Source organism: Bos indicus, chromosome 3, assembly GCF_029378745.1.
Source record: "Bos indicus isolate NIAB-ARS_2022 breed Sahiwal x Tharparkar chromosome 3, NIAB-ARS_B.indTharparkar_mat_pri_1.0, whole genome shotgun sequence".
NCBI lineage: Eukaryota > Metazoa > Chordata > Mammalia > Artiodactyla > Bovidae > Bos > Bos indicus.
In genome coordinates this window covers 109,627,308-109,734,655 of record NC_091762.1, presented here as the reverse complement: position 1 = coordinate 109,734,655, position 107,348 = coordinate 109,627,308, and the positions used below count along the sequence as shown (strand labels likewise).

Genomic DNA, 107,348 nt, shown 5'->3' with positions numbered 1-107,348 from the left:
GTTCCTGGCCATTTTGCATGATCCTTCACTCTTCCTGACAACTGTCATTTGCCTGAAGCCCTTTCAGTAAATTCCTTCACCTCAGTGGAGAATTAGTTCCATTTTTTTTTTGTTTGTTTTGTTCAGTTTCAAACCCAGACTAAAGTCCACTTGAATTGAATTCATTTCAGGATCCTTGAGAACGTCCCTGGTGGCTCAGACGGTAAAACGTCTGCCTATAATGTGGGAGATCCAGGTTCAATCCCTGGGTTGGGAAGATCTCCTGGAGAAGGAAATGGCAACCCACTCTAGTATTCTTGCCTGGAAAATCCCATGGATGAAGGAACCTGGTAGGCTACAGTCCATGGGGTCCCAAAGAGTTGGACATGACTGAACAACTTCACTGTCACAGGAGCCTTGAATTTCCCTGTTCCCTGTACATGATTTCGTTGTGGTTCTGTATCCAACAGTCAGAAGATACAGAATCCTGAGAGTTTGGGTGATTCCCAGGTCACCTACTCCAAATTCCCACCTAGGGTCCAATTCCCCTCTGCAGCCTCCCTCACTCCCGTGACCCCCTAGTCACTGCTGGATATTCCAGTGACCAGCAACTGACTCCTGTGCCGGCTGTTCTACTCCATTGTTAGGAAGCTTTGGGTAACTTCTATCCATTGCTTCTGGTGCTTTTCCATGGAGAACTGTCTTATTCTATATGAAATTTAAGAAGATTTTTCATGCCTTTTGAAAGTAAAGTGAATGTCCTGAATAAATAAAAATGATATCAATGTTAGACACTAAGCATGAGGTTACGGAATGTCTCACGAAAAGTGAACCTGCAGCCCAGAGAGGGGAATATGGAAATTTGTGAGTTAATAGTACGGGATCAAAGTAATGGCCTCTCTGAAAAAAGGAATGCAAAATAGTTTGCAGAAGAATGCAGACTAAGCACTGCAGGGCACATAAATATGTGGTCAGCACAGGGATGGAGGTGGTGAGAACAAAGGATAGGGTGAGGGTGAGAAATGGGGCCGTGAGATGACCACTGAAGTGAGTGTGATGACAGGGTGGGTTGGGGGAAACCAGGGGTGATCAAGGATCCTCCTGCAATCGCCCCAGCCATTCTCACAGACTTTGAAAAATGGCTACATCAACATCTGTATCAGAGGGCAATCTTCAATCAGAAGCCACCGAGGGGGCACTTCCCTGGTGGTCCAGTGGCCAATAAGACTCCGTGCTTCCAGTGCAGGGGGCCTGGGTTCGATCCCTGGTCAGGGAACTAGATCCCACATGCCGAAGCCAAAATATCCTGCGTGTCACAACTAAAGCTGAAGATCCTGTGTGCCATAACTAAGACCTAACATAGCCAAGGAAAAAAAAAAAAGAAGCCACGGAGGAACAGAGGGGAAGTGTGGTCAGAAATCAGTAGGATTTGAGTACAAGGACATAGTAAGAAAAGGAGAAAAGGGTCTTGAACCAGGACCAGGAGAATGGGGAGCAGAGAAGACAGCTGAATCCAGCAAAGCTGGGGCTGGAGACTGGAAAGGGACTGTGTTGTGACAGAAGCTATGGGAGTGGGAGAGAGCAAGGTGACGAAACGGGAAGGCTGGAGAGCTGGTGGCAGGAGGAGGTCCTGGAGGAGCCGAGGCCATGCTGTGTGGGATTGCGTGGGACCCACGGGCTCCTTGGCGGCCTTTCGGCTTTTGGTGAAGTTCTGAGGTGCGGAAAGGGGGCTGGGTAGGGGTAAGGAAGGTAAATGATGTGCTGAGCTAGAGGGGAGAGGTGAGGGAGGGCATCCCACACAGGTTATTGTCTTCTCAGTTGTAACTGAAGCTGGGAGGCCTTCTGGATATCCAGAAAACCCGAACTGAGAGCATCCTTGTCCTTCCCCTTAAATACATGAAAAAAGGAGAAGGCAAGGGTGTGATGGTTTGAGAGAATAGCATTGAACATGTATATTATCATATGTGAAACAGATCGCCAGTCCAGGTTTGATGCATGAGACAGGGTGCTCAGGGCTGGTGCACTGGGATGACCCTGAGGGATGGGATGGGGAGGGAGGTGGGAGGGGGTTCAGGATGGGGGACACATGTACACCCATGCCTAATTCATGTCAATGTATGGCAAAACCCACCACAATATTATAAAGTAATTAGCTTCCAATTAAAAAAAAAAAAGAAACAAAAGGAAGTTGGGGAATTTTACAAAAAGGAGGGTGGAGGGATCTGAAGCCAATGTGCACGTGTAGGATTTAGGAGTCTGGGTCTGCCCCCAGGTCTATAAAGCTTTGTTTATAATACTTATTTTATCCTTCGTGTTTTAAAATTTTACGTTTTAAGTAATCCAAAAATAAAGAGAAAACAATTTATGAAGTTTATAGACAGTGACTTTTGAAGAATTTTGTAAGAGATGTGAATTTAAACAACTTCCTTTATTGTAATTTCAGCGGTCTCTGTGATTTTCAAAAAGTCACTTTTTCAGTTTTCCTCTTATTTTTCTCCCAGAATATGGGACTAGGGTTAATGACACACCCTGGCAGGTCCTTTACCTTCATAATGAGAAAAAAAGGCCACACCTCGCTAGGCCTCACGTGACGGGTTTCCTGTGGTTTTGGGAACTAGCAGAGACGATACTGTTATTTTCATCAGCAGAGGAACCACTGGCCAGAAACAAAAAGGATGTCCCCTGTGTGTATGTGGGGTGGTGGTGGAGGTGTCAGGGTGACCAAAGAATCCAGAATGATTTCCATTGGCTCTTGGAATGCATCTTGACATTCTCATTTGAAAAGAGGTGGGCTATGACATGAGAACTTACTTTGCATTGAATCCTGAAGCTGGGTAGGGAAGATTCAACTGAGAAGAGGGGTCTCCAGCCCAGTCCCTTGGAAACAGTTCTTTCCACTCCCTCTGCTGCTAGCTGTCCAGGAATCTGGCAGCTGAAGAGGAGTTTTCCAGGCTTGATTTAAGGGAAGGAGCATGTGCATGCGCTAAGATGCCTCAGTCGTGTCTGACTCTGGGTGACACTATGGACTGTGGCCCGCCAGGCTCCTCTGTCCATGTCCAGAATACTGGAGTGGGTTGCCATTTCCTCCTCCAGGGGATCTTCCCCACGCAGGGATCGAACCTGTGTTTCTTATGTCTCCTGCCTTGGTAGGTGTGTTCTTTACCACTTGCGCCACCTAAAGGGAGGAAGGGGTAGGTAAATGGTGTATTGATTTTTGGATTTTAATTTGGGTCTTTATAATTAGGTATTAGTACATGAACCCAGAACTTCCAGATGTTCAAGCTGGATTTAGAAAAGGCAGAGGAACCAGAGATGAAATTCCGAACATCTGCTGGACCATCAAAAAAGCAAGAGAATTCCAGAAAAACATCTACTTCTGCTTCATTGACCATGCTAATGAAATAGATCACAAAAAACTGTGGAAAATTCTTTATTAAGGGATGGGAATAGCAGACCACCCTCTCTGCCTCCTGAGAAACCTGTATGCAGGTCAAGAAGCAACAGTTAGAACTGGACATGGAACAAAGGACTGGTTCAAAATTGGGAAAGGAGTGTGTCAAGGCTGTATATTGTCACCCTGCTTATTTAACTTATATTCAGAGTACATCATGCGAAATGTCGGGCTAGATGAAGCACAAGCTGGAATCAAGATTGCCAGGAGAAATATCAATAACCTCAGATACACAGATGACACCACTCTTACGTCAAAAAGCGAACAGGAACTAAAGAGCCTCTTGATGAAGATGAAAGAGGAGAGTGAAAAAGTTGGCTTAAAACTCAACATTCAAAAAACTAAGATCATGGCATCTGGTCCCATCACCTCATGGCAAATAGATGGGGATACAATGGAAACAATGACAGACCTTATTTTCTTGGGCTCCCAAATCACTGCAGATGGTGACTGCAGTCATGAAATTAAACAACAGTTGCTCCTTGGAAGAAAAGCTATGACAAACCTAGATAGCATATTAAAAAGCAGAGACATTACTTTGCTGACAAAGGTCTGTATAGTCAAAGCCATGGTTTTTCCAGTAGTCATGTGTGGACATGAGAGTTGGACCATAAAGAAGGCTGAGTGCAGAAGGATTGATGCTTTTGAGCAGAGGTATTGGAGAAGACTCTTGAGAGTCCCTTGGACTGCAAGGAGATCAAACTAGTCAATCCTAAAGGAAATCAGTCCTAAATATTCAGAACTGATGCTGAAGCTGAATCTCTAATACTTTGGCAACATGATGCAAAGAGCCGACTCATTGGAAAAGACCCTGATTCTGGGAAAGATTGAAGGCAGGCAGAGAAAGGGATGACAGAGGATAAGATGGTTGGATGGCATCACTGACTCAATGGACATGAGTTTGAGCAAGCTCTGGGAGATGGTGAAGGACAGGGAAGCCTGGCGTGCTGCAGTCCATGGGATCGAAAAGAGTTGGACATGACTGAGCGACTGAACAATTAGGTATTATGGTAAAAAAAAAAAAAAGTATAATATATACACTTCCCCCCTGTAATTTGCATTTGTCTTTCTACAGTTTCCTGTGACTTGAATTTGTCTCCATGGATGTAAACCAGAGTGACAAACCTGTTGGAAGAGGATGAGGGGATCTGATCCTGTTTAGACTTAGGGATCTTCAGGATCTGATTGCGATGCTAAAATTTGTTTCTTGCCTACCGGGATCTGGATGTAAGGAAAAAAGTGAGTTAATCTTGCATGGCATGACTTAAGGGCTAAATACATTTCCTCCCTTTCTTCCTGCCCCTTCACTCTCAATTTTTAAAATAGTTTTTATTTAGTTATTTTTGGCCATGCTGGGTCTTTGCTGCTCGTGGGCTTTCTCTGGCTGTGGCGCTCAGGCTTCTTACTGCAGTGGCTTCTCCTGTTGCGGAGCACCAGCTCTAAAGCACGAGGACGTCAGTAGTTGTGTGGTGAGGGCTCAGCAGTTGTGGTGCGTGGGCTTAGGTGCTCGGTGTCATGTGGTATCTTCCCGGACCAGGGACCAAACTGGTGTCTCCTGCATTGCAAGGTAGACTCTCCACCACTGGACTGCCAGAAAAGCCCCACTTTCAATATTTTATTATTTTCTCTCTCTTTTTTACTCTCAATATTTTAAAAATATTTATTTGGGGATTTCCTGGCAGTCCAGTGGCTAAGACTCTGAGCTCCCAATGCAGGGAACCTGGGTTTGAGCCCTGATCGGGGAACTAGATCTCACATGCTGCAACTGAGACCGGCTGCAGCCAAAATAAATAAATACATAAATAATTAAAATATTTGGCTGCACCCGGTCTCAGTTGTGGCACACAGTCTTCGACCTTTGTCGTGGCATGTGAGGTCTTCAGTTGCAGCGTGTGGGATCTAGTTCCCTGACCATAGATTGAACCGGGGCCCCCTGCATTGGGAGGGCAGAGTCTTAGCCACTGGACCACCATGGAAGTCCCTTCACTCTCAATTTTTATTACATCTTTCTTCTGGAAGCCATTAAAGTACTTTTGTTCAGGAGGCTTTTCTAGAGCTTTGCCTTGCACAATTTACATGATCAATACTATGATAAGAACAAGAGTAGGACAGTTTTAAGACTGAGTTGAGAAGAGCTAAGTCACAGATTTGCTGAAAGAGAATAGAAATAGCCCCCCAAAGCATGGAGATGGAGGGAGGCATGGGTAAAATTGCAACTGTCAGATCCCACCTGAGGCAGCATCTAGGAATCTGTAAACTCACCAACTTAGCTGGGGCAAGCTGGCTCTGAGTCAGTGAACTAGTTCTTTCCGTTTCTTACAGATGAAGGGAGGAACTTAGGCTTGTTGAGGGAACTGCCCAAGACGCCATGGCAAATTCGGGGCAGGGATGGGGATCCTGGTGCCCTTTCCCTTGGAGCGAACTGGGCAGTGCTGTGTAACAGCCTCAGAACCCAGGTGAAAGGGTTAGTCACTCAGTCATGTCTGACTCTTTACGACCCTGTGGACTGTAGCCCGCCCGGTTCCTCTTTTCATGGAATTCTCCTGGCAAGAATACTGGAGCGGGTTGCCATGCCCTCCTCCAGGGGATCCTCCCAACCCAAGGATCGAACCTGGGTCTCCTGCATGGCAGTCACCAGGGAAGCCCTCACACCCCAAAGCCAGGTGTTAAATGAACAATGATGCCTTGTCAGTACTCAGTCCAGATTCTTGCCAGAATAATCCTTATCTTCTTTTTCCTTTGCCCCTTCCCAACTCCCCTGCTTTTTCTGGGTGCCCTAAGCCACAATGCAAATAAACTTGTTTTTCTCAACATCTGTGTAAGACTAGAGACATGAAACTCAAAGATTGCTTCATCACCAGGCTGCCTTACCAGAGATCTGTATCTTGTTTATTCATTGAGACAACAGGGAGGTTTGAGATCATCAACATGGCTCTGGGATAGGTGGAGGGAGGAGGCTGCCTCTCGGCCACCTGCGGCCCATGTCCAAGGCCCCAGGACACGCTGGGAGCAGATGGTGGCGTTCAGGTCTGTCACAGTGCGGTGGCAGCCAGACCCAGGTCAGGGCCTTCCCCTGCACTCGTCGTCTGCTTACAAGAGACTAAAACTGAAGGCACTTTGTAAGCCTGTAAGAAGCAGTCTGGGGTCCCCAGGTGGCTCAGTGGTAAAGAGCCCGCCTGCTAAGTCAGGAGATGTGGGTTCCATCCCTTTGTGGGGAAGATCCTCTAGAGGAGGGCATGGCTGCCCACTCCAGTATTCTTGCCTGGAGAATCCTCATGGACAGAAGAGCCTGGCAGGCTACGTCCATGGGGTCTCAAAGAGTCAGACACAACTAAATAACAGCAACAACAAATCCAAACCCTATGCCTTGGGTAAGCTAAGGATGGGTACCCTGACCCTTGCTTTCCAGAAATATGTTTGTCTCCACTCTTACTAGGGTGCAGGGGTCCCGAGTGATCCTGGTTGGCTCAATCTCAGGCAGTGACCAGCTCAGCTCAGTTCCTCTCCCACCCTTTGCCGTTCCGGATATTGCTTCCAGGAGACTGAATGGACCTTGACCTCTGGATGTTGGCTGACCTCGAGCTGCCAGTTACTCGGCCAGAATGAACACGAGGTGGAGGGCTGACCCTCCTTCCTGAAGCAATGAGGGCAGCCCTGGCCTGAGACATTTCTCATGGATCCAAATTAGACTTTGGCATCCTGCCAAGGGAAGTATTGACTAACTCATCTGGTGCACAGAAGGGAAAGCGGTACACCACGTGCCTCCCGCACGTCCAGCTTACAGCTCTGCTTGGTCGCTAAGGTGAAGCAGAGGAGACGGCTGTCATGGCAACTCACGCTGGGCGCCTTTAGAAGGCAAGAACGCTAAGTGGCAGAGGAAGACTCTGGGGGTAAGGAGGACGTATCACGCTAAAGATCAAACACATTTCCATATGGGATAAGCCCACACCACATATGGATGGAGAGACGTGCGGAGAACCACAGACGCCCACAGGCTCTGCGCGGGGCCCGCGGGAGGAGTCCCCTGTCACGGCCTTGCTTCCTCTGCGTCTGAGGTGACAGCTTCCAGTGTGTCAGGCTGTATAAACTGGGCCCCGACGGTTTGAGGCGATTGCCTTTTCCACTATGTCAGACTCACAAGGCAGAAGACGTCCCGGAAGCTCTGAAATTTTGTGACGATCCACGGGCATCTGTGAGCGGCAGGCCCCCCTGAGCCAGGCTTGTCATGAAGGTGGCAACAGGGGCACCGTCTTGCTGATTCTGGGCTCCAGATGCTCTGAGTGCCATAAAACCAGGAAGGAAATGGGGAAGGGTCCAATTTCAAAGCCAGAGTATATTTTGCTGAAAATATGGATATGTGTGTTGCCTTCCGAACAGTGTGCTCCCCGAGGCAGATCTGCACAGTTTATCAGGACGGAAATGGGAACAAGGGGGTAAGGGCTTCGCTTAGTAGAAAACTAGCAGCATCGTGTGGTTCCCTGGGGGGCACCCCCGGGGTCCTCATCAAGCGGCCTCTCTCCAGGGGGAGGGGCGCCTGGTCAGCACCGCTATAATTCATCCATCATGGCGAGCCAGTCGTCGCCCTTGCTGGAGCTCTGCCTTGACTGGTCCGTGATTTCAAACTCCCCCATGATCCGCACCAGCTCCTGGTTCGTCTGCTGGTCCTGTGAGAGGAGTGAGAGGAGGGAGGGAATGAAGAAACGTGTGGGCACGCCGGCCTCTCTGTGCAGCTAGTGGTGCATTTCCCACCCCTGGGATGCACTTTGGTTCCTGCTTGTTTGTCAGGATAGGGACTATGTTACATGCTGATTAGACAGGAGGAGGAGGGAGGGCCTTTGAAGTTCATTGTTATTATAAGAACGGGGTGGGGGGGGGAATAAGATTTGACTTGTATAATCGCCTGCACGCACCTGAGTAGCTTGGATGTTGATAACTTTGTAGGATAACTCTTCTGGCCTGGTGAGCGCTGCTTGTCTGTACAAGAGGGTCGAGAAACGGGTCAAAGGTTAGGATTTTTCTCCCTGCCAGTGTGGCACATTGGTCCTTGATAATCTGGTAACCTATTTTTTTCTCTCTCTTCAACTTTCTGCCCTCTCCCCAACCAGTACACCCTACGCTCCAGGAGGTCAAGTCCTTTTATATCTCTGCTTTTGCACGTACTAAAGTCTGCCAAGAATAACTTTTCCCCTTCCTCTGCTTGGCAAACTCCGAGACCCTGCTCAGTTGGCAACCTCTTTAATCTGCTGGGGCCAAGTCAGTCCCCGTGTCCTCACTGGAGCGTGTGTGACATGGCGCTGGAGGGACTTGGGCGTGTGTTCGTGCTCCTGCCGCGCTGGGAGCACCTGAGGTCAGGCCCCAGGTGTTACGTGCCATCCTTGGGTCCCTACACTTCCCCCAGGGCCTGCCACTCCAAAGGAGAGAGAAAGAGAAGGCACCCACCCCCACCCCAAATACATGGCTGTGAGAACAGTCGCATGAGATAATGAATGCAAACGTTCCCTGGAAACTGTAAAGCACTGTCTAAGTCTCAGTGAATTACCTCCACTATTGGTTCTGGGGGAGACTGTCTCATCCTGAAGATGTCATGCTCCAATCTCCTTCTGGTTTCTTAACAGTCTTTTTAAACATATGATTATCTTGACTTCCAATTCTCTTGAACTGAGCTAAATAAAATGTTAGAGCTACTTTTTGAACAAATCCAAAAGATTCAGGCCATTTAATACTAGTGGGTTCTTCTTTAACTAAGGTTGTTGAGTTTGCTGATCTTTCATTTTTGAACTTTATTTACATCTGTGTTTATAAGTGATAAGAACCACTTATTTGGTTTCTGATGGTCATTTTTTGGTTCTTACCACACTTAGGATTTTTACATAGGTCTTTAAAGAAACAGGTTGAAAACATACTCCTCCTCTTCATCAGTGGTGAAGAGATTCAACCGGAATCCTGGCTCAGGGCCACTGGGTTTCTGAATCTCCATGCCTCCTATCAGCCTGGCCAAGAGATTCAGCTCTTCTTTAGCAAGAGGGTTTGGAACGATGCTTTCCTGCAAAATCAATTTCATAATTTTTAGCCACGTGAAGGTGATTCAATCCCTTGCTGATACCCCAGAGACCCAGGGTGGTATTTCAAAACAAGGCAAAACAGTAACTGTCTAAATGATTTCTGGGAAGCACTGGGTCCACACGAAGCATAGGAAATAGAACCAGAAGAGAAATAGCCCGTGTCAGAAGCAGAGGGACTCTAGCAAGGCGACAAGCCAGAGATTCTCACACTTTCAAGATGAGTGGAAGGCCCCAGGGATCCTCGTTCTCCTCAAACCACCTTCCTCCTCGAAGGAGAACACTGCTTCCTCTTCAGGCAGTCTAGTTCCCCAGCCTTTACCCGCGCCGCCTGGGTGAAGCCTCCAGGTCCAAGGGCACTCCTTCCACAGGAGCGACCACACTGCCCTCCGGTGGTGACCGGTGAGCACACCCTCGAATCCCTTCTCTCCCGTGGCTCCTTCTCTCATGGCCTGGCCCCACTGCAGCCTGCACCCTCCTCCTACCTGGCTCTCTCTAACCCGGCTTTTTCCCTGCTTTGCCTCTGGAATCAGGCCCGTGTGCCTGTCTGGGCGGGTCTCTGGCCACTGCTGCTATCGCCTTATGATCCAGCTACACGAGAGGGACGCTGACTGCCTGCTTCCCCCAAGGAGCGTGCCTCTGGTGCCTTTGCTCGTCCCGTCATCTTGGTTTGTGTGTCTTTTTCTCCTTCTGAGCTGTTTAGTATCTGCCTCGCTCCAGAGCCCCACTTGAATGTCCCCTCCTCCGAAAAGCCTTCTTGTTCCCTGTCCAGGGGGCTCCTTCCCACCCCCTGGACAGGATATGTGTTCTGACATAGTTCTTTGCTCAGAATGCTCAGTGAGTTCACCTTCTGTCTTCCGCCAGGTTATAGTTATTTGTTTCTATTGCTGTCTTTATAAGCCTAGCGTATTACAAGGCCCTTCAGGATGAGACCAAATCTAAGCCAGCTCTGTGTCCTGGGAACGCCCCCCCCCCCAACCCATAGACACAGTTCAATAAATGTTTATAGCATAACTGAATAGTCCATGGGGCCTATAGCTAGATGACAGCTAGTTCAGTGAAAATTTGTACAAAAGAATTCAGAGAACCCAAACCCCATTTTGAACCCAACTTTCACATCATCACCCAGGGAAGCAGGGAAAGGGGATGTTTTAACGATCAGAATACACACAAGTGCTGAACTCAGCAGCCACGGACCTCACAGCACTGGTACAATGCTATTTCACATGTCCTTATGTGTGGTTCCTGCTTAATTATGGTGGTGGAGACAAGCTTAAAATTACCTAATTAGTCAGATCACTGGAAGTCTCCATGAGAAACTATAATTAAAAACCTGCGTACTGGGTAAGGCGGAATGGAGAAGACTGCAAACAAGGAGGGAGCCTTGGCCAGCTCTGAACTCTAGAGACCCCTCCCTTCTCCCTGTCCAGACTCTGGTATCTAGAAATTAGCTCTGAAGGTAAACACGGGAGGCAGAAGCTCACCTGCGTCTGTGAAGCTAAGTTCTTTGATGCTGCAGACATGTGGGTTTCCACGGGCCGGTTCACGCTATACCTGGTGGCAATGGAAAACCACGAAAACATTGTCCAGGCCTCTTACCCTGACTTCCTTCTAACTCGTAAATATAGTGCATAGCTTTTACTCTGAGGTATCAAAAAGCATCCAGAAAGGTGCTGGGGATACAGACTATAACTAAGTGGGTGTCAACCACTCAAGTTTTGCTTCTTCCCAAATCAAAATACCTAGGAAGCTGTATGGCGATATTTCCTCTTGCAAAGTAATGTGTATTTCTGGAAAAAAACATGATCGGTACATGAAGGCCAAGGCCTTTTGGGTCTCTACTGCATTAAAAGGTTTTGGCTAGTTCTCTTGTATGGCTATTTTAAGTTATTTATCTTTTTGACCTGTTAATCTACCTTCTGGTGGAAGATCCGAGGTGCCCTTTGGAAATGCGGGGGCCCTGCCTGCCGTGTCTCTAAGGGGAAATTTCTTCAATTGTCAGCAGGGGTTTTTCACTGCAGAAGTCAAGCCAGTGTTTTAAATGAAGGGACCTCTGCTGCACTGGAATTCATTTGGGGAAGGAAGAATTTGCTTACATATTAGTTCCCAGTTTCAGGACTCGGTCTCCATAGAGCTCAAGAGACCCTTCTTTGGGGGCCGCGACGTAGCTCCCGCCGTGCTTAAATTCTGTCCTCTTCACTTCTTTGCCTTTGTTGTTGAATGTTCTACGAGACAAAGTAGGACATGATGGGATTTCCCTGGTGGTCTAGTGGTTAGGAACTCACCGCACAACGCATGGGTCTGAATCTTGGTTGGGGAACTAAGATCCCATATGCCACAGAGCAGCTAAGCCCGCACGCTACAGCTGCTAAGCCTGCACGCTCTGTGCGCCAAGTAGAGAGCCCGTGTCTCAACAAGCGATCCCACGCGCCACAGCTAAGACCTGATGCAGCCAAATAAATAAATACTAAAAAAAAAAGACAAAGCAGGACGTGACGCCACGCTCTCCAAGCCTGGAGAGTCCCGGAGGCTTCATTATTCTTTGTACTATGGGACCAGAGGGAATTTACACAGTGCTTCAAAATAAAGATGCTAGCTGATGTAACTGTGTGTGTGTGTGTGTGCGGGTTTGTGCGCTCAGTCGCATCTGACTTTGCAGCCCCAAGGACGGTAGCACGCCAGGCTCCTTTGTCTGTCGAATTTTCCAGGCAAGAATACTGAAGCAGGGTGCCATTTCCTACTCCAGGGGATCTTCCCGACCCAGACCCAGGATCAAATCCACGTCTCTTGCATCTCCCGCATTGGCAGGTGGATTCTTTACCGCTAACGCCAGCTGGGTGATAGTAAGACAATAATAATGATAATAATATTTATTGAGTATATGCTATGTACTGGGTGGTGTGTAGCACTTTAGAGCATTACAGTATTATCATATTCATCCTCACAGTAAACATTCAATAGATGAAGAAATAAATCTTGGAGTATCTGCTAGGTGACAAGCTGGGATTAAACCTTACCTCCTCTCTGCTGTGCTTAACTGGAGAAAGGGAGGGGCCGAGCATGGCTGCAGTCTATGTGGCGGCCCACATATTGCTTTCCCGGCCCCCTGAACACTGGTCTGACAATTACTGTTGAGCATTCATTCACCTGATGAGTCCAGGGACTTCAGTTCCCCAGGGGACAGGCCCGGACACTGGCAACACGAAGCGACCACTGGAATTCTGAACTTTGTCCTTTAGAAATATGGACACCTGGGGGGAAAAAATACTTGGCGTCATTTTCTTGGCATACTTCCATAGACATATGCATTCTGAGAATGGGAAGTGTGTAATGGCTTAAGACGAGAGAAAAACACACCATGACAAACACCTGCGGAGTATAGTGTTTTTACAAACAGAACCTCTTTGAGCCACATAACAAACCTCCCAGGGAGGTAGTGCTGCTGTGCTGTGCTTACTCAGTTGTGTCCAACTCATGTGTCCCTGTGGACTGCAGCCCCCAGGCTCCTCTGTTTATGGAGCTCCAGGGTAGAATTCTGGAGTGGGTTGCCATGCCCTCCTCCAGGGGATCTTCCCAACCCAGGGATCGAACTGGGGTCTCCTGCATTGCAGGCAGGTTCTTTACCAGCTGAGCTACCAGGGAAGCCCATGGATAGCGCGACCCCTGCCTTCACGATGAGGAGGTTGGGGTTCAGAGAGTGAAGCGACTTGCCCAGAAGGATTCAAAATCAAGGATGACTCCAGATTCTATGTCCATTCCTTGGTTCCTTATAAACTCTCTATATAGCTCTGAGGCTGGAGCTGTTAAGACCCTCATTATCTCCTCAGAGGTTAAGACACTCCCTCCAGGCCTACCAGCTCATAAGGGGCAGAGCTGAGGATTCACACCCTTGTGTTTCTGACTGCAAGCTCTCAGCCACGTGCTGGACTGGTGAGGAGGGGCCGGCCGGGTGGGTCCAGCGGGCACAGAGTCTGAAAGTCTACTACGTGAGTCAAAACCCCACACTATGCTTATTTCTCCTCCTTGCTTCATGCACTCTTGTATTGAGGTGTTGGTTGAATTAAATCCCATCAGTTTTATTGGGGAGTTTCCTGGCAGTCCAGTGGTTAAGACTGGGTGCTTTCACTGCAGGGGGCCTGGGTTCAGTCTCTGGTTGGGGAACTGAGATCCCACAAGTTGTACAGCATGGCCAAAAAAAAAAAAAAAAATCAGTTTCTTCCTCATCTGTAAAGTGAGATAAACTTGAAGGTTCCTTCAAACTCTAAAATTCCACAAGATTATATCAGTAACATTGCCAAGAATAAGCATCTGTTGCACGCAAGGCAGCGAAAGTGCAAAGTGCTGAGGATTTGTACGCTGGCAGCGTGGCCTGCCGACGTTACACTGTCCAGGCGCACAGCTCAGCTGGGCCTCTCCTTGGCTCTGAGTTTTTTGGTAAGTTATGCTACCTTTCTCTTTGGTCGTCTGAGGATAGTAACAGAACCTATTCAATGGGTTAGTTGAGCACTAAATCAGGTAATGAACAACAAGTCCTTTCCACAGAGCCTGACACATAAGTGCCCAATGAGAGGTAGCTAACAGTCTCAGTATCACAGTCTGATTGGACGCAGGACACAGCATAGAGTGCAGAAACGATGACACTGTCAAGAGCAGTATGCTGCACACGCAAAGGAGCCCACCAAAGAGAGTGACCACAGGCAGAGCGGGTGGGCAGGGGCCACTGTGGGTGTGGAGCTGGGCCTGGGGAGGCTGGGTGTGAAGACACTTCAGAAACACAGAAAGTGAAAGTGAAAGTCACTCAGTCGTGTCTGACTCTTTGCGACCCCACGGACTCTACAGTCCATGGAATTCTCCAGGCCAGAATACTGGAGTGGGGTTGCCTTTCCCTTCTCCAGGGGGATCTTCTCAACCCAGGGATCGAACCCAGGTCTCCCGCACCGCAGGTGGATTCTTTACCAGCTGAGCCACAATGGGTGGGCAAAAAGGCATGTTTTGGGAGAAGTGTGTACACTGGTTTGGTTGGAGGGTTTGGCTTTAAGGACATTTTAACCTTGAGATTCTGTGACCACGGGATATGAATACAAGCAAGGAGAAAGAAAATTCTGAGAGAAGTGAGACTTTATGCCTGTTTTGGACTTTCTGGTTAGTTAATTCTAACAGGGGTGACTATGTCATAGACCCGAAATGTACAAATTTAGTCAAGTGTGTGTCTGGGTTTGACCTGAAGATCTGCCCTTGGCTGGAGGGGACTGTTTGGTCTGCCTGCTTGCCCAGCCCCTCTGCTGACACTCAGCTTAGCTGTGACTCTCCTGTGCCCTGTTCCTCTCACTTCACCCTTTTTATTCCGAGGTAATCTCCTCTCTTCCCATACACCGGTGTTCACCTCAGTGCTGATGGCTCCCAGGTCTGGAGCCTCCTCCACTCAGTCTTCTTTCCTGGGCATCTGACCCGTCTAATCCCACTGCCTATTAAATATGTCCACGGATCCATGGGAAGCACCTGCAATTCACCCTGCTCAGAACAGGGCTCCATCCGTCTTCCCTAATCTGATCCCCCTGAATGACACCACCAGGTCACCACGTCAGCAATCTGAGTCCCCCGCCCACCACCTTCCCATGGCTATTCAGTGGCCAGGCCCTGCTCATCCAGTGATCATTTCTGTGTCCGGCCCCTCCTCTCTGCCCTGCTCCCTAGCTCGGACCTTCACCACCTCTAGCCTGGGGACTGCAGAGCCTCCCTGCCTCTGTTCTCATCTGTGTTGGATCTGTCCTCCACTCTGCTGCTACAGAGAATCTTCTCAACTCCTCTCTGACCGTGTTCCTCTCCTGGTTCACTGGCTTAGCCGCCTGCCCGACGATGTCCAGCTGGCCCATGCTCCTCTCTGCAGCCGTGCTCCTCCTCGAGCCCGAGGCAGCCTTCTGACCCCTGCACTGCCCGTCACGCCGGGTAGTCACCTGAAGGTGCTTTGCAAGGTGGTGTCCTCTTAACCCCTCCTCTTGTTTTCCCATGGTCCTGGGGAAAACCTCTTTCTTTTAAAGCTCTCGGATCCTCTGTGCAGACGCCCTGATGCTCTTAGGTAGAGGTGGCCATGCCCCACAGTGTCCTCTCTTTTCTGGGTCAGAATCAAACATCCATAAGGCACTTAGTGCACGTTCCCTTCTCTGAGGAGGTCCTGAGGGCAGGACACGTGTTTCCTATGGAAAGAGGGAATGAAGGTTGTGGAGCTGCGGGGCTAGCGTGCTGAATGCTCCATGAGTGCCCACACTCCCCAGCATGATGGCGGGATTCAGGTGGCCGGGAGGAAGTGAGCCAGGGATGTAAATGCTTGGGGAATGTGGGTGAGTGACTTCACAGTTTGTTTCAACAGTGAGGGCTGACTGTGGGGCTTTGGACGGTGTGATGGTTGCTGGTCTGGCCTTATAAGAGGAGGGCTAAGTTTGTGTAGGCAGGAAAATAATGATCTGAAAGGGAGGGGGAAGCTGGTAGAATGCCGACCCTGCTTCTTGCAGCCTGCCTGTGGATGAAGGAAATGACCGGCCGCCTTCAGGTGGCGAGAAGACTTTGCATACAGCCTCTCTGCTGCATGCTAGGATGCCCACGTCACGCCTCCGGCTTTCCTCTCCCCTCTGAGCTCCAGGTTTAGACATCCAGCTACCTGCTTGACTCTGCTACTCAGAGAGCAAATCGAGCGTAAACAGAACGATTTTTTCTACTCAAATATCCTTCCCTTCCGTCCTTCCCCAACTCAGAAAATGGCACCAGCAACCTAGGAGCTGTTCTTCATTCCTCTTTCCCTCATTCCCCACATCCAATCTCTGAGTAAATCTTATTGACCCTGCCCTGAAGGTGAGTATGTGAATATTTTTCATGATCTCCAGAGCAAACACCTAGTCCAAGTGCTTTCCTTTTTTACCTGGATCTCATTTTTTTACCTAGATTTTGTAACTGCTGGCCTACCTCTTTTAGTTCATTTTCCAGATCCAAGTCAGATCATGTTATCAGTTCATCTTAAAATCCTCCAGATCTTTTCTTTACTCTTAGGATAAAGTCCTTACTAGAATCTAAAGCTAAGTCACCTGGTAGGTAAGAACCAGTTTATTCATGACTGGCATCTCCTGCTCAGCGAGCACTCACCCTACCTAGGTGGTTAACTTTATTTGAGTACTGCCCCCGCCTAGACATGCTCTGTTCACACAGCCTTTCTCTCTGTCCATGGGGCGTTTCGTGCTTTTCCCACTTAATGGTCTTTGAACTCGCTGTCCCTTCAGGCTAGAAGCTCTTCCCTGAGATCTTTGTTAGTTATACTCTCAGCTGAAATGTCTGTCCTCAGAAAGGCTGTCCTTGCCTCTACCATCTAAGGATATATTGTCCAGTAAGGTAGCTATTAGTCAAGTGTGACTATTTAAATTTAGATTAAATTAACAGCTCAGTTTCTCTGTCTGATGAGCCATGTTTCAAGTACCCAACAGCCCTATGGGGCTAGTGGCTCTCTCAGTGGACAGCATGGATACAGAACATTTCCATCATGACAGGAAGCTCTGTTGGACAGAGCTGGTCGGAAGCAACATCCCATCCCAGTTCCCTCCTATAAGGCCATCTTCCTGAGAATTATCAGAACTGGAACACAACTTAACGTGTCCTCGTGGTTTCTTCCTACTGGCATGGAGCCTTCTCAGGGCAGGGCCTCTGCCTTGTTCACTTCTATATCTCAGGACTGAAAATGACCTGGAGTGGAGCAGGCACTCAGTACATATTTGTTAGACAGACTAGTTTTCCAGGGATGCAGTGTTTCCAAGTGGAGTGGATAATGGAGTGGAGATGTGAGGACCAGGCTGTGAAGAGGTGAAGATGGAGTGATGTTTGCCAACTGGAACAGTGGAAGCACAGGAGGAAAGTCCGTGATAGAAGATGCATGCACGCGGAGGGGCGTTCGGGAGAGGGTGGGTGACCGGAGGGTCTACCCTGTAGGAGGCAACTCTGAAGGCGCTCCAGAGGGCTGAAGGGGTTGGGACTTGAGATGCCTGCACATAACTGCTCTGATTCCATATGGAATCAGTCTCTGCGCAGCCTCTTGGGCCCAGGGCACAGGTCAGGGCCTGGACCATACTAAGGCCACTTCAGGCTGCTTTTGTTTTTAAATCTTTACTTATCATTTATTTGGCTGCTCTGGGTCTTAGCTGTGGCACATAGGACCTTCAGCTGTGGCGTGCACGATCTAGTTCCCTGAGGATGGAACCTGGGCTCCCTGCATTGGGAGTGCAGAGTATTGGTCACTGGACTGCCAGGACAGTCCCAGTCAGGTTGCTTTGTGATATCACAGAAAGCTCTGGACGTTAGGATGTGGAGTCTTGTATTTGCTTTGGTTAAACAATGAGCAAGGGAATGTTAGGTCAGAGCTGTGTTTTCTTGATTTAGTTGGTTGGTTTTGCTAAACAATCTAAAAACTACCAAGACTGTTTCGAACACAGAGAAAATCTGTATAGGCAATCATAAAGAGCAGCTGAGCAGAAATACCATTAAAGGCCAGATTTGGAAAAGCAGCCAGATGTTACAGACCAGTGGCTGAGTAATGTCAGGATATGTGATTCCTATTTCTCTTGATGAACATTCTGATGTTTTATTGCCTGCCCATTTAGCAATTAAAGCTTAATGTAGTTTGTGGTTTAATATGTTTTAATGATTTTGTTATAGACTTATTATTAGGAGTCTTCTCATCATAATGAATTTCATCTTGCCAGAACTGAGAAATCAATATGGCTGCTTATATTACAACGATCCATAAAATATTGTCCAAATATGCACAGGCTTGACAGCAGGGTTTTCAATATTTTAAAGTAATGTAAAACTTAATCTTATTTGTACTTTCACATTTTTAATTTCAATTGATGACTATTAGAGATCTTGATTTACATTGATGTTATTATTGCTCCATCCATAGCAAATGAAATTATTCATGAGGGTTAAAAATAAAATTGGCCTCAGCATTGTCATCAATTTGTCTTTCCCTGTTCATAGGAGGGAAATAACAAGGTTCTAAATATATTTTATTTATTTCCTTTTTTTTTGGATTTAATATTATTATTATTTTCTGGCCATACTGCACAGCATGGGGGATCTTCGTTCCCCGATCTGGAGTTGAACCTGCACCCTCTGCAGTGGTCCCTATTTCTCTTTTTTTAAAAAAATATTTCTGTTTGTGAATATGTTACACATGAACATGTACAAAATTCAAAAAGTCCAAAGAGCGGGACTTCCCTGCTGGCCCACTGGTTAGGACACTGTGCTTCCACTGCAGGGGGCACGGGTTTGATCCCCGGTTGGGGAAACTAAGATCCTGTAAGCTTCACAATGTGGCCCAAAAAAAAAAAAAAAAAGTTCCAAGAGTATACAAGGGAAAGTAGGTCTCTTTTGCATCCCTGTCCTCCACGCACTTCCCCGCCCCCAGGAGGCAACCACCACGACCAGGGTCCTGTCCCTCCTGCCAGAAGCACTCGGTAGTGTGTATATATATACATACACACATCAGTTCAGGTCAGTCGCTCAGTTGTGTCCAACTCTTTGCGATCCCATGAATCGCAGCACGCCAGGCCTTCCTGTCTATCACCAACTCCCAGAATTCACTCAAACATGTATATATGCAAATACATATGTTACATGTGATGCCTTACTTAATCCCCCTGACAAACTCTAAATCAGGTATTATCATTTCCACAATTTTGCGGAAGACCCGGGTTCGATCCCTGGGTCAGGAAGATCCCCTGGAGAAGGAAATGGCAATCCACTCCAGTACTACTGCCTGGAAAATCCCATGGACAGAGGAGCCTGATAGGCTACAGTCCATGGGGTCGCAAAGAGTCGGACACGACTGAGCGACTTCACTTTCACTGTCACTTTAGATGGTGAAACTAAAGCCTCAGGGAAGTAATTTGCCCAAGGTCACGGAGCTGTGCTGGAGCTGGGATTCAAACGGGAGTGCCTGACTCTAGTGCCTGGCTCACTGTGGGTGTCTTTCCCATATCAGTGTGCTAAATTACGGGAAGGAACAAAGTCCTGGCCAAGAGAGACCGGCCCCAAAGTCAGAAGCTCAGGAATGTGGGTTTTCAAACTTGGAGTGTAGAACTGTCTGGAGCAGGTGTGAGAGGAGGTGGTCGCGTCAACTGCGAGGCAAGGGCCAACAAAAAGTATGAAGGCCTGAGCTGAGCGACCGGAGTGGACAGGAGGGCGTGGACACTGAAGAGGCAGACTCGATGGGCTGCAGACACAATCAGATGAAGATCAGAGAAGGGAAACCAAAGGTGTGATGGGCTGGGGCTGAGCCAAATGAGTGAGGGGATGGCGGTCCTCTCAAAAGAAACCAGGAAGTTAGGCAGGACTTGAATTCTGGAGACTCGTTTAGCTGCACACATGAGGCTGTGGGCACTGGGGGAACTTTTTAGAAGCAGGTGGCGATGTGGGTCTTGATGGCAGGGCTGGGGTAAGGGGGGTGCAGAGGTTAGAAGTAGGAGTCACCACAGATAGAGGAGTTAGTTGGCAGCCAAAGTGGGGGGGAAAGTGATTCAAGAGCAGGGGGTGGGTAAAGCCAGAAGGGGAAAGGCTTGGAGACAGAAGGAGGGGAGCAAGGACTGAAAGACGGAGAGATGGGAGAGGTTAGGGCCGGCCGAGATGGGGACTGTTCCCTGGAGCAAGAGGGCCGCCTCCTGACAGCTCAGATGCTGGACAAGTCAAGGCAATAAAGGCTCGGGAAAAGGTTTTGGAGTTGAGATCAGACTGGGAGCCTGGAGAAGCAAGGGAAGAAGCCATATTTTAAAGAAACATACAGAAGGTAACTGGGAGGGGATGTGGCATCACCGTCCTGCTCGGTCCCTTGAAAACCCGCTGAGATTTATCATCAGACAGTTGATCATCACGGAAGCAAACACCGAGGATGTGCTAATGGGGCGGAATCCCAGTCTTGGTCTGCCCTGACGACTTGCACCCTGTCTCGCGAGGGCGGCAGCGCAGGGCACGCCCGGGTCACCCACTCACTCACCCGGATGTGCAGGTCCTGGAAGAAGATGAGGAGTGTCTGTCGGATCAGCTGGAACTCCCCTGCAGAGAGGCCCCCGTATATCTGTGCAGGCAAAGCAGAAACAGGCATTCTGCTTTCAGAAGTGAGATGGGAGACTGTGGTGGGGGGAGCGGGGGGTGGTGGGTGCCCAGAGATGGAGCCAGAGGGCAAGGAGAAGACTCAGCTGCTGGGCGGGGTGGAGGGGCAGGAGGGGAATACCACCCGCACCCCACCCAACCCCCCATCCACCCAAGGGGCAAACCCCACCGCAGCACACCGAGCGGGGCACATTCTGCCTCTCCTGTTCCCCAAGATTCCACAGAATATCTACTACCGACTCCCTTCAGAAAAGTTAGGCAAGAACTGCGATGTTCTGTGCCTCTGCTTTCCCGGGTATGAAGGCCCCAGTGAGAGGGTATAAGATGACAACATCTCTTGTGTTACCAAAATGGATTCCTGTGGATTGTGGAACTTTCTGGGACAGTGGCCGGCTGGGTCATTCCCTGTCCTGTTTCCTTTGTCATAGAACCTGCCTGTCCTTAACAGGGGAATGGGAATGAGTACTGGGGGCTGAGAGGAGGTGCACCGACAGCCCGCTTACGTCAGTCAGCTGCCGAAACGTCTTGTCCACTTGATGAAGGATGGTTGGGGAATCTTGGATGAGTCCCTTGATGGCATCTAAGTGATTCAAAGTGACCAGCAGCACATCCTTGGGACGAGGACACAGCAACACTTGATACTTGAAAGCCATCGTCATCAGGTCATAGAGCTGCCAACCCACACGTGAACAAAAGAAACGGACCTTATATAAAGGCAGGCCTCAAACCTCCAACAGTGATTCAGTACCGGAAACAATTCAGCGCTTACCATGCAGCTCAGTGACCACATCATGCAAAACAAGACACTGATGAGAGCGAAAGGGGGTGGCGGTCACAAGCTGGGGCAACAGCAGTGAATCGGGACGTTCCTGGGCAAACCAGAGTGTCACTGATGGAACGAATATGAAACAATACGGGCAGCTGTGGGGCCCGGGACTGGGTGCTGGGCTTGGAGAATAAAAGCCCCAGTTCGAGCCCTCCTTGCCACAGATGTGGATGTGCTGCTGCCCTGCTGCGCTCAGCTGTGTCTGATTCTCTGCAACCCCTGGTGTGGGCTGTAGCCCGCCAGGATCCCTGGTCCAAGGGATTTTCCAGGCAAGAATACTGGAGTGGGTTGCCCTTTCCTACTCCAGGGGATCGTCCTGACCCAAGGATCGAACCTGCATCTCCTCCATTGCAGACTCTTTACCTACTGAGCCACCTGGGAAGCTCAGGTTTGTTGGATGGCCCTGGCCAAGTCTCTTTGCCTCTCTGAGCCTGAGTTTTCTCATGTGTAAAAAGTATGCCCTAATTCCTCAACGTTGCAGAACTGCTGAGAGGTGTAAATGAGAAAACACATGTCAAAATGGCAAGACTGAGGTTCTATGACTGTATTAAATGAATAATGGAACTTAATGGGACATCAACAAGCTCCACGAATGGTATGACCTTTCATGAAGATCAGAGGTGACGCTGGCGAGGACCACAGTGGTCACGATGGGCTTTGTGGGAGAAGTGGGCCTCATACAGACTTGAGGCAGGGTTCCAACTGGGTAAGGGAGGAAAAAGGCATTCGGGTGGTAGGGAACAGTATGCTTGAGGGTCCGGAGGCAAGCCGTGGGTGTGCTGTTTTCCTGGGAGAAAGAGTAGAACAGCCTGACTGGAGGGGATGGTTTGTGTTGGGGGTGGTGGGAAATAAAGTTGGATAATTATGGCAAGGTTAGAATATTAAACGTTTTTGAAAGATGCACAAAATAATTTAGACTAGATGAGGTAGGAATTAGGGGGCTACTGAAATTTTCTGCGCTGATGTGATAAAAGTGGTAATTAAACAAGATTAGTGAGTCTGGCCATGATGAGATGTGCGAGAAGGGAGAGGCTGGAGTGAGGGCAGTCAGCTGGTGCCTGGCTCCTAGGAGGGTGGCAATAACATGATCGTATGAAAGAAATAAATTTTGTTGGAGAAACCCGGATGGAAGGCCTGGAAGGAAGATGGCGGGGAAGGATGAGGCAGGGGAAAGAAGAGACTGTGACACTCAGGAGAAAAGCTGTTTGTTAGTGCACGTTGACTGCCTGACTGGATCTGGGGGACGAAGATGAGGGCTGTCCAAATTGACCACAGCGTTTTCAACGTGGTGCCTGCGAGATGCATGATGCTACGTGACGCTGCTGCTGGAGGCAAGTTTGGGAGAGAAGGTACGGACATGTCTGAGGCAGGACTGAAAGTTAAACCACCCGAGTGCTTTGCGGAGCACACGGATGTGCATGACCTCAACTAATCCCATTTAATTTCACAAGAACTCTACATGTGTGTTCAGTTCAGTTCAGTCGCTCAGTCGTGTCCGACTCTTTGTGACCCTATAGACCTATAGCCTGCTAGGCTCCTCTGTCCATGGGATTCTCCAGGCAAGAATACCGAGGTAGGTATTATACCAGGTTTAAAAATGAAAAAAACGTGCCCAATTTCACACAGCTGGTAAAAAGTAGCAGGGTGAGATTTGAAACTAAAGACAGTCGGATCCTGAAGCACTTGCTAGAACCCTCTCCGTGATCTCCTTTCTCCAACATGCAGCTAGACATTTCACTTAGAAAGTGCCTGCCTACATAGAGGGGTGGGGTGGCGGGAGAGAGGCTCAAAAGGGAGGAGATGTACGTAAACATATGCTGCCTCACTTTGTTGTACAGAAGAAACTAACGCAACACTGTAAAGCAATTATATCCAATAATAACATTAAAAAAGAGAAAGCGACATACAGCAGGAGCTGTCTTGGTCTGTGTGTGTGTGTGTGTGTGTGTGTGTGTGTGTGTGTGTGTGTGTGTGTGCATGCGTGTGCAGGCTTGTCTAATACTAGAGACGTAGATTTGAGACTCTCAGCCATCATCATCAAACATTAAGTACCTGTTGTGTAGAGGACACTGTGCTAGGAATAAAGTATAAAAACAGGTATAAGATGAAGAAATCAAAGTTCAGAGTTATTCAGTGAATTGAGTCTCATAGCCATTGGTAGTGGAGAAGGAAATGGCAACCCACTCCAGTACTCTTGCCTGGAGAATCCTATGGACAGAGGAGCCTGGTGGGCTGCTGTCCATGGGGTCGCACAGAGTCAGACACGACTGAAGTGACTTAGCATGCATGCATGCCATTGGTAGAACTAGGACTCTAACCCAGGTTTTTTGTTTCTAAATCCTGTGTCATATCTCAATGGAAACCTAAACTTTCTTAAAGGCAGAGGGAGATGAAGAAGCAGAGAGGAGAAGATACTGAACATTTATCTTTCTTCTGTCATTATGTATGTTTCTCACTTAATCCTCCCTCTAACTAATGAAGCAGCTTTTATTATCCCCATTTTATAGATGAGAAGATGGAAGCTCAGGGAGCTAAAGTAACTTTCTAAAGGTAATTGGCAGGAGGCAAGAGGGCGACGCTTACTCCTTGGAAGAAAAGTTATGACCAACCTAGATAGCATATTCAAAAGCAGAGACATTACTCTGCCAACAAAGGTCCGTCTAGTCAAGGCTATGGTTTTTCCAGTGGTCATGTATGGATGTGAGAGTTGGACTGTGAAGAAGGCTGAGTGCCGAAGAATTGATGCTTTTGAATTGTGGCGTTGGAGAAGACTCTTGAAAGTCCCTTGGACAGCAAGGAGATCAGCTCTGGGATTTCTTTGGAGGGAATGATGCTGAAGCTGAAACTCCAGTACTTTGGCCACCTCATGCGAAGAGTTGACTCATTGGAAAAGTGTCTGATGCTGGGAGGGATTGGGGGCAGGAGGAGAAGGGGACGACAGAGGATGAGATGGCTGGATGGCATCACTGACTCGATGGACGTGAGTCTGAGTGAACTCCGGGAGTTGGTGATGGACAGGGAGGCCTGGCGTGCTGCGATTCATGGGGTCGCAAAGAGTCGGACACGGTTGAGTGACTGAACTGAGCTGAACTGAACTGAAGAAGGCACAGTTGAAGGCAGTCTGTCTCCCTGAGGTTCCCAGGTGCCAGCACTGAGACAGCGTTGCTTTTTGCACACCTGGCACCCACTGTCAGTCCTCACGATTTATAGAAATTCACATAATAAAGGGACTTGAAAAGGGATTCTTATTAACATTATTTCGCATTGCAGGAAGATTCTTTACCAGCTGAGCCACAAGGGAAGCCCGAGAATACTGGAGTGGGTAGCCTATCCCTTTTCCAGGGGATTGCCCTGACCCAGGAATCGAAGCGGGGTCTCCTGCATTGCAGGTGGATTCTTTACCAATTGAGCTATCAGGGAAGCCTTGTTATTCAGATTAGTTTCTCCTAATGTCCTATTTCAGTTCCATTTCCCACATTCTATTTAAGTCATCATGGCTCCTTAGGCTCCTCTTGGCTGTGACGGTTTCTCTAGTTTTCCTTGTTTTTGGTGGCCTTGACAATTTCGATGACAGGTCAGGTATTTTTTTAACATGACCTCCGAATGGTATTTGCCTGCTGTTTTTCTTCATGATCAGCCTGGGGTTGTGGGTTTTGGGGAGGAAGATCACAGAGGCAAAGCGTTATTCTCATCTTGTCATACCAGGGTACGGCCACATGGCTTATCACTGCTGATGTTACCTCCTGGTTGAGGTAATATTTGCCATGTTTCTCCACTGAGAAGTTAGTTGTCCCCCTCCCCCGCTTTGCATACTGTCTTCCTTGGAAGGAAGTCACCAATCGCAGCCACATTCAAGGAGTGGGGAGTTCTGCTCTCTCTCCCTGAGGGCGGGGCATGTATATAAAGTGTCTGGAATTCTGATGAACAGGAGATCTATCTGTTCTCTGACATTATTTATTTGGAATTATTCCTTTTAAAATCAGTACCCTAAAAAATTGTTCTACAAAGAAACAGACATGTTTACATTAGAAGTAGAGACTGAGTGGTTTTGAATTTGCTCTTTAAAAAATGCCTGGCGTGCAGGGCCGAGATCTGTTAAGAAGGAAGCAGAATTAAGCAGGGCTGGGTGCTTGGATTGGATTGGTATTGTTTACGCAGTCGAGCCTGGCTCTTTGTGACCCCGTGGATTGCAGCATGTCAGGCCTCCCTGTCCCTCATAATCTAAATGTGGACATGCAGACCCGCAGTCTCGGTGGGTGATATATATAATGGCTTAATAAACTACAGAGGGCTTTGAAGCTCCAGTATTTGGCCACCTGATGCGAAGAACTGACTCACTGGAAAAGACCCTGAGGCTTGGAAAGGTTGAAGGCTGGAGGAGAAGGGGACGACAGAGGATGAGATGACTGGATGGCATCACCAACTTGATGGATATGAGTTTGAGCAAGCTCCAGGAGTTGGTGATGGACAGGGAAGCCTGGTGTGCTGCAGTCCACGGGGTCACAAAGAGTTGAACATGGCTGAGAGACTGAACTGAACTGAACAGAGGGGTTGGTGCGGATGACTTCTGGGGTCCTTCCCAACTTGAAACTCAAGAATAAGCCATGGTTACACGTGCCTGTCTTTTGCCATGCACCACTGCACACGTCATCTCCTGGGACTCCAGCCGGTGGTAATCCACAAGAAACGCAGCCCAGGGCCATGCACCGCTGCGCACATCATCTCCTGGGACTCCAGTCTGTGGTAATCCATAAGAAACGCAGCCCTGGGGACGGAGGCAGCTGCTTACCTTATCCATGCTGGCCTGGTTCAGTCTCATGATCGAGGCGTGAGCCAGGCGGTCGTAGACGGTCCTCAGGGCCTTCTTGGAGTAGAGCTCTTGGGGTTTGAACAGTTCGTCCATGAACTTTTGATTGAACATGGTTGAAATGATGTCATTCATAACTGTCGAGACAAGAGAGGATGCAGGTGAGCAAAGCATTGGTGGAAGCTTTCCTCAGGAAATGCTCCCTGTGTGCAGATGGAGTGCAGGGGCAGGGCCTATGTGGTATGGGGATGCAGCGTGCTTGGAGACCTGCTTCTTGGGGAGAAACCCCACGTGTGTCCCAGTGGAAAGCAGGGTCCAGAGTGCCTTCTGAGCCCATCGTAAGGCAAACATACACGTGGCAGTGTGCTGTGGTTCAAACCACCTTCACACACAACGTTTCACTTGATGATAGAGAACATGTTTATTCTTTCTTTAAAAAAGACTTCTATTAGCATTGCAGATTAGATATCCACCTCAAAATGAGAAACAACATCACTTTTTTGTTTGTTTAGCAAGTCTATATCATTTTTACTTTAAATTTTATAAAATGGGACCTATAATGGTAATTGACTTTTTTTTTTTTCTTCTTCAAAACAGTTTACAAAAATAGACACAGGGCCTACCCACTGGTTAGAGATTAAAATTCCTTCTAGTGTTTCTACAAGATGTGTACTTCAGATTAACACCATTTGCTGCTGCTGCTGCTAAGTCACTTCAATCGCGTCCGACTCTGTGCAACCCCATAGACGGCAGCCTACCAGGCTCCCCCATCCCTGGGATTCTCCAGGCAAGAACACTGGAGTGGGTTGCCACTTCCTCCTCCAATGCATGAAAGTGAAAAGTGAAAGTGAAGTCGCTTAGTCATGCCCGACTCTTCAACTCTTCGCGACCCTATGGACTGCAGCCTACCAGGCTCCTCTGTCCGTGGGATTTTCTAAGCAAGAGTACTGGAGTGGGTTGCCATTTCCTTCTCCATAACACCATTTAAGGATGTCTTAATTTCTCTATATGCTCTATAATATTGACATCATACGGTAGTGATATGTCCCATACTGTTGTTCAGATGGAAAATGTCCCGGTGGCAAGAATAAAAGGTCCTAGTGTGCTTAGTTGCTTCAGTTGTGTCCAGCTCTTTGCAACCCCATGGACTGTAGCCTGCGAGGCTCCTCTGTCCATGCGGGTTCTCTCCAGGCAAGAATATTGGAGTGAGTAGCCTATCCCTTCTCCAGGGTATCTTCCTGACCCAGGAATTGAGCTGGGGTTTCCTGCATTACAAGCGGATTCTTTATCAGCTGAGCTACCAGGGAAGCTAAGTATCTCTAATTCTAGGTCTTCATTCACTCATTCATTTAGATATTTTGTGGTACTCAAATAACATCATTTGAGGGCTAGGAAAACCATTTGGTACAAGAAATAGAAACAGATATGGTTGAATGCAGATTATTCTTAATTAATCCAGATATATTCCTGCCTAAAGGTGACTGTATATGGATGCTGAGACTATACATTCATAGTAATTAAAATCTGAAAGAAAACTGGGTACTTAAAATAATGACACAAAATCACGTGAGTGATTATTGCTGAAAGATACAGATCTCTCCTCTTGCCACACAAAGGACACAGCAGGTGACCCACGGTCACCCTTGTATCTTAGACAGTGAAGCAAGGTCATGATTTCAGACACTCTTTCTACCTGTAAGTAACCGACAGAAGTACCCTGAGGGCTCAGGCCAGCATTTTAAAGCATCTCAAAGAGCAGTTTTGGGGAGAAGTGGGGAGCTGAGGGCTAGCTGTACTTAAATCTTAAATGGAAGGGTTATAGAGCAAGGCGGGGAGGGAAACACCCCCTCTCCCCACTCCCACCCTGACATGAAAGAACAAACTGAGTGAGTGTGACTGCTTTCGGAAGTACTGGACTCACACTTGACCTCTGTATTTTACTCTAGACCCCATCCCGTCAGTGAGGAAGAAGCAGATCCATTACCAACACAGGGTATCCCTCATATGGGACAGTTTCAGTCCAGGCCAGCGTGCATTCAAAGTGCACTAACCTCTCCCTACTGTGCACAGCCTGGAGACCCAGGAACCCTTCTGGGTTTGCCTCAAGCATGGCCTTTGGCCTTCGACCTAAACAAGCAAGCTGCTGCTGCTGTTGCTGCTACTAAGTCACTTCAGTCGTGTCCAGCTCTGTGCAACCCCATAGACGGCAGCCCACCAGGCTCCTCTATCCCTGGGATTCTCCAGGCAAGAGTACTGGAGTGGGTTGCCATTTCCTTCTCCACTGCATGCATGCATGTTTAGTCGCTTCAGTCATGTCCGACTCTGTGCGACCCTATGGACAGCAGCCCACCAGGCTCCTCTGTCCCTGGGATTCTCTGGGCAAGAATACTGGAGTGGGTTGCCATTTCCCTCTCCAAAACAAGCAAGGGTCTGCAATAAATTGGACTTTCTGATATCTTTCTTACTGCAGCCTATATAAATGTAGAGTTGCATGAAATAGCTGCACACAGAAAGCCACATATAAGGCCTCAAAAAAGAGGGAATTTGAAGAATTTTCCATAGGTTTATGGAGGCCTGGGAGGAGTGCCAAAGAGGAAGAACTCACATTAAAGAATCACATCAGCTCTGATTATGTTCATGATTACAAAGAGCTCCCGTGCACTGAGGTGCTGAGTCGCGTCTCTAGGGTCTTTGAGCCTTTAGCAAGATCTAGGAAAATAGCTTAGACCTAAATAAGCCAGTTCTAAAAGAAAGAAAGCCCCAAGGTAATTTGTCAGCCACTCTGGCAAAGTAAAAAGCAAAGTGAAGCCTTTTCTTTGGGAAGTGAATAAGCTCTGTATCACCGTGGCTTCTTGCATAGAACTTCCAGAAAGTTCTCCTGCTGGGAAGAGAGTATGGCAGGCTCTGTCCCCATGGGCAGAGCAGTGAACACAAATGCCCCCAAGGGGAGATGGCAGTTTTGCAGTTGGGTCCTGGCACCCAGGGCACCCACCTTGATTTAATTTTTTGGAAGGAGCATGGGGGCACAAATGAACATGCTTACACCTCACAGTGTGCTTCAGCTGGCACTTGCTGACGTGGGCCTACTGTCTGCCGGACGTGGGGGGGTGGTGTGGGCAGAGAGGAAGCGAATGTTATCCTTGCCCAAGAGTAGCAGCCCACACCTTATTTATGCTAAACCTCAGCAGTTTTTTAAAAAAAATAATATTTATTTTATTTGGCTCCATCTTAGCTGCAGCATGCAGGGTCTGTCATCGTGGTGCACAGACTCCTGGTTGTGGCACTTGGCGGGCGCAGTAGCTGTGGCGTGTGGGCTGAGCTGCTCTGCGGCACGTGGGATCTTAGTTCCCTGACTGGGGATGGAACCCACACCCCCTGCATTACAAGGTGGACTCTTAACCACTGGACCACCAGCGAAGTCCTCTGGGAAGTTTTAACCTGATCTGTAAGTTAGTCTTGGTGTTCGTTTTTGGCACTCACATGAGCTCGGCATAATTGCATGCGGCAGGAATGTGCTAGAAGCCAGATTTCATCAGGAGACTAAAGCCAGGTGTGTGGAGGGGTGGTTTTTCATGGGTGCGCTGGAAGGGTCAGTAACTGAGTTCTTAACGTATTGGGCTTCTAATCCTGGGTTTGGATTATGAAGTCAGTTTCTGCTTATTATTTTTGGATATATAAGATAAATTCCAGTGATTCAGTTACACAAAAAGTCTTCAAAATCCATACTTTTCACCTGAAATTCTGCAGTGCATCAAGAGGTGGGCCAAAAATTGCTTGAGAAGTGGTGAGAGACGGTTGTGAAATATTATAAAACTATACCAACCACTTCGATTGGAGTTGTCTTCGAGCCTGGCCTGATGAAGTAATTCTCTTGATGAAAGCAACTGTGTTTTTAACTAGTACTTCTGTAAATTTTATTGTTTATGGGAATACACAACTTGAAACCAAGGGTAAAAAAGAGAAGCTACTATTTCTGGGTGGTTACCATGTTTTGAACCCTTATTATGTTGTAAGTCTTGGGCTTAGAACTTTCCATTCATTATCTTATTTAAATAAATAAATAATCAAATGATTTTGAAGGGTACCCCGCTCCTCACCCCCAGTTGCTAGGGCTTTGAAAAGGAAAAGAACAGAGATTTAAGAATACTCAAGTTTCTCAAAACCAAGGCAAACCTAATCAGACTATAAACCAATTTAAGAAACTGAAATGATAGCAAACAAGCACAAAAGGCTAGTGGGGGTGGGCTGGACAAAGCATTTGCTGAAGTATCACCTTACTGTATCAAAGGAGAAAACTGAGTTTTCGAGAGGTTAAAGTCCAAGGTCACACAGCAGGGGGTGGAGCTGAAAAGAGAGTGGGCTGTTTGATTCTAGTGCCTGTGCTCTTAAATACTACACTTTATCTCCTCTGCGTACTCAGTGTGGAGAGAGCACTTAAAACATCGAGGCTGATGGCTGATGACATGCATAGGCTATACCCAGGGTCAGATAATGACATTTAAAGGTGAGAAAGGCGGCGGTTTTATTCTGAGGACTCAACAGCTTTCTCAGGCGTGCTGTTGGCTGTAGGTGAAGGGGAAACTGAAGATGTGGCGTGATAAGACCACAGTGCACGCGTGTCATGCCTTCTGTGCTCAAGCCTGACGGCCATGCAGCCACATGCTTCCACATTTCTCAGCTGCTCAATAGATACCTCTGTGTGCTCAACAGCTCTTTGGCTACATGATGCTATCACAGAATTGTTTAAGGACGACTAAATAGGACAGCCCACCTGGAAATGCAGCTATTGTCGCAGGTGTCCTTGCAAAGCTTGGAACTGTGAAAAGGGACAATGCCTCGGGTGCAATATGGTTCTCTGACTAATATTTGCTTGGTTTTCATCTTTCATGCTGTATTTAAAGATTCAACTGTACAACCAATATCTCAGCTAAAGAGAAACTCACGCCTATTCTTTTACTTGGAAATGTCTAGAGTGGTCCCACTCTAAGCCCCACTGAGGAAGGACTGGGTGACCCTGCGGATGCAGACTGAAGACATGCAGCCCCAAGGTAGCGTACCTCGTTTTCTGTCCACCTCTGTCCATTCATCTACACGAAGCATATAAAAAGAAAACACCAGTTCATGAAGCAAGAATGTTATTTTCAACGAGGCTTTAAAAATACCACTTCCAACAATCTGGCTTACGAAGCTTTCTGTTTCATGTTTGGGTTAATGTTTAATGCAAACACTCTGCCTTCCATTTGAAGCTTTTTAAAGGCTGATGGATAAATGACAAGTTCCAAAAAAGCCCTAGGGAGGCTGTATCTTATAGAGGGTGGTCCAGGAGGAGAGGAAGCTCAGGAGGATGAAATAACCTGGGGTTTACCTTGAAAGGTTCAAGAAGCCATCCACTCTAACGCTCTGAGAGTAGACATCTTTCAAAATAAGCCTTTTAAAAACACTAACTTCCACAAGGAAGAATAATCCTGAGAACAGGACAGAAAGAATTTTCTTTCTTTACAACCTGATTCTCTTATTAATGCAAGAGTTCTCTTTCTAGAACTACTCAGAACTACTCACTACCTACAGAACTACTCATATTAAAAAAAAACAAAAACTAGAAATATAAATTAACAGAAAAAAACTGTTTCTGATTTACCTTTTATACAGAGAGGTATGACTTCCATGTAAAAAGAGGGAAATAATGATGGGACCACTGTACAGAAAGCTCCTGAGGACAAAGGTAGACAGGGAAATACCAAGAAGAGACCAAATAAGGAAAAATGTACTTGGCTAGGGAGAAGGCACTGGCGAGCCACTCCAGTACTCTTGCCTGGAAACTCCCATGGACAGAGGAGCCTGGTAGGCTGCAGTCCATGGGGTCGCAAACAGTCGGACATGACTGAGCGACTTCACTTTAACTTTTCACTTTCAAGCATTGGAGAAGGAAATGGCAACCCACTCCAGTGTTCTTGCCTGGAGAATCCCAGGGACAGGGGAGCCTGGTGGGCTGCCGTCTATGGGGTCGCACAGAGTCGGACACGACTGACATGACTTAGCAGCAGCGGCAGAGAAATCTGCGAGAATCATGACCCTTTAATGGGCTGAGACCTGGCTCTACTGTTTACTGGCTGTATAACTTCAAGCAGCTTGTGTAATCTCAGTTTCTTCATCTGTGAAATGGGGATCATAATTGCACCCACCCAGTAGGATTGTTGGGATAAAATAGACACATCAAACACTTATCCAACTTCTCTCCTAGTTCTGCTTTCTCTACTTCAGAATTTTGGGCGCCACCCATAAAGGCTCGTGATGAGCCTTTTTTTTTTCTTTCCTTGATTTTTTGGGAGAGATTTCAATCTAAAACCACTCATGGATAAACAGAGTTCTACCCACAACCACATTTGAAAATCATTTTGTAGTTTGGTGTATTTTGGGAACATTTGCACTAAATTGTTTGAGAAGTGACTCCTGAGGTTATAACATGCATGCTGCTGCTGCTGCTAAGTCGCTTCAGTCGTGTCCAACTCTGTGCGACCCCATAGACGGCAGCCCACCAGGTTCTGCCGTTCCTGGGATTCTCCAGGCAAGAACGCTGGAGTGGGTTGCCATTTCCTTCTCCAATGCTTGAAAGTGAAAAATGAAAGTGAAGTCGCTCAGTCATGTCCAACTCTTCGAGACCCCATGGACTGCAGCCTACCAGGCTCCTCCGTGCATGGGATTTTCCAGGCAAGAGCACTGGAGTGGGGTGCCATCGCCTTCTCTGAATTAGCATATATGTGCCTTCAGTACGCAATGCCCACAGCTCCTAAGAGACCCTCCTGAAAGCACAGCGAGTGCCATGTCCTGACTAGCCACAAAGGGTTCTGACTAGCCACAAAGGGTTCCTACTGCGGGGTCAGACTCCCCTGGGAAAATTCACCATCTTTCTCCCACAGAGTTACAGGGTTCTGGAGAGAAAACACTGGGGAAGCAGCACCAAGACTCTCGCCTTCTTTGAGCAGATGCTGGCTGCTTTGGCATAATGTCCACATCTGTCATTTCAGGGCATTTATTTTACAGGTGGTCTTCCCTGATAGGCTCGTGGGAATTCACAGAGATAGAGCTGCAACCCTTTTGAAGGTGTGTTTGGCAACAGAGGGGGTGCCAGGGGCTCACCAACCCTAAGGGAGAGTGATTACCTGCTGCTAACCAAAAAAAAAGAGCCGGCGAACACATGCCCAGGGCTACCAGGAACACCTGCAGGCAGCGTTGTTCAGCTCCAGCAGAGGTCGCTGTCGAGCTGTGTGTGCTCCTGGCCCTCTTCCTTCTGAGGATCCCGGAAGGTGAAGAAGGATGACGTGTTTGTGACAATTCCACTTTACTTATATTTTGAGTGGGAGGTAGGCTCAAGGCTTATCCAGAGCTTCCTGTGAAATTGGAACTATAAAAATAAATATAGTATCTCACAGCACTCGGTTGCTCAGTACTCCTCTGTAATCTGCATATCTTGGGAAAATCACTTAATAGCCCCATGCCTTAGTCTCCCCTTCTGTCAAATGAGGAAGGCAAACAAATGGTAAGAGGGCCTTGCTTGTGAGTATTTGTAAGAGTGAGTGAGTGAAAGTTGCTCAGTCGTGTCTGACTCTTTGCAACTCCATGGACTATACAGTCGATGGAATTCTCCAGGGCAGAATACTGGAGTGGGTAGCCTTTCCCTTCTCCAGGGGATCTTCCGGGAGTGAGACAAAGGCAACTTTTTATTATTCTGGCAATTGCTTAAATGTGGGACCTCATTCAGTATGCAACAGTCAGAAGTTGCCCCACAGACAGAGCACTTCCTTTCTGTTGAAGGCTAAACTAGAGCGAGCTGCCTTCTGGGGAGAAACTGCAAGATCGGCCCTGGACTTAAGGGAGTGGGATGGGCTCCAGGAGACCAATTAGTTGTTTAAGACAGTGAAAACTTCTAGAAGAAATACGATTTCCATCCAGAGCTTCAGTGAGGACTAGTTGACTGCTTTGGATCTCACACCCTCTGCCCTGTTTTCTCGTTCTATTTTCTGCATGTCCTCATCAACCAACTACTTTCTGTCATTTCTTTGATGAGACCAGTGGGTACCCTGGATTTTTTTTTCAAGCCTCTCCCTCCCAACCTTCCAACTCCCTCCCCACCCCATTCCCTCCACAAAGATTCTGATGTAGTCCCCTGGAGTGTGGAAGGACAGAGCAGCCGTGAAGGTTGTGGGTGAAGAGTATGAGCTCTAGAGCCTGATGACCTGGGTTCAAATCCATGACTCTTCCTTCTTACCAGTTATGTAAACCTGGGCAAATGGACCTCGCTTTCCCCATCTGTAAAACGGGGATATAGTATTACCTACATGATAGGATAGTTGTGGGGATTAAGGTGTTCAGAGAAGTCCATGGTACATGGTTAAGTGCTTAATAAGTATTTGTTGCTATTGCATCAGGAAGACATATCCCCCAGGTTTAGAATCAGTTACTGGAAAGACTGATCAAAAGCCCTACCTCCGGAGGATGCACAGAAGGGCTGCATGAGGCTCTGCCCAGCACCTCAATGGCATCTGACACAAGTCGACGGTGGAGGGAAAGTGTGTGAACATGAATTACGGAAGATGGCTGGAACTCCCTGAGGCTGTCCCAAGCAAACCCAGGACTGCAGCTCCTGAACATAAAGGAAGCCAGTCCCTTAGTATAATCACAGGGTCTTGCCCAGACCGCCTCTTGAAAGACCACACCTGCGACTCATTGTGTTAAACATGTTAAGTTCATCACCTCATTCGATCTTTACAATGTCACTGTGAGGTATATTTTATTATTCCCCTTCTATGGAGAAACAAACAGGCATACAGAGTTTACACTCCAAGGTCATACAACTAGTTAAATGCCAAAGCTGGAATTGGGAACCATATCTGTATGACTCCAGACAGCTGGAGTGCTAATGTATCCTGCCTTCCAAGACTGCAGACCACTAGTCCAAGCACTACCTATCAGCTCACTGGTGCCAAAAGCCTAAAGGAAATCACATAACATAGCACAAGGAAAACAGAACCCTCTTGAGGGAAAAACGGCAATGTAATATCAAACAGTAGTTCAACAAACGTTTACTGAGCACTAGTTTATTCAGTTGCAGGCATGATGCTAGGCGCTGGAGTACAAAGGTGAATAAGACAATCGCGTTGGGGAGACAGACACATATGCAGACCATTGCAGTATAACATGGCTAGCGATAAGGTTGAGGCGGGGCACAGATCTGGTATGGGAGTATGTGCAGGCCGTTTCCCATGTGGAGATGAGGAGATGATTCTTAAGCTGAATAATGTAGGATGGAAGGGAAGTGACTAGCATGGAAATGGGAGCGTTGGGGTAGAATGGGAATTACCAGCATGGAAACATGAGTGAGCATGCTTTAAATGGAGACCTACAAGCAGTTTGGTATTAAGATACACAGCAGGAGGCAGGCAGCGGTGGAAGCTGGGACTGCAGAGGTGGACAGGGGGTCAGATCAGGAAGGTCCCTGAAATGCCCTGCCAACGACTTGGCCTCCATCCAGACAGCAGTGGGAAGCTGACAAAGGGTTTTAAATAGCAAGGTGTACGGACAGATTCAAATGTTAGAATGCTCACTGGCAGCAGCGTACAGAATTAATGGAGGGGGTATGCTATAGGGAGCTCTTTCTCTTTATGCATGGACTTGGACTCAATTGAACAGATACAACAGTAAACATCTGCATTTGTACGCTGAACATCAATTGACATACGGAGACTGCTGGAGACAGTAAATATTTGAATCAGCGGCGATGTCAGTTACCTTTATACCAACTTTCCTTTCTCTATCTTCAAATACAGTATTTCCTTCATACTTAATCCCAGGAAACTTAGTGAAAACAGCTGTTGGTTGAGAAGGAGAGAAAAAGGGTGGCAGAGAGTTCTGGGTGGCCATTTCTCTATGGTTAGATGTGGTGTGTATGGGAGGCAGATTTTGCATTTTAGAAACTCTCATATAATTATTTCCACAACTGCATTCTCTCCAAACAATTGTGAAGGAAAAAGACAACCTTCTTATATTTTCTTATTTATCCATGTTATTTCAGATGCCCACCTTTCTAGAAATAGCTTCTGAACTTAGCAAGACTGGCCTGCGGTTTGTGAAGGAGGATACTGCACAGAGGAATGGAGACTCAGAAGGTTCCCTGGGGGGAAAGAGGATGCTCCGACTAGCAGTGTGCCACCAGGGGTGGGGCACTGGGACGCTCATATTTGGGAGGGATCAATTGTCAAGAGAGATTGGGAAACCATCTCCAGTTTAAGGGGATGAGTAAATGGGGGGAGGTCAGGTACCCTCATAATACTCAATGAGGGTATTAAATCTCTCTGTGGTGAAACGATCTTTTGGCGACTGTGCTGACGAGGGGTTCTGCCTGGATGGGGCTGTGGGTTATGAAAGAGGTCCCCGGCTATGAGAGCGCAGAGTGCAGGGGTGCTGGTCAATCTGTAAAGGCGCTTGGCTATAGCGGTCTGGCTGAGGGGGTCGGGGCTGGCTGTGCGGGCCGGGAGCCTCTCACCTTTGCGGGCCTTGTCTCCGGGAATGTTCTGGGCCCGCAGCCGCTGGTCCAGGATGTAAAGCATCTCCCCGCCCAAGTTCAGGAAGAGCAGCGGTAGCGTCCGCATGGACATGGTGCCGGAAAACCAGCGCGTCTGGTACAGAGCCTCCAGGTTTAGTAGCCAGAGGCCTGGAGGTCCCGCAGCCGCGTCCCCGAAGCCCGGTTGCTAGGCGACGCGGCAGGCGGCAAAGAAGGCCAATCACCAGGCCGTTTGTTGGGAGGCACCCGGGGGCGAGCGCGTCCTGGGCGGGGCAGCGAAGACCTACGGGGTTGATTGGACGGAGCCCTGCCGGCCTATGGCCCTGAGCGCCGGTTTTGAATTTCTTAAGACCCGGAGGGTGGGCGAGGATCGGCAGGGTGGCCACCCTTTCCCCGCCAGGGCGGAGTGCTCACGTGCCCCTAAAGGAGGAAAATGAAAGTGTTTGCCGCCTCATTCCTGGCGGACTCTTAGTGACCCTGTGGACTGTAGCCCGCCAGGCTCCTCTGTCCATGGGATTTTTCCAGGCAAGAATACTGAAGTGGGTAGCCAGTCCCTTCTCCAGGGATCTTTCCCATCCGGATCGAACTCAGATCTCCTGCATTGCAGGCAGATTTACCCTCTGATCCACAAAACCCAAGCCAAACTCTTTTAGAGCAGACTGTGGGCAGACAGGCCTGTTGTTGTTAAGTAATTTTTAATATGATCATCACATTAGCTTCAAAATTATTTATATCATGTAATTTTACCAACAAAAGCCAAAACACAATTTTCAAATTAAATCAGATTTTCCATTCTAATAGACTTTCTCAGTAAGTTCAAAGGAATTGGCAGATTCGTGATCCTGACAAATATGAGAATCATTTGATTCAGTTTGGTTAGAAGTCAATTCTTTTATACCTTTGTTATGGGAAGCACTGAAACCACCCACCCTGGCCAGGCACCACAGGTAGCCATTTGCATGTTGTTTTTCTGCAGGAGGTCCTGGTAAGGAACAGGGAACTAATAAGCCTCCATCAACCAAAAGAGTTCAGGAAAGGTCAAAAGGAGACACCATCTGTCTGACCACTTCCCAGAATCTTTCTGGCATCCATCTTGGCTGAACAAGGCATGTGCCACCAGGAAGGACTCTGAGTCAGAATGATTGGCTAAGGACAACCCGGAAACTAATCCCATCACCATAAAACCCGAGACTGCAAGCCATGTGACAGAGCTGTTCTCCTGGATTCCCTTACCCTACTGCTCTCCACCTGGCTGCCCTTTCCCAATAAAATCTCTTACTTTGTCAGCACATGTGTCTCCTTGGACAATTAATTTCCGAGTGTTAGACAAGAGCCCAGTTTTGGGCCCTGGAAGGGGTCCCCCTTCCTGCAACACCTTTGTAGGTGGTGGTTTGGTGGTTTAGTTGCTAAGTCATGTCCTACTCCTGCGACCCCATAGTCTGTAGCCCAGCAGGCTCCTCTGTCCCTGGGTTTCTCCAGGCAAGAATACTGGAGTGGGTTGACCTTTTCTTCTCCAGGCTGACCTGGGTTTGAATCCCTGCTCTGCAGTTTCCTTGCTGTGTGACTTGGGGCAGTTGTTTTGAACCTTGGCTTCCTCACACTGGAAAATGGAGGGGACAGCCATCTCCCCATGTTGCGGAGAGGAATCACTGAAATCATGCAAAATGCCAGGCAAGCCCTCAGCAAAATGGTAACTTTCAGGTGGGGGATGTACCAGAGGTCCTTGAATTATTTGCATTTCCTCCCTAAAAGCCACATGGCGTGAAGCCCCTTGTTTCATGCACCGGGAAGCAAGCCAGGCCTGTTCAGGGTGCATGCTGTGCGCTCCGAAGCTCCCGCACAGTTAAGCAGGCCTACCGTCCACTTCTCTGTTTTGAGGGCCGTGACCACGTTCTTCATCTTCATCTGGAGCTCCGGGATCACCTTCTCATCATCTGCTGTTTTTACGTTTTTACTTTGATAAGCAACCATTTCTGTAAATTTCAGTGCTTCTAAAACCTACTAATCATCTTCCCCTCCAGCCACTCAGACTTGAAACCTGAGCGTGGTTTTCCAGGTCCCTCCCCCTGGGTCTTACTATCATTCACCATTTCTGCTTTTCCCACCAAAATCGTTCTCACATTTCTTTTTGTCTGCATTACCGTGTTTCTCCATATTAACTGCTCTTTTCTCACTTCCACGGGCCTGGCTGCTAGGCTAAATTTCAGAAGACACCTGTCAGGCTTTCGGCATGACATCCCTTTGGTGGCTTTCTACTCTTTGGCAGAACACAGGTGAAATGCCTTTGTGAGGCATTCAAGCCTGTACACTCTGGCTCTAACTGCCTTTCCAGAGACCTCTTCTGCACTCCCTTAATACTTCGTAATCCAGTTGAACTCAAACTCATTAGCGTCATCTTCTCTTTGGAGCATCACCTCCTCTTACTGATAACCACACCCACCACTGCAAAGTCTTCCCTTAACATATAAGCTCAAGTCTTTCCCACACCTTCTGGAGTCCACTTTCCTTCCTTTCAAAGCCGAGGTTTTATGAGAATAGTCTACTCTTGTAACCTCAATTTCCCCCATCATCATCACCCACTTCATTGCCATTGGATTCAGCTCTCTCCACTCCACTGAAACTGCTTCATCATAAAGAATTTTTGGTGCTTAACTGACATCTCAGCGGATACTATACAGTGATTGAAAGCTAGCAGCCCAGGGCTTTGATTTGATCTTGGCTGGTCTGTGCACTGTCTTAAAAAGGACTATAACTAGGATGGGACTGTAATGAGCAGCTTAGCATCATTATCTTACTCTTGGCCTTCATGCATTATGCTATCTGCCTGGTTGCTAAAAGCATTTGAATTTGTTTCAGTGTAGTTTCCTCCCAGAGCTTCTCAGACCACTTTTCCCCCTAGACAGTGTGGTATCATGAACAGAACATGGGCTTTGGAGTCAAGACAGATGTGGGCTTGAATTCTTGCCTGTCTCTAACTAGCTGTGTGAATTTGGACAAATTGCCTGAGTCTCAATTCTCTTATGGTAAGATGAGGATAGTTATGCCAATATAGCAGTGGGGTTGGCAGGGGGGAAGTTTGGTAAAGGTGGCTTTAAAGATTACATGAGTTAATGTGACTAATGCAACATTTAAAACAATGCCTTTCCTGTAGAACCTGTTCCATGAATCTGTGAATGTGTTCTTTTCTTGCCTTCTTCTCCAGCATAGCATCTCCAAAGTAGCTGTGTCTACTCACGTCCTGTCCCATAACAGGCATTCTCTCCTATTCCTGGAGGTAGTATCTGACCCTTTCATCTCACTTCTGATTCCTCAGGACCCCAGGCCCTCTGTTCCACCCTCATGTCACCTTCCCCTTGACCTCAGCTGTTCCTCCTGACTCAGGATATGCCCTCAGAAATCATCCTTCCCATCTGGACACGGTCCTGTTTTCTTCACTCACATTCCCTCCCTGAGCAATTTCACTCACACCCATGGCTTCAGTCACCTTAAAGGTAACTCCAAAACCTGGCTCTGGTTTCCAGCTGCTCTTTTGGACATCACTATAATGCACCTTCCTTTCTTTCTGGCTTCCTTTCTCGCTCAGCATGAAATCTAGTCTTTCCCCCAGTGTTATGGACTGAATATTTGTTCTTCCCAAATTCAAAGGTTGAAACCCTAACCCTACCCCTCAATGTGATGGTATTTGGAGACGGGGTCTTTAGGTGGTCATGAAGTGAGATCATGAGGGTAGAGCCCTCATGAGGGGATTAATGCCCTTATTAGAATAACTTTTCTTCTCCTTGGAAGAAAAGTTATGACCAACCTGGACAGCATATTAAAAAGCAGAGACATTACTTTGCCAACAAAAGTCCGTCTAGTCAAGGCTATGGTTTTTCCAGTAGTCATGCATGGATGTGAGAGTTGGACTATAAAGAAAGCTGAGCACCAAAGAATTGATGCTTTTGAACTGTGGTGTTGGAGAAGACTCTTGAGAATCCCTTGGACTGCAAGGAGACCCAACCAGTCCATCCTAAAGGAAATCAGTCCTAAATATTCATTGGAAGGACTGATGCTGAAGCTGAAACTCCAATACTTTAGCCTCCTGATGCAAAGAAGTGACTCATTTGAAAAGACCCTGATGCTGGGAAAGATTGAAGGCAGGAGAGGGGGATGACAGAGGGTGAGATGGTTGAATGGCATCACCGACTCAATGGACACGAGTTTGAGTGGACTCCCGGGAGTTGGTGATGGACAGGGAGGCCTGACGTGCTGCAGTCCACGGGGTTGCAGAGTTGGACACGACTCAGTAACTGAACTGAGAAGGGCAAAAGCAATCTCTTCTCCTTCTCTCTCTCCCCACTTTCCTGCCTCCCTCCACATGTGAGGACATAGTCAGGATGTGGCCATCTACAAGCCTGGAAGAGATTCCTCATCAGAAACCAAATCAGCCTGCACCTGGGTGTTGGAATTGCTGGCCTCCAGAACAGAAAATAAATCTGTTAAGCCACTCAGTTTACGGTACTTTAAAACAGCAGCCTGAACAGACTAATACACCCCCAAAGCTCTGTATTATCTGGTTTCTGCTAACTCCTCTGACCTCATCTCTTCCTACTCTTCTCTTTGCTGGCTCAGCTTTAGTCACACTGTCTTCTTTGGGTTTTTCAAACATACTAAGCATACTCAGGCTTCAAGGCCGTGGCACTTGAATTGGTGTAAACGAGTGTGCTTTGTGGGGAGTTGTCCGTAATGCCCCAGAATTTATAAGCCATGTTTTGTACCTGTGCAGTTTTAGGGACAGACTTTTATCAGATTCTCAGTCTGAACACCAACACCCCTGCCTCCCCGCAGTTAATCGCTCTGATCTCCTCGTCCTGTCCGGCTCTACACTGCTGCTGTTGATCTAGTGGAAACACAGACTGTTATCATCACTCCTTCCCAGCCAGCACATGAAGCCTCGCAGAGCCCGGCTGGAGCCTACCTGTCAGGCTGTGTGTCCAGTTCTGCTGCTCTTTTGAGTGCCGCACACGCTCGTACACTTGTCTTTGCACTTGCAATCCCTCCTGCCTGGGACGCCCTCCCTCCCCACTCCCGCCTGGTGAACGGCCCCTCATCCTTCAGGCAGCTGCTTAGAGGCGGTCGGACACTGGCCTCCTCACCCCGCGGCCAGGCAGCCTTGCCTCCTCTGTGCCACCGTGTACTCGGTCTCGCCTCCACTGAACGGCCCCTGGAAGACGGGGTTGTTTACCCGAGTGTGTGTGAGGTGTGTGATGAGAATGTGTCCCGTGGTGCCTGAGGGCAGGGACTCTGCCTCTGACACCCCAGAATCCCAGAGCTGCGTGAATGAGTGAATTCCTCCTTGTCCCAGGCCACAAGGAGCCCCACCTTCTCTACTGTTATTCTTCAAGGGAGCAAGACGTGACTTTATCAACATTTATTGGGTTTCTTTGATTGCCTCTGATCTGGCTTCAGAAGGGCTCTCTGGGTTCCTCTGGCCTTGTTTCTGGGCTGCTGCAGCTGCAGTTTTTAAGGCCCTTTTTTGCTTCTTCAGCTTTTGAACCTCTTGGAAAACCTGGGGATAAGAGGGGATGGGATAAGCCTTTGTAATACTATGCAAAACTGCAGACTCGAAGCAGCTGGGGTGGGGAATGACTCCCTCAGATGGTCACCCCAGCCTTTCTCCATGGACTTGGTGACCTGGGAACCACAAGGCCTCAGGCCCAGCTCCACGCCTTGCTCAGACTCAGACGACCCCTCCCTCTGCTCTCGCCACCACAGTCCTAGAGTGGGACCAACCAAAGCAGCAGTTCTGAATCGTACCCGAATGCACAGAGCCTTCTTAGTTGCCAAGCGTCGGTGGATTTTCCGGTGGTACGGAGGGGGAAAGGTGTACTCAATCCCCAGCTCCTTACATGTCTTCTCAAAGACAGGATAGTTGGTCTTGCGGAGGTTTTTGAGCATCTTTTGCCTCTTGTCAATGCTCATCAGCAGATAGCGCTTGTGGGCTTTGTCCTGTATGAGAATTGGTACTACTTTGAGTATTATGTAAATAAGTGGGTGCCACTTCACAGAAACAAAGCATGATCATTTTACCATGGCACTGAAACAATCTTAGGCAAATATCAGTGCAACTCTGAGCTAGGCAGTGTCACTCCCATTTTACAGATGGGAAAATAAAGGCTCAAAGATGTTAACTGATTCATTAAAGATTTCAGAACTGTGCTGGGTCAGGACCTTGTGTGAGGTCAGTCTGGAATCCAAGTCTGGTGGTCAGACTCCACATCTCATGCTCTTTCCCCTCCACCCACCCACTCAGCCTCTCCACAGCTCAGCACACTGTCAGCTGGGGTGGGAGGAGGGAAGGCCAAGGAAGACCCCTGCCCGCACACAAACACTGCTTCCTCAGTTGGGTTGGTGTCCATACTCCAACTCTGAGCTCATGGAACAGCTCAACTAGCTTCAGGGAAGAGAGGTACCAGGTGTGGAGCCAGACCAGTTTGTGTTAACAACTGTGTGTTTATTAAAAATACCAGCAATTGCTTCATTACAGCAGCTCTGCATCTGACACTGTGCTGAGATCTGGCAGACCGGTTAGGAATGTGGGTCTGCAGCAAGACCACCAAGTTTCAAGTCCCAGCACAGCATTTCCTAGTGGTGTGCCTGCAGGGCTAACTTAATCATGCCCCACCTAGATTATTCTTCCATACAATGTGCTACAAAGAAGAGTTATGAGGGTTAAATGAACTGGTGCACATACAGTATTTAGTATGAGGCCTATAAATAAGGCCTCAGGTTGGCTGCCATTATATTCATACAGTCCTTGTAATCCTCTCAGAAGGTACTGATTCAGTCCCCATTTGACAGACAGGAGAACTGAGGCTTGGACAAGTAACTTCCTGAGACCCACAGCTAGTCAAGTGGCGGTGGCAGAGCTGAGTTTTGAACCCAGGCCAATCTGACCCCACTCATACACTCAGCAACTACTGAGCGCCCCTGTGTGCCACACACTGTGCTCTTGCTCTGACGTTTGTGTTCTTCTTGACCATTAACAAACCTCAGCCCGCCCTGTAAGGCTCCCTTGTCTCCCCCGGAGGTGGGAGGGAAGTGCGTTTCCCACTGCAGCTGAGGGGTGGGTGCTCTGCTGCTCTGGCCACCCGGCTGCTCAAGTTGCTTCTCCGGACCCGGAGCCCCTCAGTGCTCAGGCGCCTCTCCCCACAGCTGCTGACGTTTAGCTCTGAGTGAGGCCCAGGGGTTACCTTTCGATGTTTCTGCATGTGTTCTTCGTAACTGCGGATCTTGACAGTCAAGGCAACAACTGAAACCACAAACCGCAGAGGATGAGAGACAGGCACAGAGGAAGGAAGGGCCAGACCTCGGTTATGTCCTAAGGCCTCAAGGAATAACAATCACCGAAGCTCTTGTACCGCTCTCCACCATTCCCAGAGCAGTCTGAATTTTAAGAGCTCAAAAGTCTGGAATACCTTGCCTTTAGAATGCAAAGCCTGAGGAAAGGAAGTGCCTTAATCTTATGAAGGTCTCATTGCCAAACCCCAAACCCCCAAATCAGCATTCTTAATGGTAAAACTTTAGAGCATTCCTATTAAATTCAGGCCTTAGTCTGGAATGCCTGCTCTCATGGTTACAGATTCAATACAGCCCCCGAGGTCCTTGCTAAGGCAATAACTGAAGATCCCCAAACTGTCAAGGGTCTCCTCCTTGCCTCTTTCCCCCAGCTGCCATCCTTATCTCTGTGTTTTCACTAATGAGTTTTCAGAATTATCAGCTCCCCATTCATCTCTTAAAGCCTCAGAACATCCTTCCTTCAGGTATCCTCTTGTTTGGCTCAAGCCTGTGTTGCAGAGATAGGGACAAAGGCAAAAGCAGAAGACGGCCCCAAGGAGAGGTTGTCACTACAGAAGGCCCTTCCCGTGTGCAGTACACTGAGTCCTGGGAGCACTGCAGAGAGTGCGGCGGGGACATTGGCCCTGACCACGCGCCCTTTCACATCACCTTAGCCGCAGAGCACAGAGAGGAACAAGCTCCTTAGGAATGTCACCTGAGCTCATATAGAGATATGACTACATCACAGAGCTCAGAAAACAGAGTCCAGTTTTCCTTGGTCCTTCCTGTCTCTCCCTTTATTAAGCCACATCTAATACCAGTGTATATGCAGATGAGGGACCTGAATCCAAGTACCAGCTAGCAGACTATCCTGCACCCCGACTCCCCAAGGGCACCCCCGACCAACTTTGAGCCTCCAGGGAGCTGGTGTCCTTCGGGTTTTCCACGACCTTGCTCATAAGCTGCTCTTTCTTGATTTTTAGCATTTCCTTCTGTTGAAGATAGAGAGAGAGAATCTGAGAGGTCTGCCACCCACTAAGAACTGGTCCTCAGGCCCCAAGTACAGGGCTGCAGTCACAGCGACCAGGCCACAGGCTCAGGGACTGACTGCACTCAGCTCCTCAGGTATGGCCTCTGGCCAACTGCATGGCTGCTCACACCTAGGTGAGCCTAAGGCCAATGCCACTGACAAAGAATGTTGGATGAACGTTGCTCACTCATGCGGGCATCAGATTTTTATCGAGTACCTACTGTTTGTCAGGTGCTAAGAGTACAACGAGGAACAAGCTGTACCCTTAGTCCTTGCCCTGGAGATGCTCAGTCTGGGGTACTGACAAGTGGCTCCAGCATGACAGTGGGATAAGCACTCTGACTTGAGAAGCATGGGCTGGGGGTGCTAGCAGGGTAGGAGGGACTCTCCAGAGGACAGAGAGAGGTCAAAGCTTGGCAGAGGCCACTCACCTTGTTGGCCATTTCCAAAGATATGAGTCTTTTCACAACATCATCAACCCTGTGGGAAAAAACCACAGCAATGAGAGACGGGTGTGGAGGGAAAGGGGGAAGGGGAAGCAATGCTGTCTTCATTTTAGTTTGAAAAGCAAGAATGGTTAAAAATTTCTTTTACAACAGGAGCCTCTCTGGAAGTGGGGTGCCATTTCTCAGGAATTAAAAGTCTGCATGGATCTGATCTGCTAGGCTGAGAACATGCAATGATGTGGTAACAGGAAACTGGGGCTGTCAGCTCGAGTGTTCCAGGTTCACTGCAGGGAGGGCAAAAGAGGATTTCCATTTTAGCTGGGATATGGCTCAGTCTGTCTTGAGACACGCCAATTCTACAGTCATTGTTTCTTTCTCCTGTCACACTGCACTGTGGGAGGGACTGGACGGACTGCCCAGCTCCCACTGCACAGGACAGAGGCTGCACACAGGGGCCTGGTTTTGATGTCTTTCAGCCCTGATTCCCCTTAGAAGCTGTATGACATTGGGGAGTCTGATACTCTACAAAATGGGGACACCATGTCTTCCCTCACAGGATTGAGAGATGCAAGATTTCTACAAAGACCTGTGAGGCACGGTGCCTCCTTGGTATCTAATGGCAGAGGGTCTTTACCCAGAGTATAAAAACAGCAGGCAGGTATGCTCCATCTGGCTCGCCTGCCCACTCACTCTCATCATGCCTGGGCTTCTCTGCCCTGTTTCACAGTCAAGCTTCAGATCCAGCAGGTATCTCCCTCGAAGCCCTCTCCTTGCCAATCCTCCCAGGGCTCTCTGCCTCAGGAGATTTCGTCCTGCTTACTTCTCAATTCCAGGGACATTCTGGTAGTCCTTCAGCAGCATGGAAGGGGGCGGGTCATCTTCTTGGCTTTGCTGGACTGTCAAGTGCAAGGATGGAAAACACCCAGAGTCAGCTCTCACTGCCCATCCTCCCGGACTTGGCTCTTCCCATCACCTCTGTCAGAGACATCCAGGGTCTCAAGCAAGGCACTGGTATCTCCGGGTTCAGTTTCTCCTCTGCAAATCTTGTGGGCATCTGCCTTGATATTTCATGCTAGGAGTAGACAGCCTTTCCCAAGATCCTGTACTGTGCCTGTGCCTCTCACACACCTGTCTGGCTCTACAGTTATCATGTCCCGCTAGGATGGGTCCTCCTGCGGACGGACTGAGTTTGACTCCCTTTGAATCCCCCCCAGTCTGGTCCTGTGGCTCAGCACAGAACAGGCACTCTACAAATACTCGCTGGCTGACTGCATGAATGAAATAAGGGGCTTACTTAAGGAGATGTCTGAAAGGTAAACACCAGATAGAGATAACAAGAAAGCCTCAGCCTTGGTGTGTGCTTGCAGGTAAGGGAGAGACAAGGCAGAGATCCACTTGTCCTCTCCACTCTGACCCTGCTCTGCCATTACACTAATAATATTAAGCAAATAATATTAAGATCTAGTAAGAGAAATCTGAACAGCTATGCAGACTGCCTGGGGATGGGAAACCAGGCTCTCCACCTGGGAAGGGCGGACACAAGGCGCTGTATTTTAGGTAAGCCTCGGTAGTGTAAGGCCCCTGCCTCTCAATGGTTCATTTCCACTCACGCCCACTCTAAAAGCTCCTGCTCCCATCCTCCCCTTCTCCTGCCCTTCATGCAGGATCCAGGCCCACGACTTTGTTGCAAGGTGAATGTGGGCTTCTTCGCAGGACCTCTGCACCATCACCCCTCCACGCCTGCCTCTGGGTGGCTCTAAGTAACCACCTCAAGCCTTCCAGGCAATTGAATCTCTCTTCCGCCTCAAGTCGCATCCAGTTCCTACCTGGTTTCTGGGTGGCATATCCGCGGGCAGCCTGGAGGATGAGACCTACGCAAAAAAAAAAAAAAAAAAAAGGTCGGGGGGGCTTAGGTCCGTCTCCTTCAACAGTCCAGCCGTGATTCTGGTCTATGGCCGTCGCATTACCCTTCCTCTGTGCCGAACCGCCGCCGCATTTCTTCGGCACCAGGATACCCCATGTCTCTCCCACCTCACTTCACTTCTTCCCACTCACCACTTTTTCTCCTGCCGCTACACCGTCCCCCAGTAGCCTCTTCCCCCTCATACCCTCTATATCCTCCAAATCCTATTTCTCTACTCTTGCTGTCCGGCTTCTCAGCTCACCTCCAGGACTTGAGGGAAGGTCCCGCTGGACGGAGAGAAGCTTGGCGCACCCTCCGCCCGGCAGCCCGAGGACCGGGGGCTGTGTCACTGCCTGGGTTCGAATCGAACTCAGCGCCCTCCACGCCGCCCTCAGCATGGTGACTTCCGACCCCCAATGGACCCGCGCACGGCCGCGTCGCCTTCGCGGTACGGACTGGGTTACACGGGCGCCGCCATGTTGGCTCCGGCTCGACCAATCGAGTGCAGTTGCGAGACCGGAGCAGATGAGGACCGAGATGATGGATTGACAGGTAGGCCTCCGTGATGACGCGGAGTTGGGTCAAGTGGAGAGGTCTGGTTAGCTATAGCGCTCCAGTACTCTTGCCTGGAAAATCCTGTGGACGGAGGAGCCTGGTAGGCTGCAGTCCATGGGGTCGCTAAGAGTCGGGCAGGACTGAGCGACTTCACTTTCACTTTTCACTTTCATGCATTGGAGAAGGAAATGGCAACCCACTCCAGTGTTCTTGCCTAGAGAATCCCAGGGACGGGGGAGCCTGGTGGGCTGCCGTCTATGGGGTCGCTAAGAGTCCGACACGACTAAAGCGACTTAGCAGCAGCAGTAGCAGCAGCAGCAGCAGCAGCAGCAGCAGCTGCAGCAGCTGCAGCAGCGCGAGACTGGAGGGGCTTGGTTGCCTGGCCCTGTTAGTGGCGTGCGGTGCTGTATCAACTCTAATGCCACCTTTTCTTGATCATGCATCCTGCCCTTAATCCCACTCCAGTTTCCTGACGAGTTATCCTAAGGGCTTCCCGTGGGCCTGTCAGTGGTCTTCTTCCCCCGACCTAGAATTTCCATCCCCTCTCTCCCTCTCCCCGGAGAGTGCAGGATGGGGCCCCTAAGAACTGCTGGGTTTCAGCCTCTTCTCGGGCAGCATTGCAGCGTGGTGACTGAGGTCGGTGATTTTGGACAGCTGGAATCCTAGCTCAGCTGTTTGCTGGCTGTGCCACTGTGGGCAAGTCACTCAACTTTTCTGGGCTCCAGTGTACTTACTCCATGATATGGGGGTGGTAATAACAGTATCTTTATTTTAGGTTGTTAGAGGGTTAACTGAGACAGTTGTGTGCAAAGCACCAGGAATATAGTAAGTATTCAAGAAATATTAGTTTTGATATTTGTGAAATGAGGGGTATAAGGACAAATGCCAGCTTCACAGATGGCTAAGTGGTAAAGAATCTGCCTGCTGGAGTTGCAGGAGACAGATACCCTGGAGGAGGAAATGACAACCCACTCCAGTAGTCTTGCCTGGAGAAGCCCATGGACAGAGGAGCCTGGTGGGCTACAGTCCATGGGGTTGCAAAGAGTCAGACATGACTGAGCCACTGAGCATGCAGGCATGGACAAATGCCAATTAAAAGTAGGAAAAATATACCTTAATTTCCCCCAGTACAAAAAAGAGAAAGACTCTCCTCCTCTTTGCTTTTCTTAAAGCATTTACTTTAGAAAACATGTAACTGAATTCTTTTTCTGCCCTTTTGAGATGCATGTAAATCTTTTTAAAGCTATATAGGCCTCTTGCCAGTTTTACCACTCAGGGATGTCTTTCTCAGGACCTGGGAGTGGTCTGTTTGAAATGTAATTATTAAGAAAGATAGAGCCCTTGTCTCCCAGTTTCTTTGGAAGAGCAGGAGCTGGTCTCCAGCTCCAAGTTGCAAACCTCCCTCCTCTTATAAAGATATGAGAAATTTATTTTTCCTTTGAATAAAGGCAGTTAGCAAACCCAGGTTGGCTACCCCATTTCCCAGCTGAATTTAGGATGTCCCTTGTGTGACAAATAGTGCTGTCAAGTCCTCTTGCTTGAGAAGTAGTTATTGATTATCTTGAGAAAATGTATGCAGTGAGTTGTATCCGCTTCACTGTGTAAAAGTGTAAGACTTCTTTTCGTCTTTGCAAACTCTTGAGCTGCTTGCCCATGACATTCTGGTTTAATTCTCGCCCAATTAAAAAAATTTTTTCTTCCTTGTCTACCCTTATGGACGGGTTTTCTAGGCTGGTGGGAGATTTTGTTTTTAATTATATTTATTTTACAGGGGTTACTTGTTTCCGAGGTCTGTTTGCCACGGCCCCAGTTATCTGTGACTCTCTTGGTAACCATGGCCACTGTGCCCTGGTGGTCATTTTTCAGGTCTCCATCACTAGAATGGGAACTCTTTGAGGATGGACTAAGCCTAGTCATTTTGGAACCCTGCTGCCAGCACAGTGCCTAGGTGTTAGTTGAATGAAGGAATTAAAGAAAGAATAAATAAATGAATGATTCTGAGGAGCACCCCACCCCTACGATCGCATAGGCTCTGAAAAGAAAAAGAATATAGATTCAGGCACACTCAACAGTTGCTCAAAATCAAGCCAAACCAAATCAGACTATAAACCACTTTAAAAGACTGAAATTATAGGAATCAAGTACCGATTATACAAAACAAAGGCTAGTGAGCAGGGTGGACCAAGCCTTGTCTGGCCTTTGAAGTGGGAGACCCAGTCCATGGAGATTGGGAAGATAGAGGAGGGATGCTGAGGGTCAAAGACAGGGGGAGGCTGGGAGCCTTTCTGCTTTTCCTGGGGCTGAGTGGTTTTTTAGTGATGGGCTTACTGGCATTCTCTTCTCTGGATAGCCCAGGCTTATCAAGGAGCAGGCCCAGGTGGGGAGTCCCAGGAAGCCCTAGAAGCCCCCAAGACCCTCCGCCCCACTGACCCGGAGTCCTTGTAGTAGAGGGAAGTCAAGCAGAGGCTCAAAGATACTGTCGTCCTCCGGATGTGGGACTAGGGGCTCTGGGGTCCCCGGAGAGCTGGTCTGGAACCAGAGGTTCTCGTAGGACTTGGGACTGGGGGAGAGGCCCTCCAAGAGGGGCTGAGTTGAGTCGCAGCGGAGGTAGTGCCCAGGCCCTGGGCCCGTGGGGCTGCCCAGCACCTGCACGTAAAGCACCTGGTCGCTGTTGCCAGGCTGGGGCTGAGGCTGAGCGGAGGGCACTCTTGGGTCCCCCTGGAGCACATAGGCCTGGACAAGGGTGGAGAGGCTACCGGGCCCTGAGCTGGCATTGGACTCCCAGGGCCCTGGCTTCTTCTCTTCCTCCTCCAGCACCGTGATCTTAGTGATGGGTGGCATGCTGGGGTCCCGAAGGCTGGGCAGCTGTAAGATATCCTGACATAAAGATGTGTGGTGAGGGCCTGGTTTGTTTCAGATGTCTGTTCCAGCCACTGTCCCTTCCTGCACTGGGGTGGTGGGGGGACATTCCTGCTGTTCCTTGCTGGAACGCAAAGGGTTATTCAGGGGATGCAAAGCACCTCATATGTGCCGGACGCGTGCTATGTGCTGTTCAGACTTAGCCCGGTGAATCTCCCCAGTGCTTTTGTGTGTGATTTGTCCCATTTCACAATGAGGTGACTGAGGCTTTGAAATGGGTGGAGCTGGGATTCACACTCAGGTCTGCTTTGCTCTATAAAGAGGTGAAGTGATGGGAAGGCCTGAGTACTCATTCTTGGGGGAGTTTCCCTTCACTTTGAGCCTGGGGTAGGAGCCTAACCCTCAGACCCATTTCCCTCTCCCTCCAGTGTTCTCACCTCCGCCGTGATGGTTGGCACCCAGGAACCCAGGCTGCTGCGGGCTGGGTCCGGGACACTCGGCCAGAGGGAATACTTCCTGCTGGAGAAGAGGGCAGGTGAAGGCTGGGTCAGCATACCCTCCCGTCCTCCCAGCATTTCTCCCACCTTCTCCCAGCAGCAGAAGGGATGACCCCTTCGTGCAGAGAGGAGAAGGAGGGGGGCCTGACTCCCAGACCTGAACCCTGTGGCCTGGCAAGTCTGAGAGGAGCCAGCCTTGCTCATCTGGGCCTTCAGTTCCCTTCGGCAGGGTTACCTGGGTGTCAGGTCTCTCAGAAGGACTCACCTGGGTCTGCAGCAGAACTGGGCAGCCCCACAGAGGCAGATGAGCAAGACCAGGAGGCCGAACAGGCCCAGGAGGATGTGCAGCTCAGACTCCTCTGTGGTGAGGGGAAAGCCAAGAGAGGTAAGAGTGCGTGCAGGTGAGACTGAGCCTCCGCCCTCAGACTGGGCTCCAAGGGCAGGGCTGGGCCTCGGCCCTCAGACTAAGATCCAAGGGTAGTGCTGGCTCTTCCCACTCAGGGACCCAGGCAAGGCTTATCTAGTTTCACAGTGGCAGTCTTTTGGGTTAGGCATCCTCCCAGCAGCTTTCCCTGACCAGTCCCCATTCTCCCCTTACCTAGAGTCAAGGTCATCAGGGTGAGGCTTGTGCTGTTGGCGGCCCACACCTGGCTGGCGGCCATGAGTTGGACATGGTACAAGCTAGAAGGCTCCAGGCCACGGAGGACAAAGCTGTGGGTGGAGGCATTCAGGACAGTGGCTGGGAGTAGAGGAGACTTGTGAGCCTGGGCCTGGCTGCTGAACCTCCCCAAGGCCTCTGAGCACCCCCTCCCAGGCCTTCTGGGGCTGCGGGTCACTGAGGATAGACTCACAGAAGGACTGGTCCTGAGTGTTGGTCCAGAAGATGGTGTAGTGGGTAAGGGGGCTCTTCCCCAGCTCAGGGGCCTCAGGCACCCACTCCAGCTGGGCCCACGTCTTGCCAATGTGCCTGAGATGCAACTCTGGGCCATGGGAGGGGGCTGCCGGAAGAGAGAGATGCAGGGGCTGATGGGGAGTGGGGTGGGGATGAGGGAACCCAGTTGGACTTCTTGTGGCTCCCCAGACCCAAGAACTGGGACACTTTGTGGGGGTGGGTGGTATAAGAAAGTTCAGGGGGACTCATATCCAAGCCTCGTTTTCCCAGGAACTTTCACTGAATCCCATTGACTGCTAATAAGTTGCTGAGCTGAGATTTAAACCTGCTTTTCTTTGACTCGAAGCCTTGCTTCCTGATTTCTGCCAGGCCTGGTTTTGTCTGGTTCACTGTTTGATTTCTGCCGCTCATGTGACACCTGTCCAGTTTTTGCCAGAATTGCTCCTTGAATTCTGCTGAGCTTACTTCCCAGTTTCCATTACCCCACCACCTGAGTTCTTTCCAGCTGCAGGGGTCTAGTGTAAGCCAGGGGTAATCTTAGGATTGAGAGAGACCGTTTTCTGGGCCAGAGGTAGGGGGGGCGGGGAGAAAAAGTTCTCTCCTAATTCCAGATTTTGGGGGGCCTAGAGAGGCCTTGAGAGAGAGGAGGGGATTCTGAAAAAAAGACTTAGTGGCTAACGAACCCATCTCTTGGGAGTAGGCATAGATATGCTGGGAGGGTCCCTTGGTGTCCTGGTACAGGGGGGTCACAGTGATCTCGTAGAGCTGAAAGGGCCTGATGTTCTCTGTAGAGAGAAAATGGGGTGGGCACTCTGGTTAGGGGCCAGCCTCTGATGATGGCTGGGGGCTAACCTTAGACTTCAGGGATAACCTGAGCTTCGTTCTTCAGGTCTGGCCTCTGCAGTCTCTTCTTCAGATCATTTGCTTGGGGGTAAGGGGCCACAAGTGGGAGAGAGAGAGCTAGAAAGGTGGCAGAGTCACGGCTAGAAAGAGAGGCTCCAGTTAGACTGCAGGAAGAACTTCCAGATTCGGAGGACGTGCGATGAGAATGGTGCAGGAACAGGGCAATATACATCTTTAGGGTGGTTCAGGCAGATAAAATGCTCCCCCTGCTCCCCAGCCCTGCCCATCTGCCCAGCCCCCAGGCCTGTCTCACCCTGCAGCAAGGTCCCTGCAATGCTTCCGTTATGCTCCATCCTCCAGGTCATAGGACTGCCGTTGGGGCTGGGGGGACTGAGGCCCCACTCAATCACATAGCCCTGAGGTTGAGGACTGGGGGGCTCCCAGCCCACCCAGAGGCTATGAGGGTCTCGAGCGGTGGTGTGGAGTCTGCCCAGGGGTGGGCCTGGAGATAGAGTAGGAGATGATGTGAAGATGAGAAGAAAGGCCCTAGAGCTAGAAACCTGGGTTCAAGTCTGGCCTTTGCAACTTACAAGCTGGGTGACCTTGGGTAAGACAATATCTGAGCCTCAGATTCCTCATCTGTAAGGTGGAAAGGATGATAATAAAGTTGTTACCATGGAGGGTCATGGTGCAGAGTAAGTGAGATGGTACATGAAACAGGCCTGCTGTGGTAATTAATGATGAAAGCTCACCCTGTGTGGTTCTCTGTGTGTATTAATTCACTGAGTCTGCTAACAGTCCCAATGGGGGCTCGACTACTGTCCCCAACTTAGCAATAAGAAAATGGAGACAGAGAGGTTAAGGGACTGGTCTAGGGTCACATGGCTGGGAAATGGGAATACTAGCTCTTGTTATTGTTAATCTCACTTCATGAAGACCCGTGTTCAGGGGCATCTGAGGGTGAGAGTGACTGATCCCCTGAGAATGAACAGTTAACTGAGGGACTATTTTTTTTTTTTTAATATTTATTTATTTGGCTGTGCTAGGTCATGGTTAAAGCATAGGGGCTCTTTGATCTTTGTTGCAGCTTGCAGGATCTTTAGTTCTGGCATGTGGGATCTAGTTCCCTGACCAGGGATCAAACCTGGGCCCCCTGCATTGGGAGTCTTAGCCATTGGACTGCCAGGGAAGTCCTAGGGACTATGTTTTAGCTGGAAAACATTAGAACTTTGTCTCCCATTTCCTTGGCAGAATAGACTCTATGTGTGTGTGTGTGTGTGTGTGTGGGTAGGCACTGCCACCAGCTTAACTTGGTTCTGGCTAGTGATAATAATAGTCACTAACACATACGGAACAGTTACTTTGTGTAGGCACATGTCTAAACTCATGTAATCTTCACAGCAATGCTTTGAGTTAGACACTGTACCATTCCCATTTGCGAGATGAGTAAACTGAGGCCAGGGAGGGTAAGTAACTTGCCCAGATCTCATTGCTAACAAGTAACAGGATTAGATTTGAACCCAGGCAGTCTAGCCTCTGAATTTACTTGCTTAACCACCATACTGTACTAGCTGTGGGCCCTCTTTACCTCTGCTTTCCAAGAAAACCACGGGGGTGGGATGCGAGGTCCCTGCTGTGTTATAGGCCTTAAGGACCACCTCCCGGGCTTCTGAAGGCAGTTGGAAGGTACAGTTCAGCTCCGTGGTGTCACAGAGGGTTGGCTCTGCCCCAGCCTGGTCTGAGGGTCTCCAGGAAACCAGGTAACCTTGGATCTGTCCGCTGTCTTCTTCCAGGGCTATTGGCTGTTAGTGGGCATAGGAGGAAAAAGATAAGGAGATGCGCAGCTCATCCTGAGTAGGGGAGAGCTTCTAGATGGAGTGTCCGTGTCCCCGGAACTGAGCCACCCAGACTGGGAGTCAGTCCTCTTCCCTCCTCCCTCCCTTCTCCCCCGTGCTAGGTCCTAGAAGAGAGGAAAGGATAAAGTAACTCAGTGTGAGCAGCAGGCACCTAACAAGGTGAGTCCTGCATTGTAGTCTCTGCAGAAGGGCACTGCCCAGCTTCCTGGTGCACTACCCAGCAAAGTGTGTGCAGATCACGTACACATCCAAGCCTGCCAGGCCTGCTGGAGTCCTGAGCCCTGGCTTGCAGGGGTCTGTTTAAATCTGAAGAGGTGGAGGGATGGCCTTCAGAGGGGGTTACCTTCCAGAACAGCTGCACAGTCACCGTCTGGGGGTCCAGCTGCCTCTGCCGCCACCACGTGTCCAGTCTGACGATGGGGGCTGTGGAGCGAGCAGGAGGGGAGGGTCAGGGAGGGCCCCGGAGGCCAGCCTGGATCCTGATGGCTGCTCCCAGCCCCTCACCACCTGCTCACCCCGTTGTGCGGTGGTCAGCTCCAGGCTGGGGCTCCATTCGCTCCAGTGGCCGGGCAGGCGCCAGCGGGTGCAGCGCATTTGCAGGGTGTAGGCTGTGGATGGGAGGAGCCCGCAGAGTTCATACTGGGAGGTCCTGGCGGGCAGGGCGCTCACCTGGTGGAAGACAGGCATGGCTGTCAGCCTGGACCTCTGTGCCCTTCGGGGCCAGCTCAGTTTACCCTCCCCTCAGCCACCCCCAACCCAGGCCCCTCAGGTTGCCCTCTGCCTCACCAGGTCCCAGCCGGCTTCTCCAAGCCGAGGCTGGTGGCGCAGCTCACACTTCTGTTCTATGTACAGACTTGGCCTCCAGGTCTCCCAGCGCAGCCTCAGGCAGCCTGGCTGAGGCGGGGCCACCGCAGGGCTGGGCTCCAGGGCCCACAGTGTGGGGGGCTCCAGTTTCACTGCAAGGAGAGGGGTTATCGGACACTTCCTCTGCTTCATCCTCCAGGGCTCTGTTCTGGCTTCCCCTGTCTTCCTGTCTGTGGTTCCATTTCTTCTCTGGGTCTCCATTCGTGGGACCTCTATATCTTCCCATCTCTCTCTGTGTCTCTTCATCTCTGTGTTGTCCTGTTTCTGCAGGTCTGTCTCTGTCCATGAGCCTGTTTCTCTCTCTGTTTCCTCTTCTTGCACTGGTTGTTCCCTCAGTCTGGAGCACTTACCTTCCGAATATACAGTGTCTTGCTCCCTCATTTCCTCCAAGGATCTTCTCAAATGTCGTCTTCTCAGTGAGGCCTTCCCTGACGTCCTTCTCCCCAGCTGTCCCTACCCCATCCCCTGCTTCATTTCCTCATCACACATACCATTACCTGACATGTTATTATTCTTTGCCCACCAGAATGTAAGTGGGCAAAATTTCGGGGGCACGATTTTTGCTGTGTTGTTTACTGCTGTATCCCCAGCCCCTAGAACAGTGCCTAGCGCAGAGTGGGCGCTTCAGGAAATTTGCTGAAAGAATGAATGAGTGTGTCTCCTTGCCTGTGTTTCTTCCACATCCCTGTCTGCGTCTCCAAAGCTCTGGCTTCAATTGAATCCCACATTATTTTTCTCCCTTCTCTTCCTCCAGGTCTTTCAGCATCTTATTGTCTGTCCCTGGGTCTGTGTTTCCCTCCCTGTGCCTCTCTGAGTCTGCTCATGGTGGGGACCTCTCTCCTCCCCCACACCCAGCGTCACCCACCAACGTCCATGGGAGCCAGGCAGAGCTTTGGGGAAGCGCTGGTCCCCAGCGCGTTCCTGGCCTGCACCCAGATGCTCATGTTCTGGTACAGCTGCAGGTGTTTGCGGGGGATGGAGCAGTGGCTCTGCCCGACTTCCGGCACGCAGTCAGGGATGGAATCCTTCTGCGTCTGGCATTTGTCCTGGCTCCTGCCAATGGGCCAGGCTTGGATGTAAAGTGGGGGCAGAAAGCCAAGCTCCCTCCTCCTCCCTATCTCCGCCTTGGCTTTCCACCCCAACAGTCCTACCCGCGGTCTGTCCCAGAACCCAAAGCAATGGGCTGGCATAAGGACCCTTACTCACTTGAAGCTCTTCAGGGTGAAGCTGGTGGACAGGTGGGTGTTGGGGCCTGGCTCCCACTGACAGATGAGGCTGTTGGTTGTGAGGTTCATGATGCAGGATAGGTTGTAGGGTGCAGTGGGAGGGTCTGTGGGTAGGGTGGAGAGAGTGAGGGCTTCAGGTAAGACCACTCGGAAAGCTCCCACTGGGACCAGTTGGGCATTTCCTTGCCCTGGGTCTCCATGGTAAGTGGGTTGCCAACCCACCTGCCATGCCTTTGTCTCCATGCAGAGTGATCCCAGAAGGGCAGCCCTGGGATAAGCTAAGTTATCCACATGTACATGGACAAGTAAACAGAGCCTCCAACCCTCTCAACTCTGCCCTTTTTGACAGTAACAGTGTAGTGTCTGGGTTTTCATCCTGATTCTGCCACTCATTAGTGGTGTGATCTTGAAGTCACCTAATGGCTCTGTGCCTCAGTTTCCTCATCTGTAAAATGGGGGTAATGGTAATATACCTACCACTTAGGGTTATTGTGAGGGCTGAGTGACTTACTAGGTATACAGTGCTCAGAGCAATGCCTGGCATATATGAGTGCTCTGTAAATCTTAACTTTCACTATTATTGATTCTTAAACAAGAACCTTGGTCTCTGTTTTTCATTATGCATTGGCTCAGCACAAATCCATCCTTCCTCAGTTTGAGCAGAAGGCTGAGACTGGGGTAGGGGTAGAATCTAGGAGCATGCCCACCTTGTTGAGAATGGCCTCCCTGGAGACACCTTCCTGTGGCTGGGGAGTTGGGCTTACTCGGCAGCCATATGGAGTAGTGGTTACTGGTTTTTGAGCCACACTGCTTAATAAAAAGCTTTATTCCATCCTTATTAATTTATGACCTCTAGTATGCAACTTTGCTAATGGTAAGGAACCCACCTGCCAATGCAGGAGACATAAGAGACACGGGCTCTATCTCTGGGTCAGGAAGATCCCCTGGAGAAGGAAATGGCAACCCATTCCAGTATTCTTGCCTGGAAAATACCATGGACAGAGCAGACTACAGCTCATAGGGTCGCAAAGAGTTGGACACAACTGAGCAACTAACACACACACAGCATGCCACTTACCCTCCCTGACCCTCAGTTTCCTCATCTGTGAAATGGGGCTATGTAATACTACCCACTGGTAGGGAAAATGTGATATCATGCTTATAAAGTACTTATTGAGCAAGAACTCAAGAAAGAATAGCTCTTATTAGTATTGGCAGGAGGGCATTGGAGGCAGAGTGGGGGGATGGCCGCAGGAACTCACAGCCCGCCTGTAGCTCAGCCTGGTCCAGGATCTGCAGGCTGTTGCCCCAGTGCAGGCAGCAGGAGAGAAGGACCCGAGAGTGGTTGAGGTGGGGCAAGGTGATGGTGGACTGCAGGGTCCCGTTCGGCAGGTGCTGCCGCCTCTCCCTGGGATGAAGCTCCGGTTCCAGTTTCCATACAACTCGCCAGTCGGTGCCCAGGTGGCTGCAGTTCCAGTTGATGATGCAGGAGGCCGTGACTTGATCTCCCAGGCGGACGATGGGGGCTGAGAGGAGGATATGCCCACACTGCTCCAGGCCTGGGGTGGAAGAGAACGGGTCGTAAGTGACTCCTCTGTCCAGCAGAGCTGGCCTCCTAGACTCAGTACCTTTACCTTGCTTTACCCTCCAAGATTCGTGGGGGCAGGTGCTGGAATGGCAAGGATGTGTGCGGAGATTGGGAGAGGCTCTCGAGTTGAGATGGAGATAGTGGTGTGGGGGTAAATGTTTATCAACCTGCTATACAGAGGGAAACGGCTCCTGGCTTGTAGCCTGGGCTGCTTTCCCTGGTGTAAGTATTCCTACCATGGCTGATTTCAAGCTACCAGGCTGACATCACTTAGTGTGAACTTGGAAAGAGAGGTACACAATCAGGGCTTGCAAGCCAACTCCGGCACGCCACCGGATGGAGACCAGTCCCTCCCCAACAATGGCGACACCATGGTTAGAATGATAAGAAGCCCGCAGCCACAGCAATCCTTCCAGAATTCATATCTGATTGTTACCCCATCATGACCACAGCACTTCAACGATACGTTATTCTTCTGAAAGGCAGTACACTGTGATGGATAAGAGCGTGGATGTTGGAACTAGACTGCCTAGATTTAGAACCTGGTTCTGCTGCTGCTGCTAAGTCGCTTCAGTCGTGTCTGACTCTTAGTGACCCCATGGACTGCAGCCCACCAGGCACCTCCGTCTGCTTAGTAATTTTGTGACCTTGATGTTACCCAGACTTTCTGTGCCCTGGTTTTCTCATCTGTGACATGAAGATAAAAAAGTCCTTAACTTAGTGATGTTGGGAGGATTAGATGTGAGAATATGCGTAAGGCACTCAGAACAGTGCCTGACACGTAAGTATTTCCTGCTATGATTAGGTTAAAGACTCAGATCCTTCGTCTCACAGCCCAAGACTTAGATCCTTCTCACAACCCTTGTGGCCTGGCCCCTGCCTAACCCTCCTGGTTCCAGCCCAGACCATTGTGTCTCAGCTCCAGTCCCTCTAGCCTACATGCTATTCTCTGGAAAGGCCACGCTCCCTCCAGTCTCCCCATCTTCATACCTGTTGATCCTTTTGGAGGTGCTCCTTTTCGTTTCTGCCACCCCTCTTTCACCTGGATGACATTCAGGCATCTTGCGAGGAACCAGACCGGGTTCTGACCAATCAGACCATGACAGCCCCCTGAACTTTCCCAAAGCTCATATCTTTCGTAATTAGAGAGTCACGTGATGATTTGCTACTCTGTACCCCCGGCTAGACCGTAGGTTCTGCGAGGCCAGAATCCCTGGCTGTTTCGCTCACTACTGCATTCCCAGAGCCTAGCGCCGAGCAGGCCCTTGGTGAGTATGTGTGGAATAAGAGCAAGCACCGGACCTTGCCCACAATGCCTTCTCTCCTCTCCCAGCTGTTCTGCAGCCCATTTTGCTGATGGGGATGCTGAAGCCCCAAGAGGAGGAGCAATTTGTTCAGGGTCACAGAGCAAGTTTATAGGCCTCCCATCACATCACAGACTCAGAATTTCAGACCAGAAGGACTCTTGCCAACTGTTTACTTCAAAACTCCACGTAATACCAAGTCATCTACCCACGGGGCTACCAAGTCATCTACCCACGGGGCTAGGATGATCTGTTTTTGATGGCTTGCCAGCTGAGAACATTTTTTATATTTCTAGAGAGTGAAAAACCAAACCAAACACCAGATAAGCAAGAACATGCCACAGAGACTGTATGTGGCCTGCAAAGCTGAAAATTACATCAAAGTTTGCTGACCTCTGCTGGGCCTTGGCTTGCATACCCCCAGAGATAGGAGGCTCCACACCTCTCAAGATAGTCTCCATAGTCTGGAGAGCTCTGCCTGGGGTTCATATTTTTTTAAAACATTATTGTTATTTTTTTGGCAGTACCATGTAGCATGTAGGATCTTAGTTCCATGACCAGGAATTGAACCGTGCTCCCTGCAGTGCAAGTACAGAGTCCTAACCACTAGGGACTCCACCAGGGAAGCCAGGGAAGTCCTGGAGATTCTTTGCTTCAGGATTAAAGCTGCCTTCTCACGGCTTCCACCCTGATCCCTCTACTGCCCATGAAGGCTGCACAGGACTCAGAGGTTTCTTCTGACAACCTGGTAGAGATTCGCAGATAAGACCCGGGTCTTGTGCACCTTCCCCAGGCTGGCTAGCCCAGGTTCTCTCACCTTTACTCAGAGGTGGTGGTTTGCCGGCAGAGGTCTGTGCGTGGGAGCCCAGCTACCCTGCATCTGTGGCCCAGTCGATTCTTTGGGGATTCTCTGGGAACCCCAGGAGCACTGTGACAATGCAGGGAAATGACTCCCTCCTCCACCCCCAGCATCTCTCCCTGTGATCCCCACCCCCCCATGGCACCTTCATCCCTGACCACACTCACTTCTGGGGAGCAGGAGGATGATCAGAGCAGCTCCCACCAGGCTCCAGGCTCCCAGCCCCACCATCGTGCTGGCTTGGTCCTCACCTGGAGGCAGAGGGGGTGGTGAAGGTCATGGGCTTTGGAGTCAGGGCTGAGCTTAGTCTTTGCTCTGCTACAGTGTGGCTTCAGACAGGTTACTTGACCTCTCTGAGCCTGGTTGCTCTGCAAAATGAAGGTAACAAAAACCTACGTTGCATAGGGTTTGGGGAGGAAGACCCAAAATGATGCAAGTCAAGGGCATCGCACAGTACCTGGCGCATAGGAAATGACTCTTAAATGACTGTTATTATTATATGTGCCTTTAAGGAGAGAGCAGGGAAGGGAGCCACGGGGAACACCATTCTTCCCGTTCCCTTCTGTTTTAGCCAGTCTCCCAGCCCGCTGAAAGCAAAGTCTGAGATGAAGGCTTGCCTACAGGTAGTTTATTTGGGGGAAGACTCCAGGAACAGAGTAAGGGAGTGGAGAGAATGAAACGGGTAAGAAGGAAAGCCAACACAAGGGTGCATCATCAAACTGAGGACAGCTGGGGCTCAATCCTGCTGGAATCTTGCAAGGAGCCACGCTGAACATGCCTCAGAACTTGGCTGGCAGACAGGATGGGAACATTGTCCACCAGTTCCTGCCCCTTGTTGGTCAAGGACTGTTCCTTGGGGTGTTAACTCCCTGGCACGTGTCACATTGCACATGTCTGAGTACCGGGCAGGTCCCCCAAGGTGAGCCATGCTCCAAGAGTCAGAGACGCTCACTGCCTGGCAGAAAGGGACAACTCCACAGAACAGCTGAGGACAGGCTGCACCTTGAAAAGCTGGCTTCCCCAGCAATGGCTAAAGGGAAGGGTGGGTTGAGAGGATACCCCAATTCTGGGCACAGACCTCTGGAGGCCTTCTGGGACCAGATATCCTGTGGTCATGGCGACAGTGCCCAGATGGAGGGAGCATTAGTACATTAATCTCAGGAAGTAAGCAAAGGTTTCTATTGCTGGGGTGGCTTCCAGCCTTTCCATTCTGCTCCCATTGGGGTCTTGGGGCCAGACACCTGGTCCTCCAGCACTAACTGACATCTGGGTGGCAGATCAGTGGGAATCGTTGACCAGCTTTTGTATGTACATACATGAACACATACATGTAGGTGGTGTCCCAGCCGATCCCCGGTGCTCAGAAAAGATTAAGCTTCTTTCGCTCCAAGACAGAGGAGTGAATAACAACTGCAGATACCCAAAGCTGTTTCTGCCTGCAGGGGTCTTACTTAAATCCCTGGTCCCTCCTTATTATATGTTGCAGGATCGGGATACCAGGTGCATGCTAGCCCCTGAGTCATCTTTTTGCACATCAGGAAAAAAGCATCCCTTCCTCTGGACAAATGCAGCTCCACACAAGGACCTGGCAACTAGAGAACAGGCTGGATTTCAGCCTCTACTTTCTGGGCAGCTTTGTGCAGTGAGAAACGCGCACAATTGTTCAGAGGACCCCAGTCTACCAGTTAGCGGTTGGCACCCTTGTTCCTCTGGCATCTGACTATCCACCAACGCACACTTGTTGGGGAAGATTTCGTCTCCTTGGCTCAGATTTCGGGACACTCGTGCCCGTTCCTGTGTATTTTTGATCATATCCTAGCCCTCCTGCCCGGTGAGGTACCGCTTCATCCCTCTCCACTGGCTCCCAGTGGGCAACCCAACCCCAAATCCCAAGGGCCCAGGTATCTTCTCCCTGGGTTGCCAGGGGTTGGCACATTTGGCATCAGTCCCTGGTCCACCCATGGCAGCCTTGGATGCTCCCCACCCCCGCCGAGCGGGATCTGGGACCAGGTGGAGCATGGTGTCACTTTCTGGGGGCCCAGCTTTGAGTCAGACCACCTGGTCTGAACTCCAGGTCCACCACTTACCAGCTTGGCGACCTTGGGCAGATTATTCCACCTTTCTGAGCCTCGGTTACCCCATCTGTGAAGGAAGGATAACAACAGCTCCCGCATCTCCGGTTTGGGGTGAGGATGAAGTGAGATGGTCCGTGATAAAGGCACTTAGCACGGAGCTTGCATAGAGGAAGCACTCCATGACCATGTTATTTTCATGTGCCATAAAGCAGGATACCACCTCATGGAATCAGCACGGTTTAGTACCTCTCTCCCCTGCTTACCAACTGTGTGGTCTCCGCCTCCTAGGACTGCCACCTTGCTTTTGTCTGTGTCACATTTCATGTTTCAAAGCCCCGTTTCTGGGTTCCCTGCTCCTTGGCCCCCCAGTCTCCCCCTTTGCTTCCAGCCATCCCTGCTCACTCTCTGGACTCTGGAGTCCCAGCACGCTATGTTGTCCCCTGGGGTCACTGCATCACCAACCCCTGCTCCCCACCACCTTTCTGCTTTCCTCTCCTTTCCATCCCATCGCACTCAGCCTTCTCGCCTCCCCCTTCTCCAGTTCACGCCTCTGTCTCCCCTTCACGTGAAGATTCTTTCCTTGGGAAGAGGGTTGGGGAGAGGAGGGGGCTGGGACAAAACAAGGGAGAGGACTTCCTAGATGTGGTTCAGACAGAGAAAGACAGGTGGAAAAAGTAGGAAAGTGGGGTGCACAAACCGAAATGCTGGAGAGAGATCACAGAGAGACAGACTGAGGTGGGGAGAGAAAGGAGCCTGAGGCAAGGGATGGTGGTACTCAGAGACACGGCACCCGGAGGCTGAGAGGAAACAGATACTCAAGAGAGTTTAAGACTTAAGAGACAAAGGACCCTTGAGAGACAAAAAGAGAGGCATAGAGAGACTCTGAGACAGACAGACAGGAGCTCAGAGCCAAGCAAGCCAGAGAAGGGCTGAGGAGGAAAGAGAGAAATTTACATGGTGTGAAATTTACATGGAGACTGGAAGCAGTTAAGACACAGGTTGTCAGAGAGACTTGGAGGCAAATAATGAGTATAACTTTCCCTGAATCCAGCCCTTTCTTGAGCCCAGCTCAGTGTCCCAAAGAGATATTTGTCTGTCTGTGACTTCCCAAATGCAGTGCCCACCTCTCAAAAAAGTAGGGGCACCTTGGGAAAAAAGACTCAGTGTTGAGGGCTCCTGGTTCCCAGGGGTAAATTCTTAAGGCTGGAGTGCTGGTCCAAGGTCACCAAAGGGCGCACGCCCTTGGCAGAGCGGGGGGAGTGGACCGGAGACTCCAGGGTCCCATCATTCCCAGGCCCAGCCCTCCCAGGGGCTCCCCTACTCACGCTGGAGCCTGCGGCCGGCTGGGCACCCGCCGGCCTCCCGTCTCTGCTCTCCTCTTCAAGGCAAGTTCCTGAAAACAGCCGCAGCGGGCTTCTGTCCCCAACCCTGTCGTTAATGGCTCCGTCTCTGACAGGCGCAGGGGCTGCCGATTGCAACACCTGCCCAACTCCTTCCCTCCCTTGCATTGTTGACGCGGGCACGGGCAGCCCCTTCCTCCCAGGAAGGAGCCTGGGAGGGAAGCCGGCGAGGCCTGGGCAGCCTTCCTGCCTCGGGGGTCTTGAAGGGGCTGAGGGATGTGGCAACGTCGTCCCCCACCTCTGCCTCCGGATTTCCTGACTCAAAGCTTTGAGGCTGGCAGGGCCCAGGCTCCAACCTGCCTGGGTGCCATTCCTATGCCCCCACGCCCTGGGGGAACATCACTTGGAGACAGACCCTGGCTCGAAGGCTCACTTGGCCCTAAGCCTCTTTTTGGCACTGGGTTTGGGGCCCTGATCCTTGCAATATTCAAGGGGCGGCCTCTAAGGTTACAGGGAATTCTGGAACACGGTACCTTCCTCCCCGCTCCCCTCTGCATGGCATGTTCCCCCTGCTGCCCGAAGGCCTTGCAGATGGAGAAATATGGACTCTGGGGAGAAATACGGACTCTGGGCACAAGGAAGGGGTCACTCATGAGGCTCCGGTCTTCATAGGCTCACGAGACATTAATAATGTTCACTCACAGTAATTCTGCCAAACTGAATGCTTTTTCATTGAGTGAAACAGGCTACATTTTATGTCTTTCGTGGTCTGTATCCATGAGTACCCTGCAGCTGTTTACGAATAATATTCTGTTCATTTTTCTGAAGAGGGTTTAGAGTGTTCACAGTTTCTTGGATTTATGACTAAGTAAAGATTAGGTACTAACACACCAGCGGAGGGTCCACACCATATGACGCATTTTAGGAAAAGTGAGCTTCTGAGTCTGTTGCGAGGGGGCAGACTTGGGTTCCGGTTCTGGTTCCAGTTCGAAATATCCATCTGTCGGCAGCTACCTCTCTGAGGTGCCCCATAGGATCCACATGCTCAGCAAATCCCATCGACTCTTCTTTCAAAATATTAGAACCAGAATCCTGAGTAGGTAGGTACTCACTGTAAAGTTCAACTTGGCCACATGTTTGGATATTTTCCTGATGAAAAGTTGGAACATATAAATATCCCTTAAACCAACAGCAGCCAGCTCTAAGCCATTCTTTCTCTTACCTGGATCACTGCAATGGCCCCCCTTCCCCTCCTCCTTCCATTCATCCTTGTCCTGCCCCCTGCCCCCACCCATCTATTGTTCCTTCAGTGGTCAGTGTGATGCTGATCGAACAGAAGTCAGTTCATGTCATCCTCTGCCCCAACTCCCAATGGCACTCATCTCACTCAAAGGCAAAGCCTTTTCAACAACCTACAAAGCCCTTTTTCATCCAGGGGTTCCCTCTGGCCCTTCTCCTGTGATTATTCTCCCCCTTGCTGCTCTGCTCCAGCCATTCTGTTTTACTTTTTGGGCTCCCTCCTGCCTCCCGGCCTTTGCCCTTGCTGTTTCCTCTGCCTGGACTAATTTCTCCCAAATGGCTATATGGGGCACTCCTTCCCCTCCATTTGAGCAGAAAGTGATTGCTCAAATGTCACTTTCTCATTGAAGCCCTTGCTGACCACCCTTTAAAAATTGCAACCACCCCTCACTCCCTAGCTCTCTTTCCCCTTTAATATTACCTCTTCACCGTCTGACACTGGCTGTCCCTGCCACCTAGAATGGAAGTTCCATGAGAGCAAGAGTTTTAGTCTGTTTTGCTTAAAAACTCATCTCCAGGATCTTCAACCCATCTGTCATGTGATGAGTCCTCGATACAGGTTTGTTGAATGAATGATTGAATGGATACACCTTCCCTCCACTTCACCAAACCTGCCCCCAATCCCTGCATACTTCATCTTTTTAAATGACACTACCCCAAGTCCCCCAACGCAGGGACCCGGGAGTCATTCTTCACACCCCTCCCTCACACCCTCACCTCCAGTTAGTTCCCAATGAAGGAGAGTGGGCTTTTGGTTCATCATTCAGTAAGCATGTTCCTAGAGCAGGTGCAGGGGCATGATGGTGCCTTGATGGAGCTCTCAGGCTCGTTAAGAGCTGTGAAATCCATCTCTTCTCCCTGCCTTTGTCACATCCCCCCAGTCTTCACCTGGGTACCCTGCGGCCTCCCTGCCTGGCTGATCCCCCGTCACTTCTGGCTGCCTGCGTCTTGTCTGCCCTGAGCATCGCTCCAGGCTGGGTTGGGTGCACACCACCCCTTGGTGATCTTATAATGCGGCAGTGGCTGCTGGCAGCCTGCCTCCTCCGTTAAGACTGTGCACTCCTTGAGGGCAGAAACCACTTCTCCTCTCTGCCTCCAGCCTCAGCCCCGGGTGCACAGAGACCTCAGCGCAGGTCTACTGGGCTGCGGACTCCTGGCGAAGCTGTTTACCTCTCCAAGCCTCGGTTTCCTTGTCTGCCACAGGGATAACAACTCTTCCCACGGGGTGTTGTGAGGATTCAGGGAGCTATGGGAGGTACAGAGCCTCGCACAATCATGTAGCAGGATAACGATCACGTAGTAGGTGTTCAAGAAAAGTGCTTCCTGTGGCATTCAGCATGTCAGAGCAGGGTGTGGCCGATCTCACCTGTGCTCCGTTCTCCACTGAGAACCTGAACCAGGCAATGGAGCTGCAGCCACCGAAGTGAAAATTAGGCTTAAAGAAGAACTCTCCTTAGGTAAGAAGCACTGGCATATAGAAAGGTTAAGAGCAGGGGCTGAGGAGTAGACTGCTTAGATTTCCCTCTGAAGGCTGTGTGACCCTGGGCAGGTTGTTTGACCTCTCTGAGCCTCGGTTTCATCATCTTTAAAATGGGGATGAGGTTAGTATTTACCACAGGGGATCCTTGAGCGAAATCAGGGAACTAATGTGTGTGAGGCTCACAGTAAATGCTCAACAGATGTTTACTCTGAGGAGCTGGCAAGCACGGGGCAGATGTGGGCTCACCCGTCCCTCACACCTAGTGTCTGCTTTGAGGACACTTCCTCCTCCATCTATCCTGCCCCGCCCCCTCTTCCATCAGACGGGGTGGCCTCTGTGGGCTGGAAACCCCAGTCAGGGAACCTTTTAAGTGGGGAGGGGAACCCCATTCTCCGCAGCCCTACTGAGGGTTGGGTGGTTTCTGTTTGTTATTGCCTGTGAGGTGTGGGCTGTGGGGTTGGTCCAGGAGCTGCCTGTTGCTGAGGGGCCCGGGCGGAGGCCAGGTGGGCTAGCCCTGGTGAGGGTCTGGAAGGAGAGGCTTTGCTTGTCTGCCAGGGGCTGGTTTGTCTGGAAGACAGCAGCCGGCTAAGATTGTGCAAACAGGTCATTGTGCAAACACACCCCCGTGTGTGACCTCGATTGTGCAAACAGGTGTTTACTGGAGGGTGCCCAGCTTGGGCTGCCCGCTTACAAAAAGCGCCGGAGCTGTTGACTCAGAAGGAACCGGAATCTGGACACTCATTCTTTCTTGAACACACCCTGAACTTTCTGCCTCCCAGCCTTGGCTCGGGCCATTCTCTCTGCCTGGAGTGCCCTCCTCCCTCCTCGGCCTCCATCTCTACTTGTTGAAATTGTACCCATTTTGCAGAGCTCAGAGAAAATGCCAGTAAATCTTTCTCCATAAACTTTCCCCTCATTTGCATACTCAGGACATTTGATATTTCTCTGAAATCACAGGTCACTTTTTTACCTGATGGCCCTTTCTGGACTGTGAGCCCCCTGAGAACAAGAACTTTTCCTTATTGTCCTCTGAAAGGTTAGCAACTGAGGCACAGAGAGGGAAGGTGACCAGCCCCATGTCACACAGCTAGTTCTCTACAGAGCTGTGCTCTAAATCAGGTCTCTGCACTTCCTGCCACACTCACTGCCTCTCTTTCAGCCTCACCCCTCTTCTGACCCTGGATTTTGCCTCCTGACCCCGGGTTGTGATGTAACTCCAGCTGGAATTTGAGGGATGGTGGGATTTGCACAGAGGAGGGAAGGGTATTCAGGGCTGGGGAACAGCAGGAGCAGAGGTGTGGAGGCTGGAATGGGAAGAGTGTGTGTGGAGGCTGTAAGAGGTAGGAAGAGGTTGCAAGGGCCTGGGAACGGGGGAGGCGGGGTAGGCGTAGGGCTGCATCCTAGACTCAGAGACGACATTAACTCTGCGACCTTGGGTAGCACCTCACAGTCCTGCTTCACAGGCCCCTGCCTCCCCCTAGTACTCTGCAGGTACCCCAGCTAGACAAGCCCTCACCTGGTCTCTGCTACCTTTTCTCCTGACCACCTTCTTTTCAGTCCTGGTGAGCGGCATCTGGATACCTGGACGCGGCCCTGACTCCTCCCTGCCCCTCACACCCACATCCAGCCTGTGGCCCCTTCCTGTGGGTCCTTCCGCTTCTCCCCCTCCTCACCGCCATGGCAGGAGTCAGGCTACCATCACTGCTCTTCAGGATGATGGCAGTGACCTCCTCCTGGTCTCGCTGCCTTCATGCCTGGAATAATGCCCTGCTCAGCTGGAGGGCTTCTTCCAAAACACAAGTCCCAGCATGCCACTCACCAACCCAAATCCTCCATTGGTTCTTCACTGCCTGTGTGATGACGTTCCGAGTCACCGTCATGGCCTTTGAGGCCATCACCCCCAGCCCCTAATCCTCCCCAGTGCTAGAGTCTCATCTCCCCACACTCCCCTTCCCAACCTCCTTTTCCCTTTCCCAGGCCCAAGACTCCAGCCGTTCTATTTACCATCACTGTGCAATCATGTGCTGCTTTTCCTGTGGCTCCAGGACTTCGCCACACTGTTCTCTTTGCTTGGGATGCTCATCCGTTTTATCTTTGTGTCTGAAGAAATCCCTTTTATCCTTTAAAATTCAGCTGAGGGGCCTCCCTGGTGGCTCAGTGGTAAAGAATCTGCCTGCCATTACAGGAGACATGGGTTCGATCCTGATCTGGGAAGATCTCACATGCCATGTAGCAGCTAAGCCCGTGCGCCACAACTATTGAGCCTGTGCTGTAGAGCTGAGCCTACAGTCACTGAGCCCGCGTGCCCCAACTACTGAAGCCCGTGTCCCTAGAGCCCATGGTCCGCACCAAGTGAAGCCTCCGCAGTGAGAAGCCTGCTCCACCACTGGAGAGTAGCCCCCGCTCGCTGCAGCTAGAGAAAAACCGTGCGGCAGTGAAGACCCAGCACAGCCAAAAGTAAATAGAAAAATTATATATACATGCATATATATATAAATTCAGATGAAATGTCACCTCCTCTGTGAAGTCTCCCTGGATTTCCCAGGCTCGGTTATGTGCTGCTCATTTGGGTTCCCAGGTGCTCTGCGACAGCTGGGCCCGGATCTGTGACCCCAGTATGCAACATGGGCCTGGCAGGGAGGAGGTGTCTGTGAAAGAGTGCTTAGCAGTTTGGATGTGGAACCTGGTCGTCAGGCTCAAGAGATTCCCAGTGGCCGTCAGTTTACCTGCCGAGAAATCTGGAAGAGTCCTTCCTATGCAGTGGCCGCCCACACTGTACTCTCCTGCTTCCCTGGTGCTCAGATTGACAGGGTTTTCTGCCTTTGATTGGCTCCCAAAATGAGAGGTAAATCAGTTAGGACATAATAAATGCTGAATGCTGGAGGGCCAAATGCAGGGCCCCAGCCTAAGTAGCTGAGAGGGCTGCCCAGATGCTCTCTTGGGGCCTGCTTCTAGGGAAGGAAGCAGAATTCTGGCTTCGGGTGGATAAAAGGAAGAACACACCCCCGCCCCCGACCCCGTCTCCTGCTGTGGTCTGCTGGCCAGGAGGGCCTTATCTGTGCTTCCCCTGGCCTTGGCCTGCCATGGTGTGGCTGGCGGGGGGTATGGTCCTGGAGATGGTGGTGGTGGGGGAATCAGAGGGTGAGGTGAGATAAAGCTCAGATGCTTATCTTGGCTTGGAGGAAGAAGCCTATCTGGTCTGCAACCCTGTGGCTGGCAGAGAGTCTCTAGGCCGGGCCAGCTTCTGCTCTGATCATGGATTTCCTTCAGTGAGGGAGCTGGATCCAGGCAGCTGGTTCATATCCCCATGCACTGGGGTGGGCAGGTGGAAGGGAGAGAGAAGATAGGGGCATTTTTCCTAAAAATCCTGCCCGGAAGAGTAGCCAGGAGAAGTCAAATAACCTGGTTAAGACAAGAGAGGGGTGAAGGCAGGCCCGTAACTTCCTAGATGAGAACCTGGAATCTGCATTTTTTCTGCTGCTCCCTGGGGTGCCTGGCCTGGATCCTGAGAGGAAGAGGGGTCATCAGGCTTTGCCAGTCTGTTCCCTTGGTCCTATGTCCTCTGTCCGTCTAGTCTGGAGCCGGGGCCACAGATGGGGGCTTTTGCCCATAGGTGAGCCTTTGGGCTGGGGGCCCCCAGGAAGAAGCAGAGGGATGGCGGCTTTCGCCACCTCCTGTGGTTACAGCTGTTCTGATGAGTGGTGTAGACTGCTGGGGCAAGGCCTGGCCTATTAGCTCTGTCACCTCTCTGACCGCCCAGGCTTCTCCTGTGTTTGCTGGAATGTCCGGTTCATTCAGTTCACTCTCTCATTTATTCACCTCGCTCCCCTTCCCCTGCCTGCATATCCCTCCATCTCACTTTTCCCATTCACCCTCTCACTCACTGGTCCATCCACACATCCATCTACCCATCTGCTCACTCATCTGTCCACGCATCCACAGCCCCACCGTCAATCCATCACATTGCCACCCGTGCACTCACCTGTCGGCCCAGCCCTCATCAGTTCAGCAAATGTTTTCTGTGGGTGTAAACCTTCCACACACACAAGCTCTTCATGCAACCTCTGGCCGCCTCCCATCCCTCCCATCCTACCTCCCTGAGGCCCTTATGAAAGGAGGCAGCTCCTCCCAAGTTCCAGGTATGACAGGAACGAGGACTATGGTGGGATTTCCTGTTGATCGCAAGGTTGTATCCAGATGTGGCTCCTGGGTCCTCATCTGAAGGCCTTGCCATGGAGCTGTGTCGCCCTCAACCTTTCCCTGGTACGCGTCTTCTGGCCTCACTCGCTCTTGATTTGTGTTCCTGCCTCATGGTCTTCCTCTCCACTGCCATCCTGCCACCATCTGGGGGCATCTTACTGGCCACGTGGATGGTGCCCCCCCATCCGGGTTCTTCATTTCCTTGACCAGTCACCTCATAGCTTTTCCACTTTAGCCGCCAGAGCTGTGGTCACACTATGGACCTCAGCATCACCTGGAACTACTCAACCTCTCAAACCTCACACTCCAACGCCCATCTCTTTGCCCACATCCCTCCCTTCATCTAGCTCTCACGCCTCCTGCACAGCTCCTACACTCTCAGCTCAGAGAGTTCAGGCCTAGGCTTCCTCATCTGTCAGCCTCCTCCTCGCCTTTCTTCCTTTCCTTCTGCCTGGGGGGGCCAGTGACGACTCACTGATGACTTCTGACTGGAGACCTGCGGTACCTTTGCAGCCCTATCCTCTCTCCTCTCTGGCTAGAAGAGCCTCATGGATCATGCTGTCACTGCCTGTCTCCCCCTCCCCAGCCCACCCTGTCCTGGCGTGGGGCCTGTGAAGACCCCTCATGGAAGACGAGACAAGGGCCTGGTCCTGGCTCCAGTTTCTCCTGGGCTCTCAACTGTCCCTGAAGCTGTATTCTTGTCCTGTGTCCCCAAACTCTCCTTTCAATGCTTTTTGAGGCACTTGAAGGCCCTTTTCAAGAGTTCCCTCCCACCAATTCTCGATTGGCCAGTAAGAGAGCCTCACCTTGATTTTCTGACCCCCAAACATGCCTGTCCTGGCCGTTTTCCAAAACGAGGCATCTCTCCCATGGTCCAAAACCAACTTCTCCTTCCACCCTTCTTCCAAGTTCCTCCCACTTCTGTAGTGATCTTCACCACCATTTCTGCCTCTGCTTTTGTGCTAATAATAACACCATAACTTCCTCTGCCGAGTGCTTCCTGGGTGCTGTGCTCTGCTTTAAACGCTCTGCATTCTTTTATGTATCTAATCTTTATGGCTGTTCTGGGAGGCAGGGTCTTTGATCACCATTGCCCCATACCAAAGGTGGGAAAACTGAGAGAGCAGGCCAGAGGCAGAGCTAAGGTCTTGTTCTGAGCCCTGGAAACTTGACTCCAGATTCTGTGCGCATGCCCACTGTGCCTCTGCTATGCTGTTCCAGGGCTTTTCTTGCTGCATGGCTCTGCCAGAAGCACTGCACTGGGTCTAGTTTCTCCCATTCCTTCAACATAATTTCTTTTTGGTACAACCCTTTCTCCTCCCCCATGTTAGTTGCTCAGTCGTGTCCAGTTCTTTGGGACCCTGTGGACTGTAGCCCACCAGGCTGCTCTGTCCATGGGATTCTCCAGGCAACAATACTGGAGTGGGTTGCCATGCCCTTCTCCACTTTCTCCTCCCACTCACACTCAAATGATGGTAAAGAGTTGTCCACATTTGCTATTTCCACTTCCATACTGCCCAGTCGAACCTGGCTTCCACTCCATCGCCCCATAGAAATGTCTCTCTCCAGATCACCCACAGCCTTCTGATCATTAGGTTCTTCCCGTTTCTCTCCTGACTCAGCTCTGCTGCTGTATTTGCCCACATCAGCCTCCTATTCCTTTTGATTTAGTGGATTTTTAAAAGTAAGCTTTTAATTGAAGAATAACTATATAGGGTGCTTAGTACAGTGAAAAGACCATGTGAAGACTCTGGGAGAAGGTGGCTGTCTGCGAGCCAAGGGGAGGGGCCTGAGAAGAAACCAGTCCTACAGATACATTGATCTTATACTGTCAGCTTCCAGAACTATGGGATAGTAGATTTCTATTGTTTAAGCCAGCTGATTGGTGGTATTTTGATGCATACACGTGAGTGTGATATATACATATACATGCATATATATATGTGTAATTTTTTTCTGAATCATTTGCGAGTAAATTGCATGTCATTCATTACTCATAAGTGTGTCCACTGTGTATTTCCTAAAAGCAAGGACATTCTCTTGCCTGATCATAGAATGATGATGAACATCAGGAAATTAACATCATTACAATAATATTATCTAATCTATAGCTCTTATTCAGATTTCACCAATTGTGCCTAGATATATACTTTCAAATGTATTATATATGTATATATATAATATATACTGCTGCTGCTGCTGCTAAGTCACTTCAGTCGTGTCCGACTCTGTGCGACCCCATAGACGGCAGCCCACCAGGCTCCGCCGTCCCTGGGATTCTCCAGGCAAGAACACTGGAGTGGGTTGCCATTTCCTTCTCCAATGCATGAAAGTGAAAAGTGAAAGGGAAGTTGCTCAGTCGTGTCCAACCCTCAGCGACCCCATGGACTGCAGCCCTCCAGGCTCCTCCGTCCATGGGATTTTCCAGGCAAGAGCACTGGAGTGGGGTGCCATTGCCTTCTCCAATAATATATACTAAAATGTATTATAGAATTTGACATGTAAGAATGCTTGAAAATTATATACTAATAAAATAATCATCTGCCAATCAGTCACACAACTAAGATCTAGAACAGGGGTCAACAAGTTATGGCTGGCAGGCTAAATTCAGCCCACCGCCTGTTTTGATAGTTCAGTTCAGTTCAGTCGCTCAGTCATGTCTGACTCTTTGCGACCCCATGAATTGCAGCACGCCAGGCCTCCCTGTCCATCACCAACTCCCAGAGTCCACCCAAACCCATGTCCATTGAGTCAGTGATGCCATCCAACCATCTCATCCTCTGTCGTCCCCTTCTCCTCCTGCCCTCAATCTTTCCCAGCATCAGGGTCTTTTCGAATGAGTCAGCTCTTCCCATCAGGTGGCCAAAGTATTGGAGTTTCAGCTTCAACATCAGTCCTTCCAATGAACAGTCAGGACTGATCTCCTGTAGGATGGACTGGTTGGATCTCCTTGCAGTCCAAGGGACTCTCAAGAGTCTTCTCCAACACCACAGTTCAAAGGCATCAATTCTTCGGCACTCAGCTTTCTTGATAGTCCAACTGTCACATCCATACATGACCACTGGAAAAGTCATAGCCTTGACTAGACAGAACTTTGTTAGCAAAGTAATGTCTCTGCTGTTTAATATGCTGTCTAGGTTGGTCATAACTTTCCTTCCAAGGAGTAAACGTCTTTTAACTTCATGGCTGCGATCACCATCTGCAGTGATTTTGGAGCCCTGTTTCCACTGTTTAATAAGGATTTGTTGGCTCACAGTCACATCTACTTATTTACATATTGTCTGTGGCCACCTCTGAGGTACAACAGCAGAGCTGAGTAGTTGTGACAGAGACCTATGTTCTGCAAAGCTGAAAAGTTCACCATCTGGCTTTTTACCAAAAAGTCTGCCAAACTCTCGTCTAGAACAGAAGTGTCCAGTAGAACTTTGTGTGATGATGGAAATGTTCTGTAGGTCTGTGCTGTCCAGTAGAGTAGCCACTGGCCACACTGGCTATTTAGCACTTGAAATTTGGCTGATATGACTTGCAGAACTGAATTTTGAATTAAATTGAATTTTAATTCATTTAAAAACAAATCAAAATAGCCACATGCAGTTAATGATTTCTATATTAGAAAGCACAGATCTAGGACATTATCCATGTATTTTCATCCACATGAAAATCTCTTCCTATTCTATTTAAAGATGTAGTTATTCCTGGGACTTTCTGGTGGTCCATTGGTTAAGACCTCATGCTTTCATTGCAGAGGGCATGGGTTCCATCCTTGCTCAGGAAACTAAGATCCCACATTCCATGCAGGGTGGCTAAGAATCAAAACAAAACAAAATATAACAAAAAACCTGTGGAAGAGCATACTGCTGCTGCTGCTGCTAAGTCGCTTCAGTTGTGTCCAACCCTGTGCGACCCCATAGACGGCAGCCAGTAAAGTATTAAAAAATAAAAATACAGTATTATATCTGTATGTTTCAATAAACAATATATTGTTTCATTTGATTGCTTTTGAACTTTGTACCAATGCTATCATCTCTGTAACTTGATTTTCTTCTCTCAACATTATATTTCTGCCATATTGCTATGGATGACTGAAGCTTTTTCATGTTTATCTCTGAACAGTTTATTATGTAGCTATACCAAAATTAGTTGTATCTATTTCTTATTAGATGTGGAGGTAGTTTCCATTTTTTTTTTCCTGCTAGGGATACTCTTATATATCTTTCTTGAGGTGTAAGTTCATAAGTTTCTTTAGATGAGTTGCTGATGAGTAGGATATATAAATATTCAAACTTACAATCGGCACCATCTTGTTTTCCAATATGATTGTGCTAATTTACATTCCCACCAGCCAAGGGTAAAAATTTCTCTTGATCTAGATTCTTACCAACCCTTGGTGGTGTCAGACTTTTTCTTTTTCTTTTTTGCCAGCATGATGTAAAATTTTAGCTCATGTTGGCTTAATTTGCATTTTACTGATAATTAATAAGATTGATCTTCTTTTCACACGTTGATCAGTCTTTCATGTTACACTTCTGAGCAATGCCTGATCATGTCTCTTGCTCACGTTTTTAACTGGGCTGACAGTTGTGTATGCTGCAAATAATTTCCCCCAGTTGATGGCTTGTCTTTTCATTTTCTTTGTGATGTCTTGATGGATGAAAGTTCTTAATTTTAATGTAATTTAATTTATGAATATTTTCCATTATTGTTGGTGCTTTTTACCTTATTGAAGGAAACCTGTCTTGTTTGGAGACCATAAAGATATTCTCTTGTATTTTCTTTCAGTTGAAAAGTTTTGCTGTTCAGATTTAAAGCTTTAATTCTCTTGGGATTCATCATTTATGGTTTGAGAATAGAATGCAATTTCATTTTTTTTTCTGTGTATCCACACAGAAAAATTACTCACATATTGAATTCAGTTACTCACATATTGAGTAGCTCTTCCTTTCCCCAGTGACTGGCAGTGGTACTTCTGTCTATGAGTGAGTGAAAGTCGCTCAGTCGTGTCAGGTTCTTTGTGACGCTGTGGACTATATAGTCCATGGAATTCTCTAGGCCAGAATGCTGGAGCCAGCAGCCTTTCCCTTCTCCAGGGGTCTTCCTGATCCAGAAATCGAACCAGGGTCTCCTGCATTGCAGGTGGATTCTTTACCAACTGAGCTGTCAGGGAAGCCCACTTCTACCTAAGTCATGTATCAAATTTCCATGTGTTTTTGGTTTGAGGCTTTCTATTCTCCTGGTCTCATTCCATTGATCTTTTTGACTAGCCCATCGTGGAAAAAGCAAGAGAGTTCCAGAAAAACATCTATTTCTGCTTTATTGACTATGCCAAAGCCTTTGACTGTGTGGATCACAATAAACTGTGAAAAATTCTGAAAGAGATGGGAATACCAGACCACCTGACCTGCCTCTTGAGAAACCTATATGCAGATCAGGAAACAACAGTTAGAACTAGACATGGAACAACAGACTAATTCCAAATAGGAAAAGGAGTACATCAAGGCTGTATATTGTCATCCTGCTTATTTAACTTCTATGCAGAGTACATCATGAGAAACACTGGGCTGGAAGAAGCACAAGCTGGAATCAAGATTGCCAGGAGAAATATCAATAACCTCAGATATGCAGATGACACCACCCTTATGGCAGAAAGTGAAGAGGAACTAAAAAGCCTCTTGATGAAGGTGAAAGAGGAGAGTGAAAAAGTTGGCTTAAAGCTCAACATTCAGAAAACGAAGATCATGGCATCTGGTCCTGTCACTTTATGGGAAATAGATGGGGAAACAGTGGAAACAGTGTCAGACTTTATTTTTTGGGGCTCCAAAATCACTGCAGATGGTGATTGCAGCCATGAAATTAAAAGACGCTTACTCCTTGGAAGGAAAGTTATGACCAACCTAGATAGCATATTCAAAAGCAGAGACATTACTTTGCCAACAAAGGTCCATCTAGTCAAGGCTATGGTTTTTCCAGTGGTCATGTATGGATGTGAGAGTTGGACTGTGAAGAAAGCTGAGCGCCGAAGAATTGATGCTTTTGAACTGTGGTGTTGGAGAAGACTCTTGAGAGTCCCTTGGACTGTAAAGAGATCCAACCAGTCCATTCTAAAGGTGATCAGTCCTGGGTGTTCTTTGGAAGGGCTGATGCTAAAGCTGAAACTCCAATACTTTTGCCACCTCATGCGAGGAGTTGACTCATTGGAAAAGACTCTGATGCTGGGAGGGATTGAGGGCAGGAGGAGAAGGGGATGACAGAGGATGAGATGGCTGGTTGGCATCACCAACTTGATGGACATGAGTTTGAGTGAACTCCGGGAGTTGGTGATGGACAGGGAGGCCTGGCGTGCTGCCATTCATGGGGTCACAAAGAGTTGGACACAACTGAGTGAGTCAACTGAACTGATGTCAGTACCATATGTCAATGCTGGGCTTCCTTCACAGCTCAGTCAGTAAATCATCTGCCTGCAATGCAGGAGACCTGGATTTGATTCCTAGTTTGGGAAGATCCCCTGGAGAAGGAAATGGCAACCCACTCCAGTATTCCTGCCTGGAGAATCCCATGGACAGAGGAGCCTGGTGGGCTATTGTCGGGAGCCGGCATATTGCATATTGAGTGCATATTGCATATTGAGTGCAGCACTTTCCACAGCATCATCTTTCAGGATCTGGAATAGCTCAACTAGAATTCTATCACTACCGGGAGCCAGCGTGAGGAGCTCCACCCATGACAAAGGTCATGAGGAAGGAGGCTCAGCATACGCAAAGGCGGGATCAAGCCTCAGAGTCCCCCTGGAAATTCTCGAGCATCTACCCCCAAAACCAGAGTCTGCCTACTTTCTGCTTTGTGCTTTCACCTACACCTCTGACTTTACGGGGGGCTGTCCCCCACTACCTCTCTCTGAAAAAAGAGTTAGCTTACAGCTCCAGTTAATAATTCCTGGGTGTGACAGTGTTTCAACCTACAAACTCCTTTGGAAGTCCTCTAGCCTACCTGAATAGGTTTTTCCGGCCACATGTGATTGCTCAGAGCCTCCCAACTGTGAGAGGCGTGAGATGTTCGAAACTGTCTAAATACAGATTCCTTTGAGCAGTTAAAAGATTGATTAGAAATTGTATTGGTGAAGGGTTTTTCACTTGTTGGGCCAATGTTTGCTGCTAAGTCTCCATACTCCTTACCTACTGTGTCCTTGGCAGTGTATTGATTGATATAATGGGTGTATAGAAATGTAAGTAGTAGCCTCAATGTTTGTAACCTTGGACCCTTGAGTTAATTCTTTTCTTGATTGAGCCCACCTCACCTTTGCCCTATAGGAATGCAGCTTTGTCCAATGCTTTTTTGGAGGCTGGTGCCTGACTTTGGAATAATCACCTTTAGAGAAAAATAAGTTCCTTAAAATGTTAACAGGCCTCTGGGCCAGAAGATGATGCAAATCACCTAAGCTTTTGCATATGATAAGTTTGCAGGAAGAAAGCCTGGCTTGCTGCATGACTCTACCCCTTCCCCCATTATCCTCTATGCATAACTTAAGGTATAAAAACTACTTTGGAAAATAAAGTGCGGGCCTTGTTCACCGAAACTTGGTCTCCCCATGTCGCTTTCTCTCTCACTCTGGCTGAGTCTCCATCTGGAGCGTGGAACCCACCATGCTTACTAATTATGCCTGGGCTTCTAAGATCCGACGGGGGAGGCCTCAGTGTCTCCTCTCCTTCGGGAGAACGGAAGGACGCCTGCGGCCTACGTAAGTGGTGCAAACTTCTTGTCTTGAAGTTTTATTGGCCTCCCGCGTAAACCAAGCTACTCAGCCTCTTTTCTCCACTGAATTTCCTCACTGAGCTATCCTCATTCTATTACTCTTTATATCTTTGATAAAATATTTAAATAAATAGGTCACCAATGCCGTCCCCGCTTCGAATACCCTGGATCAGCTGGGGCTGGTCCCCGGCAGGCTATAGTCCTTGGGGTTGCAAGAGTTGGATACAACTTAGTGACTAAAACCACCATGTCAATGCCATCCCATCCTAATTACTTTACCTTTGTTAAGTCTTCATTTTTGGTAGAGCAAGTACCCTCAACTTATTTTTCTCTGTCAGCAGTGTCTATTCTTGGGCTATTGCACTTCTAAGTTATTTTAAAATTAGCTTGTCTAGATCTGCAAAAATTCTGCTGTAATTTTGATTGGAATTGCATTGATTTTACAGATTGATTTAAAAGGAATTGTTATCTTTAAGTATTGAGCTTCCCTATCCATAACAAGTTTAAAAATTTTTATTTACTGTTTTCAAGTTCTACAGTTCTTTCCATCTAGGTCTTACACATCTTTTGTTAGATTTATTCCTGTTTCTGTATGCTTTTGTTGCAATTGTAAATGATCAGATCAGATCAGTCACCCAGTCGTGTCCAAATGATATGTATTTTTAAATGATGTCTTCCAAATGCAGTTGATTTCCCCCCTTCCCCACAGTAGGAAAAGATATCTTTCTTTTTACCTCTTAAATATTGTTTAAAAATTTGGCAACTTTGTTAAATCTCTTTTTGTAACATTTTATTGTAGATTTTTTATTTTCTATGTAAACAAACAAGGCTTTAATAACCTAAATCTAGCATAACATAAAAATGTTTAGCATTAACATAAAAATGGGAAATAGATGGGGAAACAGTGGAAACAATGTCAGACTTTATTTTTGGGGGCTCCAAAATCACTGCAGATGGTGACTGCAGCCATGAAATTAAAAAACGCTTACTCCTTGGAAGGAAAGTTATGACCAACCTAGATAGCATATTCAAAAGCAGAGACATTATTTTGCCAACAAAGGTCCGTCTAGTCAAGGCTATGATTTTTCCTGTGGTCATGTATGGAAGTGAGAGTTGGAATGTGAATGCTGAGCGCCGAAGAATTGATGCTTTTGAACTGTGGTGTTGGAGAAGACTCTTGAGAGTCCCTTGGACTGCAAGGAGATCCAACCAGTCCATTCTGAAGGAGATCAGCCCTGGGATTTCTTTGGAAGGAATGATGCTGAAGCTGAAACTCCAGTACTTTGGCCACCTCATGCGAAGAGTTGACTCATTGGAAAAGACTCTGATGCTGGGAGGGATTGGGGGCAGGAGGAGAAGGGGATGACAGAGGATGAGATGGTTGGATGGCATCACTGACTCGATGGATGTGAGTCTGAGTGAACTCCGGGAGTTGGTGATGGACAAGGAGGCCTGGCGTGCTGCGATTCACGGGGTCGCAAAGAGTTGGACACGACTGAGCGACTGAACTGAACTGAAAACTGTTAACATATTATGGCCAACTTGGTTTTATCCTAGAATTGAAAGGAGGTTTAACATCATAAATCTATAAATGTTATTCATCACATTAACAAATTAATAAAAAAATTACATTATGTTTTCAATAGACGGTGTAGGAAGCATTGGATATGATTTAACAGTTATTCATGATTTTTTTTAAACTCTTAAACTAGGGCTATAAGGAAGATTTCTCTTTTTTCTTCCAGTTTTATTAAAAAATTATTGACGTACATTGCTGTTTAAGTTTAAGGCATACAATATGCCAGTTTAATTTCTATATGTTATGAAATGATTACCACAATATGTTCAAGTAATATTTATCTTCTCATATAATACAAAGAAAAGAAAGGAAACAAGGAGAAAATTTATCTTCTTGTCATGAGAACTTAGCATTTACTCTCTTAACTTTCTTATATATTTACTATACATACAGTAATTAGACAGATCTCTGTATTTAGAGAGATTTATAATATTAAGCCTCCTTGCAATTCTAGGATAAACCCAAATGGGCCCTAGATATTAACATTCTTATGCACTGCCACATAAGTTACAGCCTTGTTTGCGATTTTTTGTGTCAGTGCTCTTGAGTGAATCCCTTCCTCATGCTCTCATTTTTGGGTTTTGGACTCAAGGTTCTACTGTCCCTTTGGAATGAGCTTGAAAGTGCTCTGTCTTCTGTAAATCTGTATACGTTGGAATGGTCTGTTCCTTGACAGTTTTTCATGATGTCCACATTCTCTCTGTAATCTGTACAGAAAGATTAATCTGTAACATTTTTCAGCACAAAATTTTGGTGACTTCTCTCTTTTATCTGCTGTTGTTTTTCAGTCACTAAGTCTTGTCTGACTCTTTGTGACCCCACGGACTATAGCAGCCAGATTCCTCTGTCCTTCACTGTCTCCTGGAGTTTGCTCAAATTCATGTCCATTGAGTCAGCAGTTTGTCTTTTTGTTAGTCTTTTCAGGAAACCAATTTTCAGTTGTTGATTTTTTTTTTTTTTGGCTTTGCTTTGCATTAATTTGATTTTCCTTGCTTTGAATCAGTTAATTTCTCTTCTTAAAGTGAAGTGAAGTGAAGTGAAGCCGCTCAGTCGTGTCCGACTCTTTGCGACCCCATGGATTGTAGCCTACAAGGCTCCTCTGTCCATGGAATTCTCCAGGCAGGAATACTGAAGTGGGTTGCCATTTCCTTCTCCAGGGGATCTTCCCAAGCCAGGGATCGAACTGGGGTCTCCCGCATTGCAGGCAGATGCTTTACTGTCTGAGCCACCAGGTTAATTCCTATTTCTCTTCTTAGCTTTATTATAACTGTTTTGGGGGGTTTTGGTTTCTTTGAGTTTATTCTATGGTTCTGTTTACAACTTCTTAATTTGGTTGTTAATTGTCTGGCTTTTCATCTTTTCTAACAGAAACTTTCAAGGTTCTCTATTAGAACTAGAACTCTATTAGAACTATTTACTAGAATTATTACTTTGGTTCTGTCCCACATTTTTGATAGGCACTATTTTCACTATTGCTCTGTTCTAAAGTGCTTAAAATTTTCCATTATGATTTCTTCTTTGACTTATAAATTGCTTGGAAGGAAACTTTAAAATTTCCAAGTGTATGCGGGTTACATTTTTTTCTGTTTTATACTGAGTTTTAATTTAAAGGCATTGCCTTTAAATGATTTGTGTGGTGGTGATCTTTTGGAACTGAGACCTGCTTTATAATCTAGTACGTGACCAGTTAAAATCCTTTAAAAACATTCATTTGTTTGGCTGTGCCGGGTCCTTGTTGTGGCACGCAGAATCTCTGGTTGCAGCATCTTTAATTGCGGTATTTGAGCTCTTAGTTGCTGCCTGTGGGATCTGTTCCCTGATAGAACCCTGGCCCTCTGCTTTGGGAATGTAATCTTAGCCACTGGACCACCAGGGAAGTCCCTAAAATAATTTTTAAAAATGTGTCCTTGAGAAGCGTGCTGTGCTTAGTTGCTCAATCGTGTCCGATTCTTTGCAACTCTAGGAACTGTAGCCCGCTAGGCTCCTCTGTCTATGGGGATTCTCCAGGCTAGAATACTGGAGTGGGTTGCCAGGCCCTCCTCCAGGGGATCTTCCCATTCCAGGAATCAAACCCAGGTCTCCCACACTGCAGGTGGATTATTTACCGTATGAGCCTCCAGGGAAGCTCTTGAGAAGTGTAGTTGGATGCATTAAACCCAACTTGTTATATTGTTCACAACCTCTTTGAATTACCAATAATATGTGTTTGACTTCCCGATCATGGAGAGATGAATATTAAAATCTACCTCCATGATAGTGGGTTTTTCTGTTTTCCCCTGGAGTTCTATCAATTTTTGCTTTCTATTTTTTGAGGCTATTTTTATTAGGTTTAAAATTGCTGTGTCTTCCAGGAAAAGTGAATTTTTAATCTTTATGTACTGACCTTTTCTATCCCTAACAATGTTTTTCATCTTAAGTTTGTTTTTTTCTCCTGATTTTAGTGCAGCTATCCTGGCTTTCTTTTGCTTCACGTTTGTATGGTCTTTCCACCCATCTCCTTATGTTTTAGCTGTGTCAGTTTAAACAACAAAGAGTCAGATTAAAGTCCAATCTAACACTTTGTCTTTTACATGGTACATTTAATCCTTTAAAGTTTATCATGATTGTTGATATCTTTTGACTTTTGTTGTCTTATTATTTCCCCTATGCTTTCTCCCCGTCCTTTCTTGCGTCTCCCCACTTTGGATTTACTGACTTTGCCTATTTTATTTTTCTATCTTTTGCTACCTTCTTTATTGATTTGGGGTTTATACATTCTACAGTGTTTCTAGTGGTTGCTTTTTTTTAAAAAGCATGTGGGATCTTAGTTCCCCAAACAGGGACTCAAGCCACACCCGCTGCATTGGAAACACAGAGTTTTAACCACTAGATCGCGAGGGAAGTCCCTGGTGGTTGTTTTTAAATTCTATTTCACGTACTTAATGAAGTCTAGGATTGTTAGTATTTCTAAACCCTTTTCCAAACCTTGCAAACAGCTTTGAACCCTTCAACTTTGACCTCCTACAGGTTTACACATATTTCTGTGCAGTATTTTGGTTCTTTTCTTTATGTTCCCATGTGTTCTTATTATTTTATACAATATTTGTGTAGACTTATCCCTTACATGTTTATCAATTTCTTTGTCCACCATTCTTTCTTGTACACCAGACCTTCCTTCTGGGATAATTTCTCTTTTTCTTATATCACATCCTCCAGAGGTCCCTTTAGTGAAAACTTGTAGATGGCCAACTCTTTCTGCTTATCTGCAAACACACACACACACACACACACACAAACTCCATTTCATCCTCAGCCTTGAAAGATAATTTTTCTAAATTCACAATTCTGGTTATTTTCTTTCAGTGCTTTGAAGATATTTCCTGTCTTCTGGTTTTCACAGTTGCTGTTGAAGTGTGCTGTCTAATTATCCTTCCTTTGTAGGTGGTATTAATATGTCTTTCTACACAGGTGCTTTTAAGATCTTTGTCTTTGGTTTTAATGCAGTTTCAACACACTGTGACTAGATGTGGATTTCTTTTTACTGAGCTTGTTAGACATGTGTTGTGCTCTCCATATCTGTGGACTCATGCCTTTCATCAGTTCTGGAAAATTCTCAGCCATTGTCTCTTCAAATATTGCTTCACTTCCCCTTTTCTCTCTGAGACTTTCATTCAATCCATCGTAACGTTTCAGTTTCTTTCAGATTTTCCACTGGCATGTCTTTGTGCTGAAATCTGTGTAACTTCTTCAGATCTACCTTCTAGCTCACTCAGTCACGTCTAATATACTGTTTAACTCGTTCGTTGCCTTTTCAGTTTTGACAGTTGTCATTTTCATTTCTGAAAGTTCCATTCTTGTTCTTTTCCAGGTCTCACTAGTCATTTAAAAATTGTCTCTTCTCAATTACTCTTCTGATGTCATCTTTATTTCCTTAAAAATGTTCATCTGTTATTTCATATACTATAACGATTATAGTTTCTTAGGGATCCAAACCTATTGTTTGTTTTTTTCCTGTTCTCTCTCACCTCCTTGAGTATCTGATTTTATTTTTCAATTGTGGGCTTATATGTATATTCTTTGGGAATCCTGAATGCCTAAGTTGAGGATGCTGTCCTCCAGAGAGGGTTTTTACTTTCGTCTGAGGTCAAGGGACCCCACTGATCTGGGATTACTTTACCCTCTGCTGAAGTTCCTGGGTTAATGTTAAGGTGATGGCCCCCATGTTGACTCCATTCTAGTCTTGGTCTCCTGACAGTAGAATTTGCTCTTACTTCCTTGTTTTCTTATAGCTCCTTTTGCATCCACATGGGAAAAACTCAGCAGTTTAGCAGTGCTTAATTTTTTTTTTTAAGTTTACTGAAGTATAGTTGATTTACGATGTCATGTTAATTTCAGTGTACAGCACAGTGAAGCAGTTACACAGCCTAGCAATGCTTTTAAAAGGCGCTTTCTTTCAAGGAGCAGTTTATTGGTAGTGTGAGTGTCCAGTATCCATAGTGTTGCTGAAAGAGGTTTTCCCTACTCTCTGTGTGGCCTGTCTGTTCTTCCTGTTTCCAGGTTACTGAACTGTCCTCCATATTGACGCTAGAGAGTAGTTCCCAGAGCACAAATGTGATGAAGTCACCTCCCTGGTTAAAACCTTCCAGCGATCCCCACTGCCCCCAGGATAAAGACTAAGCTCCTCAAGTCTTTCCATTCTCACCTTCATGGCTTCTAGCCTTAAACTGTATGGTCTAGTAACTTCTTTGTGATTCTGTCCTCTTCCCGAGTCCCTTTCCGTGTTATTTGCCTATATCCTTTCCTAAGAGCCCAAGCTCTTTGTACTGCTTGAAATTCCCTTTCAGTTGTCTCCCCTCCACTATTTTTTCCACCTGGATACATCTTACTCATCCTGTAAGACTCACCTCATGTGCTTCCTTCTCCCAGAAGCCTTCCCTGACCCTCTTCCGTGTTGGAGGACTCTTCTGTCCTCCAGGGAAGACCCTGCTGTCTTCCCAAAGCTCCTGGGCTTGCCTCACTCTTAGCACTCATAAAATCGTGTTGAAAGTCACCATTTACAAATTTCCTTCTCCACTGGACTGGGGGTTGCTTCTTGAGGTCAGGCATGGCTTCTCACTGTTTGGGTATTCGCACTGCTTGGCACAGGTCCTGGCTTGGAGAAATTGCTCCATAAACATTTGTTGCATGAAACAGAGGTCCCTTTTCCCATCCTGAAATTTCTCGTGCCTGAAATTACTTAAAAAATTTTGTTTATTTATTTGTCTGTGCTGGGTCTTAGTTGTGGCACTTGGGATCTTTAGTTGTGGCATGTGGGATCTAGTTCCCTGATCAGGGATTGAAGCCGGGTCCCCTGCATTGGGAGCATCGAGTCTTAGCCACCGGACCACCAGGGATGTTGCTGAAATTACTTGTTGATGATGAGCATTTTTATATGTGAAGACATCATTTAATGTTGTTGATGTGGGACTCCCCGCCAGGGCTTGGAATAAGAAAGTTCTTGAACCAGATGAGGTCTTTTGAAAATGCAGGGGCTGCTGGGTCTTTGGCCTCCTTGTTGGGCATATGCCATTGTGTGGGGTCCAGTACTGAGGGGCTCAGTTTCTGTCTGGTCCTGTGCTAGCGGTGACAATAATAAAACTTACGGCATAGGTTTGTTAGAAATACTAAATGAGATCCTATATGCAAAGCACTCATCTCAGCGCTTGACACACGTGTGCATGCGTGCTAAGTCGCTTCAGTTGTGTCTGACTCTTTGCAACACTATGGACTGTAGCCCACCAGGCTGCTCTCTCCATGGGTTTCTTCAGGCAGGAATACTGGAGTGGGTTGCCATGCCCTTCTCCAGGGCTTCTTCTGGACCCAGGATTGAATGAACTCTTGTCTCTTTCATATCCTGCATTGGCAGGTGGGTTCTTTACTACCAGCGCCACCTGCGAAGCCCACGTGACGCATAGTAGATACTAAAAAAAAAGTTCTTTTTTCCGTTAATGATTGAATTCTTTGAGGTCAGGAGCCCTGTATTATTTATTTCATTGGTTCTCGCTCCACCTAGTGCAAAACCCGGCACAAAAAGAACACAATAAATATCTGATAAATGAATGTGTTCCCGAAGCCTCAGCTTTCAGAACGGAACTACCTTCTTGGGTCATCTCTGGTTTCCATAGCCTGTGGCTCTGCCCCACCCCCACCCCAGAGTACTTTGGGACCTTTCAGAAAATCAATACAGCTTTCAGTTCTCAAAAGACAAAACTTGTGTTCTCCCTTTCTTGCCATGTAGGAATTTGCATGTGGCTGGTCCATGGTTGCAGATCCTGAATTGCAATTCTTTGCTGATCTTGAATAAACCCACCTTTGTTGAAGAAATACCTGGCTGTTTGAAAAAAAAGAAAAGAAAAATAAAACACAGCAATAACTGAGACACGCAGGGGAAAATTCTAGCTTTTTCGGAGCTCTGAGTTGAAGTGTTAATTGCTCAGTCATGTTTGACTCTTGGTGACCCCATGGACTGTAGCCCACCAGGCTCCTATGTCCATGGAATTCTCCAGGCTAGAATACTGGAGCGAGTGGCCATTCCCTTCTCCAGGGGATCTTCCCAACCCAGGGATCAAACCTGGGTCTCCTGCATTGCAGGTAGATTCTTTGCTGTCTGAGCCACCAGGGAAGCGCTGGCCTACAGGCAATTGACATGCTGGGGACCGTGTTTGTTTCCAAAATTGCATCATGCCCTCTCTGTTCACACTGAGGGTCCTCCATCTGCTCTTGCCATCGAATCATTTAGAAGATTGCTTTTTTATTATGTCACACCATGCATGTCCCAGACATGAAGCCTCATATGAGAAACCTCTTTCAGAATTAGTTCCTGGAAATAGTTGTCCTTGTGGAGGAACTGGTCTGTTTCCTCCTTTCTGATAATAAGTGTGTCAAAACTTCATGTTTTGTGTTTTGCCCTGGCTTCCAGGAAGCTCAAAGTCAAATTTCAGGATCAATCACAGCACCTATGACAACCCTCAAGATGGCTTCCCCTCCCCCCACCCCCCGAGCAATATGAATCTGCCGAATGAATTAATCTTTCCTGTCATACAGCCTTCTCATGTCCTTTTGAGAAAAAGGTGAAGCACACGTGAGTTTCAAAACTATGACAGCAGCAGTGGCAGCAACATGAGGATGTGGGGGAACAGGAGAAGAAGTGACCATCAATCCAGCCATGTTGGGTGCTGGTGAGGAGCGGGCCTTCTGGGGCCAGACTGCCTCCATATGAACCTTAGCTCTCCTTATCACTTGCTCAGGACTCTGATGCAAATTACAATTTTTTTTTTTTCTGAATTTCCTCGGGTGTGACTAGGGATCTTCATTGTATCTACTTTAAAAGGTCACCATGAGGATTAATGAACCCAGCTCCTACAAACTCCATTGCATGGGGTCTGCCCCAAAGTAAATGTTCAGTATATGTGAGTTTGAAGATTGCACCGAGTTTTGAAGATGACACTGAGCCTGGGTGGCTGGAAAACAAGACCAGAGCCTCACTGAGAGAAGGGTTTGGTTTAAAGGGACTCAGGATGTTGACAGTCACCTGGCGCTTTGTCCCTCAAGGTCTCACCAAGCCTGGGAAGGTTTCAGTGAGGTCGCTTTAATAGTCACGACCTGTCCTTGGCTGGCTTCTAGTCCCATCTGTTCACCAGGATTTCCAGAAGCCTGCAGTTCTTGTCCAGTTATTTCTGGAAGCCTCCAGGGGGGTTTGCTTCGTGTTCGTGAAAGAACCGACCGACTTGAGTTACCCTGTGGCCTCCTTCATGTCCTCTAGCTCCTGCCTCCTGGATGTCCACCATCTGTGAGGTCACCCAAGGCTGCCTCACCACGTGCCAGCTGCCAGGGCCCTCCGAGGGGCACCTATACCTGCTGAGACATGAGTGCTCCCTTTGGACACTCCCCAAAGCCTGAGTAGTGCCAGCATTCCTGCAGACTTCAAGGCATCAAAGTTATATTGAGCTCCTTGAAGAAGAAACAAGTCCAGCCCTCACCTTGGGTCCGGGTCACACTTTGGGTGCTGAAGTCAGCCTGCTCTGTTCCCACAAATCACAGAAATCCTGGGGACAATTGCTTCATTCATAACCCTTACACCTGCTCTCAGCTCCAGTGTGAGTCCTGGGGACAGACCTGGGGACTGGCAGGCTCAGTGTGATGCCCCTGAGGTTCCTTCTCCCCTGCAGCCAAGAGGGAGGGACTGAAGGGAAGGAAGCGGATGAAATCTATGGGAGACAGAGGGGAGAGGAGGGGGGATCCATGACCCTTGGGTGGGACCCGAGGAAAGGTCTCTGAAGCAGACGGAGCAGGTGCAGCTGTGGTGCGGGAAACGAGGGAGCGCTGCCCAAAGAGGGCAAGGGGGGAGAGAATTTGGACGGACAGAAGGTGGGCACGTCGTCTCACTTGATGGATAAAGCCTTTGTCTGGGGCTGTGCAAGTGTCTGGGGGACCCCAACTCTTCAGCTAATGAACCAGGGGACCCACGACTAGTTGCAGCCCTCTCTGGGCCTCAGTATTACATCATAAAATAAATGCATAGAATTCTGAGGACAAGCATAGGAGGATCAAGACAAGGGCTGTTTCCAGGCATGGAGGAGAAGAAGAGGACTCCCAGGTCAGGGGGCTGACCTCTGGGGTGGGGAAGGATGGGAGAGAAAGAGGAGGAGAGAAGTCAGGACTTCCTGCTCGGTGGGATGGAGGGAGTGCTCTGCACTGGGAGTGAGCTGCACACTCTGGCTGGGTCTCTCTCTCCAGGCTCTCCTATGGATGGAGGCTCCACCCAGAGTCACGCCCTTCATCTCTTCCTGGGTCTGGTCTTCGGTGGTGTCACCAACAACTTGTTCAGTGGTGTTTCTGAGCTACATGGAGGTGAGAGTGGATGGGATGGATCTGGGGAAGCAGGTCTGGAGAGAGAAAGATGCTCATTGCTGTTGAGGGCAACCACTGGGCAATCTAACTGGGCCAGACACGCAGTCACAGGAAGAACAAGCCTCAGGGACAACAGGCTGAGCCCCTGAGTGTCTAGGGGGTTGGGAGGAGGGGAGGCAGCAGAGCAGAGCTGCATTTTCCAGGAAGCCATCCAGTGGAGGAGATTTCAGAGGTGGGAAGGGATCTGGGGGCGTGGAATGAAGGTGAATGGTGCACGCCTGACACAGAGGGACAGAGAACCTGTGGGTGATGGGGACGGCTGTTCTGTTTTGAGGGCGCTTTGGGGTGAGGCCCCAGTACAGCACTCCTCCCTTCCCGCCATGTGTGTGGCCCAGAGCAGGTCCCCTGCAAACCTGGCTGAGTTTGGAGGATGGGGACCCCCAGGAGTTGGTTTATTGCAAGGATTACTGGCAGTGATGGGGCTGGGGTAGTTGAAGGCTAATGGGGTTGGGGTAGTTGAAGGCTAATAGAGAAGGTGGGGCCCCGTCTTTCTGCTTGTGCTTCAACTGTCCCGGGTCCCACCATACGGCTAATATCCCTGCAGCACTGGGACAGCCAGAGGCATTCACTACCAGGCCCGAAACTTTCTAATGGCTCCCATGGTCTGATGGCTGGATGGGTCCAGGAAAGCCAGCACCAGCCCGTCCTGTCTGTGACTGGCCTCCTGGGGACTGATAAATCCAGCTCAAGGTCAGGTGTCCCTTTGGGCCAAACCCTGGTACTTAGGCCTCAGAATTTTTCCAACAGGTGACATAGGGAACAAAACAATCAGAGGGGTTATTGCTAGGTCAGAGGTTGGGTGCTATGGGATTGGCCAAAAGGGGAGAAGAAAAAGAGCTGGTGTCAGAGGGGACCTGAGCAGAGAGGCCACTGTGAACCAATGCCATGCAGAAAGCGGGTGAGGAGGAGTCTGGGGAAAGGAGGTGGAACAAGAGGGGAACTTCAGCCCTGGGACTTGTCCAGAGAAATATGGAAGCGGGGAGAACACAAGAACTGCCACCCTTCTGGTTGGAATTTTCCATAACATAATGCTTTTTGGAAAGATGAAGGGCACAGTCATTTGGCTACAATCACTATGGTGGATGAGAGAGCTGCTCTTGGGTCTGCTGGGGATGCTAACGGGCAGGATCAGAGATTGCAGCAAGATCTGCATGTTCATGGCAGTTTACATGGGTCCAGGCCTCTCACCTGGCTCAGGTGTACCAACAGCCCAAGTCTGGGGCCAGTGATGGATCCAGGGGAAACTCCCCCATAACCATCTTGCCAAGTGGCTGCCAATACCCTTAGGGTTTTAAGAGCCCCAGGGAGTACCACAGGGTGTCTTCTAGGGAAGCCAAAGAGCTTAAGAAGCAGAGATGTGACAAATGTGGGTTACACTCAGGAGAGGTCTAGAATGATGGGTGGGTGAGGTCTTAAAACGTGGAAGGGTGATGGGTCCACTCACGTGATGGGCAGCCTGAGATCGAGGTCAGTTCTATGTCCAGCAAGCTCTGGGCCTTCAAACATGTCAAAGCAGATTCAGGAATGAGGATACTTTGTCTCGTGGGACTTGTTTACAGGCCACTGAAGTGACTCCCTGGGTAAATGGGACTCTTGAAGGAGTAGAGGTTTCAGAGGTGATGAGGAACTCAAACTTTTCGCCATGTGGTGCCCTGGTCCTTATCTGCACCTTCCAGCTTCAGGGAGGAAGGAGCAGTGCGCTGATCAGGCCCCTGGATGAGAGTGAGAGTCAAAGGGAAGAACAGGGCCCCTGACTGGAAGGAGCGAGACCCTCCCCATGGCTTCTCTATGTTGCTCTGGGGACTGGGATAGACAAACTCACTGATGAGAAACTCACTGATGAGAAACACAGCCAAGGGCTGTGGGAACAAGCAGGAAAGACCTGGTTGCCCCTAAATACTGCCCTTGGCTCTTCTGAGCCCTGCAGGATGGCTTTGACTGCCTGGTGAGGGGCAGAACTCGAACTAGCTGGGCTTGTTTTTCCCTGGTCCAAGGTGGCAGAGGATGTCAAAGACCAATGGCAAACCTGATTTCTGATGGAAGAAGCCCACATGAGAAACCCATCAGAGAACATTTCAGGCACGGAGCCTCAGAAGTTTGTGAGTCAAAAACCTCCCGGTTGGAGTCGATCAGCTTCCTACAACACCTGGGCTTTTCCTTCTGGGTGGGGAATCACATGGCACTCTGGTGGCCTCGGTGGTGTGAGGGAGGCATCCATCAGCATGTGGGTTCCCTGTGGAATTGAACTGGGAGATTTATGAAGGCTGCTGACTGTGAGAAATGCTCCTCCACTTGGAATACCCAAGTCCAGGGCACCCAGTTCCATCTACATGACAACTGAGAAAGTATATTTGTTTGGGGGCTTAAACAAGAGAGACGTTTCTTTCTCTGTCATTTAGAGGTCCAGGGCTGGTGAGGGGTTTGGGGTGTTTATGGAACAAGCTTCTTGCACGTTATTGCTCCTTACCCTCTGGGAGTAGCTCTTATCCTCATGGTTGCAGATGGCAGATCATGTTTCAGGAAACAGATTGGAGGATGGGGTGATGGGCTGCAAAAGGCAAGCTCCAGTTTTCTTTCAAGTGAAGTCCCAGAAGCTGCCACACCACACTGCAGAGCCTGGGCATAAAGATGTCCCAGACCAAGTGAGGGTGGGCCACGTGGGTTTTATCTGGGGGAAGGGGACCTCTGTCAACAGGAGGTGGCGGTTAATGGAACCTGGATACATATGTGGAGATATCTTGACTTGAGCAACAGGACAGGGGAACCAACTGATAGCATTTTAAAAGAAAATTTATTTATTTTTGGCTGTGCTGGGTCTTTATTGCTGCGCATGGACTTTCTCTAGTTGCGGTGAGTGGGGGCTCTTCGCTGTGGTCGTTTCTCTTGTTGGGGAGCGCGGGCTCTAGGCACTGGGGCTCAGTTGCTCCGCAGCATGTGGGATCTTCCTGGACCAGGGATGGAACCGTGTCCCTTGCATGGCGGATCTTTTCTCTTCTATTTTCTATTGGGGTGTAGCTGATTAACAACGCTGTGATAGTTTCAGGTGGACAGCAAACAGACTCAGCCGTACATGTACATGTATCCACTCTCCCCTAAACTCCTCTCTGGTTGGCAGGTGGATTCTTAACCACTGGACCAGCAAGGAAGTCCCTGACAGCATTTAAAAATTTTTTTTAGCTCTTTATTTAGCATACATAGTATCAAGCTGGTTACCAAAATAATAATCGAGTTACTGTAACACTTCATTACTGAAAAGTCACTCTTTACAGCCTCGAATCTATTGCGATTTGTAGTAGGTTGAATTTTTTTCTTTTCCGTTATGGTTTACTACAGATTGATTATATTCTTTGCAGCCAAAGATGGAGAAGCTCTATACAGTCAGCAAAAACAAGACCAGGAGCTGACTGTGGCTCAGACCATGAACTCCTTATTGCCAAATTCAGACTTAAATTGAAGAAAGTAGGGAAAACCACTAGACCATTCAGGTACAACCTAAATCAAATCCCTTATGATTATACAGTGGAAGTGAGAAATAGATTTAAGGGCCTAGATCTGATAGATAGAGTGTCTGATGAACTATGGAATGAGGTTCGTGACATTGTACAGGAGACAGGGATCAAGACCATCCCCATGGAAAAGAAATGCAAAAAAGCAAAATGGCTGTCTAGGGAGGCCTTACAAATAGCTGTGAAAAGAAGAGAAGTGAAAAGCAAAGGAGAAAAGGAAAGATATAAGCATCTGAATGCAAAGTTCCAAAAAATAACAAGAAGAGGTAAGAAAGCCTTCCTCAGCGATCAATGCAAAGAAATAGAGGAAAACAACAGAATGGGAAAGACTAGGGATCTCTTCAAGAAAATCAGAGATACCAAGGGAACATTTCATGCAAAGATGTGCTCGATAAAGGACAGAAATGGTATGGACCTAACAGAAGCAGAAGATATTAAGAAGAGATGGCAAGAATACACAAAAGATCTTCATGACCCAGATAATCACGATGGTGTGATCACTCACCTAGAGCCAGACATCCTGGAATGTGAAGTCAAGTGGGCCTTAGAAAGCATCACTATGAACAAAGCTAGTGGAGGTGATGGAATTCCAGTTAGCTATTCCAAATCCTGAAAGATGATGCTGTGAAAGTGCTGCACTCAAGATGCCAGCAAATTTGGAAAACTCAGCAGTGGCCACAGGACTGGAAAAGGTCAGTTTTCATTCCTATCCCAAAGAAAGGCAATGCAAAAGAATGCTCAAACTACCACACAATTGCACTCATCTCACACGCTAGTAAAGTAATGCTCAAAATTCTCCAAGCCAGGCTTCAGCAATATGTGAACCGTGAACTTCCTGATGTTCAAGCTGGTTTTAGAAAAGGCAGAGGAACCAGAGATCAAATTGCCAACATCCGCTGGATCATGGAAAAAGCAAGAGAGTTCCAGAAAAACATCTATTTCTACTTTATTGACTATGCCAAAGCCTTTGACTGTGTGGATCACAATAAACTGGAAAATTCTGAAAGAGATGGGAATACCAGACCACCTGATCTGCCTCTTGAGAAATTTGTATGCAGGTCAGGAAGCAACAGTTAGAACAGTTGGAACAACAGACTGGTTCCAAATAGGAAAAGGAGTACGTCAAGGCTGTATATTGTCACCTTGTTTATTTAACTTCTATGCAGAGTACATCATGAGAAACCCTGGACTGGAAGAAACACAAGCTGGAATCAAGATTGCCGGGAGAAATATCAATCACCTCAGATATGCAGATGACACCACCCTTATGGCAGAAAATGAAGAGGAACTAAAAAGCCTCTTGATGAAAGTGAAAGTAGAGAGTGAAAAAGTAGGCTTAAAGCTCAACATTCAGAAAACAAAGATCATGGCATCTGGTCCCATCACTTCATGGGAAATAGATGGGGAAACAGTGGAAACAGTGTCAGACTTTAGTTTTCTGGGCTCCAAAATCACTACAGATGGTGACTGCAGCCATGAAATTAAAAGACGCTTACTCCTTGGAAGGAAAGTTATGACCAACCTAGATAGCATATTCAAAAGCAGAGACATTACTTTGCCAACAAAGGTTCCTCTAGTGAAGGCTGTGGTTTTTCCTGTGGTCATGTATGGATGTGAGAGTTGGACTGTAAATAAGGCTGAGCGCCGAAGAATTGATGCTTTTGGACTGTGGTGTTGGAGAAGACTCTTGAGAGTCCCTTGGACTGCAAGGAGATCCAACCAGTCCATTCTGAAGGAGATCAGCCCTGGGATTTCTTTGGAAGGAATGATGCTGAAGCTGAAACTCCAGTACTTTGGCCACCTCATGTGAAGAGTTGACTCATTGGAAAAGACTCTGATGCTGGGAGGGATTGGGGGCAGGAGGAGAAGGGGACGACAGAGGATGAGATGGCTGGATGGCATCACTGACTCGATGGATGTGAGTCTGAGTGAACTCTGGGAGCTGGTGATGGACAGGGAGGCCTGGCGTGCTGCGATTCATGGGGTCGTAAAGAGTCGGACATGACTGAGCGACTGATCTTACTACAGAATATTAAGTATAGTTCCCTGCGCTATACAATAAGACCTTGTTGTTTATCCATTCTTTTCTTTTTAACTTTTATTTTCATACTGGAGTTTCAGGTGAACAGTGAAGGGATTCAGCCATATATATATATATATATATATATATATATATATATATATATATACACACACACACACACACACATGTATCCACTCTCCCCCAAACTCCCCTCTTGTTGGCAGGCAGATTCTTAACCACTGGACAACCAGGGAAGCATTTTGGATTCATGTCGTGTTCATATATGGCTTGCTTTGTTCCGGTCACTATTCTAAGCGTTTTATTTGTACTAACTCATTTAGTCTTTATGAGAATCGATGAGGCAGGTACTAGCAACATCGCTATTTTAGAGGTGAACAGGAGAGGTTAAGGAGCCAACGTGGAGTTGCCCAGAAAGTGGCTGAACACGGATGAGCACCCAGGCAGCCTAGCTTTGAAGTATGTGCTCTTGGCTCCTGTGCTGGTCTGTCTGTTGCTCCCTGGGGGCCGCTGCTCTCGGCTTCCTCTTCTGCTGTCCTTCACTGGGGGATGGGGTGGCTTAGCAGGGCCACCAGCCTTGGGAGTGAGTAGGTTAAGGGATGGAACAAGTTGACTGCGGGTACCATTTGCTGCATCATAAGCAGGGCAAGCCCTGGGTGATGCTGGACTGTCCTCAGCACACGGTGTCTCAGCTCAACCTGGGGCTGGAAGCATAAAGCAGACCAGGCCCAGAAGCTGCCCCTTACCTCATGGCAAGCGAGGAGACTTGGGATTTTGCCAGTGTTCAAGGGGCAGGCTGGGGCGAACCCCAGAAAAAGCAACAGATTGCCCTGAGGATGAGAATTTTCCCCAGCGCAGCTCAGGGTGGTTGTGGACCATCATGGCAGGCAATAGGGGCACCCGTAGATTGAACGCCAGGATTGTGACCCCACCTTCCAGGGAACAAGAGGTGAGGATAAGCCAGCAAGAGTCAGGTTGTGCTGTGGGGGCAGCGACTTCTCAGGCAGGGCATTGGATTCTGCTCTGCTTCGAGAATTACTCACCGAGAGGTTTGGGGAAAATGAGGGAACTTGAGTCCTTCCATACAGGGGAGGACCTGGGGTCATGCAGATGCTGTCTTAGGTGGCCCAGGCCATGGGGATATGAGAAAAGCATGGGCTGGAGAGATTTCAAGGAGGAAGGATCATGAGGACTTTGGACACTGATTGGATGTGACCAGGGACACATAACGTGGGACACATTTTCTTTCCAGTGGGAGGAAGAGATGACAGTGATCCCAAGCGTGACTCGGGCAGCCACACCCTAGGAGGGCTTTCTGGGGACAAGTCCCCACATTGCAGACCATGCTGTGGTTCAGAGAAGGCTTCCGGGCAGAGGCAAGGGGTGAGCAGGCTCTGCTAGAGGTCAGGGGTGCTCTGGAGCCTGCCTCCTGCCCTCTTCCAGGCTGTCAGAACTCTGGAGTCAAGGGGCATGTGGGTGAGCCCAGAGGAGCCCCACACCAGGTAGAGGGCAGGGAGGAGTCCTGGGAGCTCTGGGCCCCCATCTGATAAGGGCAAGGCTTCCCACTCAAGTCTGAGCCTGAGGACAGAGGCCTCAGAAGGCCATGGACCTGTCCATCAGGCTGGTCCTGGAAGCTCTCCAGGGTCCCCAGACACTCTGACTGGGCTCCTCAATCACAGAGACCAGACCTGCTGGTCTGATGACCGTGAGTGTTTATGTCCTGGCCTAAGGGTATGCTGGTCAATTCTTTCCTTTCCTGCTCAAACTCTGGACTGATTGACATCGGTGCCCCCTCTTCCTGCCCAGCTTCTGATTTTACTGCCATTCCTGGGAAAGAGGAATTACCAGCAGGTCTCAAAATAGCACGGCTTCCTCCTGGACATGAGAAAGCAGAAATCAGAAGTGGCACCACTGGGCTGTGAGCCCTAAGCTCAGGATACAGACCTGGGTGCCCCCTGCTTGTCCCATTTCACAGAGAGGGAAACAGAGACCCAAAGAGGGGTGACATTTACAGTCACTGGACAGAGCTGGGAACAACCCTGTCCACCTGCCTGGCCCTTGGAATCTCACCACGCTAATGAGAGTCTGGGTGGGGTTCCCCTCACTTACAGAACCCCCCGGCTGCACCCCATACTCCCCAGGCTCTTTCTTACCTGCAGACCTTGGCTTGTGGGTCCCAAGCCCTCCCCACTGCAGGTGCTGCTTTACCCTCTTCACACCAGCCAGACTATGGCCCCCCAAGTCGGGAACTGGATTTCCTCTTCTCTGAGACCCAGGTCCTCAGCAAAGCCTTGCAGACTTGAGTTGAAGATGTTCCTTCCCAGTGCTGGGCCCATACACTGGGGCTTGGCGGGAAAGCTGCCTCCGCTGTAACCCCCAACTTGGAGTCCTGTGCCCTTGTCACCACTGGGAGATCTGGGTGGTCCCTGAGCCAGGAAGAAGAACCCGGGGGTCCAGTTCAGGGTCAAAGCTGGTGCCCCTCAGGGCTGGAGAAGCGCGTCTTCTCTCTTCCTCATCGGCCTCTTATGTAGTTCCCATAATGGCCAGCAGGGGGAACTATGCCACAAGCTCTGCCCACCTCAAGTCTTGCTCCGCAAATTCTGCTCTGTCCCTGCTGGGGGCGGGGTTGCAGCCCAGGAAGATTCCATGAATCCTGCCAAGGTCCCTTTGTGGCTCTCTTCCTGCCTCTGCTGAGGGTTTCTGGTGGAGTGGGACGTCTCTCAGGGCTGGCAGAGCCAGGCCTTGAGAAGTTCGAGCACAAGTTCATGGCAAGCCCCTTGCTCCTTGCTGTCCCCATAGGCCTCTCACTGCCCAGGCGGTCTGTTCTCTGTGGGCCTGGGTGTTTCATTCCCCATATACTTCTATGTGCCGTGCACTGCCTGGGGTGCAGCCCACATATCAACTCACGTATTCATCACACAACTGCGTGAGGTAGCTACCCCTTGCACAGATGAGAACATCAGCGTCAGGACAGGATACTCGGCTAGCACGCGGGCCTGTAATCTGGCGTCTGTCTAACCCACAGCAGTGTTCTTGCACTGGACTGTAGCCATGTCCTGAAGGAATTACTGATCTTAAGTGAAGGGCTCCAAATGTGGGAGCCTTCTTTCATCCTCCTCCACCCTAATCCTCGGGGACTTTGTCCATCCACATGAAGTCCTAAGATGAGCGAGAAGGGACAGCCTCGAAGAGCAGTGTGGGCCTGCCTGGTCAGCATATCTTATCCTGAGTACCCCACGCCTGCTGCAGGTGCAAAGGGTGGGGGTCAGGTGAGGGAGTGGCCATGGGAACCACAAGGCAGAAAGGGTGCTCTCCCAGCCCTCTGCTTCTTCACCTGCTTCTCCCCTTCCGTCCCTCTCCCTCTGCCCGACTGCATTCCTGTTCTCAGCTCTCTGGATGCCTCACCCTCCTGACTCTCTCCCCCTTAGTTCTTCCTTTTCCTCTGTCTCTGCTGCTCTGTCAGCTCGTCCTTCTCTCTTTCCGTGTCTCTGTCTCTCTCCAGCAGAATCGGAGTTAAGTGACAAGAGAAAAATGATCCCCTCCTGCCAGGGTTATTAAAATCATGTTCTACAATTGAGCCGCCAGAAGAGCCCCGGTTAATGACGGATGGTGAGGCCACAGCTTCCCCGCAGCTGGGAGTGAGGCGATAGGCTGGCTGCGGGATTACCACCAATTACTCTGGGGCGGAGAGGGAGCAGCTCTGCTTCTCTCCTTCACATCACCTCCTTCCTGCTCCGGGGAGATAAAGTCTCACCCTTGGCAGGAAGGATGGAGCTGGGTGGGTGGGGCAGGTGGGTGGTGGAGGAGGGGCCAAATCCCCAGAAGCCAGCATGACTCACATCTGCAGGGATTATTTCTGTTTACCCAGGGCCTCCACATCTCCTCACAGCAGCCTTGGAGGCAGGCAAATTTCTGAGACCTGTGAAGATCAGGGCTCAGAGAAGTTAGGTAACTTGTCCAAGGTCACACAGCCAATAAATGACACAGCTGGTCCTTGAACTCTCAACTCCAGTGTCTTTTTTATTCATTACCCAACCTTGTCACCATGAACAGAACTCTGGAAAAGATTCTGTTTGGAGGAAAATGACAAACCTTGGTCAATCGGCCTTTGATTCTATTGGCATCGCAGGAAGAGTAAACAAGTATATTGCAGCAAAGTGGATTCAAGTTAGACACTGGGAAGGACTTCCCAAAGAAATGAGCATTAACAGAGACTCTCGAGTCTGTGCTTTTGCCTTCTTTGATGTTCTTTCAGAACAAGAGGGACCATCTTGGCAGTCTTTTCTAAACTAGACAAGGTGCTGGAGTCGAGGGTACTGGGAGTGGGATGTGCCAGAGTTGGGGAGACTTGACAGGGCAAATTGCAGAGGAGATAAGGAGGCCATTTGTTAGACCCAACCCTGGAGCTCAGAGCATGTGGGTGGGAGAAGCCAGGGCCCTTTGGGATGCAGATGCTGCTGTGTGGGTGGGGTCACATCTCCTGAAAATCTGTATGCAGCTCATTAATTTTCCCAGCCTCTCTTTGGGTAGACAACTGAGGAATTATTGTCCCCATTTTGCAGATGAGGCAAATGAGTCTTGAAGAGGGAAGTGGCTTAGTTAAGGTCACACCCTAGTGAGAAGGCCACCAGGGGCTGCAGTGGCCTCTGGCTGCAAGCCACCCTCCCGCCCAACCCCTCATTCTGCTCCAGCCTGGCCACTTGCTCCCCAGAGAACCCCAGAGGTAGGGGGGTGGGGGCCGATGCTGGCACTGCAATCTGTGTAGGACGAATGACTATCTCTTTCCCATCTGGATTCTATTATTTTTCAGTTTATCCTGGTCAAAAAGCACAAGATGAACGTCTGGAGGGAAAAAAATATAATCTTTGAGAAAATTGAAAATATATATCATTGTTTGGGGCTGGGGGCTCTGAGGCCCTGGTGTCTGAGTTTCCCTGGCTGACCACTCAGACCTGGCTCAGCCCATCTTGGCAAATGAGGGCACCCCATGGCACCCCCAGGGGATCTTCCTCTCTGGGGTCCATCCGGGACCTGGTCTCCTGGGTGTGTATGTGGGGGGTCCTCCGGGGGAGGGGAGAAGAGGTGGAGCCACAGCTCCTCAACTTCCTTCCCTGGGGACATGGACCTGTTCTAGATATTTCGGGGACCTCAGATTATTCTCTGTAGGAGAAAGACCCACTTCAGTGTTAATAGCTGAGGTGTATTGAGCCTTTCTTATGTACCAGGTACTCTTCCAAGCGCTTTTCATGTGTAATAAGTCCTCCACATACGGACCTTCAAGTTGCGAACTTTCAAAGTTACAAACATCCATGTTCACGTGTGAGTCTCCCCTATCGCTGACGACCCTTCAGCGCCGCCGTCTCCCACCTCTCCCCGCCCCGGTAACTCTTCTTGCCTGCTCCCTCGATGCCAGCCCCTGTGTGCCAGCCGCTGTACTGCATGATTGTACTTTTCAGGATACTGTATTGGAAGATTAAGCATTTCCTTTATTTTGCGTGTGTGTTTTTAATGTATTATTTGGGTGAAAAGTATTATAAACCTATTACAGTACTATATAGCTGTTTGTGTGAGATGGGTACCTAGTCTCAATTTGTTGGACTTATGAACAAACTGGACTTACTAACATGCTCTCCGAACTTGTTCACATGTAGGGGGTTTACTGTACTTTAAGGACTTTCCATTTACTTTATTCCTCACACAGACCCATCTGATAGATGAGGAAGAACAGGCCCAGAGAGCTGAAGAGACTTGTCCGTGTGCACATACCTAGGAAATGGCAAGACATTCAGATCTACTTCTCAACCACTCGGCTACAAAGCCTCCTTTCATTGCAAAGAGAAAGGGGAGAAGGGCGAGGGAGGGAGATCGTGCACACGGTAAGTATGTGAGTGGTGATGACATTTGTCCCCGTGTCTAGCCGTGGTGTGTGTGTTCCTTGCGTACCTGGCTGCATCTGTTCCCTCGTCTGTCCCTCCACCAGTCAGCTACTCACTTACATCGCTCTCTCCTGCCGCCTTCCCCCTCCACCACCCATCTATTATCTGTTTATCCATCCATCCATCCACCATCCATCCATCTATTGTCTATATATTCAACTACTAGCTAACCTGCCACCCATCCATTCATTATCTATGTATCATCTATGACCAGTTTTTGAGTGTGGGGTCACGTGTATGTTGGGATGCTCCCCAGGATGTCTGTGTACTCTCGTGCACATCTGAATGTGTCTGATAGATGTCAGTATATATTCAGGTGTCCAGACATGTAATCCACTCCACTCCCTCACTGGAGGCCCTTCCCCCACACCTGAAAAGCCACCTGAGGGAGTGGAGAGAGGCCTGGCAGGCCTGCCCTGGGCCCTGGCTCCCCTTCCAGCCCCAGCAGATAGTTAATTAAATCCCTTTCCCAACAAGTGTGGTAATTAGTGCTAATGGTTGGCAGCTGAAGAGGCTCCTGCTGTATGTGTGGGGGGTTGGGAATGGTGGGTACGTGTGTGTGTGGAGGAGGGCCTTCTAGGCTCTGGAAACGCCTGGGGAGAGGATGTGGGCTTTGTAGCTCCTTGCTCTTCCCTCTCTCCATGTCCCCTGAGGCTCCAGAAGGCTGGTGTGTGGTGTGCCTGCCTGCCTAGGAAGGGCCTGGTTGTGGTGCCCTTGGCCTGAGTTCTCTGGCCCTCTGGGGGTCTGAGGGTGTGCTTCTGTGTGTGTGGGTGCTCATGTGCTCACGGGCCTGTGTACACCAAGGCCACTAACCTGTGTGCTTTGCGCTGTGGGTATAAGAGACCGTATATGAGAGCAACAGTGGTGTGAACGGCGGACCTGGGGTTGTGCAACGGGGTGGTCCCGATTCATGGAGCCCGAGTCTGTGTGTCCATGACATGTGCCTGATTGTGTGTTTTTGGATGTCCTTTGTGTGTGCTCAGGACATGTGTGTGTGTGTGTGTGTTTTGTGTGTGTGTGTGTGTGTGTGTGTGTGTAAAGAAGAGCGAAGAGCAGCAGGGCAACCCACTTCCGGGCCTGACTGACACCCCTTGCAAATAAATGTGACAATGAAATATAGTCCTGGAATTGCTTTGGATGCTCCGTCAAGCAGGCAACACGGAATAGGTGAAGTTGTAAAGTGTTCCCTGGGGAGCTGCAGCGGCTGAGTGACAGCCTGTGCCCGCTCCCGCCTCCCCACCCGGCCCTCCCCTTGTGGCCCGGCTGACGCCGCTGGTTCTGGCCCACAGCCGGGGCACTGGGGCCCCGTCTCCATGGCTGTTTGGAGGGTGAAGGGCAGAGTTGATCTGCCAGGGCTTCCTTGCTTCGTGTTTGTCTCACCACTCAATTGGACAGCCCCAGAAAAGGGCTCCATGTTCCCGCTGAATGCATGCAAAGTACGTCCAGTCCCTCATGCTGTGCCCTCATCTGGGCTCTTTGTGGACAGGCCATGTCTCCCCTCTCAGACTGGGCTCCCTGAGGACAGGTTATGTCTCCCCACTCAGACTGGGCTCCCTGTGGACAGGGCATGTCTCCCCACTCAGACTCTGCTCCCTGAGGGCAGACCAAGTGTTTCCCCTCAGACTGGGCTCCCTGTGGACAGGCCATGTCTCCTCTCTCAGATTATGCTCTCTGAGGACAGGCCAAGTCTCCCCCCTCAGACTGGGCTCTCTGAGGACAGGTTATGTCTCCCCACTCAGACTGGGCTCCCTGAGGACAGGCATGTCTCCTCTCTCAGATTCTGCTGAGGACAGGCCAAGTCTCCCACCTCAGACTGGGCTCCCTGAGGACAGGCCTTGTCTCCCCCCTCAGACTGATCTTCTTGAGGTGGGCTACATCTCCCTCCTCAGGCTGAAGCTCCAGAGGGCACAGTTCTTCCCCCCTTCCTTGAAGGTGGGGCATTTCCTCTGAGACTGGAAGACCCTTCAAGAGAATGTCAGTATCCCTAGGCTTGCCCCAGGTCCCCTCCAGCTCGCATACTGTGAATACACATCTGGTTGAAGGTGCACCAGTGCATGAACCTTTGGAAGCCGAAGAGCAAAGTTTCACCTAGGTTTTCAAGACCTGGGTTCAAATCCCACATGTGGTGACTGACTAGCTGTGACCTCAGGTGGGTTCCCCTTCCTCTGCACCCCTCAGGGAAGATGGAGGGAGTAACAGCTTGCGCAAAGCCAGGGTGCTGCTTGGGGCCCTGGCCAATGGGCTGTAGGAGATGCCTTTTTTTAAATCACAAAGAGGCCTTCTGCTCACCATACCCCGTGCCCTCCTGGACAGCACCTTTTTTTAATCCTTTAGCCTAAAGAGGGACCTTGTTAAAATTCACCCCCCAACACCAGCGACCGTGGGTATCTGGGTACGGGGAGGACCAGTGAGACAGGTGTGGGAAGCACTTGCTCAGTGCCCGGCCCTGGGCGGGCACCCGCGGGGGCAGCGCCACCTCTGATGGGTGGCCGTGAGGGTCAGGGTGAGTCTGGGCCTGAAAGCTCTGTGGGGGACACTTTGGTCTCTTCGTTTCACCTCTTTATTTTGGGGGTGACCACCTGTCCTTAGAACCAGAGGTCGTGTGTGTGTGAGAGAGAGAGAGACACAGAGAGATTCCGGAAGGGAGGCAGTGCTGGAAATACAAGAAGGGACTCGGTAGTGAGGGGACGTGAGAGTTTGGCTGAGGGCACCAAGGGGTCGACTGAAGGCCAGTTTGGAAGATTAAAAGTTGGGCTAAGAGCCTCCAGGATGAAGAGCAAAAGTCATGGCTGCAGATCGTCTCTCCTGCCGGGGCCGGGATGCTTGGTTGAGATGGAGATGACACTGGGAGGAGGAGACATGGACGTTATGGTCCCTTCAAGGCCTATAAAGCCTGTGCAGAAGCTCTCTTCCCCTCAAGCTGGGTCCTCTCCACCGCCTGCAGGGACATCACTGGGGTTACTGCCCTTCCTGGGAACCTGCCTGCTTCTTCCTTTCTCTGTGCACGAGGGATCCCAGGCTGGGAATAGAGGCCACGCACGGGGAAAGGCTCTTGCCCCCTGTCCAGTGTCTCCCGCAGCAAGTCCTAGGGAGGGCCATGGCCAGGTAAGGCCGTCTCTTCCCCTGACCTGTCTCTGGGGAGTAGAGTGCCTCCTGCTCAGAGGGAAGACCACAAACCCCATGAGGGCCTGAACTGTGGCTTCTTCCCCGGGGGCATTCTTAGCTCCTGGCACATAAATAGCTGCTCAGTATTCATTTCACAAGCATGTTCGGACACCAGGATCCACTCTCCTGTAGGTGTAGCTTCAGTGCTGCTCATGGAATGAGGACAGCTGACTGAGACTGCTTGGCTGTTAGAATGTTCAGGGTGTTTTGTCGACAGGTAGCGTGTTCCACAGGGTGAGGGGCAGCAAGGTCCTGGGTGCAGCCTCACCCGGAGAGAAGGGTTTCCCACAGGCTTTATGAGTCCCAAAGGGACCATAACGTCCATGTCTTCTCCTCCCAATGTCATCTCCATCTCAACCAGACATCTGGGCCCCGGCAGGAGAGATGATTTGCAGCTATGAATTTTGCTCTTCATCCTGGAGGCTCTTGCTGCTGCTGCTGCTAAGTCGCTTCAGTCGTGTCCGACTCTGTGCAACCCCATAGACGGCAGCCCCCCAGGATTCCCCGTCCCTGGGATTCTCCAGGCAAGAACACTGGAGTGGGTTGCCATTTCCTTCTCCAATGCATGAAAGTGAAAAAATAAAGTGAAGTCGCTCAGTCGTGTCCGACTCCTAGTGACCCCATGGAGGCTCTTAGCTCAACTTTTAACCTTCCAAACTGGCCTACAGTTGACTCCTTGGTGCCCTCAGCCAAACTTGAAAATTCCTGAATTCTAGACTATGCAGCCCAGTCAGACAGAAAGGGACGTTTCTACCTTTCCCAACCGTGACCCAGGTTTACGGGTGGCAGTAATTAGACCCAGGTTGGAGGCCTCTGGGTTTAATAGAGGTGTGGATTCTGGCCAATTTAGTCAGGAAGAAAAAGAACAAAGGAATCCGTGATGCAGATGTATGATCGTTTAACACCGCTCTAGCTTTCCCTGGGAAGAGAATGGGGGAAGGAGCTGGGTTTGAAAGTGTCTGCCCACGCCTAGTTGCTACTAATTTCATTTTAATATCAGGCCATTGTATAAGGAATAATTACATCCCTCCACAGATCACGTGAGAGACAGAAGGTGAGCATGGGCAGGCAGAGTGTGGAGGGTCAGAAGCGCAAGGCTCGGCTCACCTGCTAACGGCAGGGCAGCCCCGCGTAAGTTCCCGAGCCACTCCGTGCCTCAGCTTCCTCATCTGTAAGAAAAGAATGATACTTTCTTTGCAGGGTGTTGTGAGTATGAATTGGAATAATGCACACTAAGTGTTAAGTGCTAAGCCTGCTGTGGAGTAAAACAGTAACTATTACTATATTGTTACGGGGCTTCCCTGGTGGCTCAGCAGTAAAGAATCCGCCGGCCAATGCAGGAGGTCAGGAAGATCCCCTGGAGGAGGAAACAATCCACTTCAATATTCTTGCCTGGAGATCCCATGGACAGAGGAACCTGGCGGGCTTCAGTCCATGGGGTTGCAAAGAGTCAGAGACGACTGAGCACATGTGCCAGCGCGCGCGTGCACACACACACACACACACACACTATATTGTTACACTCAGGTGTTTGTATATGTGTGTGTGTGTGTGTGTGAGTGTGTGTGTGTGTGATGGACACTGTGTATGTGTGTGCTATGAGGGACACATGAGTGTCCTCACTCACGACCTGTGCGTGAGTGTCTTTGTGATGGGCACCCACACGTGTGTCCATGTGTGATGGCCCTCAGGCCTGTTGAGGTCTGTGTGTTAAGAGCCGACTGGAGGACAAAAAGCACTTGACTGAGAACTGAGTTCTGGGAGTTTGGTCGCTGTTTCCACCATATGCTTGTTATGGGTGACCTTGAGCAGGCCGTTGTACCTGTTTCCTTATCTGTAAAACTGTGCTGAAATGATCGTGGTAATCATGGTCAGTGTTTAATGAGTGCTTACCTTGTGCTGGGATAATGAAGCTGGCCCTGGGCCCTCCCAGGATGGCATTAGACTCCAGGGTGGTGCCAAAGTGTCTTCCCAGCCGAGGTGTTCTGGGCACTCAGGAGGGGAGGTAGTTGGGGATGTGTGTGTGTGAGTGGGTGTGTGTGCACAGCAGTGTCTTTCTCTGAATCTGTTTCCAGGCTGGGCTGAATGAATACACACCTATGTACAGACACCCCCATGGACCTGAGTGTACACACACACCACCCACATGGCCACACCTGTGGTTTCACACATGCACACCCAGGTCAGTGCACTTACCCACATCCCCCCGTGCAGATGTATATGCGCCCTCCCACTCCCACGCTGGCCCTGTTTCATCCACGCACTCACATCTGTGCACTAGCCCAGGTACTCCCTGGCCCCGTAATTGACAGAGGCTAAACCACGTGCTATCCCTGGGTGCCCGTCCATCACTAACAGATTTGTCAGTTTTCCAGGGCCGCTGCTCTAACAACACACCACAGACTGGGTGGTTTCACAGAAGTTAATTTTCCCAACTGTGGAGGCTAGAATTTTGAGATCAAGGTGTTGAAAGGGGTGGTTTCCTCCGAGGCCTCGCTGGCCTGTAGGTGGCCGTCTTCTCCCTGCGTCCTCATGTGGTCTTGTCTCTGTGTGCGTCTGTGTCCTAGTCACCCGTCTTACAAGGACACCAGCCATACATGTATCAGATGAGGGCCCACCCTGAAGACCTCATTTTACCTTCATTACCTCTTTAAGGACTCACTCTCCAGGACTTCCCTGCCCGTCCAGTAGTTGGGGCACCGCACTTCCACTGCAGGGTTTGTGAGTTTGATCCCTGGTAGGGGAACTAAGATCCTGCATGCCTCATGGTGCAGCCAAAAAATAGAAAACAAACAAACAAAACAAACCCTCTTTCCAAAAACAGTCACATTTGAGATACTGCGAATGAGAATGTCAACACAGAAGCTTTGGGGGACACAGTTCAGCTTGTAACCCTGGGAGAAACTCTCCAACACAATGTTCTCTATAAAAAACACCTTGAACCAACTCTGCTTCAGTTTCCTCATCTGTAAGATGGGGATAGTAACTGTATCTCCCCTGTAGAGTTGTTGTGAAAATCAACCAGTTAATCTACGGAAGTTCTTAGGGTAGTTCCTGGCACACAGTAAGTGCTCAATAAATACTGGCTGTTTTGTGGTCATTTCTTAGTATTAATATATATTATTGAGTTTTACATTTGCTGCATTATCAGTGATTCTGTGCCTGTAATGAGTAGTAGTAAGTCCAGGC

The 107,348-nt window shown here is 49.1% G+C and overlaps 3 protein-coding genes across 6 annotated transcripts; all 3 read right to left on the bottom strand.

Annotated features, from left to right (window-relative positions):
* Window positions 1–3,393: 3,393 nt before the first annotated feature.
* On the bottom strand, window positions 3,394–37,032 carry OSCP1 (organic solute carrier partner 1). The gene is made up of 10 exons (XM_019957823.2): window positions 36,808–37,032; window positions 26,250–26,404; window positions 21,138–21,305; window positions 20,519–20,599; window positions 12,637–12,740; window positions 11,586–11,714; window positions 10,974–11,043; window positions 9,334–9,473; window positions 8,341–8,404; window positions 3,394–8,094 (listed from the first exon to the last, which is right to left on the bottom strand). Exons 1-10 carry the CDS (start codon window positions 36,917–36,919, stop codon window positions 7,978–7,980), a joined length of 1,140 nt encoding a protein of 379 aa, XP_019813382.2. The 5' UTR covers window positions 36,920–37,032; the 3' UTR covers window positions 3,394–7,977.
* Window positions 37,033–42,220: 5,188 nt separating this feature from the next.
* MRPS15 (mitochondrial ribosomal protein S15) lies at window positions 42,221–48,025 on the bottom strand. Its single transcript, XM_019957822.2, has 8 exons — window positions 47,784–48,025; window positions 47,445–47,489; window positions 46,439–46,514; window positions 45,604–45,652; window positions 45,050–45,134; window positions 44,058–44,116; window positions 42,622–42,813; window positions 42,221–42,373 (listed from the first exon to the last, which is right to left on the bottom strand). Exons 1-8 carry the CDS (start codon window positions 47,917–47,919, stop codon window positions 42,236–42,238), a joined length of 780 nt encoding a protein of 259 aa, XP_019813381.2. The 5' UTR covers window positions 47,920–48,025; the 3' UTR covers window positions 42,221–42,235.
* Window positions 48,026–50,175: 2,150 nt separating this feature from the next.
* On the bottom strand, window positions 50,176–64,642 carry CSF3R (colony stimulating factor 3 receptor). 4 transcript variants are annotated; one of them, XM_070786834.1, is made up of 18 exons: window positions 64,265–64,642; window positions 62,952–63,006; window positions 61,032–61,232; window positions 58,376–58,672; window positions 58,001–58,057; window positions 57,094–57,217; window positions 56,753–56,940; window positions 55,810–55,979; window positions 55,539–55,692; window positions 55,367–55,446; window positions 54,756–54,969; window positions 53,481–53,669; window positions 53,008–53,109; window positions 52,284–52,430; window positions 52,031–52,171; window positions 51,698–51,791; window positions 51,373–51,454; window positions 50,176–50,953 (listed from the first exon to the last, which is right to left on the bottom strand). In XM_070786834.1, exons 3-18 carry the CDS (start codon window positions 61,093–61,095, stop codon window positions 50,474–50,476), a joined length of 2,583 nt encoding a protein of 860 aa, XP_070642935.1. In that variant the 5' UTR covers window positions 61,096–61,232; window positions 62,952–63,006; window positions 64,265–64,642; the 3' UTR covers window positions 50,176–50,473. The 4 variants fall into 4 exon arrangements, with proteins under 4 accessions (XP_070642935.1, XP_070642934.1, XP_070642936.1 ...); XM_070786833.1 differs by having other exon boundaries at window positions 61,032–61,115; window positions 64,265–64,640; XM_070786835.1 differs by having other exon boundaries at window positions 51,373–51,451; window positions 61,032–61,115; window positions 64,265–64,637.
* Between the last annotated feature and the right edge of the window lie 42,706 nt (window positions 64,643–107,348).

Coding starts and splice junctions, on each gene's coding strand:
- OSCP1 (XM_019957823.2), bottom strand. CDS start 36,919: ATGTCCATGCGGACGCTACCGCTGCTCTTCCTGAACTTGGGCGGGGAG. Junction 9,474..10,973: donor ACTTAGCTTCACAGACGCAG/GTGAGCTTCTGC, acceptor TTGATTTTGCAG/GAAAGCATCGTTCCAAACCC. Junction 8,405..9,333: donor ACCACTGATGAAGAGGAGGA/GTATGTTTTCAA, acceptor CCTCTTGTACAG/ACAAGCAGCGCTCACCAGGC.
- MRPS15 (XM_019957822.2), bottom strand. CDS start 47,919: ATGCTGAGGGCGGCGTGGAGGGCGCTGAGTTCGATTCGAACCCAGGCA. Junction 45,135..45,603: donor CTTTGGAAATGGCCAACAAG/GTGAGTGGCCTC, acceptor TATCTTCAACAG/AAGGAAATGCTAAAAATCAA. Junction 42,374..42,621: donor AGAAGGCTCTGTGCATTCGG/GTACGATTCAGA, acceptor TCTTATCCCCAG/GTTTTCCAAGAGGTTCAAAA.
- CSF3R (XM_070786834.1), bottom strand. CDS start 61,095: ATGGTGGGGCTGGGAGCCTGGAGCCTGGTGGGAGCTGCTCTGATCATC. Junction 54,970..55,366: donor CTGTGCAGCTGTTCTGGAAG/GTAACCCCCTCT, acceptor GCCCACTAACAG/CCAATAGCCCTGGAAGAAGA. Junction 52,431..53,007: donor TGCCTACTCCCAAGAGATGG/GTTCGTTAGCCA, acceptor CTCTTCCGGCAG/CCCCCTCCCATGGCCCAGAG.